Below are 144179 nucleotides of genomic sequence, written 5' to 3'. Positions count from 1 at the left end.
TTAGAGGCTTTGGTCCATTTCTTGCAGTTCTGCTTTGCCCTTGCTGACATCTGACAATCAGGGTAGAGCCTGGATTCGGCATCTGTGATCAGCCTGTGTCTGATAGGACAAAGGCTGTATGCCTCTGCGACCAGATCAGCTGATTGGGCCACAGAAGGAGCCCACTGATCAGAGATCCCTGTGTGCAGTGACGTTGTGCATTATTTATTAACTATTCTAAACACCCAGTGGCCCGTGGGCTCCACACACCCTGCAACCATTATAGATGTGCCAATAGACATGGTGAATTTATGTTATATTGTCCTCACTGCACTTATACTAGACAAAATTTATAAATAAATTCAACATAGAAAGGGGTGCAGTAGATTCCAGATAGCATTGTACATTTGTAAGCACTTTCAAGTGTTTTTTAAGATATTTTTGACATGATAGATGGGACTGCTATCAGAAATGGTGGGGCCCAGTACAGATGAAACAGATCGGGCCTCCTCCAACCCAATGGACACACAGGCTATGACACCTCCCAACAGTGTTAACATACTCTTCATGCCCCACAGACCTCTCCTCTTTCCATCAGACCTACCCATATGACAACATTTTTACTTATTGGTCATCCTTAGGTTCAGTTATGTGGCAATGAACACTTGCCTCCAATCATCCATGCTACTTATTGATCTTCAGCCACCAGCCACTAATTCAAAGTGACTGTTACTATAGGGATGGGCACAACAGAAGGGTCAGAGGTTGGGAAGGGGTCAAACACATGGGGAGAGATGGTCGCAGGTATACATCAGAGTGAGTGTCAGAAACACACTTGAGGAAGGTAGGTCAGAGGCACACTTGGGGAGGGATGAGGCAGAGGCATACTTGAGGAATAGTTGAGGTAAGGCTACAGCCTGCAGACAACACTACAAGAACTGTCAGATTCTCTCTAAACTGACTACCTCCGATTCCCCTGCTGGTCCCTGGAATCTGTGGAGGTGATCTACCTGCAGCCATCATGTAATCACGGCAACCAAACCATTCTTATCGCGGACACAGCTTTGAATGTAGGTGCATCATCCCTCAGACGGCCGCCAGCAGTGGTTCCAGATAGACACCTCCACAAATTCCAGAGACTATATGAGGTGGGGGGACTCATATGGGCAGTCAGTTGTGAGGATGCCGCTGGTCGCTAGAGAACACTGAGGTGGGGCTGTGAGGAGCAGGGGACAGAGCAGAGGCCATGGAGAATGCATGTGCTAAGATGGTGGAGCGTGCCAATGATCCCGACAGCAAACTGCTTCTACTCACAGGGAGATATCTGCTTGTGAATACAAAGCAGTTCACAGGTGGGATAATCTGTGCGCTGCGAGCCCCCCCTGAGGCTGGGCTTAGTACCGGCAGTACCCCCCTAATGGCGGCCCCGGTGATAGGAAACTAGAAAGGTTCTATCATTATGTCAGCACATAAAAGTTAACAGAAAACAAAAATTTTCATCCATGTTGCTGAAACCTTGTTGACTAGTGAAATATTAAACTCAAAACAGGTCGCTGTCTTTTTTTCTGCTTTAAGAATATGTTTAAGGTCCGTGTTGAGAGTGCTGCTTCTATTTTTGTTCTCCGGATTGGTCTAAACCTGGCAAGGGCATATTAAGAGAGGATGGGGCAGTCTCGTCCAGTCTCGCCCCTTCTTTCTAGCCATCAGCGCATTAGTGAACACTGGTTAGACCCTGGCACTGTGCTAGAGTCTGCAGTGCATGCGCAGGTTTCCGGGGAAATGGCGTAGCGCCCATTTTCCTGGCATTTTTCTTTACTGTAAAACGTTACCATTTTCCCGATGATTTGTGCGGCACTACTGCTGCCGACGTGGGACTCAGGAGATGTGAGTATTGAAGTAATGGATGCAGGGTGTATCTGTTACATAATCTCACATTTCCAGATGCTTTAGGTTTTCATGCTGTATAATTTACTTAACAGGCATCATTTATTATTTGAAATAGATTTTTGAAATAGTAGAATTGACACTATAGGCCAAATAAGGGCAGTACCTGTGCCTGTGCGAGGATTTAGATTTTCCACTGCAGGAGAAATTCTTTTAGGTTGGATCAGGGAATCTGACAGGAATAGAGTCAGGCACAAAAAGAAGAAATACAGGTGCTCAACTCCAAATGAACTGATTGTATATCAATAAATACATTTTTGCAGTGAATAGAGGTTTTTGGCATAATCTTGGCCAAGGTTATGGGCCTACTCACCACATCCGGGTAATCTCTGTCGGGTAGGTCCCTAACATACTAAGGTTCAAATCCAGAGCGCAGGACACCTCCAAACTGGCCCAGCTAAGCCGCCCCAGAGCATCGCCATAGTTAGAGAAGTGCAGTGTAAAAGATATAGTTAAGAGCAGCCGTTGCTGCATATAAAAAAATGAAAATAAAAAAGTGAGGTACATGTATAATAAACAAACAGTGAAGGGTTAAAATGTGTTATAAAGGAAAAATGTGTTATAATGCAGTGCCCTGAAACAGATCAACCAAAGCAATCCAGGGGGACCCATGCCCCAAAAATTAACAAAGGCTACACTACACAGTCTAAATATTTGCAGGACTTACCTATATTGTGTGGGTCAGGTGTTTAAATACAGGGATTGCTGTGGTTTCTATAATCTGCGCTTTTAGGTGATTTTTTTATGGGTTTTTTTTCTTTGTTTTTAGAGCCCTTCCTCTGTTGTAATAGCATTCTACTAGCCCTTGTTATGGTGTGTTCAGCAGCTGTGTCACAGGAAGTAGGTGAAACGTAGCATTCCTCTCATCACAAGATCCACGGCTTTGAGAATTGAAAAGGTGAGTGGATGAAGGTGTTATGTTACATTTAGAAGAAACTTAAGCTGGCCATACACGCTACAATTATAGGGGCGATCCGCCCGATATCCACAGATTGCCCCGATAATTGTAGCGTGTGTGCGGGTGACCGAGGGTTAAATATTGCTCGGTCGGGCATGCTGGATTGTCCAGCATGCCAGTCCGATGCCATATTTAACAGGTAAACTGTCGGCCGCATCAGGCTGTGTATGCCCAGCCGCGGCCGACAGAAAGACATTTCCTGTGTTCCTTCCCATGGAAGGAACAGGGAAATGTCTCCTTCCCCGGAGGCAGAGCGCAGATGTCGGGCTAATACACTGTGAGATATCTCAGTGTATGCTGATGACATCTGCGGCTGGCATGCTGCCAGATAAAATGCCTGTCGGTCTGACAGGCATTTTATCTGCACGTGAATGCCCAGCTTTAGATATTTAGAGTTCAAGATAAATTATTAGAGTAAGAATTGGAAATAGCACCAAAATATATCAGTAAATAGACTACCAAACTTTAAAATAACATTGCTACTATGGTCATAAGTTCATAACACCTTTATCCATTAAAAAAAAAGTAATTTTTTAGAAAATTGTTACATAACACCTTCATCCAGGGTTTAAGCTTTATGTTGAATTCTGTCTGTGCAGCCCTGGTGCTGGAAACCTGCGTATCCTAAACAAATGGTGCTAGAATGAGCCACGGTTGTGTCCAGCACACTACACACTCCCTGTGTGTACAGCAGCGCAGGGATTTGAGGTGTCTGAGGGGTTGGGGAGTGAGTGTTGGCTTCTGCATTATTTTCAGTTCATTTTCTTTTTAAATAAATTTGTAATGACATCTCCAATCTCTTTCGCTGCTTCAGGTGGGACAGTCCCGATCTAGAGAGATTATGCTGTTGTCCTGACAGTCATGATATTTTCCCCAACTGGTAGGATTGTCAGAAAGAACTTTTCCTAACTTTTTTTTTGGTTAAGGTAGTTTGGGGCAACCTTACGTGCCTCCCAGGGGGAGGGGACATGTCTCCATTGTGGTTATGCTTCATCCAGCCGCAAACCATTTGTCCTGATTGGACAAAGTCAAAAATTGGTAGGTATTTTATGACTTATTTATATTTATAACAAGATAGTATCCTTAGGGAAAGGTATTACACAAGCAAAGTTATAGTTATAAACCTCCATAGTTTTCAGTATTTAAGAAGAGAAAACTATAAAACAGTCAATTGATATGTTCATATGTACTAACTTATTGCTCATGCATATGAATAACAGTTATTTTTTAAATGGTTAATACAGACAGTTGCCAAAAGTTGCAATATATAGTAATACCATAAAAACTGTGTTGAGCAGGATATTAGAGCCATTTGCAGATTGTCACATTAAGTTGGCACCACCTCACCTCACCAGTCACAGCTGGATCATTTATACAGGCAGGTTTTGATCCTTATTCTTGACTTTTTTTAAAAATGTATGTTATACATGTAAATACATACATGCAGCAGAAAGCAGAGGCATTGCCCACTTCACATATAAAACAGATGAAAACACACAAATCTGCACTGGTGTAAAAAAAACTACATATATGCATAAATGACATTTATTCTGCACTAAAGAAATACTCATCACAATGTAAAACATATACATAATATCCAGTTGCAAACTAAATGCTGATATGAATAGCTCATATACTCTAAAAACTTACTATGTAACAATTACTTGGATAATGTGGCTTATATATTAGTTAGACCAATTCCCGCAGCACAATATTTTGAACTGTAGGGGCATTTTAAAAGAGGAGGGGGCCCATGTACAGTCTCCGTCACGGGCCCCCTCCTCTCAGACAGCTGGCAGCGCACTCAGCGCAGCACTGATAGACTCTGGGCACACTACTATAGCGCATGTGCAGGTCACCGGGAAAAAATTTCCCTGTACTGTGACTGCGGCCATTTTCCAAGCATTTTTACACTGCTGACACAGTCGCCGACGTGGGACTCCGGAGAGGTAAGTAGAATATGGGTGCAAGGAAGGCAGTGCGGGCTCGTGTGCACCGCACACCCTGCACCCTTTATAAATATGCCCCTGGTGAGCTGTGAGGGGGACAAAATTGAGTGGAAATGACTGGAAATTAATGTAATTAAGGTTAATAATATCCTACGAACAAAAAATTATATGATTTTAGCTTTCTTTTCTCCGTTTTATAAAAAAAAAAAAAAAACTCACAGCATTACCAAAACCAGCAAAAATGGCATGGCGCACACCTCTAAAATATATATTTATATATATATATATATATATATATATATATATACATACATATACACAGTCAGGTCCATAAATATTGGGACATTGACGGAATTTTCATATTTTGGCCTCTATTCACCACCACAATGGTTTTGAAATGAAACAAACAAGATGTGCTTTAACTGCAGACTTTCAGATTTAATTTGAGGGTAATTACATCCAAATCGGGTGAACGGTGTAGGAATTACAACAGTTTCAATATGTGCCTCCGACTTTTTAAGGGGCCAAAAGTAATGGGACTATCAACTCAAAAGCTATTTCATGGACAGGTGTGGGCTATTCCCTCGTTATTTCATTATCAATTAAGCAGGTAAAAGTTCTGGAGTTGATTCTAGGTGTGACATTTGCATTTGGAATCAGTTGCTGTCAACTCTCAATATGAGATCCAAAGAGCTGTCACTATCAGTGAAGCAAGCCATCATTAGGCTGAAAAATCAAAACAAACCCATCAGAGAGATAGCAAAAACATTAGGTGTGGCCAAATCAACTGTTTGGAACATTCTTAAAAAGAAAGAACGCACCGGAGAGCTCAGCAACACCAAAAGACCTGGAAGACCACGGAAAACAACTGTGGTGGATGACAAAAGAATTATTTCCCTGGTGAAGAAAAACCCCTTCACAACAGTTGGCCAAATCAAGAACACTCTCCAGGAGGTAGATGTATATGTGTCAAAGTCAACAATCAAGAGAAGACTTCACAAGAGTGAATATAGAGGGTTCACCACAAGATGCAAACCATTGGTGAGCCACAAAAACAGGAAGACCAGATTAGAGTTTGCCAAACAACATCTAAAAAAGCCATTACAGTTCTGGAACAACATCCTATGGACAGATGAGACAAAGATCAACTTGTACCAGAGTGATGGGAAGAGAAGAGTATGGAGAAGGAAAAGAAATGCTCATTATCCAAAACATACCACCTCATCAGTGAAGCATGGTGGTGGTAGTGTCATGGCGTGGGCATGTATAGCTGCCAATGGAACTGGTTCCCTTGTATTTATTGATGATGTGACTGCTGACAAAAGCAGCAGAATGAATTCTGAAGTGTTTCGGGCAATATTATATGCTCATATTCAGTCAAATGCTTCAGAACTCATTGGACGGCGCTTCACAGTGCAGATGGACAATGACCCGAAGCGTACTGCAAAAGCAACCAAAGAGTTTTTTAAGGCTAAAAAGTGGAATGTTATGCAATGGCCAAGTCAATCCCCTGACCTGAATCCAATTGAGCTTGCATTTCACTTGATGAAGACAAAACTGAAGTGAAAATGCCCCAAGAACAAGCAGGAACTGAAGACATTTGCAGTAGAGGCCTGGCAGAGCATCACCAGGGATGAAACCCAGCGTCTGGTGATGTCTATGCGTTCCAGACTTCAGGCTGTAATTGCCTGCAAAGGATTTGAAACAAAGTATTAAAAAGTGAAAGTTAGACTTAGGATTGTTTAGTTTGTCCCATTACTTTTGGTCCCTTAAAAAGTGGGAGGCACATATAGAAACCATTGTAATTCCTACACCGTTCACCTGATTTGGATGTAATTACCCTCAAATTAAATCTGAAAGTCTGCAGTTTAAAGCACATCTTGTTTGTTTCATTTCAAAGCCATTGTGGTGGTGAATAGGGGCCAAAATATTAAAATTCTGTCAATGTCCCAATATTTATGCACCTGACTGTGTGTATGTATATATATTTATATATATATATATATATACTGTATATCATAATTGCCAACCCTCCCTGATTGCACTTTAACCCCATTATGTAGCTGTTCTATATACAGTATATATATATATATATATATATATAAAACAGATATATAATTCAAATGGGATCATTAGTATCATTTCCCTGCATTGGATATAGGCACAGTGATCCCTATGGCTACATGCATTTTCTGAAAAGTATCAGTGTATTTTCATCAACAGATAGATCTTACTAACTGCTTTGGGGATCATTTACATTTGGATTTAAAACAATTTTATGGCACGCCTCTCAGATGTAGCAGTACACGCCCACTTTACCGTGCGCTCATAGGTAGTGCTTTCACAATCTCCCTGAAATGCATTTTCAAAAGTAGGCAAGTATGCTGTATATACCTTCTAATACTTTTAACACCTTTAAATTAGTCCAACCCAGTTTGTTACTATAGTATTGAGAAGTGGAAAGTGTTCTATATATCAATTTAGCATTCTTTTAAATTAATCAAAATTTGATTGTCATTTATTTAAAAAAGGCTAATTCACCAGCAATTTCTCACACAAAAGTTTCTTAACACTTGAACTGCAGCAATAGTATTTATTCCACCAACTGGTTTTTAAAAAGTTCTATTTACGAAATGTTGATTTACACAAGTTGCTGTAGTTTAGCTCACCAAATATTAATTATGTGGCCAGTAAGAAGGAAAGAGAGATTGCAACAACTCAAGTGTCTGAAGCCTGATGTTACGATGCTGCAAAAATCCCAGTGGGGCAAGACAACCACATTTCACCGAATTCACATAATTGGATAGGGGACCATAAGTAAGTCTCCTTACTTCCAAGCAGAGGTGTTATCATCATTTTTAGAAAACATATCCAATATCATATATCCCAATGAATGATACTTATTTATTCAACCTGATGGGGAGAGTTTACTATAGATACAGTTTTTTCAGCTATGGGGCCTAATGCTGCTTTTTTTTTTTTTTAATACAGACAACAACACACGTCTCCAAAACTTGAATGTAAGCAATATAATTTTAGGTGGAGAGTATAACACTATACTAGCATTGCTTTAGATAGATCGACACTGGTGAGAAAGTGGCGGGGTAGTGCACATTTGATATATCAATGGAGAAACCTACATTCCAAGAATACATGTTCTATTCTCATCTGCACCACACCTCTTCCAAAATAGATTTCTGCTTGATTTCATCCACCCTCCTTCAAAAGATTACAGGATTGATTATACACAAATATAGTGGAAAGGGGGAGGGAGCTTGGACTGCACACCCTAATTTTAAACATAATAAGAGATGCTGCCATGCTGAGACTTCTGTACAATGCAAGGGACATAGAATGCAGGCGTACACTCTAGGTACCAAGAATAATGATAGTCAAAATAATTCTGATAAACTCTGCAATACCATGTTGTATAAGTGAGGTTTTTAGTAAGTTTTCCCAAAAAAGTTTGCCCATCCACCACGTCAAGGTGAACCCCGTAAGAGGGGTCCCTAACATCCCTAATACTAACACATTAAGTCATTAAGGATTGATTATACAGCCAAATCGGATTATGCCGTAACCTCATTTTGTTTACAATTACAGTGCCCACACCTTCTTATAACTGGAGATTTCTGAGCTATCTGCATTCTTCTGAAGACTTTTAAGTCCCATCTAGAAAAGTACTTTTTAAATAATGTAAATGACAACACAGAGCACTCTCAGTATATGAACCTGTTCTGGGCAGACTCAAAGCCTGTGGTTCAAGGGGATGCAGTTATAATACCGACGGTCAGGATGCCATCTGTTTAAATTTTGGTGTCAAAATCCCTACTAGGAGCTAAACATAGGCGGCTAAATCCCAACGTCAGCCTCTATACTGACAAACTGCATCTGGATCGAAAGTAAGCCGGGGCGTCTTAGCTGTTAGCCGTGGGGGGGAGGCTTAGGTTTTGGCACCATGGGGGGGTTAAGCTTTGGGGAGAGGATAGAGTTAGGCACCACTGGGAAGGGTTAGGGTTAGGCACCAAGGGAGGATGGTTAGGTTTAGGCACCAAGGGCGGAGGGTTAGGTTTAGGCAATAACCAGGATGGTTAGGTTTAGGCTCCAAAAAGGGAGAGTTAGGGTTAGGGGGAGAAGGGGGTGGGTTAGTATACTTACCCGACCCCTGTCAGGATACCGGGCATCGGGATGCCGCTGTTGGCATTTTGACAGAAGGCATCCCGACTGCCGGCATTTCATACTCAACCCAGTTCAAGGGCATATTATAGCCTATGTTCCCCAGACATGCCGTTTTAAAGCACTTAGTGCAAACTTGTCTACGCTTATGAGGCAACTAAGGATTCTATCCATCAAGCTTACTCTGACGCTAAGCAGCTGTATGATGATTTGTGCATTTAACAGGACCAGCTCAACCTTAATTTACAAAACTCGATATTTTAGATGGGGGTTTAAACCTGGGAAATTATTAATCAATATAGTACAGATGTATTACAGATAAAGGGGTCTATTTACTATGCAGTGTTATGAGACAGAGTGAAAAGTGATAAGGTGCCAGCCAATCAACTCCTATCTGCCATCTCACAGTGTTTGAAAAATGACAGTTGAGAGCTGATTGGCTGGCACCTTATCACTTTTCACTGTCTCCTAACACTGCTTAGTAAATAGACCCCAAAGTCTTCTCCTTCCCAGCTGCTCGATCACCAAGCCATTTCCAACACTTTTACTTTTAACTATATGAAGAGATTTATAGTGCACCTACAAAAGAGTGCGGGATTCCGGCGCTCAGGATCCTGGCAGTCAGAATCCCTATGCCAGCATCCCGGCACGGTTAAAATACCGATAACGGCCGGTAAGTACCCTAACCCTACACTTAAACCTAACCCTCCCTGTACCCTAACCGTCCCTCCCTACCCCCACCCCCCGAGTGCCTAACCATCCCTTTAGCCCCACTACTTACTGGCAGGATGCCGGCCCATGGGTTTTCTGACTTTTGTTTGGATTCTGGCATTTCAACTACCTCCCCTGACAACCCATCTTTGGGAATGAGCTTTATGATAGAGACAGGGTTGCCAACATTCACTGACTGAATGATTAGTGTTAACTGATCCAGTTACAGAGCTTGAGGTACAGTGCATAATTGAGTCTTTACCTGAGGGCAAAACACCTGGCCCGGGTGACTTTAATGCTGAATACTGTAAACTATTATTTCCATGTTTGCTGCCTCATTTAATTCCATCATAGGTGGGAATAGAATGCACCCTAATAGTAATCAAGCTAGAATAATAAAATAGTGTTGCCTTAACTGGGTAATGACCTGACACTTGATCAATCATACGGCCCATCTCGTTATTTGGGCGAATATTTATCAATTATTATTTGCAGGCTATACCCCAAAAACACACATGAAGATGGAGTTACTTCTATATTAATGTACACATATTTAACTCTTATGTAGAGCTTTGTTTTTTAAAATAAGTATCCTAAACAATATACAGTGTGTGTGTGTGTATGTATAGGGCTGATGGCACTGCGCAGCAGCTGAAAACTCACACAAAGTCCACTGGTCTGGTGTAACTGGTCTCTGACAGTTTTATTAGGCAATACAAATAAAATAAACAGAAATAAACACCTTGCCGTCCGGCACTAGCTATACAGCAGTAGACCTAGCTCACTAATAAACAAAGTATAAGAAGGTTTTTCTAGGTTTAGTTTACCTGCTTTCATCAACCTGATTCTCTCACAGAGACACAAGACTGTCCTTTCCCCAGGCAGTGTCTCCCAGTAATGATCAGCCTCACAGCACTAAAAAACAGCCACACAGCTGAAAACCCTAATTAAGCCTCCTGTGAAGCTAATAACCCAAAAAACTCCTAACACAAACACCTTCCTGAGGTTTCAAAAGACATAGGTCAGGAATCTAGGGCAAATATACCTGCCTTCCACTATGATGCCAGTGACCTTGTCATATAGCCCCCTCCCGTTTCGACCCAGGGGGCAGAACACTTGCAGCCCCCAAACAAAAGATGCGGGACAACGCATCTGCGTTAGCCAGTTGGGACCCAGGCCTATGTTCCACAGTAAATGTAAATTCCTGCAAAGCTAAAAACCATCTTGTTACCCTGGCATTTTGGCCTCGCTTTGCTGACATCCATTTTAATGGGGCATGATCCGTTACGAGCTTAAACCATCTGCCCAAGAGGTAATACCTCAAAGTGTCCAATGCCCACTTAATGGCCAATGCCTCTTTTCAACAACAGCTTACCTTTTTTCATGATCATTGAGTTTTCTGCTCAGATAAACAATGGGCTGCTCCTCCCCATCCCTACTTTGGGACAACACTGCTCCTACGCCTACCTCTGAGGCATCCATCTGAACCACAAACTCTTGAGAAAAGTCTGGTGTTATCAACACCGGTTGTGAACACAAAGCCACTTTCAATGCCTAAAACGATTCTTCAGACTCAGGGCCCCATTTCACCAAGTTAGACTGTTTCCCTTTTGTAATGTCTGTTAGTGGCACTGCTGCAGTGGCAAAATTTGGGATAAACTGTCTGTAGTACCCAGTGAACCCTAAAAAAGCTCTAACTTGTTTTTTGTTTATGGGATGGGGCAATCGCGTGACCATCGCAACCATCACCTGGCCGCTCGCTAAAGCTGTGGGCTTAGTGAGCGGCCAGGAGGCCGTCTTTAAAGAAAAACAGGGATGCCCTGATCAGAGCGAGCGCTCAAAAAGAGTGTCTGGCTCTGAATCAGGCCCTCTGTCCCCAGGGGAAAATGTACGTACCCGGGCATTCCGGTTATACACTCTCTGTTGGGCTTGTTGAGCCTGCTCCATATGTTCTTTGACAATGGGCACCACGGCCGCAATCCTAACTTGCATCTGAGAGACATGTTCAATGACACTTTTATAGGGTGTGGGTTGTCCTTCCATGTCTCCTTAGCAACATCTAGCAACCCTCTGGGATGTCTTCCATACAACAGATCAAAAGGAGAGAATCCTGTGGAAGACTGTGGGACTTCTCTAACAGACATCATCAAATATGGCAACAAATAATCCCAGTTTTTCCCATCCTTGTCAACAACCTTTTTTAGCATACTTTTTAAAGGTTTGTTGAATCTCTCGACCAATCCATCCATTTGAGGATGGTAAATGGAGGTTCTCAAGTGAGTAACTTTAAACAATTTGCACAACTCCTTCATAATTCTAGACATAAAGGGGATACCGTGGTCAGTTAAAATTTATTTTGGTATTCCCACCATGCTGAAAACATGCACCAACTCTCTAGCTTTACCCTTGGTTTACCTATTACACAAAGGAATTGCCTCAGGATATCGAGTAGCATAATAAACTATTACGAGGATATACTGATGTCCCCAAGTAGACTTTAACAAGGGCGCAACCAAATCCATGGCTATCCATTCAAATGGGACCTCTATAACAGGCATGGACACTAGAGGACTCTTGAAATGGGGTCTAGGAGCACGATATTAGCACTCCGGGCAGGAAGAACAGAATTCAGACACATCTTTATACACCCCAGGCCAAAAGAACCGCTGCAAAACCCTTTCAATGGTCTTTTCAGCCCCTATGTGTCCTGCGGTGATATGACCATGAGCAAGGTCCAATACAGTTCTTCTATATGTCTGGGGAACAACAAGCTGTTCTACCACAACCTCACCCCTTTTTGTCACTTGATACAAGAGCTCAGTGTTAAGGGCCATGTGTGGAAATGTAAGCCTGCTATCTGGGTCTAATGGGTTCCCATTAACAACTTTCACATTTTCTCTGGCTCTTATCAAGGTGGTGTCCTTTAACTGTTCAGACGCAACATATCCTTTCTCAATTCAAGGGGAGGTATGCTTTCTCCCCTGTCTACCACCACCTCTGCCTCTTCTGTTCCTCATAATCTACCACTTCCCCAGCCATACTAGCAACAGGGCAAGCGTCTGGGGGTTTTGGGGTCACACCTGCGGCCAGCATATCACCAGGATGGTCTACTGGCTCTATAATGTTCGCCTCTGTCAAGTCTTTTAGGCATGTGAGACCTTTCTGGCCCCAGTGACCCATCTTTAAACCGAGCACTCAGTCTCTTCAGTTTTAAGTTCTCTTAACCGCCCAGGACCCTTTTCCCACAGAACAGTCTTACCAGGTTTCACCAAAGTGCGCTGTCGTGGATCTAGGGGCCGCTGAGGTATAGCCAGTAGTCCCTCTGCCACCAGATACCTTTCCACCATCTCCACTAACTGGTGAGCTGTCTTAGGATCCCCGTGGCTCACCCACTTGCGTAAAGCCATGGGCAGGGACCTCAAGTAACGGTCCATGACAACTCTTTCAACCATCTGAGGTCCAGTTAGTGTCTCTGGTTGTAACCATTTTTTGGTCAGGTGAATTAGGTCATGCATTTGTGAGCGGGGAGGTTTGTCCAAGTAGTACAACCAGCGATGCACACGTTGCGCTCTGACCGACAAGGTAACTCCCAGGCGAGTCAGAATTTCTGCTTTCAGCTTTTCATAGTTCAAAGCATCCGCCGTGCTTAAGTCAAAGTATGCTTTTTGAGGCTTGCCGGAGAGAAAGAGGGCCATCAATCCAGCCCACTGATCCTTAGGCCAACTTTTCCGCTTGGCCGTCCTCTCAAAGGCAGTAGATTATGCCTCCACATCATCAGTCTCTGTCAATTTTTTAAGGAAATGGCTTGCCCTTTTGGAGCCATTTTGAACAATTGGGGAAGCATTTACAGGCCGTGCTGTAAGATGCCGCACCACATCTTTTAGGACCTCATGGTCCTCGTGCTGTTGTCGCCGGGCCTCCTCAACCTCCAGTTGATGTTTGCGCCGTATCGCCTCAATCTCCAGTTGCTGTACCCTAGAGGCTTCTTGCTGTACTGCTGTCGCTTGTAGCAAGGCCTTGACAATATCCTCCATATTGTTGGGTTTTTCCAGCAACTTGGTAGCCTCTTTCACCCAGGACATGTATCAGTACTGATTTTCAACAAAAAAGGAATGTCTGGCCCTTTAACTGAACCAGATTCCACAACTCTGCAGGCAAAGCACCACCTGGACTTGCTTCTATGTGTGAGGCACCACAGCTCCCAGCATGTCCCACTGTGCAAAAGCCTCTTCAAAGTATCACACCTGCAGCTTTACTCTGTGCCACATTTAATTTCAGTCCACAGACACAGACCTGCTTTCTGCAGAACTCTCAAAGCTGCTGCTGTCTTCACTTATGCGCAGACCATTATTGCCCGCATTCTCCACCTCATGTAGCAAGGTCGGGAACTGGTACCATCTCCTGGGGCAGATGGCACTGCGCAGCAGCTGAGAAATCACACAAAGTCCACTGGTCTGGTGCAACTGGCCTCCGCCAGTTTTATTAGGCAATACAAGGGAAATAAACAGAAATAAACACCTTGCCATCTGGCACTAGCTATACAGAAGTGATCCTAGGCCCTCATTCACAGCCACTCGCAAAAAGCGAGTGCTCGCTCTGAATGAGGGCGGCCGCTTTTGTTTAGAAAGGCGGCCTCCTGGCCGCTCGCTAAGCTGTGGCAGCTTTAGTGAGTGACCAGGTGATGGGCAAGACCATAGCGACCATCGGAGCTTGCGACAAGACCCTTGCGGTAGGGTCTCCTCTACCGCAAGCCCCAGGATGCTTCCTGCTCTAACAGAGCAGGAAGCACCCTACTGACATCACTGGTAATGACAGTAGGGCCGCCTACAAACGGCAGGCGTTCCTTCATCCCCCACTCCGCCTAGAAAACGGGGCGAGCTGTCGATCAACATCGACAGCCGCCCCTTTTGTCACTCGCTTCGGGGATTGTGCACGTGCACTTCGAGCGCTGCACGTACGCAGGCCCTCGCTTGCGAGCGGGTCTGAATGAGGGCCCTAGTTCACTAATAAACAAAGTATAAGAAGGTTTTTCTAGGTTTAGTTTACCTGCTTTCGTGAACCTGATTCTCTCACAGAGACACAAAAGACTGTCCTTTCCCCAGGCAGTGTCTCCCTGTAATGATCAGCCTCACAGCACTAAAAAACAGCCACACAGCTGAAAACCCTAATTAGCCTCCTGTGAAGCTAATAACTCAAAAAACTCCTAACACAAACACCTTCCTGAGGTTTCAAAAGACACAGGTCAGGAATCTAGGGCAAATATACCTGCCTTCTACTATGATGCCAGTGACCTTGTCACAATATATATAGTGGCGGTTTTAGGGGCAGCCTAACAGGGCCGTCGCCCAGAGCACTGGCCCCTAGAGGGTGCCACTGAGTCCCCAGAAAAAAAAATCCTAGAAAAAAACACCCAGCGCCCCCCCCATCCCCGCTAGCTACCGCAGGAAGGCTCCATTTGCCAGGCACCTGCTGAGATTTCTTACCAGCGTACCTGGCTCCCTCCCTGCAGCAGCAGCCGAAAGCCGGAGCTCACTGCTGAGCTCCGGCTTGCGGCCCCCGCAGAGAGCACTATGGGAGGGACATCATGACGTCTCTCCCATAGATCCATGGAGCCACGGTCAGACTGGACGGCAGCGGACACAGGAGCGGGGCTTAAGGTAAGTATTGTGTTTTTATTTTAATAGTATTTTTTTTTTCAGGGGACACTGGAGTCTCAGTACAATGGGGACATCCCAGAGCTCACATCCCAGGTGGGAGAGCGCTGAGAACCCTGCAAAACCGCACGGCCAAACTCTGAAGCAGAGGCCACAAAAGTATCAAAGCGGTAGAACTTTAAAAAAGTATGCCTGCCTAACCAAGTGGCCGCTCGACAAAGCTGGTTTAAGGAGACCCCACGAGCAGCCGCCAATGAAGGAACTACTGAGCGCATTGAATGCGCTGTAATGGAAACAGGTGGTTGTCTTGAAGCCGCCACATAAGCCTGTCCGATAGTCAGACTAATCCATCTAGAAATGGTTTGTTTTGATGCCGGCCAACCTGGTCGCGCCAGATCAAACTGAACAAACAAAACATCGGACTTGCGGAGAGAAGCAGTTCTGTCAACATAAATCCGGAGCACTCTGACAACATCTAAGGATTTAGAGACCGGAAACTCATCCGTAAACACAGGGACCACAATTGGTTGGTTTATATGAAAAGCAGATACGACTTTTTCCTCGTGGAAAATGAGATAAGGGGGATGACATGATAAAACCACGTCAGACACACGCCTCGCTGAGGTGAGCGCCAAAAGAACAACCACCTTCCAGGTTAAATACTTTATCTCCACCCTCTGTAACGGCTCAAAGATGTCAGACTGGAGAAAAGACAATACCAAATTCAAATCACATGATGCCGTTGAAGGAACAAAAGGAGGTAGAATTCTGACTACTCCTTGGAGAAAGGTCTGGATATCCGGCAATAAGGCTAATTTCCTCTGAAAGAAAATGGACAGCGCGGATACCTGTACCTTTAAGGAACCAAGACAAAGGCCTGCTGTTAAACCAGCCTGAAGGAAAAAAAGGAGGCGTGATACCTTAAATACTGACGGAGGTGAATTTCGTATGTACCAAGTTACATACGTCTTCCATATCTGATAGTGATGTTGAGACGTAACCTCCTTCCGAGCCCGAATCATGGTAGGAATCACACTGGACAGGATACCTGTTTCCTGAGGACGGCCCTTTCACTAGCCATGCCATCAAACGAAGCCGCCTTAAGTCTTAATAAATAAACAGACTCTAAAGGAGATCATCTTGTAGAGGAAGCGGCCACGGCTCATCTATCAACAGACTCCGTATGTGGGAGTACCATGCTCGTCTGGGCCAATCTGGAGCTACTAGTAGCACCTTGACATTTTCTCGCTTGATTCTTTGAAGCAATCGGGGGATGAGCGGGAAAGGAGGGAACAGGTATATGTAGTGAAACGGCCACGGTTGTTGTCAGTGCATCCACTGCTGCTGCTTGGGGCTCCCTCGTTCGGGAGCAGTAAACTGGTAATTGGTGGTTCAACCTCGACGCCATGAGGTCGGCCCTAAATGCAGAGTCAGTTGGTGAAATACTTGTGGATTGAGCAACCATTCCCCCAGATGAATGTCCTGCCGACTGAGGAAGTCGGCCTCCCAATTTTCTACTCCTGGGATGAATATCACAGAAATCGCCACTGCAAATTCCTCCGCCCAAAGCAGAATTCTGCTTACTTCCCTCATGGTGGCCTGGCTTTTGGTGCTGCCTTATTTGTTTATATATGCCGCCGCTGTGGCATTGTCCGACTGTACTCTGATTGCCTGACCCTGCAACAGAGGATGCGCCAGCTGGAGAGCATAAAACACTGCCCTTAATTCTAGGATGTTGTCCTGCCACCCGCTGAGTCCAGTGACCCTGAAAGTGTTTTCCCAGAGTCACTGCCCCCCACCCTCTCAGACTTGCATCTGTGGTGAGATGTTCGAGTTTGGGGAGACAATAGAACTCGCTGGTGGAGAAAGAGGTGTGATCCTGACCATTGGGAGAGAAGGTCCAATTTAAATGGGTGGGCATGAAATCTTGTGTATTGAATCAACTCGAAAGTCGCCACCATCTTTCCCAGAAGTCGAATACAGAGATGTACAGACACTGCAATGTCGCAGAATCAGACGCACCATGTGCTGTATGGAGGAGACCTTGTCTTGAGGTAGGAATACCTGTTGTTCCACCATGTCCAATATCATGCCCAGGAATAGCAGGCGTTGGGTTGGTATTAGAGAGGAATTTTGGAAATTGAGAATCCACCCATGTTGTAAGAGAAGACTCTGAGTTACCTGAATATCCAGTAACAAGCGAGCTACTGACGGGGCCTTGATCAGGATATCGTCCAAGTATGGAACAATGACAACCCCCTGAAGATGAAGCAGGCCCACCATAACAGCCATGACTTTCGTGAACACTCTTGGTGCTGATGAGAGACCGAAAGGTAAGGCCTGAAATTGCAAACGAGAGTCTAGCACCGCAAACCAAAGAAATGCCTGATGAGGCCAGATGGGGATGTGGAGATAGGCATCTTTTATGTCTAAGGACACAAGAAACTCGTCCCTCTCGAGTCCTGCTATAACAGACTGGAGGGACTCCATCTTGAACCTGAAGGCTCGAAGATAGGGGTTTAGATCCCTGAGGTTGAGAATGGGTCTCATTGAACCATCCGGTTTGGGCACCACAAACAAGCTGGAATAAAAACCCTGACCTCTCTGATGGGTCGGAACATTCACTACCACCTGAGACAATAGCAGCTTTTGTATTGCTTCCTGAATTACCACTCGCTTTTCTGATGCCAGTGTTAAACCGGTTGTGAAAAAACGAGAAGGCGGTTGGATTTTGAAGTCCAACTTCAGTCTGTGAATAATGATGTCCCGGACCCAGGCGCCTGGACAAAACTTGATCCACATTTCTTTGAAGTGCAGAAGACAAGCTCCCACCCTGGGATCCCCCAAGTGAGAAGGATGAGCATCATCCAGAGCACTTTGCTGCAGCCTTGTCCTGCTGGGATGAGGATGCAGAGGATGCCGAAGCTCTACCACAGCCTCTGGAACCGCGGGAGAAGGCCGGAGCTCCTCTGGAACGACCTCTGAACCTTCCAGTGGCACGAAAGGACCGAAAGGATGGTCCTGCAGCAGGTCGTTTAGAAGGAGGAACAACAGATGGTAGGTAAGTGAATTTACCACCTGTAGCTTGTGAGATCCACCTATCTAACTCCGTTCCGAATAGAATGTCCCCCGTAAAAGGAAGAGCCTCTACTTCCGCAACTGCTTGCCATTGACGCAGCCAAAGAGCTCTTCTAGCTGAGATAGCTAAAGCCGAGGATCTAACAGAAAGACCACATATGTCCTTAGAAGCTTCCCCAAGGAAAGAAGCTGATTCCGCAATCTGTTCGGCCAGCTGAATGAGATCTTCAGTTTGTGCTCCGGTCTTAAGACCCTATGAAAGCTGCATAGCCCAAGCTTCTACAGCCTTATTTACCCAACAACTAACTAGTGCTGGATGCAGGGATACCCCTACAACTGTATATATAGACTTCAATGTGTTTTCCAGCTTCCTGTCAGAGGATTCTTTAAGTGAAACAGCCCCAGATACCGGGAGTAGTGTCTTTTTAGAAAGACGGGACACTGAGGGATCCACTGCTGGAGGAGTCTCACATAATTTCCTGCTTTCTGGAGGAAAGGGGTAATAAGATAAAAGCTTCTTTGATATTTGAAACTTCTTATCTGGGTGTTTCCACGCTGAGGTTAGGATTTCATCCAATTCCTCTGACGCTGGAAAAGTGACAGCCTGTCTTAATCGTTTACTAAAGATAGATGGTCTAGCAGTCACCTCTAAGTATTCCACATGTAAAACCTGGTGTTCTGCAGTAATTAATGCTTCTTTTCCCTGAGTTGCAGGTTCTGACTTCTCAAGAATCTGAACCTCATCTGGTTCTTGAACCTCGCCCTCTTCTGGCTCCTGCAACTCTTCCTCCTCTGATTCATCCCACTGCAAGGGATTCTGAATCAGTCTCTTACTAGGGACATTATAAGACGAGGCTGCAGAAGGGGCCTGGGACATTACCCTCAACAGACTTGGCTAATGCACGAGCCCAATCTGGTTTGGAGGATGTCTTTCTGAGCACCTCCCTGTCTCTGCGAGCTGCTTCCAGTGCTGCAGACAGAGTAGACATAACTGAAGTCAATTGATCAGACCATATAGGCTGAACTGGTGAGTCAGCAGTGTGAGACTGAGAAACACACTTGTCACAGCAGGGAAGTATTAGAGTGTCCCTGTGTGAATTTCTCTGCACAATTCTTGCAGGAGATTGGATTTCTGTGCAGCCTTAGAACCCTTGGTAGACTTGACTGCAATCCACTGTCACACACACACACACACACACACACACACACACACACACACAGGTGAAGGGACAGTGAGATACAGAGATCAATACAGATCAACACAGAGACTGTAAGAACTGGAAAGGGGCATAGAGGGAGATATGCTATGACCCTTGCAGCGCTAAAATGAATAGTGCTGTTGAATAAAAGCTGTGAAACAGCAGTACTGGCCTGAGTGTCACAGCTCCGTTTTGCAGACAGTCTCCGTGTGCAATAGCTAAAATGGCCTCCAGCCTCCCACTGGAAACACTGAGGCTGCTGGGAGGCATGAGCAGAAGATTTACTTAGGCTCCGTCCCCTCACTATGGCGCTCTTTTTCAGCGCTAGAGGACCGCTTGCCATGTATGCCCGCCTAACGTCCTGGCTCCCTGCTGTTCAGAGAGCCAGGACACACTAACATTGTTCTGCCTTGTGCTGCCGGCGGCGGGCTTTTGCTGTTGGAGCCTGCGATGTGCGCCGCATGCAGCGCATCTTGGGACTCCCCAGAGACTGAGGTCTCTGTAGCAGGAGACCCCAGTGCACACCGCCAGCAGTTGCGGTGAGGTCTACCCGGCAGCTCCAATGGCACAGACAGGCAGGGGCAGTGAGCTGCCTGTCTGTGTCCTCAATATGCTGATTGAAGAAATTGTGAGTGAGAGAGCCCTAAGGAACATAGGTCCAGCTCCCAGGGCACAAATTTTAGACTGCCTGTAGGGGGTTATAGAGGGGGAGGAGCTAGCTACAATTCAGATTTTTTAAAGGTGCCAGCTCCTGGTTAACCCACTTCTATACCCCATTGTACTGAGACTCCAGTGTCCCCTAGTGGATGAAGGAGAAAAGGGAATGCTGTGTGGCGTAATTTGAATTGGGGATAATGTATTATAAAGGGAATTACTGTGTGTGGCATAATGTATTATACAGGGCATTACTGCATGTGGTATAATGTGTTATACAGGGCATTACTGCGTGTGGCATAATGTGTTATAAAGACCATTACTGTGTGCGGCATAATGTATTATAAAGGCCATTACTGTGTGTCGCATAATGTGTTATAAAGGGCATTACTGCGTGTGGCATAATGTGTTATAAAGGCCATTACTGTGTGCGGCATAATGTATTATAAAGGCTATTACTGTGTGTGGCATAATGTGTTAAACAGGGCATTACTGCGTGTAGGAATAATGTGTTATACAGGGCATTACTGCATGTGGCATAATGTGTTATAAAGGGCATTACTGTGTAAGACATACTGTGTAAGGTGCATAACTGCACATGGCAATTATTCGCCACGATGGGAGAGCTTGGGGGAAGCCCAGCACCTTCATAAGTGCTGAGCACGCCCCACAGTGTGATGAATTGGTGGTGTTCCGCAAGGACACGCCCCCTTTCCGGAAGCACGAGGAACGCCATCTAGAAAAAAGTTTTTTCTTTAGGTTTTCTCGGGGGGGAGCTGGGAACTTTTGCCCTGAGCTCCACATGGTCTAGAACCGGCCATGAATGTATATATATATATATATATATATATATATATACATATATATATATTATAAAATACCATCGGCAGCTGTCACTCCATAAGTAAGCTGCAACTTTTGAATGGGAAACACGTTAAGATGGCACCCCATTGGCCTGTAACCCCGACTGTCACCCCTCCTCAAGGAAACACCACTGGAGACACTAGGGTCTTTTGCTGTGAGTGCTTATAACTAGATCATGCAATGATGCATACACACAGTCAGATTTTTAAATTTCGTTCATATCTGAAAGAAAAATTTGACATGTGTGCAACGATGAATGATGCGCATTCCCGTTTGTCAGATAACAATAGCTGACATGTTTGCAGTCCATCTTGGATGATTTCTATTCATTTCAATGCAGTCAAAATCAATCATTTGCAAATCGTTTGCTCGTTCATCTGACATACCTGACCGTGTGTATGCACCTTAAGACAGGACTGTCCCAGAAAAACAGAGCCTATGGGGTGTGGGGTTGCTAGTATGGGCACTATGTACCCCGCTTTTTGCACTATGGTGCCTCTGGATTCCAGACCCCCATTAATGTGGAAAACTGTGTTACTGAATGGCCGAGAACTCCAAACTATTATAGACTCAGGGAGTAATTTAACCCTGATCTCAGAGGCTGTCCTGCCCAGGCCAGTGGAAAAGGTGCCAGGGTTAGTTGAAGTACTCTGCGTTCATGGATCCACAGAAAACTTCTTCCAATTGCGAGTGAGTCTCACCATAAAGGGGCGCACTTATGAGGTGGTCGCCGCGGTTGTTCCTAAGCTTCCCTATCCTATCATATTGGGATGCAATTTCCCAGGATTTGTTGGGTTCGTAAAGGAACCACAGAGACAACGCCAATGTAAGGTCTCCAAGGCCCTACCTCGGAAAAGGGAGAAGAGTGGAAAAGCATGGCCAGTCCTCCTTGGAGAAGGAACATCTGACTCACCAATATTAAGTGAGGATAACCCCAGTCCAGATTGGGATATGCTGCCGGCTGACAAGAGCCATGAAGCTTTGCCCGGGACCAATAGAATTATGTTGCTCTTAGAAATGTCATGTCTTGTGTCATAGAGGTCAATAGCGCAGCATAAAGCGCTTACCCTTTGGAAGGCACTCCATATTTTGACCTTAAGTCAGACCTACTATACAGAGTCAAGATGGAACAATGGAAAAATGTTTAGCAGTTATTGGTATCTAGGGTACATATACCACTAGTGTTGCAGGCTGCTCATACCCATCTCTGGGGAGGTCATCTCGGAGAAGAGAAAATGCTAGAACGTATACAGCTCTGGTTCATTTGGCAAGGAATCATGGCCGAAGTCAAAAAGTTCTGCCAACGATATCCCGTGTGCCAGAAGACCAGCCCAAGACCTCATTTGAGGGCACCACTAGTCCCAATGCCTATTGTTGGAGTACCATCGATCGCATCGCAATGGATCTCATTGGTCCACTGAAAAAAATCAAAGCAGGGTAACCAATATGTCTTGGTGATCTTGGATTAAACCACCCGCTATCCAGAAGCAATACCCTAGCAGAATACCAAAATGACTACTATTGCCAGGGAGTTGATGCTCTTTTCTCGCCTCGGGTTCCCTAAAGAAATCCTTATTGATCAGGGGGCTCCATTTATGTCCCAAGTTGGGAATAGTACATCTGCATACCTCGGTTTACCACCCACAGATGGATGGGTTAGTGGAGAGATTCAACAAGACCTTAAAGTCTATGATTTGACAAGCTGTCCTAGATAATAAACGGGAGTTGAATGAACTACTCTCTTACCTCATGTTTGCCATACATGAAGTACCCCAATCCTCAACTGGGTTTAGCCCTTTTGAAATCTTTGGAAGGCAACCTAGAGGTATCCTAGACATCTTGAAGGAAGGCTGAGAACAGCAGAAAATAGAGGAACCAAATGTTATGGAGTTTGTGAGAAAATTGTACGAACGTCTGTATTAAATAGGACCCATTGTTAGAGAAAATCTCACAGAGGTCCAAGTGCGACAGAAACGAGCCTATGATGCCACTGCTCAGGTCCAGAAGTTTCATCTTTGGGACAAAGTGTTAGTGCTGGTACCAACACAAGAAAGTAAGCTGTTTGACCATTGTCACGGGCCCTACGAAGTCGTGGAACCTATAGAATCGGTAAATTATCGAGTCAAACAGCCAGGAAGGAGACCTGCAGAGCAGATATACCATGTTAACTTGCTCAAACCCTGGCAAGAAAAAAGTCCAGACCCTGTACTTCTTGCTAGACCACTCGGATGTCGCACTGGCTCTTTCAGAGATACATTGTCTACATAATGGCATGAAAAGTACAACCCAGTATCCGCAAGAAGAAGACTGAAGGGTGTAGGCCATCACCAAGGAATATGTGTGCTTCCCGAGGCTTGGAAAAGCAAAAGGGGGCATAGGTGGTGAGAGGGGTTGTCTCTCACCTGAATTGTCCACATTTCTGTGGGATCAGCTCCCTCCAAGGGAGTCGAAAGTGAAGCCTGTCCAGTCTGCAGCAAGACAGATTTGGAACTCTAGGTTTTCACAGTTACACAGACCCAGCTGCAGTTCATCATTCAGGAAAAGGAAGAGTTTAAATACACCCATTGCTCTGGGCACTGATGCCGGCTAGCGCCCAGTTTAGTAGGCCAGGGATTGATGTTTGGCTATGCTAGAAGAGTATGGCAGACTGTAGCTGCAGGGCATTGCAGTGTCCAGCAGTGGGAGTGCTGTGACATTTACTTTATTTGTTTATATATGTTACACCTATGCATGCTAAAGTGCAGTGTCTGCTGCCATTAAAGACACTGCTTTACTGAGTACCTGCCTGTCCTGAGCCCTCATTTCCACACCCCATGTTACAATAAATAAATAAATAAAAATAATAATAAAAAATTATATATATATATATATATATATATATATATATATACACAGTATATACAGACATTCCTCACTTAACGACCAACCTGTTTACTGACCATTCACACTTATGACCGCCCCCGTGCCTTACCGTCTGCTTCGATCTTATGACCCGCGCTGACTTTTTAGCGACTGTTCAGAGTTATGACCCGACCTGACTCTTTAGCGACAGGCAATGTGCATGGCATCTGTGTCAGATGTCGGAGAGATGGGAGACATCAGAGAAGGAGGTCAGAGAAAAGGAGCACAATGAAAAGGAAGGCTACTGTATTGATATTAACTTGAAAATGAAGATCATAAACAATTATGAAGCTGGAAACAAAGTTAAAGAGATAGCAGGTGACTTGGAGCTGGCACATTCAACCATTTCTACAATATTGAAAATAAAGATAGAAGAAAGAAGGAGAAGAGGAAAGAATGGAAGTACAAAAGAAGTTCACAGTAAAGGGGTTAGCAGGTATGTTCGCGAAAGTGAATGCGGCTATGTTACAACTAGAGGGTATGGATCCAAATGTTGAAAGGTTCACGAAAGTGGAACTGCAAAGGAATTAACTTTTACGATGCTATCGTGAAATTTATGAAGAAAAAAAGAAAAGTGCAAAGCAGACCAGACTAACAGGATTATGCCCCTACAAGTCCTTCCATTTCCTTGCCATCATCTCCTGTACCCAAGCCCTCTACAGATCCTGATAACACCAATGATGACATTGGTGACTCCGAACCACTATCACATGATGAAGGATTTGTTGGCTAGAATGTGTTTTTTATAACTTTTTTTCTTTTAATGCCAATTGTCATGTACATGTACAGTATGCAAAAGTTATGCTAAGTCTAATAAGTTTTGCAAAGTAAAAAAAAAATATTCTAAGTAAAGTTATGCAGGTGCTGTACTGTAAACAGTTATGCAAAATTACTTTATGCAAAGTAAAGTTATTCAAACTAAAAAGTTTTGCCAAGTAAAAAAGAATGCAAAATAAAACTAACAAGTTATGCAAAGTAAAGCAAAGTTTCCTTTACTTTATTCATAATACAGTAAATACATAAATGATTGCTTTGCATACTGTATACAGGTGCAGTATACTGTATACTACTGTACATGTATACAATACTGCACTGTACTATAAGTATGCATATACAGTACAGTAATGTATATCTTGTAGATGCTTTCACTCTTTCACTCTATTTTTACCATTCACATTTGTTGAATGTGTCAGCTTCATTTTATAATTGCTCGTTTAACGACCAATTCGTTTAACAACCGAGTCGTAGGAACGGAACTCAGTCATTAAGTGACGAATGTCTGTGTATATATATATATATATATATATATATATATAATGTAGAAATGAGCGGGTCCGGTTCTCCAAGAACTTGACCTTCGTGTTCCGAGGCGAAACGTGTCACCCTCCCGCTGTCGGATTCTCGCGGGTTTTGGATTAAATAAAGGTCCCCGCGATCAGTGTCATTTTCACTCCGGCTGTGGAGAAGCTAGCAGACATAGTTAGTCACTCAGTGTGTGTGTGTCCAGTCAGGGTCTTGTGCTGCTTTGTTGTCCATAAAGGGGCTTAGGCTGCAGTATATAAAGGGGGGCTTCCTTCAGTGGGTGCTGCAGCTGCTTTGTCACTTGTCCCATCAATTAACTGTGGCTGATGCTGTGTTGTTGTCCTGTCCATCAGGCTAGGGCTGCAGTCCATAAAGGGGTGGTGTGTTGTCCAGGGGGGGTGCTTTGTCAATTAGGGGTGCTCTTTCCCAGTGTAAAAAAAAATATAAGTACTTTTTTTATTTTATTTGTGTGTGTATGCATTAGCAACTTAGCTGCACTATTATTGTTCGGTGGCATTGCCATAGTTTATCATCCACATATTTGTGACTCTGCATGTGGTCTGTCCGCACTCGGCAGGGCTGCTTTGTTGTCTATAAAAAAGGGTTGCTCATCAAAGGGCTGCTGCATCATTCAGGGGTGCTCTTCCCCAGTGTAAAAAAAAAAAAGTGAAGTTACATTAATATCAATCCACAAAAAAAAGGATCTTTTATTTTTTTGTGTGTGTGCATTAGCAACTTAGCTGTGCTATTATTGTTCGGTGACACTGCCGCAGTTTATCGTCCATGTATTTGTGACTCTACAGGTGGTCTGTCCGCACTTGGCAGGGGTGCTTTGTTGCCATAAAAAAGGGGGCTGTCTGTGTTGTTCAGCAAGGGACTGCTGCCTCATTCAGAGATGCTCTTCCCCAATGTCCAAAAAAATAAAGGTGCTTTTTTTATGTGTGCGTGTGTGTGCGTTAGCAACTTAGCTGCGCTATTATTGTTTGGTGACACTGTCGGCCAGACCGCAGTTTATTATCCACATATTGTGACACTATAAGTCGTAGTGCAGTGTGTTATTCTTAATCATAAAAATATTGTGACACTGGAAGTGGTAGCACAGTGTTTTACTCATAAAAAATCTTGTGACACTAAGTGGTAGTGCAGTCTAATATTTAACTTTTCACTTCTTTCCTCAACCGTGAATAAATGATTAGTCTACACGCCGACTACAATACCACAACAAAGGGCTAAATAACATGCGTTATATATCAAACATAATGACATCACTGTAAGTGGCAGTGCAGTGTGTTATTTTTTTCTTAGTCTTAAAAAATCTTGCAACACTAAGTGGTAGCACAGTGTGTTATTCTTTTCAAATATCCATCCATCCAAAAAGTTTTTGTGGTTTGTGTTGACTCACCTGCATCACCAGTGGGTCTTTTGGGAAAATTTAGTTTTTTCTCGGCAGATGCACTTGCTGGAGAAACTGAAGGAAAAGCCATTGCTGCATCACGTGCCATTTGAGCTGACAATTTGCTTACCAACAGCTATTTGCATCTCTTCATATCTGTGTCCATTGGGAAGAACACAATGTATGACTTAAACCTTATATCTTAAATCTTGCATTTGCTCTGTTCAGCTTGTCCACATATCTGTGGTTAAGGGGACAGTGGGTATAACGGCATTTTGGACGCCACTAATTAAGTTTTTTTAATGTACCTGTACAGGTTGGGAATTGCTTTTCTAGTGAAGTGGAATCTTGATGGGACTTGGTAGTGGGCACACAGGACCTCAATTAACTGTCTAAAACTCACTGAATTATTGGCGGATATTGGACACACATCTAATACCAGCATAGATATTATGGTTTCAGTGATCTGCTATGCAACTGGGTGACTGCTGTCATACTTGCTCCCCTTGCAAAGGATTGTTTAACAGTCATTTGTTTTTGAAAGTACTACTAGTGGTCTTCCTGGTCCCGTTCTGGGATGAAAATACACTCCCAGTAGCAGTAGCAAGCATAGCGCTCACGGATTCTTCTGGGGCAAGGACTGATGTGAATGAGTAAAAAAGTTTTTGTAAATGGGGGTATGGAAAATCTAAGGTTGCACTTATGTGCGCACCGAAGGCACGCATGCACCGTGTCCTTACGACGCGCTCTTTTTCAGTAGTATAGTGTACCACAGCATAGTGCCCCTTATACACATTATGCCACACAATAGTAGTGCCCCCTATACAATGCCCACAGTAGTTGTGCCCTTATACAATGCCCACAGTTGTAGTGCCCTTATACAATGTTCACGGTAGTAGTGCCCCATATGCAGTGCCCACAGTAGTAGTGCTCTTTATACAGTGCCCACAGTAGTAGTGCTCCTTATAGTGGTGACCCCTATACATTGCCCACAGTAGTAGTGCCCTTATACAATGTACAAAGTAGTAGTGCCCCTATGCAGCGCCTTTGGTAGTAGTGCCCCCTATACAATGCCCACAGTCATAGTGCTCTCTATACAATGCCCACAGTAGTAGTGCCCCTATATATTACCCACAGTAGTAGTAGTGCCCACTATACATTGCCAACAGTAGTAGTGCCCCTTGTAATAGTGCCCCTATACATTGCCCACAGTAGTGCTCCTTGCAGTAGTGCCGCCTATTCATTGCCCACAAGAGTAATAGTGCCCCCAATACATTGGCCACAATAATAGTTCCCCTTCTATTAGTGACCACAGTATATTGTAGTAGTGCCCAGAGTAATAGTGCCTCTTGTAGTGCCCATAGTAGTGAGCCTTGTAGTAGTGCCCACAGTAGTAGTGCCCATAGTAGTAGTGCCCCTTGTAGTAACGCCCACAGTAGCAGTAGTGCCCCTTGAAGTAGTGCCCATAGTAGTAGCAGTAGTGCCCCTTGAAGTAGAGCCCCCTTACACATAAACACACATAAAAACATACATATGTGAAGCCTCGCTCCGATGCCCACCACCGTCCGGCAGCTCCACGCTCTGCACTGTGGGAGAGACGTCATCACGTCTCTCCCAACACCCACTGCAGGAGCCGGGAGGCGGAGCTCAGGAGTGAGCTCCGTCCTCCGGCTGCAGGGAAGGAGCCGCCGGGCGCCTGCTGGTAACACAATCTCAGCGGGTGTCCGGCTTATAGAGAAGACAGCAGCAGCACCATCTCCATATGCCTCTCAGCGGCGGGCGGGTCAGTGCTGGAAGTGCTGGTAACGGCTCCCTTTGAGCACTGTGTGTGTATGTATGTGTATATATATATATATATTTATATTAGGGGTGTCCACTCCTCCAAAGTCCATAGGGGCTGGCTGTGTTGTGCTGTGCTGCTGTTGTTGTCCATAGGGGCTGTGTCGACTCCTCCAAAGTCGATAGGGGCTGGCTGTGTTGTGCTGCAGTTGTCCATAGGAGCTGTGTCCACTCCTCCAAAGTCCATAGGGGCTGGCTGGACTGTGTTGTGCAGTCAGTTGTCCATAGGGGCTGTGTCCACTCCAAAGTCCTGTGCAGAGTCCCAGTCCTAAAGGGGTGCTGTAGTGTTGTCCAGGAGGTGCTCTGTCCATCAGGGGTGCTCCCCCCAAGGGCAAAAAAAAATAAACTATTTTCTGTGTTTGTGAATTGTGTGTGCAGTAGCCGCACGTGCATCAACAAAGTAGTGCCAAGCGTGCGCCTGTGTCATAAGTAAAGGGCCGGCTGGATTGACCGTTAAAGGGTGCTGTAACCCCCAAAGTACACTCCAAACAAAATAAAAAAATATTTTCTGTGTTTGTGAATTATGTGCGCAGTAGCCGCACGTGCATCAACAAAGTAGTGCCAAGCGTGCGCCTGTGTCATAAGTAAAGGGCCGGCTGGATTGACCGTTAAAGGGTGCTGTAACCCCCAAAGTACACTCCAAACAAAATGAAAATTTTTTTTCTGTGTTTGTGAATTGTGTGCGCAGTAGCCGCACGTGCATCAACAAAGTAGTGCCAAGCGTGCGCCTGTGTCCCATAAATAAAGGGCCGGCAGGATTGACCGCTAAAGGGTGCTGTAACCCCCAAAGGGCACTCCAAACAAAATAAAAAAAAAAAATTGGGGGGGTTTGTGTATTGTGTGCGCAGTAGCCGCAGGTGCATCAACAAAGTAGTGCCAAGCGTGCGCCTGTGTCCCATAAATAAAGGGCCGGCTGGATTGACCGCTAAAGGGTGCTGTAACCCCCAAAGGGCACTCCAAACAAAATAAAAAAAGATATTTTTTTGTGTTTGTGAATTGTGTGCGCAGTAGCCGCACGTGCATCAACAAAGTAGTGCCAAGCGTGCGCCTGTGTCCCATAAATAAAGGGCCGGCTGGATTGACCGCTAAAGGGTGCTGTAACCCCCAAAGGGCACTCCAAACAAAATAAAAAAATATTTTCTGCGTTTGTGAATTGTGTGGGCTGTAGCTGCACGTGCATCAACAAAGGAGCAGCGCCAAGCGTGCGCCTGTGTCCCATAAGTAAAGGGCCGGCTGGCTCATTTCTTAAAGGGTGGTGTAACCCACAAAGTGCACTACTCTCCAGCAAAAATAAAAAAATATTTTCTGTGTTTGTGTGCGCCTTAGCCGCACGTATATATCAATATAACATAAATGGAGGACCAAACTTTCTCTGATAAAAATAAAATAGGGAAAGATCAAGAACCACTTCCTCCTAGTGCTGTTGCTGCTGCTGGGAGTTGTTCATCATCTCAGAGAGGAAGTAGGAACACCACTACTTTTACTAAACAATTGACCCTCCAACAGTCTCTAGCGAGGAGGATGAAGTACGACAGCAGTCATCCTGAAGCAAAACGTATAACTGAGGCCTTGACTGCTATGTTGGTGTTAGACGTGCGTCCGGTATCTGCCATTAGTGCAGTGGGATTTAGACAATTGATGGAGGTAGTGTGTCCCTGGTTCCAAATCCCGTCTAGATTCCACCTGCATCCTCAAAGCAGCAGCGACAAGCGTGCGTCTGTCTGTTAAAGGGTGGTGTAACCCTCAAATTGCGCTCCACAAACAATAAAAAAATTATTTTTTTTCTGTCTTTGTGAATTGTGTGGGCTGTAGCCGCACCTGCATCCTCAAAGCAGCAGCGACAAGCATGCGTCTGTCTGTTAAAGGATTACATCGGTGACAGCATCCAAGTAGGCATGTCAGACAGTCCGTACCTGTACTGGCAGGAAAAAGAGGCAATTTGGAGGTCCCTGTACAAACTGGCTCTATTTTACCTGAGATGCCCCCCCTCCAGTGTGTACTCCGAAAGAGTGTTTAGTGCAGCCGGGAACCTTGTCAGCAAAAGGCGTAGGAGGTTGCTTCCACAAAATGTGGAGAAGATGATGTTCATAAAATGAATTATCAACTCTTCCAGGGAGACCAGCCTCCAGAACGTACAGAGGGACCTTTGATTGTGGATTCCAGCGGGGACGAGTTAATAGTCTGTGAGGATGAGGATGTACACAACACTGAAGAGGGTGAGGAATCGGTGGATGAGGAGGATGAGGACGACATCTTGCCTCTGTAGAGCCAGTTTGTGCAGGGACAGATTAATTGCCAGCTTGTTTTGAGGGGGCCCAAACGAACCAATCATTTCAGCCACAGTCGTGTGGCAGACCCTGGCGCTGAAATTTTTGGTTTGTTAAAGTGTGCATGTCGTATTTATACAACATAAGGGTGGGTGGGAGGGCCCAAGGACAATTCCATCTTGCACCTCTTTTTTTTCTTTGAATTATGTACTGTTTGGGGCCTAGTTTTTCAAACTGCCATCCTGTCTGCCACTGCAGTGTCACTCCTAGAAGGACCACGTATTTGTGCCGCCCTCTCGTATCTCTTAGCATAGTCATCCAGCTACCTCGGTGCAACCTTTTGGACATAAAAACACTATTGTGAGGTGTGAGGTGTTCAGAATAGACTGGAAATGAGTGGAAATTAAGGTTATTGAGGTTAATAATAGCATAGGAGCAGAAAAACACACAAATTCTGTGATTTTAGCTGTTTTTATGCTTTTTTTAAAAAAAATACAGATCCAAAACACAAAACCCAGAACCCAAAACACGGAAGGGTGGTTTTGGCAAAACCAATCCAGATCCAAAACACGAAGAAAGATCCAGATCCAAAACCAAAACACGAAGTGGCCGGTGCACTTTTCGTGTTTTGGTTTTGGATCTGGATCTTTCTTCGTGTTTTGGATCTGGATTGGTTTTGCCAAAACCACCCTTCTGTGTTTTGGATCTGTATTTTTTTGAAAAAAAGCATAAAAACAGCTAAAATCACAGAATTTGTAGGTTTTTCTGCTCCTATGCTATTATTAACCTCAATAACCTTAATTTCCACTCATTTCCAGTCTATTCTGAACACCTCACAATAGTGTTTTTATGTCCAAAAGGTTGCACCGAGGTAGCTGGATGACTATGCTAAGCGACAAGAGTGGGCGGCACAAACACGTGACCCATCTAGGCGTGATACTGCAGTGGCAGACAGGATGGCAGTTTGAAAAACTAGGCCCCAAACTGTACATAATGCAAAGAAAAAAAAAAGAGGTGCAAGATGGAATTGTTCTTGGGCCCTCCCACCCACCCTTATGTTGTATAAACAGGACATGCACACTTTAACAAACCAATCATTTCAGCGCCAGGGTCTGCCACACAACTGTGGCTGAAATGATTGGTTCGTTTGGACCCCCACAAAACAAGCTGGCAATTAATCTGTCCCTGCACAAACTGGCTCTACGGAGGCAAGATGTAATCCTCATCCTCCTCATCCACCGATTCCTCACCCTCTTCAGTGTGTACATCCTCATCCTCACAAAGCATTAACTCGTCCCCACTTGAATCCACCACCACAGGCCCCTCTGTACGTTCTGGAGGCTGGTCTCCCTGGAAGAGTTGATAATTCATTTTGATGAACATCATCTTCTCCACATTCTGTGGAAGCAACCTCCTACGCCTTTCGCTGACAAGGTTCCCGGCTGCACTAAACACTCTTTCGGAGTACACACTGGAGGGGGGGCAACTCAGGTAAAATAGAGCCAGTTTGTACAGGGGCCTCCAAATTGCCTATTTTTCCTGCCAGTACAGGTATGGACTGTCTGACATGCCTACTTGGATGCTGTCACCGATGTAATCCTCCACCATTCTGTCAATGGTGACAGTATCATATGCAGTGACAGTAGACATGTCAGAAATTGTTGCCAGGTCCTTCAGTCCGGACCAGATGTCCAAACTTGGTCCTGCCTGCCCTGCATCACCGCCAGCGGGTTGCTTAGGATACCTAAATTTTTTCCTGGCAGCCCCAGTTGCGGGAGAAAATGAAGAAGGAGCTGTTGACGTGTCACGTTCCGCTTCAGCTGACAGTGTGTTCACCAGCAGGTCTTTGCACCTCTGCAGGCTTGTGTCGGCCGGAAAGAGAGACACCACATAGGCTTTAAACCTAGGATCGAGCACGGTGGCCAAAATGTAGTGGTCTGATTTCAACAGATTGACCACCCTGGAATCCTGGCAAAGCAAATGAAGGGCTTCATCCACAAGTCCCACATGCCGAGCGGAATCGCTCCGTCTTAGCTCCTCCTTCACTTTCTCCAGCTGCTTCTGCAAAAGCCTGATGAGGGGAATGACCTGACTCAAGCTGGCAGTGTCTGAACTGACTTCACGTGTGGCAAGTTCGAAGGGCTGGAGAACCTTGCACAACACGGAAATCATTCTCCACTGCGCTTGAGTCAGGTGCATACCCCCTCCTTTGCCTATGTCATAGGTGGATGTATAGGCTTGAATGGCCTTTTGCTGCTCCTCCATCCTCTGAAGCATATAGAGGGTTGAGTTCCACCGCGTCACAACCTCTTGCTTCAGGTGATGGCGGGGCAGGTTCAAGAGTGTTTGCTGGTGCTCCAGTCTTCGGCACGCAGTCGCTGAATGGCGAAAGTGGCCAGAAATTTTTCGGGCCACCCAAAGTGTCTCCTGCACGCCCCTGTCGCTTTTCAGAAAATTCTGCATCACCAAGTTTATTGTGTGAGCAAAACATGGGACGTGCTGGAATTTGCCCAGATGTAATGCCCGCACAATATTGGTGGCATTGTCAGATATCACAAATCCCCAGGAGAGTCTAAGTGGGGTAAGCCACTGGGCGATGATTTCCCTCAGTTTCTCTAAGAGGTTGTCGGCGGTGTGCCTCTTACTGAAACCGGTGATACACAGCGTAGCCTGCCTTGGAACGAGCTGGCGTTTCTGAGATGCTGCGACTGGTGACGCTGCTGGTGTTGCTGCGTAAGGTGATACATCTACCCAGTGGGCTGTCACAGTCATATAGTCCTTAGTCTGCCCTGTTCCACTTGTCCACATGTCCGTGGTTAAGTGGACATTGGGTACAACGGCATTTTTCAGGACACTGAGGACACTTTTTCTGACGTTTCTGTACAGTCTCGGTATCGCCTGCCTAGTGAAGTGGAATCTAGACGGGATTTGGAACTGGGGACACACTACCTCCAGCAATTGTCTAAATCCCACTGCACTAATGGCGGATACCGGACGCACGTCTAACACCAACATAGCAGTCAAGGCCTCAGTTATAGGTTTTGCTTCAGGATGACTGCTGTCGTACTTCATCCTCCTCGCTAAGGACTGTTGGAGGGTCAATTGTTTAGTAAAAGTAGTGGTGTTCCTACTTCCTCTCTGGGATGATGAACGACTCCCAGCAGCAGCAACAGCAGCAGCGGCAGCAGGAGGCGTAGCAATGCAGGATCCTCCGGAGGAATCCGGGATAGGAGAGTCAGTCATGCCAGTGACATGGCCTGCAGGACTACTTCCGATCCTGACTAAGGAGGAAATTGACGAGGAGGGAGTTGACGGTGTGGTTTGCAGGCGCTTGGATACAACAGGACAACGGGATTTAGGTGTCCCTGGACTGCTTACGGTCTTAGCCAAAGTTTCTGAACTTGACAGTAACTTATTATGAACGCGCTGCAGGTGCCGTATAAGGGAGGATGTTCCTAGGTGGTTAACGTCCCTACCCCTACTTATTCCACCTTTACATAAGGTACATATGGCAAGACAGTTGTTGTCCGGATTTGGATAGAAATATTGCCAGACCAAAGAGGTGGAATGTTTGGTCTTCTGCCCAGGCATGACTGTGATGGGCTTTTTCATCCCACGGACAACAACTGTCTCCCCCGGAGCCTGATTTAAACAAACCACATCACCATCAGAATCCTCCTCGCCAACTTCCTCCTCAGCGCCAGCTACACCAGTATCCTCATCCTGTTGTACTTCAACAGTGACATCTTCAATTTGCATATCAGCAAGTGGACTGTGGGTGCTCCTTTCAGCACTTGCAGGGGGCGTGCAAATGGTGGAAAGAGCCACCTCTTCCAGTCCAGTGCTGGGAAGGTCAGGCATCGCAACCACCACCACACTTGGACTCTCCTTGGGGATTTGTGATATCTTCTTAGAAAGCACAGTTCTTCGCTGTGCTTTTGCCAGCTTAACTCTTTTGATTTTTTTAGTGGGAGGAGGGCTTCCATCGTCATGTGAAGCTGAACCACTAGTCATGAACATACTAGGGATCGACCTTAGCCGTTCCTTGCCACTCCATGTCGTAAATGGCATATTGGCAAGTTTACGTTTCTCTTCAGCTGATTTAAATGGTTTTTTCAAGGTCATATTCCTGAACTTTGTCATTTGGGATTGTATGTGCCCTCTATTATGACATTGGGCATCGGCCTTGGCAGACGACGTTGATGGCATGTTATCGTCTATGTCATGACTAGTGGCAGCAGCTTCAGCACTAGGAGGAAGTGGTTCTTGATCTTTTTTTATGTTATATCGATTTGATATATACGTGCGGCTAAACACAGAAAATATTTTTTTATTTTTGCTGGAGAGTAGTGCACTTTGTGGGTTACACCAGCCTTTAAAAAATGAGCCAGCCGGCTCTTTACTTATGGGACACAGGCGCACGCTTGGCGCTGCTCCTTTGTTGATGCACGTGCGGCTACTGCGCACACAATTCACAAACACGGAAAATATATATTTTTTTGGTTTGGAGTGTACTTTGGGGGTTACAGCACCCTTTAACGGTCAAGCCAGCCGGCCCTTTACTTATGACACAGGCGCACGCTTGGCACTACTTTGTTGATGCACGTGCGGCTACTGCGCACACAATTCACAAACACAGAAAATATTTTTTTTTTGGTTTGGAGTGTACTTTGGGGGTTACAGCACCCTTTAACGGTCAAGCCAGCCGGCCCTGTACTTATGACACAGGCGCACGCTTGGCACTACTTTGTTGATGCACGTGCGGCTACTGCGCACACAATTCACAAACACAGAAAATATATATTTTTTTGGTTTGGAGTGTACTTTGGGGGTCACAGCACCCTTTAACGGTCAAGCCAGCCGGCCCTTTACTTATGACACAGGCGCACGCTTGGCACTACTTTGTTGATGCACGTGCGGCTACTGCGCACACAATTCACAAACACAGAAAAAATATTTTGTTATTTGGTTTGGAGTGTACTTTGGGGGTTACAGCACCCTTTAACGGTCAAGCCAGCCGGCCCTGTACTTATGACACAGGCGCACGCTTGGCACTACTTTGTTGATGCACGTGCGGCTACTGCGCACACAATTCACAAACACAGAAAATATTTTTTTTTTTGGTTTGGACTGGAGTGTACTTTGGGGGTTACAGCACCCTTTAACGGTCAAGCCAGCCGGCCCTTTACTTATGACACAGGCGCACGCTTGGCACTACTTTGTTGATGCACGTGCGGCTACTGCGCACACAATTCACAAACACAGAAAATATTTTTTTTTTTGGTTTGGACTGGAGTGTACTTTGGGGGTTACAGCACCCTTTAACGGTCAAGCCAGCCGGCCCTTTACTTATGACACAGGCGCACGCTTGGCACTGCTTTGTTGATGCACGTACGGCTACTGCGCACACAATTCACAAACACAGAAAATATATATTTTTTTGGCACTTGGGGGGAGCACCCCTGATGGACAGAGCACCCCCTGGACAACACTACAGCACCCCTTTAGGACTGGGACACTGCACAGGACTTTGGAGTGGACACAGCCCCTATGGAGAACTGACTGCACAACACAGTCCAGCCAGCCCCTATGGACTTTGAAGTAGTGGACACAGCCCCAATTAACAACAGCAGCACAGCACAACACAGCCAGCCCCTATGGACTTTGAAATAGTGGACAACAGCAGCACAGCGCAGCACAACACTACTCTGCACTACACTACACTACACAGCCCAGCCAGCCCTAAATCCCACCCTCCCTCTTCACTGTCCACAGCCGAGTGAGAAAATGGCGCCGACGCGGGTACCTTATATAGGTTCCAAAACCCGCGAGACTCGGAAGGCGGGATGATGACGTTTTGCCTCGATTTCAGATCCGAGTCAGGCGGGAAAAGTCGAGCCTGACTCGGATCTGCCTCGGATCGGGGGGGCTCGGATTTCAGAAATCCGAACCCGCTCACCCCTAATATATATATATATATATTCTGTGTGTGTGTGTATATATATGTATGTATGTATATATATACTGTGTGTGTGTGTGTATATGTATACACTTGTGCGCATGAGCTTGTCCTGGCACCTGCCAGATCCATTGTGCTGCATCATGATCCGGCCGGCTGCGATGGTCTCCTCCTTTCCTTTGGCAGAGGCAGACCCCTAATCCAAGAAGGTTGGAGCTGCTGTTGATTTGGACTAATAAATGTCCTTGTAGCTCTCCAAATAAATTACAGCAACCACCTGAATTGGATGGAATCATCCATTCTAGCCTTAAGAAGTATGGTCTGGCTGCTAATTATAGATATAACATGGATTGGAGTGGGGAGAGTATAGTTATATACTTTTGGAAATAGAACAGGTGTTAAGCTTAAATATTCTTTTAGACAGCCTACTTCATATATATTAGCAGAGATGGTGGTGAAAGCAGATTATAGTGTAAAATGTCACAATGATGCTCATGTAGAAATTGCTGGGAGCAGTAGTTTTCCAGAAGAATTGATACATCAGAGTATAATATAATTGGCCAGTGTGTGAGTGATTTTGATTAGATGTACGAGGTTGATTGAAAAGTAATGAGATTGCCTCTGCTATTCTATCCCATAGGTAGACGTGGTAATGCTATGCTGGTTATTGTGAAGCTCATACATCACTGTGTCTAAACCTGTGGTTGGACAGTCTTAGTCTTCTTTGTTTGGTCACAGCGAGTGGAAGATCTTCGTATGTTTCATCATAGCGGATGAGGAAGATGCGTCTGTGAGATTACGTCAGAGATGTGTGATTGAATTTTGTGCTAAACGTGAAAAAAGCGGAAATGAAACTCGTGAAATGTTACGGCAAGCACATGGTGGAGAAACAATTAGCCGTGCCGCAGTATTTCGGTGGTGGAAGAACTTCAAAGAGGGTAATATGTGAGTGACTGACGAAGTGCGTTCTGAGAGACCATCCACCGTGGTTACAGATGTCAACATTGCCAAAGCTGCGGAGATGTTGCAAAATGAGAGAAAGTTAACTTTACGTGAACTTACGGCTTCCCTTGACATCTCATTCCAACAGGTTCAGCATATTATGACAAAGGAACTGAAAATGCATCGTGTGTGTGCCAGGTAGGTACCCAGAAATCTCACAGAAGAGCAGATGTGACGACGAGTTGAATCATGCAAGAACACGTTGAAAAAAATGTATTGAATGTGAAGGACGCTACTTTGAAAAAGAAAAATGTTCAGATCCTGTGGAGTCATCTGATTCTGAATAAAAATATCAGTCTCATTACTTATCAATCAGCCCTCTTATAACACAGTAGTTGGTACTGGTGGCTGTTAGTCCACACTTGGTATACTTAAGTAGTTCTTAGATGTAACGTAACACATGGAATTACAAAGGTGCAACAGTGGTAGATGTAATACACTGTTTGTGGCAGCTTGGAGCTCAGGGTATTTTGGGGCATTTTAGTGCTCTGGGTGTGATTGCTCTGACACCAGCGGATAGTAGCACTGGTGGTCTTATGGTGGCAGTACGTATAGTGTACTTGTGGGTACAGCAGGGCACTGTAGGGCTCTTTGGTGGTTAGTCTCCTGGACCAACCTGGCCTCATGGATGCTGGGAAGTAAAGACGTGCAGAGATGCCATGCATGTATGCATGGTCAGACTTCTCCTAGTTGAACACCAGTGGGTCCTAGTGACCACGGCTTTCGTCTATCTGGATACTATCTAGTGGATAGTGCTGGATGGAGGCAGTGCAGGAGCGCACTCCTTCCAACAATATCAACCCATCTACTTCCCCGACCCTCCTGAAAGTCAATCTACTGATTGCATCTACTTGTAAGGAATGGCAAGTAGCAATTAAGAGAAAGTGGGATTATCCTATACCAGACTTAAATGATGTTGTTATATTATATATAAATTATATGTCATATAAGAGAGAGTTCTTTCCCATAATAATAATATGTTCCAAAAGAGACCATCATACCCAAAACATTATAATGTGACTAAGATCTATAGATGATGTTTTATTGATATGGGAGGGAGATATGGAATCCCTCAAACTCTTCATATATGCCTGCACAAAAATAACCTCAAACTCAAGTTCACATTACGTATGAGGTAAGTAACAAGAAAATCTCCTATTTGGATTTATGAATCTATAATGGAGATAATTAAATGCTGAATACGGAACTATTCCATAAAAACACAGCAACAAACAGTCTGCTACATCACTCAAGCTCCCACTTTCCACCTACAGTGATGAACATACCAATAAGAGAATTTCTTAGATTAAGGAGAAACTTCTCGGATGACACTACCTACAAAACAAAAAAGTGAAGTACTTTCCAATTTACTTTAAAGAAAGAGGGTATATTGGTAGATACATTTAAAAATTCAAAATGTGGTGGATAGAACATCAAGAGAATGCCAAAGTAAACATCTGAGGAAATAAGATTTGTGGGCGTCTATTGCACTGAATGGAAAGAAATTAAGGGAATAATACAAAATCTTGGCCAATATCACTAACAGATCCAGATTTCTAAGAAAAACTTGGCAAGACAATGCACATGAACTGGAGAAGATCTCTCAGTCTTCAAGATGAGCTGGTACTACATTGAAATACCCCCCCAGAAAACCACTTAGAACAAGAACATACCCATGTGGGCAGGGGCATTGGAACGATTCTTCTGTTCCTCCCTCCCTCCCCCCAACTTAAGGTGCATACACACGATCAGATTTTTCCTTCAGATATGAACGATAACGATTTAAAAATCGTTCAGTCGTTCATATCTGAAGGAAAATCGTTCATATCTGACATGCCTGAACGACGGACGATCAACGATGCGCGTTCCCGTTTGTCAGATAACGATATCTGACATCTGATGGGTTTGCAGTCAGACTTGGACGATTCCATTCATTTTAATGCAGTCAAAAATCGTTCAATCGTTCAAATCGTTCAAAACTTTGGTCAAATCGTTCAAAACTTTGGTAGAATCGTTCAAATCGTTTAATCGTTCAGTCGTTCATCTGACAAATCTGACAAATCTGACAAGTCTGACAAATCTGACCGTGTGTACGCTCCATTACCTGTTGCACAGGGACTGGAGCAGTGGCCGCGAACGGTCAGGGGCTGTGCTTTATAGTAATAGGCTGCACAGCCCCTGCACTGCACAGAGGAGGTGCGGTCTTTTAACATAAACACCGCACATTACACTTTCTCCTCCGTGCAGTACAGGGGCTGTGCAGCCTATTGCTATAAAGCACAGCCCCTTACCGTCCAGGGCAGCGCCTTTCAAATGTTTGGTGGGGGTCAAGCCTCCTTCTTGCCCTCCCCCCGTTCTGACGCCCATGCATGTGGGAAATGCAAGGCTTGTGAACAGGGCCATCAGGGGGGGACTGCAGGGACCGGCGTCGTGGGCCCGGAGAGAGAGGGGGCCCGGGTGGCAACAATGTAGATTTCAGCTGGTCTGCCAGCTGCGTTTAGCCTGCTGAGTGAGTCATAAACCACCTGGTTGCAGCTGGTGTCCAGTCAGCTATCGGCGGCGTTTCGAATATGCGGTGCCTGGCTGCCGCCCGCAAGCCAATCGAAGGCTCGGAGCTAATGGACCGGCAGCAAATCAGGAGAGACTGCAGCGGCCACTCCTGATTGGCTGCCGGTCCGTGAGCTGTGATTGGCTCGCGGCCGGCACTATATGCAAAATGCCGTCTCTATTCTTCCATGCCTGGCCAGCTGCAACCAGGATTATGACTCACTCAGCGGGCTGAGAGCACTGGCAGTGGGAACACAGCAACTAGAACAAGGAAAGAAGACCAGATCACCAGAAGGTAGGAGATGCATGCCCTGGACTTTCAAACCTTTGGTGATATGAAGAGACTCCCAACATCCCAAGCAACATAGGGATTGTAGTACCTGTTGGAATACCTTTTTCTATGTACACAACCCCTAGCAAAAAATCTACTTTTTAAAAGAACTTTTTTCTCTTTTAATATGCATAATTATTATTTATCATTTTATCATCATATTTGTAAATAAACTTAATTGAGAGGTGCCAAATGCAGGTCTATAGAGTATTATAGAAACATACATTTTGCATTATGGAGACACTGTACTTCTATGCAAGTAATACCCAGGGCCGGATTAACGGGGGGGCGACAGGGGCGATCGTCCCTGGGCCCCCACACGTTAAGGGCCCCCACACCCATCGGGGTTAAAGTGGACCGGAGGAGACGGAACCAGTTCCACCTCCTCCGGCCAACCTAACCCCGGCGCCACAGGGAGGCTCCATTTACCAGGCGCCTGCTGTAACCAGCGGGCGCCCGGCTCCCTCCCCGCAGCGGCAGCCGGAGTCGAAAGCTTGAGCTCACGTGAGCTCCAGCTTCCAGTTCACGCAGTGCACTATGGGAGAGACGTCATGACGTCTCTGCCATAGTGCAGAGGAGCAGCCGAGAGGACTGCAGCAGATGCGGGCTTAGCTTAAGGTAAGTATGAGCTTTATTTTTTATTTTTTTAGTGCAAGCGGCCTACTGGGGTATTACTGGCGGGGGGCATTACTACAGGGGACATTACTCGGGGGGGAGGGCATTACACCTGGGGCATTACTTGGGGAGGGTGGAGGCATTACTACTGGGGGCATTACTGATGGGGGGCATTACTACTGGGGCATTACTCGGGGAGGGGGGAGGCATTACTACTGGGGGCATTACTGGTGGGGGGCATTACTACTGGGGGCATTACTGGGGGGGATTACTACTGGAGGCATTACTCGGGGGGAGGCATTACTCAAAGGGGGAGGCATTACTACTGGGGGCATTAATCAAGGGGCATAACTATTGGGGCTCTACTAGAGAGGGAGCATTAGTATTGGGGGCACTAATAGAGGGGCATTACTACTGGCGGCATTTTTACAGAGGGCTCTACTAAAGGGGGAATGACTACTGGGGGCAATACTATTGGGTGCACAACTACATGGGTATTACTACTGGGGGATTTATACAGGGGGCATTACTACTAGGGCATTACTATTGGGCACACGCCTAATTACTACTGGGGGGGCATTACTATTTGGGGCACAACTACAGGGGTATTACTACTGGGGGCATTACTACAGGGGGCACTACTAATGGGAGTATTGCATAGGAGGCACTGCATACGGGGCACTACCACTGTGGGCACTGACACTACTGGGGGCTCTGCATAAGGTCCCCATTGCGCATACCCCCAGTTTGTCACATTTAATAGGGGCCCCCACATGTTTGTTGCCCAGGGGCCCCCACAGACCTAAATCCGGCCCTGGTAATACCACAGTACTTTCAAACATCTTTTCAAATGTTTTTGTTTTTATAAATAAACTAAGGACAGATGTTTTGTGCCAATATATACTTTTTCTATTTTTATTTACATGGATTATGACAGGGTTCCCTCAGTCCAGCCAGCCTTCCATGTGCTCTGTTATATTTATGTATTTGTATACTTTCATATATTAGATGGTAGATTGATTTGTTATATAATAACACCAACCCCACAGCCCAAACTTTGAGAATTTTTAAACTGGTTTATGGACCAATTGATGCCCCATCCCCACTGTAGCTCAACCCACATTATACACAGCTCCGCCTACCTTTCCCCCCCAATTTCCTCCCTTCCCTGGGGGGCTCTGCCTATTTTGTCAGAACCGGGCCCCACAATTCCTGATGGCAGCCCTGCTTGTGAACACTTCATCAGAAAAGACTCAGTCATTGATATATTTGGATGAACCATCAAAATTAAGAAATTATTAATTGTAGAGCAATTGATGTAATATATTGATCACATGTTCATGCAATATTAAATATGTTGGCATGACCTCCGGAATGCTAAAGCAGATGGTCTTGGAACATATAGGATCCATTAGAAATGCAGCTTCACACACTTTCAGACAATGAAACAGAAAGCAATAGTTGCTAAGCATTTTAATCATGTACACGGCTGCCTAATGTAAGTAGACATGGCTATGCCCCCCCCCCCCCCCCCCCCCCCCCCTGTTATTGTTTAGCAATAGCCTCTCTGGTGTGGTGGGCTGGGAAGACGCAGGCTGCTGCTGCTGCTAAGTGAAGGAGGGGGGCAGGTGGCAGAATCAGGCCCTGTGTTGGCTTTACGTATTCCAGTAGTGGCAGAACGGAGATCAACTCGGCCGGCACACACTGCACTTGATCCCTTTCCCCGTTTCGGTGCCTGAGAGAATAGAGTGTACCGCTTAAGCAGACCAGCTTTGTATGTGATTCACCGGTTGTTTGCATCCAGCTACAGCACAAGCAAGGACCAATAAGCCGGCAATTATAAAAATCAAACCCCATTCTAGTGACCAGGGGACTAGCACTGTGCTAAACAACTCAAGAGAGCAGCATAGCGGAGATGAAACAGTTGGCAGTTATTGCCCTATACTGGATCTAGTTAGCACAGCACCATCACAGCACTGAGGGGTCTATGTATTAAGACTTGGAAATAGATAAAGTGGACAGAGATAAGGTACCAACCAATCAGCTCCTTACAGTCTGTACTTGAAAAATAACAGGAGCTGATTGGTTGGTACTTTATATCTGTCCACTTTCTCTCCAAGGCTTAGGGACACAAGCAGCTTTGCAATTCCGTCTTTGCTGAAATGCAAATGCAGCACAAGGTGTCTGACACCAAGGTTTCAGCCTGGGATCACATCACTGGCCAGCTTAATAAGCCTCAGCAGGCTGGTGGCTGGCCAGCATGCGAGGCCAGGAATTTATGTCCATGGACGCAGATCCTGGCCCTGCCACTCCTATAAAATGGGGTAACACGTCCCCATTTCCGGGCAAGCAGGCCGTCCCTGCCCCCACACCACCCCATAAACGCTTCTGCTGTCAATCAGGCAGAGGCATATGCAGGTTCCTGATAATTGGGACTCTGCAATCAGCAGTGCACTTGCTGAATCAGGTCCTTAGTACAAAGGGGTCTCAGTCCCCAGCAGAATTCTGATGCAACAGTCTAGTGTTCAATAGGATTCTCCAAGTGGTATTTACTTACATACTCAGGTGCTAATTGCCCCTGATCCAAAAGTAGCCAGGTGGGGGCCTTCGCAATTAGGTGCACGCCAGGAAAAGGGGTATCTCCCTTACCAATCCAGCCCGACAGGTCTCAGGCTGCTCCCCCACTGGATCTCAGTCAAAAGTGCCCATTATACAGTGCCCCCTGTAGTTTTCCCCTTTATGCATTGCCCCCTGTAGTTTAAATTTACACTTATGCATTGCCCCCTGGCTGAAGTAGTGCCCCTGTGTAGTGCCCCCAGACTGGTCCCTTATCCAGGCTTAAATAGTGCCCCCAGACTGGCCCCTTATGCAGTGCCCCCAGGATTAAATAGTGTCGCTTATGCAGTGCCCCCAGGTTTAATAGTGTCCCTTATGCAGTGCCCCCAGGTTTAATAGTGTCCCTTATGCAGTGCCCCCATAGGCAAATGCAAGGGGGGTTTCCAGTTGCCTGGAAAGCCCCCTCCCTAGCTCACACCATGATGACCACAATCGAAATAGCATATGATACTAAAGTTGCATGTTTATTTAAGATCCCCCTCAGTGTCACAAATGAAATAATTAGCACCACCTGGTGATCTTTTAAAATGTGTCAGCCAGTAATTAATACACCTGTGCACCAACTAGGAGATCTGGTAAACATGCACTGATATAGACCATCTATAGGGGCAATTATTAATACCTTAACTTTAACACTATCCAATGCATAAGGAGACCAATCTGTACATATACGTCCAGGGCAGTGCAAGGTTCTTTTTCTGCCCACCCAGATTCCCGAACCTGGAATGGAGCCCACATCTGAAATAAAAACATTCAGGTCAGACAGGACAGTCCTACTTCTGCATATAATGGCATACTGTGATAGCTGGTCCTACATATGTCAAAATTATTACATACACTTCGTATGACATATTATTATAGCCGGTTAAGTGCTGATTATGCCCTCTTCATGGACTGGCCACACTTGCTTTAAAATCAAGCATTTGGAAACCCCTCTATAGAAATCCTGCATTTGCCATTGCCCCCAGACTTAAATAGTGCCCCCAGATTGGTCCTGACCCCAGCCTCAGCCCAGCACTTGCCTTTACTTGCTGGCTGCTTCCCGCTACCACTGCCTCGCGCTGACTGGATATAACTAGATCCAGCAGGCGCACGGGTCAGGCTCCTCACATCGCGGGTAACGTCATGACTGGGAACGCTGGCCTCTGAAGCGATCGGAGGCTTCTTTAGCTTCCGGTCACTTCAAAGGCCAGCGTTTCACAGCGGGGGTCGGGCGACAGGCTGTTTCTGCCGGGCGATGCGCCCGCAGAGAACAGCCTGGGGAGAACACTGCTATAGAACAATACTTGTGGAGAATTTTTCCTTGGAGGGGGCATACAGTCCAGGAATAAACTTTGGAATGTCCTAATACACACGTTCTGTCATCCTTTGGGAATTACACTTACCTAGGGCCTGATTCAAACCGGGTCGCAAGCGCTGAGCGCTCGCAACCGGGTCGATGGTGGCCCACAGCGCATGCGCAGGACAGAGCCAGCTCTGTCGTGCGCATGCGCGAGACCCGGGTAGCGACCGGGCACTCCGTCGCTCCGGGTCTCGCAAACAAAGGGGGCGAGCTGTCGATGTTGACTGACAGCTCACCCCCTTTGGTGGGTGGGCCGGGGGGGGGGGTGGCTGCCCAAACAAAGGCGTTCCCATAAGAACGCCTGTCATTTGGGGGCGGCCCCACTGACATCACGAGTGATGTCATTGGAGAGATTCCGGCTCTGTTAGAGCAGAAATCTCTCTGGGGCTTGCGGGCACGAGACCCTACCACAAGGGTATCGTCGCAAGCCCGATGCCATCGTCGCGGCCGATCGCTGTAGCTGTGGGTGGTCACCCACAGCTATGCGAGCGGCCAGGAGGCCGTTCTAAAAAAAAAAAAATCCCGGCCCTGATTCAGAGCGAGCGCTCTGTCAGACCGACCGGGTCTGAATCAGGCCCTTAGTCCCTATTTAGATCACATATTGTTGATTTTGTATTTTACATATTTAAAATTATTTTTATTGTGTGTGTTAAGACTTAACATTTACAGTAATTTTTTTTCTAATAATGTTTATAGATACGGAAAGCAGAAAAGCTCTTTCCTATTTGGCTATCATATGTATACACCCTTCCTCCTAGGGATAAACACTGCGCATGCACACAGTCTCAGATTTGCGAGCCAGATGAAGGCTGAGTGTTCAGAAGATCCCTCTCCTGCGAGATGATGGCGTAAACCAACGGGGCCAAACTCCGAAAGCTACACTTTGGTACATAGGGGTCAGACTGTAGTCTCCATTATTTATAATAATGGGGACTGCAGTCTGCAGAGCTAATAAGCCTTCTGAAGGAGATTTCTGTGTAATCCTTTGTATTATCCACTGTATTAGACTTTTAGCACATAGCAACAATTCATGAAATTATGTAGAAACAGTAGTTTTTATAAAATTTTAGGAAATGAATAGGCCTCTAAGTGTGCATGTTTTCCAGGTCTCCTCACAGAATCACACATTAAATAATTAAAGCCACCTGTGAATCTTTTAAAATGTGTTTCAGCAAAATGTGTTCCAGGGGAACCCTCTGCCGGCTAATTACACAATGAGCTAACGCCATCTTCAGATGGCATAAGCTGCGGGGACCAATCTCTGGAATGCATCACCTTCCAGAAGTTGGTAAATTTGGCAGCACTGCATCCCCCATAGAAACCTATGGGTGATGCGGCTGCCAGCAAGGATGGAGGGAATCGCAGCAGGTATCGGCGATATAAGCTGCGCAGGCGCATATTTACAATGGGTGCAGGGTGTGCGGGGAACACGGGCCCCTGAGTCCAGGGGCGCACAACACACACCCTGCACCCATATTTTTAACAGCACCGACGTGGGACTCCAGAGAGGTGTCAGTGCTGTAAAAATCTCCTGGAAAATGGCCGCTGCAGACATTTTCCAGGCGTTTTGCACATATGCAGTAGACTCTGGGCACAGACTAGTGCCCAGAGTCTACTGCTGCGGCACTGCGCTCAGTGCGCTGCCGGCCGCCTGAGAAAGGAGGGGCCCCAGACAGAGACTGCACACGGGCCCCCACCTTCTCTTAATATGCCCCTGCTGCTGCGGTCCCTCCTTCGTACATCTGGGGAAGACTCAATATATGCCCGAAAATGGGTGTTTTCGGGGATTAAGGGGTCTAGTTACTAAGCAGTGTTAGGAGACAGAGTGAAAAGTGATAAGGTGCCAGCCAATCAGCTCCCAACTGGCATTTTTCAAACACAGCATGTGAGATGGCAGTTAGGAGCTGATTGGCTGGCACCTTATCACTTTTCACTCTGTCTCCTAACACTGCTTAGTAACTACCGTGTTTCCCCGATAATAAGACCTACCCTGAAAATAAGCCCTACCCTTACTTTTGTAGCCCGGTCTAAAATAAGCCCTACCCCGAAAATAAGACCTACCTTATTCTTTTTGAGCTGGGAACGCTGCAGAGACCAGTGTTCCCATTTATGCAGTGCGCGGGTGACGTCATGACGTCACCCGCACGCTGAGGATCCTGTGCGGCCGCGCCTGCTGGATCATATTAGATCCAGTCAGCGCGCAAGTGAAAGGGACATCCCGGACGGCGGTGACTCAGGTAAGTACCGTACTTGCACTGCAATAAGGGGGCCTGCATAAAGGACACTGCTACAGGGGGGGGCCTGCATAAGGGGCACTGCTACACAAGGGAGGCTGCATAAGGGGCACTGCTACAGGGGGGGCCTGCATAAGGGGCACTGCTACACAAGGGAGGCTGCATAAGGGGCACTGCTACGGGGGGGGCTGCATAAGGGGCATTGCTACAGGGGGGCCTGCATAAGGGGCTGTCAATGTTAGTTAAAATAAGACCTACCCCGAAAATAAGCCCTATGGTGTTTTTTGGAACCAAAAAAAAATAAGACAGTGTCTTATTATCGGGGAAACACGGTAGACCCCTAAGCCACAAATATAAAAGATAAATGGGCCCCATCAGTGCCAGATTAAGGTCCTCATGGGCTTGGAGCTGAAATTTCTGAAGGGCCTATTGTGTGCTTCTGCAGGGGGTGTGACTAGTGAGGTGGGTTGTGTGACCAATATTATGGAGGTGTGGCCTGTACAGTAGGGTGTGACTAGCGCCTACCTTAAGATGCCTACATTTTCCTCCTGACTTCGCTTATATCAATAGTGTAATGTCGGAATCTACAAATGAACAAAGGTAAACACTCGTTACCATGTCTGTAATATGACAAAAAAGAAAATTGGCACTTAATAATGGCGTAAATGTGAAACCCCTCTACTAAAGAGCCTGCGAGTCACTTAGTGATTTCATGAATGTGAAAACTCTCTATATGGCTATAGAGGCATATTTTTTAAAATGGGATGCAGTCATAATACCAACTGCGGGGATTCCGGCGCTGGCATCCCGAAGCTAAGTAGCAAGGTTAGGGGAAGATTTAGGGTTAGGCACTAGGGGGAGATTTGGGGTTAGGCACAAGGGGGAGTGTTAGATTTAGGGTGCGGGAAGGGGGAGGTTAGGTTTAGGCATCGGGGAGCGAGAGTTAGGGGTAAGGAGAGGTGGGAGGGTTAGGATACCGACCGAAAGGTATCGGTATCCTAACCCTGCCGGGATGTAAACGTGGGGATTATGACCTCTGAGATCCCGAGCGCCAGGACCCTATACCCAACCCATTAAAATATGCATTTTTTTGTTTGCCCCTGAAAATTAATAATCCATATTGCCGCAAATAGTCCACGATCACTTCATGTGTCAAAAGCTGCAGGCTAGCCCCTTAGCAGGGGCTTTAAAGATGGCATTAGCCCTAGCAAGCAAGATCTGCAAAGCTTCACGGCGGCACTCCAGGCAAATCAATGGAGACTCAGCACAGCATTTTCAGATGTTTCAACGTTTTAAAGCCCTTTATTTAGTGCATTCGTCAGGAATAGCAGTTTGCTATATTTATACATACTCACAGATATCTTGCTGTGGCATTCTGGGAATCCTGTTTTGCCAGTAACGTTCTTTTTATTCTGAATTCCAGAAGCTATCTGTGTGTGTATCTATTAATATTTATATATCTATATCTAATTATTATATTTTTGTATATGATTGTCATTAAGATTCTTTATTGGTAGGGTTTTGTTCTATAATATTTTTGAAAATTTTTTGTTTTGGGGTTTGGATGATTATATACTAGATCTATTTTTTTATTTTTCACTATCATTGTTTTTCTTATAGCTCGTATTGTTATAGGGTTGATTCTACTATTCTCTCTTAGTTATATGTTTATCATTGTTCCCAGTGCAGCGTTAGTTTAGAGTACTTATTTGTTTATGATCCTAATGTTCAGCCCTTTCCGGCTTTTAGTGTTAGGTTACCGTGGTAACGCGGGATTCCCGCTGATTGGCGGTGACCCTGTGAACTGACATGGCCTTGCACGCTGGCCGGAACATGCCCCTGGTACCCATGGTAACGCGCAACAACTTCCGTCTCTTCGGAGTTGCCGTCACGACACTTCCGGTGCCGAGTGTGGGATGTGATATGATGTTTGTCGAGCTAATTTGTTTCAGGTGAGCTTTATTGGGCTTAATGGTGTGGGGTATAAAGGTATGATCTAGCCCATTACTAGCCGTGCTCCTGCTGAAGGTGGTTGTTAACCTCCGAAACAGCTGTTGGGCTGGGATAGCGCATATTTGGATATGATGTGTACACTCTTTACTACTGATTGATTTTGTGCCTTAAATTGTCCGATTTTTACACTTAATGCCTCCCTTTTTCTGCTATAATATGCAGTTAAATATGATGCATTTTATATGCTTATGAACCTTATGGATATAATTCTCATTAACTTTTTCCATTTTTGATGTATTTGGATGTGCTGGCTCTATATTTCATATATATACATTATGCCAAATTTCAGCTCGGTACCTCCAACAGCTTTTGAGGTGTAGCCCCTTACACACACTATGGAGATTTCCGTTTTTTTAGATGCAGCCTTAATATAACTGTGCCCTTATAATATATACACACATACATATATGGATATATAAATGTATATAATATATATATAAGTATGGGTGAGGGGGGGTGGGGTGGGGTGCGGAGCCAAGATGTGAAAGAGCTGTAATGGGTGGGTGGTGTCAGGTAGAAGCCAGAATGGGGGAGCTGGGGGCAGGACAGAACCATTGGGGAGGGTGGGACAGGGCTGCAATGGTGGGGGGGTAGGGGGATCAGGATGGAGCTGCAATGAGGTGGGGGCACACAGCTTAGAGGAGGTGGGGTCAGTAAAAGAGAAGACAGAGCCAAGCGTGGAGGAGACAGTTAAGCTAGTGCATATACACACACACACATATATATATATATACTGTTTATACACATATACATCATACTTACCTACCCTCCCGATTTGGTCGGGAGCCTCCCGAAAATCAGGTGCCGCTACAGGCCCCCCGGAAAGGTAGGTAAGTCTCCCGGTCCCCGGTGATCCATCTGGCTTGCCGCCGCTCCCCCCGCGAATACAGTATTATCCCCATCAGCGGGGGCCCGATGATGCGATTCGCGTCATCATGACCCCGCCCCCTGCTTCACACTGCAATTTAATTTGGCATTGTGAAGAGGGGGCGGGGCCGCTATTGCGTTGTCACGACCATGCCCCGCCCCCATTGACTAGCCATAGTCCGGGTCACGCCCCCTTCTGATGGGACAGAAGGGGGCGTGCTGCTGAGGATATCCGACAGCTCCCTCCCGGAAGGAGGGAACTACAAGTCGGCAACTATGATATGCATGTTTAACACAGCAAGTAAAAAAAAACTATAATTAGTGAAATCGTCAGTCAGGGTCAGTGGTAGAATGAGAATACCTTTTTCCAGGGCACTGCAGGACACGGACACCAAGTTCATGACCATCATCAGCAGCAGCCAATAGGCTTTCAGCAGCAAGTTAGCTCAGCTTCAGTCACTATCTCCAGGCCGCATTCCAAGTGCTGAGCTTGGCCGCTGCATCGTTTCTGCACAGTGGTGGTGGGGTGGCTCTTGTATATGTGTCAAATGGCATAATGTCACAGCGCATGGGAGGCGAAGAGAAACTGTGCGGTGCACGGAGGGCTTGTACAGCCTTCCACTGCGCTGCCATCAACTTATTTGTTATGCCCAGTACATTCAGGGATCTATTTACTAAGCAGTGTTAGGAGACAGAGTGAAAAGTGATAAGAAAGTGATAAGGTGCCAGCCAATCAGCTCCTGTCATGTCACAGGCTGTGTTTGAAAAATGACAGTTGTGAGCTGATTGGCTGGCACCTTATCACTTTCTTATCACTTTTCACTCTGTCTCCTAACACTGCTTAGTTAATAGACCCCTCAACCTCAGCAGGCAGTGGTGGGGGGATGGGTTAGGGGTTTGGTTTCAGTAGGTGGGGCCTCCTGCGGCTGCTGTCAAACTGAACAGGAGAAACATTTTTCCCGTCTCCAGCACAGCAGTTGCGGTGGGCCTATTTTGAAATGGGGCCTGGAGTTGCAGCTCCACCCGGCCCATTGTTAATCCACCCGGCCCATTGTTAATGAAATGGTTACCAGAAAATATCACAATATAGGGCCGCCCCATATTGTGATATTTTCTGGTAACCATTTCATTATGTACATGTTTTATTTCTATCTCATACAGGCTACAATAAACATTAGATTGGAGAATACATAAATATATATATTAAAAAAAAAAAAAAAAAAACACGTATAATGTCATTTTATTGTTCGGTGCAACAAGTGTGCTTTTCCAGCTGTGTACATGACGTCCCTAACTCCCTATATACAGTATACTATCTGCTGCTCTGCCCACACGTGCAGGAGTGGGCTGAGCGCTGGGAGGGATCTCATCTCACGTACCGTTAATAAATAGCATCCAGGGCTCCCACGGGCAGCAGAGCAGCTGGACCATCTCCCCTGAGCGCGGTGCCGGATCTAACCAGCAACATGTCACAAGGACCCATCTACAACCCTGTGAGTACCAGCAGCCGCCGCCCACAATGTTTCCTAGCAGTGACCGTCCAGCACAGTTAGCAGGATGGTCTCATGGAGCCTGTTGTTTTCTTCGTCACTTCTCTCACCAAACTTATACCCTGCCCTTTCCGTATTGTTCCTGCAGATCTTATATACAAATACATTGTTATATGTGTTGCATTACACAGGGCTGTGCATGTGTGATATGTAATGCTCATTGCTCACTGCTATAACACTGTAATGTTCCTCTTTGGCTACATGTACATGAATATATGCTGGGTATGTTACTTCTCCGCCAGTTTGTATGTGATAAATCTGGTTTTAATTAAAGTCATGTGATGGGTACGCCAGGGCTGTTTGCTGGTTGCTGGCTGCATTGCACTGTGTGCGTGTAATAATTGCTCAAAGTTCATGTAGCAGTTCCCCATCCGTCCAGCTCGGCCCGTTAGGAGTTTTGCAATACAATGAATCTGGCAAAAAGCTTTGGAAATAGATTCAGTGCGTGCAGAGAAGTCTGTAAGCTATGTGACATCTACCCTCTATACCTGATGTGATATCACTGCAAATTATTATTATGTAAATACTCATTATTCAATACTCACCTTTTATAAATATAAACTTTTTTTTAACATTATGATTGTAAATAAAATATAGAACATGTCCATTTTGAAAAACTATATATTCCTCTGAAGAAATATCTATACTGGGGTCTTGCTCGGTGGAAATTGGGCTCAATTGGTAGCTGTCGGACCATTTTAAAGGTTGAATTTTCTGCCTTTTTAAATTAATCAAAATCTCTGCTAGTGTAGAAAACCTGCTGATATGAGTTGGCAGATTACAATAAATGGGAAATCTGCAGAAATAAATATCATGGCAGTGTACCCAGGGGTGTATCTAGGGGTCTGAGCGCCCCAGGCAAATAATGGACAGGCTCCCCCCCCATATTTTCTGAATAATTACACTCAGTACTTATTTAATATTAAAAAATATGATATATATAATAATAATAATAAATGATAACCTTTTCCTGTTTCTCCAAGTCGGATTCCCCAGGGACCTTCCTTCCAATTCAGCCAGCACCCCCTTCTGTCTCCAGTCAACACCCCTTCTGTCTCACCAGCCAGCACCCCCTTCTGTCTCACCAGCCAGCACCCCCTTCTGTCTCACCAGCCAGCACCCCCTTCTGTCTCACCAGCCAGCACCCCCTTCTGTCTCACCAGCCAGCACCCCCTTCTGTCTCACCAGCCAGCACCCCCTTCTGTCTCACCAGCCAGCACCCCCTTCTGTCTCACCAGCCAGCACCCCCTTCTGTCTCACCAGCCAGCACCCCCTTCTGTCTCACCAGCCAGCACCCTCTTCTGTCTCACCAGCCAGCACCCTCTTCTGTCTCACCAGCCAGCACCCTCTTCTGTCTCACCAGCCAGCACCCTCTTCTGTCTCACCAGCCAGCACCCTCTTCTGTCTCACCAGCCAGCACCCTCTTCTGTCTCACCAGCAGCACCCCCCTTCTCTCTCACCAGCAGCACCCCCCTTCTCTCTCACCAGCAGCACCCCCCTTCTGTTTCACCAGCCAGCACCCCCTTCTGACTCACCCGCAGCACCCCCTTCTGTCTCACCAGCCAGTACCAGCACCCCCTGTTGTCTCATCAGACAGCACCCCCTGTTGTCTCATCAGACAGCACCCCCTGTTGTCTCATCAGACAGCACCCCCTGTTGTCTCATCAGACAGCACCCCCTGTTGTCTCATCAGACAGCAACCACTTATGTCATGACCAGCCAGCCCCCGTATATTTCATCAGTGAGCCCCTTTTCTGTCTCCCCGGCTCCAGCCCCTGGCCCCCTGCATCTAGCCCTCGCAGCCCAAAAATGCTTACATTTCTTCAATCTTCTGACTTCAGCTGTGGTCGACTCCTCAGTGTAGCCATTAGGTGCGTGTGACGTCATGCACACCTTGGGCCTGATTCAGACCCACTCGCGAGCGGCTGTCCGCTCGCAAGTGGGTCGATGTTATGCACTGAGCATGCGCACGACGGAGGGAGCTCCGTCGTGCGCATGCGCCAGACGCGACGAGCGAAGGAAAGTCCTTCGCTCGTTGTGTCCGATCAAAGGGGGCGTGCTGTCAATGTTGATTGACAGCACGCCCCCTTTGGTGGGCGTGCCGGGGGCGTGCCTCCCTGACGGGGGCGTTCCCACGGGAACGCCTCCCGTCAGAAGCCGGCCCACTGACATCACTAGTGATGTCAGTGGGAGTGATTTTGGCTCTGATAGAGCCAAAATCACTCCGGAGCTTGCGGTTGAAAACCTCAACCGCAGGCTCCGGCTCGCAATTTCGATGGTCGCGATGGTCTCGACCATCGCGGCCATCAAAAAGCACACTCGTATAGCCTGTGGGTGGTGACCCACAGCTATACGAGCGTCCAGGAGGACGCTCCATGAAAATGGAGCCCGGCCCTCATTCAGAGCGTGCGCTCTGCTCAGAGCGTACGGCTCTGAATGAGGGCCCTTGTCTCCAAAAAAATCCTTCATTTATTGAATCGGGCAGCCGTTGGCATGCGCCAGCAGCTGCCCGGCCCTGGATATCTGCACTGGAAAGGAATAAGGGGCTGGCCGGGACTCCAGTCCTGGAGTCCCATCCTGACTCTACCCCCTGGCCGCGGGTAGCGCCGCAGGAGATCACCCCACAGTCGGCACCCCTGGCGAGTGCTATCCTTGACAAGGGGTAGATACTCCTCTGAGTATTTCCACCAAATCCCCATCCCTCCTGAGCAGATGCAGTGCCTGATTTTCTCTATAAAACAGGGAACATGAACATGGGTCCTACTGCTATAATGGAAACATGCCCCAGTCCATTTAGACTGCTGGTACCAGCCTGCTCATAAGCACAACTGTATAGCATTGTCTATAGCAGGAATACCCCACCGTCATGCTCTCCCTGTTTTAATGCAAATCATCCCACTGGGTCAGGTTGTGGGTTTGTAGGGAAGCACCCGGCCCAATTTATTTATTACTGGAGATTTTCCATTTATATCAAGGGCATATTCATTTCAATGTGGTTTCTACTGCTGGGAATTCCATTGAAAAGAATGTGAAAAGCTCTGTAAATGGATAACATATTTTTCCCCCAGCAATTTCCAAAAGCTACAGTATTCTTCATAAATGTCTCTGTTCTATACTTTTACATTGAGCAAAATTTTGTAATGTCTACTGATTTGGAAAAACTGGTGATTTATTTTTTTGATTTGACTTCTAATAGATTTAATCAGCAAACTGACCTGTAAATCATTAAAAAAAATTAAATTATATTATTATTTCACCCTTTAGTAGATCCTACCCAGTGACAATGTTTTACTTTCTTTCAGCCTGTTCCATTCAGCACCCATTTTCACAATGGCATCAGTGAAGGGACCCTGGTTATTATCTGCGGCACTGTGCTACCTTCAGGCAATAAGTATGTACTGTTAATGATAAAAGTGTATTTTGAGGATGTTCAACGAACTAGCAAAATGGTTATATGCAGGCATTCTATGTGCAGGGTGTACAACTGGAAGTATGGATGGAAGACAACCATTGTCAAACACCATATAGAACAGGTGCTACTGTAGTTAAAAACCAATCTCTTTCCCAAGTGCAAATCATATGCACCTAATAAGTGGTTCAAAGGCTGCAAATAGAACTAGTTAGTAAATCATCTCTAACATAGTAATGCCATGAATATATTATACATTATAAAATCATTACGTCAAATGAAATATATTAATACAGAAACAATTTTATCACAGAGTAATAGTTGTATTGCTTTTCAATGGAACAATGGGCCTGATTCAGAGACGGACGCTAATGCTTCAGATCGAGCAAGTGTTTACCATTGTGTATGCACAGCACTGCACGTGCGCTGCGTTCTCATTGCGATCACGCACACACAGAGGAATCTTATCGCTAAGTGAGTGACAGACTGCCAGCGTTTGGGGGTGGTAATAGGGAGTGGTCACAAAAACGCAGGTGTGCCTGTCCGTTTAAACGCCGTTACGTGGGCGTGCAGACACTGTGAGCTCTGCGTGTCAGAAAAGCACCCAAGGCTGAGGCAGGTCAGACCTGCAGCAAGGGTAAGATGGCTGCCGATGTGCTTCGATGTTACCGATGTTTACATAGGTATGCGTCGTCGCACACAGGTAAGAATGCAGCAGTGGGCGTCTTTATACTCAGGTGATCTTTGCTGACATTTGCATATTTTCGCAGCTGCATTGTGTGCGAAAACGCAGTTGCGATCATATTAGCGTCCGTCTCTGAATCAGGCCCAATGTTACATGTGAGAATTAAGCAATCATATATTCAGACTTTGATGGACAAGTACATGATCAATCACAATTACTTAGACTTAAGTGTAACAACTTTTTTTATTGCTAATTAAGAGAATCTAGAGTGGAGATAAACAACCCCACAGTGTGAATAAAACCTTGTTAATTTATTACAATTAATTAACATGGTTTTATCTGTACTGTAAAGGTTAATATATAATATAGTAAAACATGTTTGCAACACATAATACAATAAAGACAGGATTTATTTTTGTTTTATATGAAATACTCTGAATGTATAATATCATTGATGCAATAAGTAGCATTATGTACATAATTTCATTATATCAGGTGGTGAGGCAGTAATTAACTGCAGTGACATATAGAAATAAGTGATAAAGGAAATAGTGTTACTTTTGTGATTAATGGTAAATATATTGTAACATATGACATTTCAGTCACATTATTCCAGGGATGGGGAACCTCAGGCCCAGGGGCCGTAAAAGACCCGCGGAATCATTTGGCCTGGCCCTCTGAGCTTTTTTCTGCTAGCTTCATCTGCCTAGCAGGGTGCTTAGAATGGCACCCTGCAGCTAGAATCTATGCAGCAGTGCCACCTGGAGCGTCCTTAGGAAGCTTCAGACGATCACACTGCTGCCCTTATAGCTCCTGAGGATGCTCTGGGCGTTGCTGTAATCACCGGCAATTGTGGCCCCGGCCCCGTGTGATGTCACCCAGAGGGGACGAGGCCTTCACCAGGCCCGCAAATAATGTTATAATATATATCAAAATAGCCCTCGGCAGAAAAAAAGTCCCCCACCCCTGCATTATTCACTGATGTTTTTATTACATTTATCTCCCTACTTGCTTGAATGACATTTATTTGGATTTGTTTTCTCAAATATTCACATAACACATTAATTTTGTAGTGCTACTCATACACTCATGTAAGACTGTCATTTTCTTTTTGATAGGATTTAGTAATTGTCTTATTCCTATTAAACATACTAATATAAGCGTCAATCAAAGCTCTGCACACTGTACAGTCAGTAATATAAATGCAGATGGTGATGTTCCTGTTCTGCGTATGCATGGAGGGATGTTGTGGGTTCCTAGGATAAATACTGCTTACCTAATCCAGTTGTTGGTTTTAATGTAGAGGTTAGTAGATGTATAATGTTTATCAGTTGTGTTTCTAGGGATTTCCTCATTCTGTTTAAGGTAGCTACAGAAGGGATGCGGTCATAATACCGACCGCGTGGATTCCGGCGCTCCAAATGCCGCCGCCGGAATCCCGACCCCTGGCCAGAATCCCAGCGCCGGCATCCGAAAGTAAGTAGCAGGGTTAGAGTTAGACACTAGGAGCAGGGATAGAATTAGGTACCCTGGGAAGAGGGTTAGGTTTAGGGTGCGGAGAGGGGGAGGTTACATTTTAATCACTAGGGGAAGGTTAGGTTTAGGTATCGGTGAGGGAGAAATATGGAGAGGTTTAATGACCAACAGGTGTTGTTATACTAACCCAGTCAGGATGCCGGCGTCGGGATTATGACCGCCAATACTCTTATTTATTTATTGCTCTAGTGATGCATTAGTTGTTTATGGCTGTTACATTTAAAGGGAAAGGGCTAATCAGCGGTAAAAAGAAGTTAAAGGCTAAGGAAAGGGCTTGAGATGCAAAAATACATAAATCAACCGTATAATCAGGAACGAACTTTTATGCAGCACGAAACACCAACTCTCCACAAGCACAGGTAGTCTCCAAGGAGACCAAACAAGTAATATAAATGTTATATAATAAGGCTTTCAACAGAGCGCTCTAGAATCGCTGCTGCTCCTGACACCTGCACCCATCAGCCAGGTGCTTAAATTGGAAAAACAAAAAGTGTATATACACTGTGTCAGTCATGCAGCGCTGAGATCCTAATGTCCAAAATAGTCTTTAAGTAGTATTAAATGTATACAGAATAATACTCCTCCTGAGCAAATAAGACTGTACTCCTCCACAGAAAAAGAATAATGACCACGGGCACCGAGAGGGGGTGGGGGTGGAGCGGGCACTAATTACCCGGGCCCGGGTTTGCTGAATGGGCCCGGCGGGGGCCCGGGCCCGGCACCGCTCCCCCTCCCTCTTAAGTCACAGCAGCCCAGCACACGCTGCTGTGTGCTGGGCTGCACTGGGAGACTGCTCGTGGCTGCTAAAGCAGCAGCCGGAGCAGTCTCCTATGCATATGGGGGAGGTGATCACATTGATCACGCCCCCCATTGGCTGTGCGCCGGGCTGAGGGGCACACAGCGCCCCCCTCCCTAGCGCGCTAGGCGGCGCTGCACCTGGGCCCAGCGCAGCCGTCTGTAGCCCTGATAATGTTACCAATATATCTAAATATCTGAAGTTTTCTGTTTTTTTGCTTATACAGTTATCAAAGTGATACTTTTCAATAAAAAAATAGTCTTTAATAATACAAACTAAAACTAAAAAATGCAATCTTCTTAAAAACAATACTTCTATTGTATCCAAAAGAATGAGACTCTTTGTGTGAAAGGAAAAGGCTTACCGGACCTGTGGGGACCTGACACTTATGGCACAATCAATCTCGTCTGGTAATACAAGTGCTTATTCCAGGAGAAATCCTATGATACCCGGTGGTGACCAGGATGGTATTTCACCTGCATGCAGCTGACTTGAAACGGTGACCGTATACAATTTTTTTTTATACCGCATTACACCGCATGATTACCATCTGAGACAAGTGGAAGGAAGGGCAGAATAGACAGGTGGCAGCTGTCGGGGGAGAATCGGAACGTTAAGGACCTTCATACTAATTGTTGCACATGGAGCAGGAGCTCCAGAAAACATCAGCTGTGGGTGCGTCTGGGTGAGTGCTAGCAGTGACGGGCAGGTCTCGGGTGAGAGCCGAGACCAATAGGAGATTTATCGTCCAGGTGAAATATCATCCTGGTCACCACCACCGGGTATCTTAGGATTTCTCCTGGAATAAGCACTTATATTACCAGACGAGATTGATTGTGCCATATATGTCGGGTCCCCACAAGTTCGGTAAGCCTTTTCCTTTCACGCAAAGTGTCTAATTCTTTTGGATACAATAGAAGTATTGTTTTTAAGAAGATTGCATTTTTTAGTTTGGTTTTATTAAAGACTATTTTTTATTGAAAAGTATCACTTTGAAGTTTTCCGTTTTTTTGCTTATACGGTTATCGGATATTTAGACACATTGGTGTCATTATTCCTTTTCCGTGGAGGAGTACAGTCTTATTTGCTCCTGAGGAGTATTATTCTGTATACATTTAATACTAGTTAAAGACTATTTTGGACATTACGATCTCAGCGCTGCATGACTGACACAGTGTATATACACTTTTTGTTTTTCCAAGTCATATAAATGTGAATGCTTCTTTGTATGCGCTTTTGTTTTATAAGATACACATACTGTAATTAAGTTGCAATAATGCTATGTAATGTTACAGTTAGCTATAATATGCTATTATCAATTAATTTATTAACATAATAAAAATCCTCAATCATAAAATTAAAAATAATGTAAATATTAGTTTATAGCTATACTGTTAATTAATATTATTACCATTCTTTATAGCAACCATATTTCATTATTTGCAGATTATGGGCGGGATGTACTAAGGGCAGAAATGCAGTAAAACCCCTGAAAATGCCATTATCAGGGGGTTTTACTGCACTGGAATGTGATGCCTTCCGGTGCTTCGTCCCGGTGGGTAATGCCATCTTTAGCCTATGGGCTCCTTTTCGGGATCCCTCCCAGCTCCCCCGTGATGCGCAGAAGGACACCAGAGGGACTTCTGGGTGTTAAAATAAATTTTGCTATGATTTGTAAATATGTGTTTTGGTGTGATATAAGTAAACCAATTTACTGCAGCCATATGGCCTCATTTCGTTATACTATAAATTAGTGATCTCAATTCCTTTAGCATATCAAGGTCATCATTTTTTAAGGAGATTACATGTTATAATTTGTAAGATAAGTATTATCTTAACCTGCACTGGATAAGATACAAGTACAAACAGAATATACGGGAAATGTACTATGCAGTGGCGGACCTAGAGAGTGATGGGCCCAGGTGCAAGAATATGCAGTGCCCCCAGTAGTAGTCCCCCTATGCAGTGCCCTAAGTAGTGCCACTTATACAATGCCCCCAGTAGTGGTCCCCCCTGTGCAGTGCTCCCAGTAGTCCCCCCTATGCATTGCCCCCAGCAGTAGTCCCCCCTATGCAGTGTCCCTTATACAGTGCCCCCAGTAGTAGTAATGCCCCAGTAGTAGTCCCCCCTATGCAGTGCCCCCAGTAGTGCCCCATATACAGATACAGTGCCCCCAGTAGTGCCCCCCCTACATATATAAGACAAACACACACGAAAAAAAAACAGACGTCTTTCCCATCACCCACTGCGGGAGCCGGTGGCGGAGCTCATGAGTAAGCTCCTGCCTGGCTCCCTCCGTGGATGCAGCAGCCAATGAGAGTCTGTCCGACTCTCATTGACTGCTATAACAAACACACTGCTGCTGCTGGCGGCGGCGTGTTTGTTACTGTGTAGTGCGGACCACTCACTGCGGCGGGTGCAGCGGCGCTGTTCAGTGCGGGCGGCTATGGGCCCCTGCACCACAGCGGGCCCCGGTGGATGGAGAGAAAAGTACCAACCAATCAGCTCCTAACTGTCATTTTTCAAAAGTGACAGTTAGGAGCTGATTGTTTGGTACTTTATCTCCATCCACTTCATCTCTCTCCAAGGCTTAGTACATAGAACCCTATGTCCCTAGCTGTTTTTTTTTCTTTTACAGTATTAGAATGAGTTTGAGGTATTCATCCCATGAAATGTAATTTTCCATTACTGCATTATGATTTGCAAACATATTTTTTTATGATGAAAGTCAACCCTTACAGAATATATAATTAGTAGGAGGAATGCTATGCCTAATTAGCCTTTTATATGTATTCCCTGTAGTTTACTGACTGGTATATTGTTACATTTATTAAATTTAGTCTTGATTATGAGGCACTTTTAGAGTATTGTTATAATTTTGACACAGCGCAGGTTGTTACTTCTTTTCTGTTTAGTTTTAAAACAAAATTCTTGTCTAATTCAACCAGCTGCTTTAGATCAACTTATATTTATAGTGTGGACACTGCGCCAGGGATATTTTTTTGTTTGTTTGTATTATATTACTGAATATTTAACTGAGCCTTGACACGGTATACAGCTTGGAGTGTTCATTGTGTATGTGGTGTGAATTTGTTTATTGGTGATATTATGCATTACTTATACAGATTGTTGCATTTCACAATTAAAATGTAGTTTTTGAAATACTCTTTCTTAGCAATAGCCTATCTAGAATTTCAAGTAATTGTGTATAATCAGTTATTTGACAGAACTATGGATAGACAATTGCTTCCGTCTGACATCTAACATTATTTATTTGTAATGCATTTCAACTGCTTTACTATGTGATAGAATTGTTTCTGTATTAATGTATATTCAATTTGTCTTATGATTTTATTAGGTATATTATAATTCTGACATCACTGTGTTTTTATATACGGTATAGAATGATTACGGACGATTAACTGCTGAAGATGGTGCACTACCCCTCAATATATTGTGTTTCTTCTTTGCTCTATAATAGCATATCTCATATAAAAGGAGTAGACATACAATGTAGAGTAGCATACGGACAGATGTTACAGGTGACCGAGATGACTGCCTTTCATCTGCTTGCTACTGAATGAACTTAACTGGGCCCTATTAGGGATTTTACATGTTGGTAAAGTTATGTGGCGGCATATCAAAGGCCTGTGGTCAGGATTGCAGGATATGTTAGCTTGTGCATAAGTAGAGAGATCTGTTTGCTTTATGACAGATCTCTTGCACCAGGTATTAAGCTGATACAAGTGCACGCTACCAATGATGATCATTATTTCCACAAGAAGGGGGGGATTGGTTGACAATCTTGTACAACTCTGCACACGTGTGAATATTTGCATTTAGTTCCATGAATGTAGTGCAATTGCAGCCAACTTGCTTGCAACTTTGCATCAGCTCAGCAATGTGGGATCTCTCTTAAGAGCAGTATTGGGCAACTTAATACACCATGGGCCTAATTCCGAGCCTCTCACAAGCAGCTCGATGTTTGGGCCCTGCGCATGCGCCGCATCCAGCGTGCGCATGCGTGAGCCCCGGCGAGCGACTGAGCTTCAGTCGCTGCGGTACTCTCTACAAGACTCGCTGTCTATTGTGAGTGACAGCTCGCCCCGTTTTGTAGGCGGGTCGGGGGGGTGGCTACACAAATGCAGGCGTTCCCTTAGGAACGCCTGGCGTTTGTGGGACGACCTACTGACATCACTCGTGATGTCAGTAGTGGACTTCCTGCTCTAATAGTGCAGGGAGTCCACTCGGGCTTGCGGCAGCCGAGACCCTACCACAGGGTCTCGTTGCAAGCCCGATGGTCGCGATGGTCTCCAGCGAGCGGGCTGAAAAAAAAAAACCACGCCTTGATTCAGAGTGAGCGCTCGCCAGCAACGATTGGCTCTGAATCAGGCCCTATATACACATGTGTGCAGTCTTCTAACCTTCAGAAGGGCTTCACAATACTCTTAAGGCACACATCCATTTAAAGACATGAAAACGACTGCACGATTACGACATTGTAATCGTGCAGTCGTTTGTCAGTCTGTGATGTGCCTACACTGAACGAGCAGTCGTTCAGTGTAGGCTCATCAGTCATCTGCAAACATGCTGAACCTGACGTTATCGTCATGTTGTCCAGCATGTTTGCCCGATGAAAGATGTCTAAACGACCAGCGGGAACGCACATCGCTGGTCATTTTAGACATTTTTCTTAACTATTTGCAAACTATTTATGAACGATATCGTTATCGTTCAATCGCTCAATTTAATCGTCTAGTGGATACCTTCCTTTAATCTCAGTAATGAAAAAACAGACCCAATATTACCTCCATACCCCCACATCATGTATCCCAAAATATTTCCACATGCCTCTTAAACCTTACACATCCATTCATACCCCCACTTGCTCCAAACTTTTCCCAAGTGCCCTCAAACCATCCATTTTCCACAAAATGTTGCCATATGTTTTCAGATGCCCACTTGCCACAATATGCCCCATATGTACTGTAAATTACCTCACATGTCACTCAGGTTGTCCATACTTCTCACTGGGAGTACCAGGTCCTACTCGCAACTATTAAAGCTAAATGAAACTAATTAACTAATATCCACTAATTAACGACTGATGGCTTCTAATATCCTGCCCAAAAAGTACATAACCTAGTCAAACAGGATTCAGTAACCAGGTCCTTCCCACAGTGGAAAGAAAGGAGATCATGTAGTGCTGACTGTACTACGGTCCCTCCTCCTCCTCCTATCCACAATCCAGCTTCCTCCTTGTGCCTTCATGTGATGCGGGAGCAGCTCCCACTTCAAACAGCTTTAGCCTTGGCCCAACCCTGACTTATTCAAGAGTAGGTAGAGTCGGGACATAAACCTATAAGGAGCTGGTGGTCGGTCACTGGTGAAAGTTTGCCGGACCACTAAAATGCCACGAGTCCTATGTTGCCCATCAATACTTTAGAACTATGGAGTCTATGTACTAAGCCTTGGTGAGAGATAGATAAAATACCAACCAATCAGCTCCTAACTGTTATTTTTCAAACACCGCCTGTAAAATGACAGGAGCTGATTGGTTGGTACTTCATCTGTCTCCTCTGGGTTCTCTTCCGGAGGGGAAGATTTCAAAGTTAGCAAGTAATGGTAGCTTAGCACTCAGTTCAGACATGATTGACCTTTATATACAGTCAGGTGCATAAATATTGGGACATTGACAGAATTTTCATATTTTGTCCTCTATTCACCACCACAATGGCTTTGAAATGAAACAAACAAGATGTGCTTTAACTGCAGACTTTTGGATTTAATTTGAGGGTAATAACATCCAAATCAGGTGAACGGTGTAGGAATTACAATGGTTTCTATATGTACCTCCCACTTTTTAAGGAGCCAAAAGTAATGGGACAAACTAAACAATCCTAATCTAACTATCACTTTTTAATACTTTGTTGCAAATCCTTTGCAGGCAATTACAGCCTGAAGTCTGGAACGCATAGACCTCACCAGATGCTGGGTTTCATCCCTGGTGATGCTCTGCCAGGCCTCTACTGCAAATGTCTTCAGTTCCTGCTTGTTCTTGGGGCATTTTCCCTTCAGTTTTGTCTTCATCAAGTGAAATGCATGCTCAATTGGATTCAGGTCAGGGGACTGACTTGGCCATTGCATAACATTCCACTTTTCTACTTCAGGGTCCATAGGGTATCCACAGGATACCTTGGGGTATAGGTGTGACGTCAGTCGCAGGGCACCAAAGAGTTAAGCTTTCAGCCTCCCAGGATGCACTAGGTCCCCCTCCTATACCCCGCCCCCGAGCCAAGGCACCTCAGTTTAGTTTGGTGCCCGGCCGGAGTCGGGTGCACCTGTTGGAGTGGGGGCTAGAAGAGCCCCTGAAGCTTATTCTTCATGCAGCTGTGGCTGCACAACTGGATGAACAGCATGGACAGTCAGTCCTGACGTCCATGCTGTCTTCCCTACACCCCGCCGGTACCAGAACGCCGGTACTGATCCGGGGATGCTGGTGGGCGTCTGGGGTCACAGCTAGCGGTGACCCCAGATGCTCCGGACCATGGCCGGATTCAAGGGGGACAGAGGTAAGCAGCGGGGTCCCGCGGTGGGTCCCCGCTGATCACATGGTCCTAAGTCCCCAGGCAGGGGGCTCCCTGGGGACTGGCTGCAGCGTGGAGCCAGGCGACCAACCTGCGCTTCCACTACCCCCTGGGACAGCGGACCGCAGCAGAGCGGTAGCGCTGCGGCGTCCCAGGGGTTAAATGCATGCCAGGGGAGCGCGCCTTCCCTGTCTCACAGCCGGCGCCTCCCCCGCTGCACACAGCCCTCTCTGCATGCTGCCGACTGGTCCTGTGGCAGCGCTCCTCCCCCAGGCCAGCCTCCTCTCTGCTCCTCGGCGGCCATCTTCTCCAGAACGCATGGTGAACGCTGCTGGAAGCGCTGGACGGAAGCATCGTGGTCTGGGTCCCCCCGCATACCTCTCCTCCGCTGTGGTCAGGTCTGTGTATGCAGCGCTGTGTCCTACCAGGCCCTGTGTCTGTGTAGTTGAGTGATCAGCGCTGTTAGTGCAGGAATTGTTATTTTTCTGCATTGTATGTGACTGTGCTAGCGCTGCTGCCTGTAATCTTTTCTTCTCTAAACTGTCAGCTTTATTACTGTCCCTGTTCTTTCTGCTAAAGCCCTTGCGGTGCGGTGCTGCAGGGTGGTCTCTCGCCTATTTAATACTTAATTGGTGAGAGAGGTCACATACGTGGTGCCATCATGTCTGAAAGTGATTTTCCCCTCCGGCTACAGTGTACCACGTGCAAAGTACCGTTAGCGGAGGGGGAGGGTAGCGCGGAGGGCCTTTGCCGGCAGTGTTTGTCCATGGCGCGGCCTATTACGGTTACAGCACCGGTACAGGAGCCACCCTGGGCTTGTTTCGCTCAGGCGTTAACAGCTTTAGTGGGCCAGTTAGCTCCGCAGCCCGCGTTTACTCCGATGGGTTTGTCCCAGCAGTCTGTGGTGTTGTCACCCATGCAGGGGTTCCCACGACAATTGGTGGTACCCCACAGTCTCCCTATTTCCCCGCTCCCGGGTTCTCAGGAGCCAGCGTGGGTTAACTCCCTGACGAGTTCTGTACAGCACTTGTCGGATGTGTTGCAAGGGGAGTCTGTGATGCGGTCTCATAAAAGGCCGGTGGCGTCTCTGTCCGCTCCTTATGAGGATGACGAAGGGACGTCTGATGATGGGGAGATTCTAGATCCTTACGATCAGGAACCTCTCCATACTAAGGACGCTGATGCTAAGTCCAAAGTATATATTCCTGGACTTATTCGGGCGGTCCGCACAGCCTTGGTGATTGAGGACGAAGTTCCCCCAGCGGCTAAATCTAAGTATGCCTTTTTCAAAGATGTGAAGGGCGATGCCACAGTCTTTCCTCTTTCGGGTCAGTTGGTGGACCATTTAGAGGAGGCGTGGAAACAACCTGGCAAAAGATACCAGCGCCTGGCGGTGGCTTATCCGTTCGCGGATAATTATTTTGCGAAGTGGGAATCCCCTCCACAGGTGGATTCTCACGTGACCCGTCTTGTCCGTAGTGCCACATTGCCGATGCCATCCATGTCCTCCCTTAAGGATGCTACGGACCGCAAGGTAGAAATCTGCCTGAAGTCCGCTTATTCCCTTGCAGGGGGGGCAGCACGGCCGGCTATGGCCATTTGCTGGGTTGCCAGAGCGATGGAGCGCTGGGCGGATTCATTAGAGGCTTCTTTTGAATCCGACTGTCCGGCCGATCAGGCGGAGTTGATTGGCAATCTCCGTGATTCGGCCACCTACATCAACGAGGCGGCTCTAGACATTAGTACTCTGGTGTCTAGAATTTCTTCAGCAGCGGTAGCTGCTCGTCGCACCTTGTGGCTGCGATCCTGGAAGGCGGACGCAGATTCCAAGAAAGGTCTGGAAGCGTTGCCGTTTACCGGAGAAGTTCTCTTCGGTCCGGATCTGGATAAGATTGTGGCCACGCTGGCGGCAGCCAAATCTGCCTGTCTCCCGTCGGCCGCTGCTCCTTCTGGTTCGGGACCATCGTCCTTTCGGTCATCTAGGGCCCAGGGCAGGCCCAAACCAGTCGTTTCCTCGACAGGCTGGCCCTAAGAAATCGGTCAAGCCCCGGAAGCAGGCATGGAGTACCAGACGTCCGGCCCCCAAGCCAGATGACAAGCCTGCGGCCTGACGGTCCGGGCCTCCCTTTGGGGGATCCCAGGGTGGGAGGCCGCCTGCTACAGTTCGCCCAGTGTTGGTCGACCACTACGACAGACACTTGGGTTCTGGAGGTGGTTTCCCACGGATACGCCCTCTCCTTCCGGCACAGACCCCCGGCTCGCTTCTTCACCACGGGTCTCCCATCAGACCGGAACAAGGCTACGGAGCTGCGGAAGGTATTGCACACTATGCTCCAGGCTGGAGTTATAGTGGCGGTTCCATTCTCCCAGAGGGGCCAGGGTTTCTATTCAAATCTATTTTTGGTACAGAAACCCAATGGGTCATATCGTCCGATTCTCAACCTCAAAGCACTCAACAAGTCTTTGCGGGTCCCGAAGTTTCGGATGGAGACCCTACGGTCCATCATTCTGGCGCTGGAACCTGGGGACTACTTGGTGTCATTGGACATACAGGACGCTTACCTGCATGTCCCTATTCTTTGGCGCCATCAACAGTTCCTCAGGTTTGCAATCAGCAGCGACCACTTCCAGTTTCGGGCGTTACCTTTTGGCCTGGCAACAGCACCACGTGTTTTCACCAAGGTGATGGCGGTCATGGCGGCTTCTCTCCGGCTGCAGGGAGTCCGCATGTTGCCGTATTTGGACGACCTGTTATTGGTGGCAGGATCTCCAGAGCTCCTGTTACGCCACTTGGACCTGACCATTGCACTGCTGCAACGGCACGGCTGGCTAATCAACTGGCAGAAGTCCACTCTAATCCCGTCTCGGAGGATTCTGCATCTTGGAGCCTTATTGGACTCGGGACAGCAAAGGATCTTCGTGACGGAGGACAAGATCTCTGCTTTACAGTCAAGGGTGCACAGTTGTCTGCACAGCCGCCGGGTGTCCTTACACTCGGCGATGAGGTTACTGGGCTCTATGGTGTCGGTGTTCGACATGGTGGAATACGCCCAGTTTCACTCCAGACCTCTGCAGCACCTGATTCTGTCCAAGTGGAACGGGCTGACTCAGTCTCTGAAGTCCCAGACGATTGTGCTCACCCAGGAGGTTCGCCTGTCCCTTACGTGGTGGTTACAGACGACCCACCTCAACAAGGGACGTCCGTTCTGGGTTCCAAATTGGGTCCTGTTGACAACGCAGTCTTCGGGGCTGGGGAGCAGTTTCGGGTCCACACTTGTTCCAGGGCAGGTGGACGCCGACAGAAGCGGAGCTTCCAATAAATATCTTGGAACTCCGTGCGGTCTTCAATGCTCTCCAGCAGGCACAGCGGTTTCTCCAGGGTCGCCCGGTGCAGGTCCAGTCGGACAATGCTACCACCGTGGCCTACATAAACAGGCAAGGAGGAACTCGCAGTCGGGCGGCTCTCGTAGAGGTCTCTCGGATCCTGGTTTGGGCGGAGCGCAATCTTCCGGCCATATCAGCGGTCTTCATCCCGGGAGTGCTCAATTGGGAGGCGGACTTTCTAAGTCGCCAGGACGTTCATCCGGGGGAATGGTCCCTGCACCCGGACGTTTTTCAACTACTGGTGGACAGGTGGGGTCTTCCAGAAATCGACCTCATGGCGTCCCGGCACAACAACAAGTTGCCGGTGTACGGGTCTCGCACAAGAGACGAAGGGGCGTCTCTGGTGGATGCTCTGTCCGTCCGGTGGACGTTCCGGTTCGCATACCTGTTCCCTCCGGTCTCCCTTCTTCCACGGGTAATCCGGAAATTCAAACAGGAAGGAGGGACGCTCCTGTTGATAGCTCCCGCGTGGCCCAGACGGCACTGGTTCTCAGACCTTCAGGGTCTGTCCGTGGACATTCCTCTGCGGTTGCCGCTACGACCGGACCTTCTGTCTCAGGGTCCTTGCCTTCACCCGGACCTGACTCGGCTGTCTTTGACGGCGTGGCTGTTGAGACTGCCATGCTGAGGTCCCGGGGGTTTTCCAGCTCTGTGGTGCGTACCATGTTACGAGCTCGGAAACCGTCTTCCGCGAGGATATACCATCGCGTGTGGCATACGTTCTTCCAGTGGTGTCGACCGAGAGGTTATGCACCGCGGGAGTTTCGTCTGTCTCGGATTCTCGCCTTCCTGCAAGCGGGACTAGATCATGGGCTTCGCCTTGCTTCTTTGAAGGTACAGGTTTCGGCCCTATCTGTCTGGTTTCACCGTAGGATTGCTACAATCCCGGATGTGCGCACCTTTATGCAGGGTGTTCTCCGCATTCAGCCGCCCTTTGTTCCACCTGTGGCGCCTTGGGATTTGGCTGTGGTCCTGAGGGCTCTCCAAGGACCGCCGTTTGAACCACTGGGCTCAGTGGATCTTAAATGGCTAACAGCTAAGACTGTTTTCCTTCTGGCCATTGCTTCGGCCAGACATGTTTCTGAGTTAGGGGCTCTTTCTTGTAGACCCCCTTTCTTGGTTTTTTTATGGGAACAGGTTGTTTCCCAGTTTCATATTAACGAGGAAATAGTTGTTCCGGCCTTTAAATCACCGGGTCTTTCCGTGGGTGAGGCCTCTTTGGATGTTGTGCGGGCCTTAAAGACTTATGTTGACCGCACTTCTTCGTTTAGGAAGTCGGACGCTTTGTTTGTCCTCTTTGGCTTCCGTAAAAAGGGTTGGCCTGCTTCAAAGCAAACTTTGGCAGCCTGGATCCGTATGGCTATTTCTGAAGCTTATCTTCATGAAGGCCTACCGGTCCCTCCTTCTCTGAAGGCTCATTCCACTAGGTCTGTGGGTCCTTCGTGGGCAGCTCGATGTGGTGCCTCGGCAGTTCAGATCTGCAAGGCTGCTACGTGGTCTTCTGTCCATACCTTCGTGAGGTATTACAGGTTTGACACCTTCGCCTCTCAGGATGCTTCCTTCGGGCGGCGGATTCTCCTTTCTGCACAGGAGCATCCCCACCCTTAAAGGATACTGCTTTGGGACATCCCCAAGGTATCCTGTGGATACCCTATGGACCCTGAAGTAGAAAATATGAGATATGGTAAGAACTTACCCTTGTTATCTCTATTTCTACGAAGTCCATAGGGTTCCACAGGACTCCCGCCCTGTCGCACCTGTGCTGCAGATGGGCTTTGCTCTGGTCACCGGTTTTCCGTCTCCCTCTGGTGAGAATGTGATTCTTGTATGTGTCCAGATCTTTGTTCTCTCTCTTCCTTCTCCTCCTCCGGCCTATGGCTTGGTAACTAACTGAGGTGCCTTGGCTCGGGGGCGGGGTATAGGAGGGGGACCTAGTGCATCCTGGGAGGCTGAAAGCTTAACTCTTTGGTGCCCTGCGACTGACGTCACACCTATACCCCAAGGTATCCTGTGGAACCCTATGGACTTCGTAGAAATAGAGATAACAAGGGTAAGTTCTTACCATATCTCATATTTTTAGCCTTAAAAAACTCTTTGGTTGCTTTTGCAATATGCTTCGGGTCATTGTCCATCTGCATTGTGAAGCGCCGTCCAATGAGTTCTGAAGCATTTGACTGAATATGAGCATATAATATTGCCCGAAACACTTCAGAATTCATTCTGCTGCTTTTGTCAGCAGTAACATCATCAATAAATACAAGGGAACCAGTTCCATTGGCAGCCATACATGCTCACGCCATGACACTACCACCACCATGCTTCACTGATGAGGTGGTATGTTTTGGATCATGAGCAGTTCCTTTCCTTCTCCATACTCTTCTCTTCCCATCACTCTGGTACAAGTTGATGTTTGTCTCATCTGTCCATAGGATGTTGTTCCAGAACTGTAATGGCTTTTTTAGATGTTGTTTGGCAAACTCTGATCTGGTTTTCCTGTTTTTGTGGCTCACCAATGGTTTACATCTTGTGGTGAACCCTCTATATTCACTCTTGTGAAGTCTTCTCTTGATTGTTGACTTTGACACATATACACCTACCTCCTGGAGAGTGTTCTTGATTTGGCCAACTGTTGTGAAGGGGTTTTTCTTCACCAGGGAAATAATTCTTCTGTCATCCACCACAGTTGTTTTCCGTGGTCTTCCGGGTCTTTTGGTGTTGCTGAGCTCTCCGATGCATTTTTTCTTTTTAAGAATGTTCCAAACAGTTGATTTGGCCACACCTAATGTTTTTGCTATCTCTCTGATGGGTTTGTTTTGATTTTTCAGCCTAATGATGGCTTGCTTCACTGATAGTGACAGCTCTTTGGATCTCATATTGAAAGTCGACAGCAACTGCTTCCAAATGCAAATGTCACACCTAGAATCAACTCCAGACCTTTTATCTGCTTAATTGATAATGAAATAACGAGGGAATAGCCCACACCTGTCCATGAAATAGCTTTTGAGTTGATAGTCCCATTACTTTTGGCCCCTTAAAAAGTGGGAGGCACATATAGAAACCGTTGTAATTCCTACACCATTCACCTGATTTGGATGTAATTACCTGCAAATTAAATCTGAAAGTCTGCAGTTAAATCACATCTTGTTTGTTTCATTTCAAAGCCATTGTGGTGGTGAATAGAGGCCAAAATATGAAAATTCTGTCAATGTCCCAATATTTATGCACCTGACTGTAAATACATTGAATGAAACTGAAAGCTAGTATACCCATATACAGATACAGAAGTGTGTTGTTAGACTATAAATCACAAGACAAGATCTGAAAATAGCATGATAGGAAATGAGTGAGGTTTCTTGCATTTTAACTGCGTATTGTGCACGTGTGCTCTTGTTCATATTGCAAAAGGTTATAACCAAATAGTAGCTTCCTTTTTTCTTATCACACATTATGATGAATCATGAGTATAAGCATATGAGGAAAGTAATATCATTATATGACTTGTGCACTCTAGTTACTAAGTTTTGTGTGAAGAGAAGAAACTATTTTTACCTCCCAATGGCTGTTGAAATGAAGACTCCAGATTACTTACAGATCATTATAAGTCTTATATTATAAGTCATATGACCCCTCCCATCATTCTGATTGATCAATTTATGTAAAATGAGTTCTAATGTGAGCTATTCCAAGAGAACAGCTAGCAGACACCATTTCCTATGGTATATGGTGATCAACAGCAGGCAGTAAATGACACCAAATGACCATGAATTTGTGCACAAATGCACAGATAGTATTACTAGGCAAGACAGTAATAGTACAACAACAAAGTAATTCCTGGTCTGTACAGCACATACTAACAATAAGTCCCTCTCTATATGTGGGGAACCTATTGTTTAAATCATATACACTATGGTTGCAGGCAAGTTGGTCCCATTTATTATATATCTAGCTCGGTGTCACTCTCTGCACAGGATTCCTCTTTCCCCAGGAAGTGAGACACACACAGTCATCAGCTTCGCCAATTTACTTACACCTTGCAGCTGAAATTACTAATCAACAAAAAAGGGGAAGAATCCCCGACTGGCGCTGAAGGTTGAAAAAGAAAAAGCAGAATTAACAGAGATCATCAGACCCCAGCAGCTCCTTAGAATAAACCTCTGTGAGATTTACAATTAATACTCTATCCATAATAAATATAAACAGGGCTTAGAGGTCTGATTTAAAAAGTCAAATGGCTGCAGAAGAAGCAATAAAAGTATTTAATTAGTCTGACTGTTAAAAAGCAACACTTTTGCAACAGTAACACAAAATCGAATTATAGTGGTAGCAATTTATCATGCAGCAGTTCATAATCAAATCAACATCATAGAGCTCTATTCAGCAAGAGTGACTATGTTGCCCTGAATATTATGGGGTAACATCCTCACGAATTTTGATCAATTATTACATTTTATGGCTGCTATTCAGCATTCTTTTATGCAGGGACAGCGGTTGCGTTAACACACTGTCCTTGCGATGTTGCAGAAGGGATTCAAAATACGAAACTTTCTGTGTCTTCTTCTGCGCATGCTCAGTCATGCACTTACGAATAGTCTCTGTCCCTACTTTGAGGTGACTCCAGTCAAAACTGTCTAAATTGATTGAAATGTGTGTGTATATATAAGTTTTAAATATAAAAGCATTATAAACTATAAATATATACAGCCTAATATAAAGCATGTGTACAAATTTCCATCATTTTAGACAGTTCTCACAGGCTGGAGATGGACTTGCACTCAGCGGTCACCACAGGGACGGAGACTGGGGCAGAGTTTCAAGATCCTGCAGGGCCTTATGGGAAAATGTCCCTCTGTCCCTGCAGTTATCGGTATATTTAAGGATTTGCTTCATATAACACTATGGCTTTATATAAAATAGCAATTTTTCAAGTAATTTAACTCTTTTTGCTATGTTGAATATCAAAAAGCATTAAAGCACTGTAGAGAGCAATGGTTGATCCCTACTATGCGATACTCTGATATGGGAATTAATGGAGAAGATAATTGCATTATCTCCTCCAATAACCCATTGCCGAATAGTGGAAATTCTTAAAAAATGCAGAAATTATAGTTTCCGCATTTTTTAAGTAAAGAAATCATGGCTGAATAGACCCCTAAGTGTGAAAAATGGTGTGATCTATCACTGGGCACAAGGATATAGCAGTTTTGGGGTCAGTATACTGGGTGTCCCTAGTCACCCACAGCAAATGTAAATAAAAAAATAAATAAATACTGGTCTCACCTGCGGCTCCAATCCAGGATCTTTTTCACTTTTTCATGTGCTCTATGAATGAGCTTAAGAATTTTAGCATTCTTGAATTGTTACATTTTATTATACCACCATATTTGCTATTTGTTTCTGTGGTGTATTCCATGCTACAGTGGAGCCAAATACTTTTAGCATATGTTTTATCAGTGCCATTTTATTGTGCCCATATACATTGTTGTTATCTAGCCATTTGCTATGGTATGCTATATTTTTAGCTAATTAAACTGCTTCTTTGTGTTTCATGTGTTTTCCATATTTGTTCATTTTAATAATAAATGCACTTTATTCTTACCGCTGAAGTTTAATAAGTAAATAGCACCAGCAGGCCAGTATTTATCTATTTTTTTATTTTTATTTAAATCAATATCTAAATCCAGGGACTGCAGGATTATTAAATCACATAAAGGTCAATCAAACCAGTAATAAGCCACACTTGCAGACAACAATGGGCCTTTGCTGTTTCAGGATCAAACTGACATATAACGGTTTGTATTCGGCCAGTATATGAATACTTACTGTATGTTTCAAGAAATACCTGTTTGTGACATGATCTATTGTGGAACCACCAACTCTACTGTATATATTCATCCTGGGGCACATATTGAGATTGGAGGACTCCGGACAAGGTGAACTTTCTTCTTTAGCCCCGTGCAATTTCATAGGGGGGCATTTATCAACAATCTAATTACCAATGCGATCTGAACGCAATGTTCTCACCCAAGATCACATTGCAAAATGCAATTTTACTGCTGTTTTGTATCATCTGGCACCCACAGGGACAGGGCGTCTAAATGCTGCCCATCCCTGCGATGTGCTCTGACTGCTGCTGGGACTTCTGTGCATGCGCAGTCCCGCTGACCGGACATGCACGTCCACCATTGCCGGGGAGGGTTCTGTGGGAACCAACTGCTGGCTAAATTTGCAATGTGTAGCCAATAGGCTACAGCAGGCTACCACCATCGTCAGATGATATAGCTTCATGGGCCAATATCCGGAATGCATCTCATTCCGAAGGTTGGTAAATACGGCTGCATCGCTCGCCCCATAGAAACCTATGGGGTTACGGCTGCTGACGGGAATGGAGGGATCGCAGCTGGTATCAGAGATATCTACTGCATTCCCTCTGTCATACATGGAGGTATACAAAATATTTGCGGTTACCCCCCAAAAATGAGAGTTTTTGCCAAATAAGCCGCAAATATTTATTGATAAATGGGCTCGATAGTCACCTTTTTAATATTCTGCCTTGGAGTTAGGTGACTTTTGATACCGCATATAGGAGCACCTATTAATTGATTTTGAAGTTCTATACAGACTGTTATTTCTTGTAACAAAAGGATTCATATACTGGATGAATACAAATCGTTATATTAAACAGGCAGAGGAAAAAAAGTTTCAGTGCGCTCCCAATGGGATTTCAAAAAACTTCAAAAGCAATTGCAATCAATATATTCACAATAGTTCTATATGAAGATCATGATGATACCACTACTCCATAAGTCCACTCTAGTTATTTTGAAACACTTTGTTTTTTTGAGATAATCCTTATAATTTCTGTCATGATCTTCATATAGAACTATTGTGAATATATTGATTGCAATTGCTTTTGAAGTTTTTTGAAATCCCATTGGGAGCGCACTGAAACTTTTTTTCCTCTGCCTGTTTAGTGTGATTAGGGTGATTAAGTGATAATCACCATTGTTCTAAGTGCTGCCCTATTTAATGTGGATCGCGTTTGTTTAAATTGCCTTTTTGTACACAAATCGTTATATGTCAGTTCGAAACTGAAACATTGTTACAGTATCTACAAATGTGTTTTATTACCGGTTTGATTGACCTTTATGTGATTTTATAATCCTGCAGTACCTGGATTTAGATGCTGATTTGATTACACACTGCTACGTGATATATTGATACAACTATAGTTCGATTTTGTGTCTGACTATTTGATATTAAGACAAACAGACAATCAATCTCCCAGCTGATATTTATTATATCTACTTTAACCAACATCTTACTCCAGTGTACATCAACATTATTCTCTTGTTTCCAGAAATTATTGATGAACAGCACCTATAACTTAATTATACTCTGACAGATAATAAGCAGAACTGCAGCTTTTGGGCTCCGGTTGCCATGTTATTTGAGACACCTGGTTTCTGGTTTCAACACAGGAAAGCTCTGGTGTGTCAGAGTGCCCAAATTCCTCTGCATATTAGGTGAATTTCTTCTTTTATATAGCTGAAATAAAAGGTGGACTTCTTTATTTAATACAGGGGTAGGCATCATCAGATAAGAGTTGACTCAAGTACAGTATATCAGATTTGTGTCTTTACAAAGTTTAGATGCCAGTGTTATAGTATACCACTTAGCTTCATAGTTTATCAGGCATACTAACCGTATGTACCATATAGCATGCACTACCTCCCTGCACTGCTTCTGTGGACCCCCCTATTCAACTTGGTAACACGTATGATCTAATCTAATGCCTTTTCTTACTTATATTTTTAGAGCAAGCAGGGCCGCCGTCAGGGAGGGACTGCCGGGACTCCAGTCCAGGGCCCGAAGAGAGAGGGGGCCTGGTTGACAGCAGCGAGGAATGCACGGACGGCAGGCTCTGGCAGGGAGAAAGAGCATCAGCTACATTTGAAATATGGAGCAGGCTGCCGGGTAAATCACAGCTCATGGAACACTGGCTCCTGATTGGCTGCCGTTCCACGAGCTGTGATTGGTTTGTGGCCAGCTCCATATTTCAAATGCCGCTGCGCTGATGCTCTTTCTCCCTGCCAGTGCCTGCTACATGTGCATTCTGCAGTGCTGCCACCCGGGCCCCCTCTCTCTCAGGAAATGCCACCTGTGTTCGTTTTATGAAGAAACCGGTATGCTGACCCTGCCCTGCACCACCCCAGTCCAGCCAGCCTTCCCTTCTTCTCCCCTAGTCCAGATAGCCTTCCCCTCCCCTCCCCTAGTCCAGCCAGCCTTCCCTGCACCCCGCTAGTCCAGCCAGCCTTCCCTGCACCCCACTAGTCCAGATAGCCTTCCCTTCCCCTCCCCCTAGTCCAGCCAGCCTTCCCTGCACCCATCCTAGTCCTGCCAGCTTCCTGCCCTGCCCCTCGCCCAGTCCAGCCGACCTTCCCTTCCCTTTGCCCACCTAGTCCAACCAGCCTTCCTTAATAACTGCCCCCACAGCCAAAGCAGAGAATTTTTAAACTGGTTTACATACCAATTGATGCTCCACCCACATTATCCACAGCTCCGTCCACCTCTTCCGCATACCTCCGAGGCAGGGCTACCTATTTTGTCAGTACCGGGACCCACAATTTTTGATGGCAGCCAAAATTACTTTTTATATATGTATTTTATTATTAACAACATTAGTTTAATAATAAGTGCCAACATCTTCTACAGAGCTGTTTACAGTAAGCAGTACATACATGGGGATTATATGGCAATAAAATCATTTCTACTTCAGGGTCCATAGGGTATCCACAGGATACCTTGGGGTATAGGTGATGACGTCAGTCTTCAGGCACCACAGAGTTAAAGTTTTCAGCCTCCCAGGATGCATCTGGGTCCCTCTCCTATACCCCGCCCCCGGGCCAAGGCATCTCAGTTTCGTCGGTGCCTGGTCGGAGTCGGAGGCACTGCGCAGAGGGGGGCTATGAAGAGCCCCTGAAGTTTCTTTTAAAGGCAGCGCTGGCTGCACATCTGGGAGTACAGCATGGACAGTCAGTACTGACGTCCATGCCGTCTCCCCTACACCCCGCCGGTACCAGAACGCCGGTACTGATCCGGGGATGCTGGTAGACATCTGGGGTCACGGCTAGCGGTGTCCCCAGATGTTTTGGACCATGGCCGGATCCAAGGGGATAGCAGGTAAGCAGCGGGGTCCCGTGGTGGGTCCCCGCTGGTCACATGGTCCTGAGTCCCCAGGCAGGGGGCTCCCTGGGGACTGGCTGCAGCGTGGAGCCAGGCGACCAACCTGCGCTTCCACTACCCCCTGGGACAGCGGGCCGCTGCTGAGCGACATGCACTGCGGCGTCCCAGGGGTTAAATGCATGCCAGGGGAGCGCGCTTTCCCTGTCTCACAGCCGGCACCTCCCCTGCTGCACACAGCCTCTCTGCTCTGCCTGATTGGCCACAGTGTGTCAGCTGTCCTCCCCAGGCCGGCCTCCTTCATCCTCTGCTCCTCGGTGGCCATCTTTAAAGCATGGTGAACGCTGCTGGAAGCCTGTGAGCGGTGGCATTGCGGTCTGGGTCCCCCAGCATACCTCTCCTCTGTTTGTTACAGGTCAGTGTATGCAGCGCTGAGTCCTACCAGCCTGAGGGTCTGAGTAGTTGAGAACCAGCGCTAATAGTGCAGGGATTTGTTTCTTCTGCATTGTATGTGACTGAACTGCTAGCCTGCTGTCTGTACTTTCACTTTCTACTGTCAGCTTTATTACTGTCCCTGATCTTGCTCTGCTCAAAGCCCTTGCGGTGTGCAGGGTGTTATTCACACTATACCAATACGTATAGGTGTGAGTGTCACATACTTACCATCATGTCTGAGACTGACTTTCCTCTCCAGCTCATGTGTACTAAATGTAAGGTACCAATAGCGGAGGGGGAGGGTAACGCGGAGGGGTTATGTCCCCAGTGCCTGGCACTGTCACGGCCGATTATGGTCCCGGTACAGGAACCTCCCTGGGCTTGTTTCGCTAAGGCGCTTACAACACTTGTGGGCCAGCTAGCTCCGCCACCTGCGTTTACCCAGACGGGTTTGTCCCAGCAGTCAGTGGTGTCGTCACCCATGCGGGAGTTCCCGAGACAATTGATGGTACCCCACAGTCTCCCTGTCCCTTCCCAGGTTTCTCCGGAGCCTGCGGAGGTTAATACTCTAACTACAGCGGTTCAGCATTTGTCCAATGTTTTACAGGGGGAGTCTGTGTTGCGGCCTCATAACGGCCGGTGGCGTCTTTATCTGCTCCTTATGGGGATGACTATGAGACGTCAGATGATGGGGAGATTCTGGATCTATCTGACCAAGAACCTTTCCGTACCAAAGAGCCGGACGCTAAGTCCAAGCTGTATATCCCTGGTCTTATTCGAGCGGTCCGCTCGACTTTAGTTATTGAGGATATTGATCCTTTGGTGGCCACATTCATATATGCCTTTTTAAGGATATTAAGGGTGAGGCTACGGTGTTCCCTCTTTCTGATCAATTAGTGGATCATTTAGAGGAGACGTGGAAAAATCCAGGTAAACAGTTTCAGCCCCAGAGGCGCTTAGCCGTGGCTTATCAGTTTGCGGTCAATTATTTTTCTAAGCGGGAATCCCCTACGCAAGTGGATTCACATGTCACACGCCTAGTCAAAAGTGCCACGTTGCCTATGCCTTCGATGTCATCCTTGAAGGATGTCACTGACCGCAAGGTGGAGATCTGCCTCAAATCCGTTTATTCCCTTGCAGGGAAGCATCCAGACCGGCTCTGGCCGTGTGTTGGGTAGCCAGAGCTATGGAGCGCTGGGCGGATAATTTGGAGGCGTCTTTGGACTCTGACTGTTCGGCTGAACAGACCGAGTTGGTGGGCAATCTCCGAGACTCGGCCACTTACATTAATGAAGCGGCCTTAGATATTTGTATGCTCACCTCTAGGATCTCCTCTGCAGCCGTGGCTGCTCGTCGCACCTTATGGTTGCGTTCTTGGAAAGCGGATGCGGATTCCAAAAAGGGATTAGAAGGTCTGGACAAAATTGTAGTTACGTTGGCAGCAGCAAAATCTGCATGTCTTCCGTCTGCTACGATTCCTTCTAGTGCTGGTGGGTCGTCCTTTTGGCCTCACAGGGCCCAAGGTAGGCCTAAAGTACAGTCCTTTCCACGGCAGGCTGGGACCAAGAAATTGTCCAAGCCCAAGAAACAGGTCTGGAGTACCAGACGTCCGGCTCCTAGGTCAGATAACAAACCTGCGGCCTGACGGTCCAGGCCTCCTTTTGGGGGACCCCAAAGTGGGGGGCGCCTGCTTCAGTTCGCCCAATGCTGGTCGAGGACTACGACAGACACTTGGGTTCAGGAGGTGGTCTCTCTCGGGTATGCCCTAAGTCCTTGAGGGTGCCTCTGTTTCGGATGGAGACCCTGCGGTCCATTATTCTGGCACTGGAACCTGGGGACTACATGGTGTCATTGGACATCCAGGACGCTTACCTGCATGTCCCTATTCTTTTGCGCCATCAGCAGTTCCTCAGATTGGCAATCTGCAACAAACATTTTCAGTTCCGGGCACTGCCTTTTGGCCTGGTGACTGCTCCACGGGTATTCACCAAGGTCATGGCGGTCATGGCGGCTCTCCTGCGGACGCAGGGAGTCCGACTGTTGCCTTATCTGGACGACCTCCTGTTGATAGCGGGGTCTCCAGAGCTTCTTTTACACCATCTGGATCTGACAATTGCGGTACTGCAACGTCACGGCTGGTTGACAAACTGGCAGAGGTCCACTCTCACCCCGTGTCAGAGGATCCTGCACCTCGGGGCCTTATTGGACTCCAGGCAGCAGTGGATCTTTGTGACGGAGGAAAAGATCCTTGCTTTGTAGTTGAGGGTGCGCAGTTGTCTGCAGTGTCGTCGAGTGTCGATACACTTGGCAAAGAGGTTATTGGGCTCAATGGTGTCGGTATTCGACATGGTGGAGTACGCCCAATTTCACTCCAAACCTCTGCTGCTATTGATCCGGTCCAGATGGAATGGATTGCCTCAGTGTCTCAAGTCCCAGACGATGGGGCTCACTCCGGATGTTCGCCTGTCTCTAACCTGGTGTTTGCAGACGACCCACCTCAACAAGGGTCGCCCGTTCTGGGTGGCGAACTGGGTCCTGTTAACAACGGACGCCAGTCTCCGGTGCTGGGGAGCTGTCACAGGTCCACACTTGTTTCAGGGCAGGTGGACTCGGGCGGTAGCGGAGCTTCCAATAAACATTTTGGAGCTCCATGCGGTGTCAAGAGCTCTCCAGTGGGCACAGCCGGTTCTCCAGGGTCACCCTGTGCAGGTCCCGTCGGACAACGCCACCACGGTGGCCTATTTAAACCAGCAAGGAGGAACCGGGAGAGTGGTCTTTACACCAGGACGTCTTTCGGAGTCTGGTGGACAAGTGGGGTCTTCCAGAGATAGACCTCATGGCGTCCCGGCACAACAACAAGTTGCCGGTGTACGGGTCTCGAACATGAGACGAAAAGGCATCTCTGGTGTATGCCCTGTCCGTCTAGTAGACGTTCCAGTTTGCCTACCTTTTCCCTCCGTTTTCCCTTCTTCCACAGGTATTATGGAAATTCAAATCAAGAAGGAGGTACGCTACTGTTGATAGCTCCCGAGTGGCCCAGACGGCACTGGTTCTCCGACCCCCAGAGTCTGTCAGTAGACGTTCCTCTGAGGTTACCATTCCGACCGAATCTGCTGTCACAGGGTCCTTGTCTTCACCCGGACCTGACTCTGTGTGGCTGTTGAAACGGTCATGCTAGTTTGCACCACGGAGCCAGAGGGATTTTCTGGCTCCGTGGTGCAAACCATACTAAGAGCTCGTAAACCTTCCTCGGCAAGAATCTACCATCGTGTGTGGCATACTTTCTTCCGGTGGTGTAGACCTAGAGGGTATTCCCTTAGGGAGTTCCGCCTGTCTGGGGTGTTGGCTTTCCTACAGGCTGGACCGGATCATGGGCTTCGCCTGGCTTCTCTGAAAGTGCAGGTGTCTGCCCTGTCAGTCTGGTTTCATCGTAGGATTGCTGCGCTCTCTGATGTACACACCTTTATGCAAGGTGTTTTTCGCATTCAGCCACCTTTTGTTCCACCGGTGGCGCCTTGGAATTGGGCTGTGGTCCTGAGAGTTCTCCAGGGACCGCCGTTTGAACCACTGGACTCAGTGGACTTTAAATGGCTTACAACTAAAACCATATTCCTTCTGGCCATTGCCTCGGCCAGAAGGGTTTCGGATTTAGGGGTTCTCTCTTGTAGACCCCCTTTTCTGATTTTTCATAGGAATAGGGCGGTGCTTCGCACTCGTCCGGGATTCCTTCCCGAAGTGGTATCCAGTTTTCACATCAATGAAGAAATTGTTGTGCCGGCTTTCAATTCACCTGGACTTTCAGTGGGTGACGCCACTTGGGATGTTGTGCGGGCATTGAGAATTTATGTTGACCGCACTTCTTCTTTTAGGAAGTCGGACGCCTTGTTTGTCCTCTATGGCTTCCGTAAAAAGGGTTGGCCTGCTTCAAAGTAGACTTTGGCAGGCTGGATTCGTATGGCAATTTCAGAAGCTTATCTTCATGAAGGTCTTCCAGTTCCCTCCTTGGTGCGGGCTCATTCCACTAGGTCTGTGGGTCCTTCGTTTGCAGCTAGACGTGGTGCCTCTGCAGTTTAGATCTGCAAGGCTGCTACGTAGTCTTCTGTCTATACCTTTGTGAGGTATTACGCTTTTGACACCTTTGCCTCTCAGGATGCTTCCTTCGGGCGGCGGATTCTCCTCTCAGCACAGGAGCGTCCCCACCCTTAAAGGATACTGCTTTGGGACATCCCCAAGGTATCCTGTGGATACCCTATGGACCCTGAAGTAGAAAATATGAGATATGGTAAGAACTTACCCTTGTTATCTCTATTTCTACGAAGTCCATAGGGTTCCACAGGACTCCCGCCCTGTCGCACCTGTACTGCAGATGGGCTTTATTCTGGTCACCGGTTTTTCCTCTCCCTATGGTGAGAATGTGATTCTTGTGAGTGTCCAGATTTTTTCTTCTCTCTCTCTTTCTTCTCCTCCTCCGGCCTATGGCTTGTGACGTAACTGATGCCTTGGGGCGGGGTATAGGAGAGGGACCCAGATGCATCCTGGGAGGCTGAAAACTTTAACTCTGTGGTGCCTGAAGACTGACGTCATCACCTATACCCCAAGGTATCCTGTGGAACCCTATGGACTTCGTAGAAATAGAGATAACAAGGGTAAGTTCTTACCATATCTCATATTTTTTAACATTTACACTAACATGAGACACAATAAGAATAAGTATATCTTGTATTAAAACAGTGTGAATGTGTCATATAATAAGAGCCATGTGTTATATTTATTATGATGAGATCAAATTCCACTCCACTGTGTGACACAACTTGTACTCCATGGGAATCACATCAGCATAGTGTGGTATGCACTGCTCTGCCTGCATGCACTACACTGCCTGATATATTATATTTTTATTTTTGTCTTATTAATTGTAGGTTTGCTGTGAATTTCCAGTGTGGTAATGGAGAAAATGATGATATTGCTTTCCATTTTAATCCACGTTTTGATGGAGGAAGTGTTGTCTGCAACACAATGGAGCGTAAGAACTGGGGGAAGGAAGAAAACAAGCGTGAGCTCCCCTTTCATAGAGGGCAACCTTTTGAAATGCGGGTCCTTGTTTCAAGCCATAACTACAAAGTAGGTGATCCTTGCAAGCAAGTACATTGGCTAGATTATTATTTTTGTTTACTTCAGAATTAAAATTATTGCTCTTTTACGAATACATAATTTACTGATGAAATGTTTTCTTTGAAACTGAAATAAATAGCATTTGGGAATTTATCATAGAGATGTGTTACTTTGTGATTTGCAAATCATCTTATATTTGTTTTTGGTTAAATGGCCACTAAACATAAAATACAAGGGTTCCAAACCCTGAAAGAAGTTGAGATGTTTGACATACTATTCTCATTTACAATACTTTGAAGTTGAGAGTAAACGTGTTGTTATCAGTACTTTTGTGAAAAAGTGGCTCCCTGCTGAGTTCTTCAAAGATTTTATCAACCGGAAGTCTGGTGTGTGTACAGAAATATCTCTTACCATAACTTTAGGGCAGACGTACTATGGCAACAGTTATCGTGCCGCTATAGCTCTTCCTGCTTTGCCTCTTATTGAAGCGAATCAGGAAGAAATAATACAGGGAGGTATTAGCATCTTGGCTGCCACAGTGGGGGATAGAAAACTCCCCACTCCAGCGATTCTTGTAAGACCCACAGTGCATCAGCCTAGTACATACTTGCCTACTTTTACTTTCTCCTATCAGGGCTGCTTCCAGAGAAGAGATGAAGCTGACCACTTTGGGGATGAGGCTGGGCTCATTATGTCATTAAGCCGCGTCACAGCGAAATTCCGCGAATTGCGGGTCTGTTGGCAGGAGGCGGGGCTAAAGAACGCAGTCTATGATATTTTAGCTTTGTCCCCTCCCTACGGCCCCGTGATTCCCACTATTTCCCTTTCCTGCTCGCTTCACTAGAAAGTGAGCAGGGATGCAGGAGATCCACCCACTCGTCCGGGGGAGTACCCAAAATAGAGTCTCCTGCATCTCTCCAGAGAGTAGGTAAGTATGGCCTACTGCTGATATGCTGTGTCTTACCTTCTGGCCAGTCCCACTGCGGAAGATCTCATAAGCTTAACCAAATCTCATGCACAGCCAGAGACACCCACTGAAGCCACCCGGCCGCTGCAGGTCAGCACACATAATCCTGCTTATATGTGAAAAAAACGATAAGCCACAAAAGTGTGCTTATCATTTTTTAATAATATCTGAATGAAAATTGTTACATGTTTGCAGATAACATGGAGAAAGGTGATTTTTCTCTACAGTCTGTTTTCATACATACCGAGGTGCAATATAAATGTCAAATAGCGCATTTCTTCTTACATCTCCCCCTTTATCTCTATTATCTTTAGCTCTAATATTTAAATATGTGATAACTGATTTTTCATATATCAAGTAGTATTTTAGGGTTACTAGTTCTTTAAATTAATAATACAGTGTTCACTCTAGTCCGGCGGCAGGCAGGGCGCCGGACCTAGAACAAGGGCACTTCTGCGCGCGCGTGCCCGAAAAAGGTGGCGTGGCCAATGAAAAGGGGGCCTGTCTCTATGACTCGTCCCCCTTTTCGTCACTCTTGGGAGTGTGCCCAGCACTTACAGACATGCCTGGCAGCCCCCCAGTGCCGTGGTCATTGTAAATGGATGCCGGGCGCATCCACTCAGCATCTATTCACCAGCGGTGACCGCTGCTCTGCCGTTTTCCCCACCCGCGGGACACTGCGACCCGCAGGATGGTTCAGCAGGGTGCCGCGCTGGAGGGCAGGGTGCTGTTTGCACTTCAGATATAGGGCAGGGCGCGGCGCCCTGCTGAAACAGCCTAGCGGGAACGCTATAATAGTCGACAAACATCAACTATAAAAATGTACAATTGAAATTGATTACATACTGAAATGTCAGAATAGTTGGGGGTGGTTGGGTTCACACTAGCCATTACTCTCTATTTCACTAATATGGCTATCAGTAAGGAGTCCTGTCCATCTGTGTAGTGTATGTTTCCTTTAAATTAATTTAGAGTAATTTAAAATTATAGATACATTTTCTCTGCCAAGCTATTGTCATTTATGATTGCTTTAATGTGATGAACACTCTGTTTTATTGATTTTTGAAATGTAAACCTTGCAAGTATGTTATACTCTGCTACCAAAAATAAACTCTGCTGGTGTGCCCCTATTTTCTTACTGCCCTGATCTATGCTGAACACAATCGTGTATGTATTGTGAATTAGAGTGTGTGCACCCAGCCTCTCCCAATTACAGTGTTTTATATAGGGCACTTTGTTGTACTTTACAGTAAACTAGATGGAACCACTTTAATATTTAACAGTAAAGTTGGCCATTCAATGCAAGATAGTCATGCAAACCAAACTGGTTTGAGCGATTATCATTTAGTGTATGGTATTGAACATTCACAGCCTGAAATGGCAAAAAATTATTTAGATCGTTTGGTTTAGTTATCAAACCTTTCTGACCTTCCCTACTGCCATTCAGGTGACTTCATGCAGTGTATGGAAGGCTCTGCATACTAGCCCCTCATGCATGTTGACTGGTCGGCTGCAATCATGCAGTCTATGGCTAGCTCAAGATACTATTAGTATGTTGTCTCAAATTTATTTTCCTTCCAGGTGTCTGTGAACAGAAATCACTTTTTGGAGTATCATCACAGACTTCCTATTCATCGAGTCAACACATTAGCAATAAACGGCTGTGTTAGTCTTACAAGCATTGATATACAAGCTCCAGGGGTAAGCATTACTGTATATCTATATTGCTACATATTAAATATTATATTTTGATTATTACAATGATAAATAGTAGCTACTGCTCTGTACTTTAATTAACAAGTTTAATATGTTTATTTAGAACAAACAAACTTTATCATTTTAGGGCGGTTTTCCTCCTTTTGCAGCTGGACAAATGTACAACGTAAGTTCATGTTACTACACATAAGAGTCTGTAATTCATCTTACAATTTAAAGCACTTTTGAGCAAAATGTCTAAACTTTCTAGAACTAAGGCAAAGATTTATCAAAGCTTAAAGAGAGAGATAAAGCGGAGAGGGATAACGTACCAACCAATCAGCTTCTAACTGTCATTTTTCAAAAACCGCTTTTAACATGACAGAAGCTGATTGGTTGTTACATTGGGGTTTATGTATGAAGCAGTGGAGAAGTGGAACAGTGGAGAAGTTGCCACTAGCAACCAATCGGCTTCTAGTTATTATTTTATAGACTGTACTTGATAAATGCTAATTCAAAGCTGATTGGTTGCTCTGGGCAATTCTCCACTCTTTTCACTGCTTGATACATAAACCCGTTTATCCCTCTCCACAGGGGCGTATCTATAATGGGTGCAGGGAACACGGGCCCCTGGGTACAGGGGGGCCTCGCACCGCACACCCTGCACCCATAATATTACTTACCTCTTCGGAGTCCCACGTCGGCGCGGGGTTCCGGCGCTGTAAAATTACTGGAAAATGGCCGCGGCAGCCATTTTCCCATCGTTTGCACATGCACAGTACAGAAAAAATGGCCGCCGCGTCCATTTTCCCGGTGACCTGTGCATTCACTATAGACTCTGGGCACACTCTAGTGCCCAGAGTCTATAACTTCGGCTCTGGCCACGCACAGCTCAGTGCGCTGCCAGGCGGAGAGGAGGGGGCCCGTGTCGCAGACTGCACACGAGCCCCCTCCTCTAGAAACGCCCCTGCCTCTCCACTTTATCTCTCACCAAACTTTGATAAAACTCCCCCTAAGGGGCCTATGTATTAATAATCGCGGTACTGCTACGATTATTAATAATCCAACTCGCCTAGACTATTTTTATTTGTAATGAAAATATCCCGGCTATGTACTACCGGCTTTTTGAAGTTTAGTACATAGGGGTCAGATCGTAATCCCCATTGATAATAATGGGGACAGCGATCTGAAGTGCTAATTAGCACTTTGCCGGAGATTTCTGTGAAACTCTATTGCAATGCGCCATTAGTACATAGGATCGATACATAAATGTATGCATAATTTTATGTAAAAAATGGCTTGATACATTGGCCCCTTAATGTCTAAACTCTCTAGAATTGTACAGAATGAGCTTATGCTTTCCTGTGTGCAGTGGTGAGCTCTGGTATAAAAGTGTTTTGTTTTCTATAAGTAGGTAAAGTAGTTTATTGAGTATCCAGTATCATTTTGAGTGTTACATTGTTTGAGAGCATTAAAGGAATGAAGGTAATGTCCTTTTTATGCTTGTGTATATTTTAAACCTCTGCCTTCAAAGTATAGTATGATGACTACATTAAAGCTGCATTACTGTCTAAATGCTACATATTACTTACATGCTGCTTTCCCTCACTTGTGCTGTGCAGCTGGTTTTCCCCACAGCTCCAGCATCTCTGTATTACAGTCAGCAAAACTTTTAAGCTCAACATGGCCAAAGTGTGAGGAGGGAAAGGATCAGATAGAAACCAAGGTTGCAGCTTCTGATTGGTCCACCTGAACACACGCGCCCAGTGCTGCATCACACAGTGTTTTGGTTAGGCCTATTGTACAAGCTACTGAGTGAATGGAAAGGCGGCTGCATTGATAATCATTAATTAAGAATGATCTAGCTGGGGCACTAATGGGCTCATGTAAAGATGGACGGACGTCCCACTTTTAAATACAGAATGTTCTTTTCATTACTGCACATGCACAATAAAAGTACATACAGACTCAGGCACTTATGTCATTGTGCCTCTGTATGTTTGGAAGAAAGGGGCTGGCTTGTGTAGCCTCACTACTGCAGTGAATGGTCCAATTACTCCTCTTAAAATGAACAGTAAATACCAAAACTATGTAATACCAGTGTGGGCTGATACCACTATCTCAGAGAAACCAGCAACGTGTAGGATCCCCTGCATATTCTTATCTTTTGTGGGGTGTGGTATATGTCAACATTTATTATGTTGACATGAGAATGTTAACATAATGTCAACATTGGACATGTCAACATTCATTATGTAGACAGTGATGAAATGTCGACATGTTAGAAGGTTGACATATAGTCCCTGGTGGCCCAGCAGTGACTTACCTGCTCCCGACGGCTGCAGAAAATCCAGTGCTGCTTCTGCGTCCCGGCGGTCATGTGACTTTCAGGTCAGAGCTGTGATCCTCTGGTGTTCCAGATATATTTCTCCCCTAACTCTAATCCCTGCTCCTAACTCTCCCTCTAGTGCCTAACCATATCCCACCCTGCAGCCTGACCCTAACCTCCCTCCGCAGCCTGTCCCAAACCCTCCAGCTTAACCCTAATGTCGGCATTCAGACAATGTCGACATTTCACCTATCAAAAGAATGTCAACATGCCTGTCGAAATTTTTGCAATGCCGACATCATTACTGTCGACAATGTGGATGTCGAAATTGTTACTGTCAACCATTTGACTACATCCCCTATATAGCCCGGTCAGCATGTAGCAGTATTACCTAAAGGCTCGGGTCAGTAAAAAAAAGTGCCTCCACTTTTTCTAGAAGAAACCAGCCCCATGCTGACAGTACGGGGCTTTTCCCATAACTGTGGTACAGAGGGTGTGGGTTAACTGTAAGAAATGAAAGTGATGGCAACATTTTTACATGTTGCACTACCGCCCCTAGCATTCCCTGGCCACCTTAAAGTGTTTGGTACAACTACTTAAGCCAGCATACCCATGCCTGCCATGGTATACTAGTATTTATAAAACTACAAGCTCCAGTATACACTGACTACCATGGACTGCAGGGACCTGTAGTGCAACTTACAAAATTAAAACACCACAGACACCGATTTTCGAAATATTTTATTTGAAATAAAAACACCTAATACCCATGGCCCTGAGGCATCCCCGTCTTTAGTCCATGGGTTTCAAATAAAAACTGCCTTACAGACTTTGAGCAGTTGCTCCTTACAGAGAAGTGATATGCCACTTCTATTAGTATAACTTATCAAAAAATACTCATTTTAAGTCCTATGCACAGTGGCAGGCTGTAGCCCAATGCTATGTATATTTTTTATTGGCAGATTCTTTAATTGAATTAAAATTTTACTCTGTATGAGCCCTTTGTCTGCATCTTAACCTCTTACACATATTCTGGTGTCTTTTTAAAATTGTGATCTTCTAACTTGGCTAAGTTACAATTTAATACAGATTTGTGAATTTCTGTAACACAAATTTGTTTTTTTTATTTTCTTGTTTCCTGTTTCTATTTTCTTTCTTTCTTTCAGCCAGCATTCCCCCCACAGCAGTGTCCTCCTGGTGGTGGTTATACTGTAAGCTTTTACAATAAAAATACTATGTTAATTAGATAATTTGTCACACATGACAAGGATTTGGCCTTCTCTAATTCACCCATATGGTTTAGCCAATCCGAAGATGAAAAGGCAAGCTGTCGATACACTTCCTTTTTTGATGTTTAAGTGTCATTTAGTATGTTATAGATGTTATGTGTACAATATGAACCTAGCTGAGCAAGGAACAGATGTTTTCAAAGAGGAAAAAAGATTATATATTTTTAGACAATTTTTTTAATTTTTGATTAAGCAACAGTCATGCATGTTCAACAATAATTCAACAATAATTCAGAAATCTTTATAGCTGTGGATCTGTTTCTTGGTGACAAAGATGCGTGCATGCATGTATGTGTGTATATATAGGTAGTTATGGATCTTTTTTTTTTTTTTCACTAAAACTTTTATATATATTTTAATTGCAGCCAAACCCGTTTCCTGCTGGTCAATTTCAAGCAGCAAATTATGTAAGTACATGTTGCATGTTTGCTTCTGTTATTTTTTTCTTTATTTGGCTTAAACTTTAATTTGTCTTAAACTTGAGTGGAGGCTGCCAGTATTCTGAGCGCCGGTATTCCGACTGCTGTGATGGACAATACATCCCATTCTTTAATACTGTTCCACAAGTTTCACGTTTTCTGTTGTCATGAAAACAAGTAACAGTAAACCATGTACCTGAATAAAGTAGATATGGGGTTTAGTGTAATAGTTTGTTACATGTATTTTCTCTTTCACACAATACTTGGGTATTAGGGGACTTACTGGAGGTGCTTCTTTAAGATTTGGGTCCTGGGGCACATTTTCATTAAATGATTGGTGCTAATATCAACCAACATAACAACAAGATCAGTAGTTACATTTTGGAGGCTTCTTTGTTCTCAGGATATACCTCCATCTCCATTTTTATGTACTCTGGCTAGTGATTATTACTTTTTGAATATGCTTTATATGTCCAATTTATTTTCTTTTTATCTAATAGTAATCCTACCTAAACTAATTCATGTTTTTCATACTTTTTAGACATGTATGTAAGGTAATTATGTAGGTACTTATAACACTTTTTTTTATTATTTTTCTCTACAATGGGAAGGGAAAACCTCTACTGTATGTTCAGTATGCAACTTCTTTATAACTGAAGATTTCTGTATTGAGATGGGATTAGCCTTTACGGTAATCATGGCTGTGGCACGTACACATCACATCTAACGTGCACAGCGTGTGCCCCAACTCCCACTGCGCATGGCGTGCACATTAGGTGTGCCATGCTGGCTCTGCAGACACGGGAATGGAGAGAAAAGGGAATGAGGGGGTAAGTACAATGGGATGTAAGGGGCACAGCAGCTGAGGGGTCCATTTATTTTCATATGTATGTAGCAAAATACCTGAGTGCCGTTTCTTCCATGGAGATATATATATATCCTATATCCCTGCACTCACCTGAGACATTATTAATACTATTCATATGAAAACTATGGACCTGATACAGAGTTAGGAATAGAGTAAGAAAGAGCAAGTAACTGTGCATCTTGGCAAAACTATGCTGCACTGCAGGTGAGGCAGATGTAACATGTGCAAAGAGACTTAGATTTGGCAGGGGCATGTCCAAACTGACATCTAAATTGCAGTGTATAACATAATGCTTGCAAAAAAAATATCAGGTATCCCACCGTAGCGCCTGCTCAAAAAATAGTCAACTGATACTTAGCTTATATGTATCACGGATATCTTTGGACTTCTTATCTCCAGATAATGGTGAGGTATAACCAATGTATATCGTAACATGTAAAAAGAAGGAAAAGAAATCTAGCGCAGATGGTCTAACAATGAATTCCTTAAAATTCTAATGGATCTTTTTCCAAAATTACTGATACCATATGCATAAAATTGCTTATATGGAAGGCACTTAATGTATAAAGCACATTTATTCAAAGTACAAGTTAATATCCACATAAACACATACAGTACAATACACTAAAGGAGCTTCTAGATGGATAATGAGCATCCTTTATAACATCAATACACCATAGTCACAGGTGAAGTTGGCCTCCTACCAGAATCCAGGTAATCAGATGCATATAATAACTGGGAAGATGTATAAAACCCGGGTTCAGCCTCAGCTATTCGTCCTCATCTATCCCACACTGGTTCTGGGTGGATCCTGTGGCCCCTCTTTGCTGCCAACGTGTTTTTACCATTAAGGTCTTTGTCAAGGCAAATAGGAGATCTTACCTAAGCAGCTATATTTTTGTATAAAATAATGCTGTCCAGCCAAAACATTTATGAATTTGCACTTCTAATGGAAAGGCTCAGGGGTCTATTTATCAAGCAGTGGAAAGTATGGAGAAGTTGCCCATAGCAACCAATCAGCTCTACCTATTATTTTATAGACTGTACTAGATAAATGCTACTTCAAAGTAGGGGTGAGCGGGTTCGGATTTCTGAAATCCGTACCCCCCCCGAGCCCCCCCGATCCGAGGCCGATCTGAGTCAGGCTCGACTTTTCCCGTCTGACTCTGATCTGAAATCAAGGCAAAATGTCATCTTCCCGCCTTCCGGGTCGCGCAGGTTTTGGATCCTATATAAGGTACCCGCGTCGGTGCCATTTTCTCACTCGGCTGTGGACAGTGAAGAGGGAGGGTGGGAGTTAGGGCTGGCTGGGCTGTGTAGTGTAGTGTAGTGCAGTGTAGTGTTGTGCTGCGCTGTGCTGCTGTTGTCCATAGGGGCTGTGTCCACTACTTCAAAGTCCATAGGGGCTGGCTGGACTGTGTTGTGCAGTCAGTTGTCCATAGGGGCCGTGTCCACTCCAAAGTCCTGTGCAGTGTCCCAGTCCTAAAGAGGTGCTGTAGTGTTGTCCAGGGGGTGCTCTGTCCGTCAGGGGTGCTCCCCCCAAGTGCAAAAAAAATATTTTTTCTGTGTTTGTGAATTGTGTGCACTGTGGCTGCACGTGCATCAACAAAGGAGCAGCGCCAAGCGTGCGCCTGTGTCTCATAAGTAAAAGGCCGGCTGGCTTGTCCGTTAAAGGGTGCTGTAACCCCCAAAGGGCACTCCAAACAAACTAAAAAAATATATTTTTTTGTGTTTGTGAATTATGTGCGCAGTAGCCGCACGTGCATCAACAAAGTAGTGCCAAGCGTGCGCCTTTGTCCCATAAATAAAGGGCCGGCTGGATTGACCGCTAAAGGGTGCTGTAACCCCCAAAGGGCACTCCAAACAAAGGAGCAGCGCCAAGCGTGCGCCTGTGTCCCATAAGTAAAGGGCCGGCTGGCTCATTTCTTAAAGGGTGGTGTAACCCACAAAGTGCACTACTCTCCAGCAAAAATAAAAAAATATTTTCTGTGTTTGTGTGCGCCTTAGCCGTACGTATATATCAATATAACATAAATGGAGGACCAAACTTTCTCCGATGAAAATAAAATAGGGAAAGATCAAGAACCACTTCCTCCTAGTGCTGTTGCTGCTGCTGGGAGTTGTTCATCATCCCAGAGAGGAAGTAGGAACACCACTACTTTTACTAAACAATTGACCCTCCAACAGTCTCTAGCGAGAAGGATGAAGTACGACAGCAGTCATCCTGAAGCAAAACGTATAACTGAGGCCTTGACTGCTATGTTGGTGTTAGACGTGCATCCGGTATCCGCCATTAGTGCAGTGGGATTTAGACAATTGATGGAGGTAGTGTGTCCCCGGTTCCAAATCCCGTCTAGATTCCACCTGCATCCTCAAAGCAGCAGCGACAAGCGTGCGTCTGTCTGTTAAAGGGTGGTGTAACCCTCAAAGTGTGTTTGTGACTGCACGTGCATCAACACAGTAGCAGCGCCAAGCGCACGCCTGTGTCATAAGTCAAGGGCCGGTTTGGACATCTGGTCCGGACTGAAGGACGTGCCAACAATTTCTGACAAGTCTGCTGTCACTGCATATGATACTGTCCTCAAAGCAGCAGCGACAAGCGTGCGTCTGTCTGTTAAAGGGTGGTGTAACCCCCAAAGTGCGCTCCAACCAAAATAAAATAATCTTCTTTTTTTCTGTGTTTGTGTGTGAAATGTATGCACAGAAGCCGCACCTGCATCCTCAAAGCAGCAGCGACAAGCGTGCGTCTGTCTGTTAAAGGATTACATCGGTGACGGCATCCAAGTATGCATGTCAGACAGTCCGTACATGTACTGGCAGGAAAAAGAGGCAATTTGGAGGCCCCTGTACAAACTGGCTCTATTTTACCTGAGTTGCCCCCCCTCCAGTGTGTACTCCGAAAGAGTGTTTAGTGCAGCCGGGAACCTTGTCAGCAAAAGGCGTAGGAGAAGATGATGTTCATAAAATGAATTATCAACTCTTCCAGGGAGACCAGCCTCCAGAACGTACAGAGGGACCTGTGGTGGTGGATTCCAGTGGGGACGAATTAATGCTCTGTGAGGAAGTACACAACACTGAAGAGGGTGAGGAATCGGTGAATGAGGAGGATGAGGATGACATCTTGCCTCCGTAGAGCCAGTTTGTGCAGGGACAGATTAATTGCCAGCTTGTTTTGTGGGGGCCCAAACGAACCAATAATTTCAGCCACAGTCGTGTGGCAGACCCTGGCGCTGAAATGATTGGTTTGTTAAAGTGTGCATGTCCTGTTTATACAACATAAGGGTGGGTGGGAGGGCCCAAGGACAATTCCATCTTGCACCTCTTTTTTTTCTTTGCATTATGTACTGTTTGGGGCCTAGTTTTTCAAACTGCCATCCTGTCTGCCACTGCAGTGTCACTCCTAGATGGGCCACGTGTTTGTGCCGCCCACTCGTGTCGCTTAGCATAGTCATCCATCTACCTCGGTGCAACCTTTTGGACATAAAAACACTATTGTGAGGTGTTCAGAATAGACTGGAAATGAGTGGAAATTAAGGTTTTTGAGGTTAATAATAGCATAGGAGCAGAAAAATCAACACATTCTGTGATTTTAGCTGTTTTTATGCTTTTTAAAAAAAAAAAATACAGATCCAAAACCCAGAACCCAAAACACCAAAGGGTGGTTTTGGCAAAACCAATCCAGATCCAAAACACGAAGAAAGATCCAGATCCAAAACCAAAACACAAAACACGAAAAGTGGCCGGTGCACACCCCTACTTCAAAGCTGATTGGTTGCTATGAGCAACTTCTCCACTGGTTCACTTCTCCACACTTTTCACTGCTTGATAAATAGACCCCTTAATCGCTAAATTCCCCACTCCGATAGGCTCTCAAACTTTCTAGTCCACTGTATATCATACTTGACAATATTTCTGACCTCATCTCTGGGAGATGCTGTATTGACAAGAGGACTGTATCACAGCCTAAGGGGGTCTATTTACTCAGCAGTGTTAGGAGACAGAGTGAAAAGTGATTAGAAAGTGATAAGGTGCCAGCCAATCAGCTCCCAACTGTTATCTCACAGGCTGTGTTTGAAAAATGACAGTTGGGAGCTGATTGGCTGGTACATTATCACTTTTCACTCTGTCTCCTAACACTGCTTAGTAAATAGACCCCTTAAGCTCTAATAACCCTTTACATGCTATTCCTTCAAGCACTTTCCACATTTACATGTAGGTGATAAGAAAGAATTGCGGCACTCATTCATGGAAACTGTGATAAGCTATAGCGTAATCTAATGCAGGCCAGATTTTTTTTTATACAGGTCTCATCATACGCCATCACAGTTACACTGCATGGGAAGATTATAGACTTATTAACTGCACATGCTGGGACGTTGGTACAAGAACATTTTTCCACATGGTTTGGACTCTGCTCTCTCTACACACTTGGATATTCCATTGCTTAACTCACTTAAGCGGGTGCGCACCTGGGCGACATAAGCTATACACATCTATCAATCTGCTGCTTGATGTGTCTGTGCTGATCACACAACTGGGCGGGCATTTAGATTTGCCCACTAAGGGCCGAATTCAATTAGTTTCACACCCGCGATACTTTTTTGCCTGCTGGACTTTTTGCCTATATTGCGTGTTTTGCATGCGGAAAAGTATCAGGCGCGCTCCCGCTATTCGCCGTATTCAATTAGAAAGGACGCAAAAACGGCACCCTGCAAAACTGAAACAGGCGAAAAGTCCTGTAAAAAATGGGGAGCTCAGCCTGACACCCCCCCCAAAAGATGCACTAACATTGGGGATCACTATAGATTCCCCCGATTAGCCCTAATGAAGGTATTTGGGGTACTTAAGTTGTGTCAATTGGTGCCAATTAGCGCATTCACACAAGTGGTGTAGAATAGCATTAAGCAGTTTTTTTATGTGAAAATAACTACTCCCAGCAAATTTGGGGTACCTGAAACTGGGTGCTAGCATATTTTTAAGTTGCTAAAGTGAAGTTTTAAATTACGTTAAAAATCCACTTGCCGCAAGCACCTGCAATCAAAAAACACCTGCACCATACTTGGGAAACCCCCTGAAGTCTATTTCGCTATTTTTTAAGTTTGTCCCTCAACTATGCACCTTGTCGCCCCAAAAATGAATGTACTTTTTTGTGGTGTTCTAAAGTATTTTTTACATTTTTTTTTTTTTTTTACACAGTTTATCTTTGGGAGACTGTCCTAAGGGTGCAGGGGGGTTTCCCAAAGTTTTCCCCCCAAACCCTCAATTCTGTACTCTTTTCCACCGATTACATTTGCATTGACTCTTCGCATACGCGAAAAGTCTTTGGAATTGAATACGGTGGAAACTACGAAATTACGTCATCCACTATACTTTTCCGCGGATTCGGACTTTGCGCCTCTAATTCAATACAGCCCTAAGTTGAGATGTCAGTCAATGACTATCCCTGCAGCAAGTGTACCGGCTGTCAGCGGGTCACCCGTACACACAGCCAGATGTGGCGATGTATGGCATCATCTGTGCTGCAGGGCATATGCGATATGTCTGAACGACTTCCCTGCTGATGCACTATGCGATATGTCATTCGTCGGCTGATTGAACGACCTGGAGCCACCATCCCCCCTTCCCGTGAAGAGAATATATATTTCTATACCTTTTACATGTAACATGCTGTAAAGGAATTTCTCTCACATAGAGATTTGCTGACCACTTTATCCCTTACAGTTTAGGCTAGTAAATTTGCCTTAACAGTACTGTTCATTTACCTTATCAGAAGATATTGCCTCACAAAAGTCTATAACTTAGAGCCTCTTTATTTCTCTCAGTTGACATGCTATAGTAAAGGGACTGTACAGTAGAAAGCTACCTTGGTTTTACTTGCCTTATGGATGTCTGAATTGCATGGTGGAGATTCTACTGATTTTCCTATGTTTTCACTTTGTTTATGTTTCAGTTCATGGAAACATGTAAAAAAATATCATAGCTTTAAGAGTAATTTCGTCTAGACACTTTTTTTGTGCCTATAGGTAATCCCATACCAAACTAACATCCATGGAGGCCTATTTCCTTCCAAGATGATTGTCATCAGAGGAGCTGTCACTGGACACCCAAAGAGGTAAATGACAGTAAAAATTATTTTCAGAATTTACAATTTAGGTGTTCAGTGTAATTGGGTATAACAATAAGCTTTGTCCTTACATCAGCTTCAAGCTAAAAGTAGCATTAGTGCATTTTTTAGATGCACCATTAGATGAACGACAGGGATCATAAAACAGGTAATAAATTGATCTCCTGCGCTGCCTGTCAGGACACAGGAGGAGGTGCTGTTGTGCTTTCTGGGAAGAGTGATCATATAAAGATGAATGACAATTGTTATGCACAGAGAGCATTTGCGTACTTTGTGCTCAGTAGGTAAGTAAAGTTGGAAGATGACTTGATAGACACACTACAATGACTCCTTGTGGTATATATTAACAGCCACTAGTGTTGTCACAGTTTGAACTATTCCCAATAACGTAGTGTCACTATACCACTTTGTACATATTGCAGGGATCTCTGTACAAATAATATTTTGTTTGAAATTTTGATCAAACTATTCTTAATTTATCTTGTTTTTCGGAGCCATTTGTCCATATTTAGGGTGGCAGTGACATAAATTAGCAGTGACATAGATTAGCAGATGTTTACTTTTTTTTCTTATTCAAAGGTTTAATTCCAAAAATATAATTTCCTCTCTTATAGATGGATTTTTAGAAAGACCATATTGAAAATCCTCTTTCAGCATTTAGAAATCTGGCCACTATTAGGGGGCAGGGATGGCTGCAGTGTCTACTTTTTACACATTGAAAAGTCACTTTCCAGCTGCCATGCTGGACTCTGAGCTCCATACACTGGTGCATCACATAATGTGCACAGCATGAAATAGTGTGAAAATATCTGAACTTCCTTTATTAAAGTTTTGTAATAAAGTAATATACTCAATAAGTTACATAATATATAGATAGATAGATAGATATATATATATATATATATATATATATATATATATATATATATATATATATATATATGGATTATTCACACCCATTTCCTGTTAATGCACCTGAACTAATTAACTGCCAGCTAAGTAACTCCTGAAAACACAAATAATATTACAAATGGATTCTAGTAGGTTTTTGTCACACTTCTGCATTCTAAACGTTTAATGCTATATTTGAACATTTAAATAGTGGCATCAATAAATTAGACTGTATTGATAATAGGGCAACACATGGAAAATTCATACAAAATGCACATTACTTGTTTTTACCTGTTATCACAGGCTATATGTATGACTATGAATGGGTGTTAATAGTCTCTTGATGAAAGGATAATATAAAAGTTATCAGCCAGTAAATCAGTATTTGAATATTGTATATTGTTATAGAACTTCAGTACTATGTAAGGTTCAGTTAGTTTTACAAGAGTATTGGAATATTTTCATTTTATTTAAAAATCCACAAAACTCTCTCATTTGATATTTAAAGGTGTTTGCTTGTCTTTTACAATTGTACACGAGAAATTAAGCATGATTGTATTTGACATATAATGACTTACCATTCCAAAACCTATCTACAGATTTCATGTGAACCTGAAATTCAGCGGTGGAACTGCCCTTCATTTTAATCCAAGATTTGATGAGAATACCATTGTACGGAACAGTCGTTTGAACAACAATTGGGGTAAAGAAGAGCGCCAGATGCCCAGCTGTGGAATGTGTTTTGCAACAGGGCAAAGCTTTGTGGTAAGTCTAGTCACACTGTTTTAGTCTAATTTGTAATCTCCAGGGATTGTAATTGACTCCAGATATAATGTTGAATTAAACTTTCATGCCTCTAAAATTCAGGAAATTTTCATTGCTTGCATACATTTGTTCATTTCTCAATTTATTTGTATAATGCATAATGAAAGACTAAACTTTATAGGGGAATTCTGTTAGCTGCGGGATTTACAGTGGGCTTTTAGCACTCAGATCAAGTGACCAGCGCTATTCAATCATATCCCACAGTAAGTCCCGCGGCTAATGCACGTTAAGTGTCCGGAGCTATCCAATTATCACGCGCAGTAAACCCATAGGGTGCACTTAACGCAGATTTCTGTTCTCATCCTACTGAGGTGCGAATAGAAATCAGTGTTAAGTGCATCCTAGGGGCTTATCGCAGGCAGGAATTGCATAGCATGAAAAAATCTGGGCTCTTAACCTGGGAGCGAAATCCCGCAGCTAATTGAATTAACCGCTAAAGGTGCATACACACGTAAAGATTTTCTGTCCAACCATCCGTCTAGTTGATTGGTTGGAATGAAAATCTGGTAAGGTATGAAAGCAAATGACAATCAGCAATTTGCTCCCAAATGCCGGAAAATGGACAAAAACTGTTGTTTGAACAAATTGTTTAGATCAAACATTTATCAAACTTGTCTGATGACCATTTTCATCTGTTTTCTGGCATTTAGGAGCAAATTGCTGATCATCAGTTACTCCCATACGTTACCAGATTTTCATTCCAACCAATCAACTAGTTGAATGGTTGGACAGAAAATCTTTACGTGTGTATGCACCTTAAGACATCCCTGGGTTATAAATATATTTTGCAAGGACTACATAAAATGCATTTAGACACCTGTGTGTACTTTTTATGTTTTTGATCTGTATTTTAATCAACTGACTGAATCTATGCTGCTGCTGCTCCAGAGGTCTGAATGCTTTCTATTAAATCCTCATGCTTTTAATTTGGTTTTAATCAATTAAAGGTTCATTAAAGTACTGCAAATTAATTTAATCATTAAATTATTAACAAATGACGTCAACTTGTAAGTGAATCACTTTTTTCTAGTGAAAGTTTAAAAGCCACATTGTGTACACTAGTCAGATAACTGCAGGATCCAGGAACTGTGAGAGTGCATACTCCTGATTGTACCATAGGTCTAGTTTACATTTCTTTGTGTCATGTCACAAAAGGTGCTGCAACTTATTAAAACTAGGCATTAGTGTGTTGTAACTACAACTGCTTTCAAAATTTAGGCAGTGGGGTGCTCTCCCAGAACAGTATGTACTATCCTAAAAAACAAGCATTGCCTTCAATTCAGAATCTTTTGTTTGTTAGGATGATATGAAACATAATTGCCATCTGATACAATGATCCCCTTACCGCGATTGATATTTAACACACTCCCAATGGATGTCCATAGAGCTGGACTGGTCTCCCTTATGCATGTAGACTATCAAGTCACCCTAACTCCTGAACATAAATCACACGTTATGCATATGATGAAAGCTTAGATAATTTTGAATAATTTTAGACACACAGCCATTTTTATGGTTTAAAACCAGAGGTTCCTAAAGTCAGTCCTCAAGACACGGTAACATTCCAGGTTTTAAGGATATCCATGCTTGATCTAGTTAGTACCTCAGTGAAATTGATTTATCAATCTGTGTTCAACAATGAATATCCTTAAATCTGGACTGTTAGGGTGCCTTGAGATTGGTTTAAACCAGTAGTTGCCAAACTCCAATCACTGCTAACAGGTTCTCACCTCTATGCTAAAGCCATTTTTCAACATTTGCCCATGTCACATTCACTGAATTTGTTATGCAGTTCCCACAGAAATGACACTGTTTTCCAGAAGACATTGCATTGTCTTTTTTGTGCCATGGAACACGTCAAATAAAATGTAACCAAAAGCAATACTTTGTGGTTCTTGCTTTAACATTATTCCACCTTTGGTATACTGTGGGCCTGCTTCAGCAAGGATCTCAGTTGCTAATATGCACGCAGTTGGCCGATTGTTACTTTTTGTGCTTGCGTATGCATCGCAGTGTGCGCACGAGAACTGGCCACTGCGATCAGGACTGCGATCGCAGCGGCTACCCAGAGCCATTGCAGAGTGACTGACAGGAAGTGTGCCGTTTGTGGCTGGTGACAGGGGGGTGGTCGGCAATACGCAGGCGTACCAATGCGTTTCAATGCCGTTGCAGGGGCATGCATAAATTATCCACTGCGATGCCCTATGCAGCCTGAGACCTCATAGCGTGCGCTGAAGTTAGCGATTTCTGAGTAAGGTCAGGGCTTGTGCAAGTGTGCGTGAGGCTGTGATGGTACTCAATTGTACCGATGGTTTCGCAGTCCTGCTAAACATTACGGATGTGTGTAAGGTAAAGTGGGCATCCTTATGTAGTGCTGCGGCGGCATAGCGATCACAGTGAATTAGCATACTATCGCAGTTGAACTGCGTGCACAATCGCTATTGCATTCGCAGTTGCAATCCATAGTGAATCAGGCCCTATATATACACACTGACTGACATATTTATTTATTTTTTTTACATATTGTGCCTGCAGTTTAATATTTTTCATTTTATGTAATTGGAATGTCTTTCTCTTTCACAGATTGAAATTATTTGTGAACACCACGGTTTCAAAGTGAATGTGAATGGGAACCACGTGTGCACATTCAATCACCGTGTGCCGAACCTACAGCAAATAGACACTCTGCAGATAGAAGGCGACGTTGTATTGCAGCATGTCCAAGTCTAGCTATTGGTGTGCTCTGTCAGAGTCTTTGTTATTGCTTATATATGCTTCACTTGTTTAATAGCACTCTGTCTGATGCTGTTATGGTATATTTAATATTCATTGCACAGTGAAGAAGCATATCTAAAATACAAGTTGCTTTTATTTGAATGAATACATGTATAATTATAAATCTAAAATTGTTAACATCAAGAAATTGAGAATAAAAATGTACCATATTTTTTATGGTAGTTTTCTGGTTTCTTTAATGCAGTGGTTCTCAAACTCAGTCCTCAGGACCCCACACAGTGCACGTTTTGCAGGTCACCCAGCAGGTGCACAGGTGTAATCATTACTCAATGACACAGTTTAAAAGGTCCAAAGGTGGAGCTAATTATTTCAATTGATTCAGTGTGGAGACATGGAAAACATGCACTGTTTGGGGTCCTGAGGACCGAGTTTGAGAACCTGTGCTTTAATGTGAACTATTTGGAATTCATAAAAAAACGACTTTTTTTCACAAGACATGGACTGATTATTTAAAGGTAGAATTGGAATAGCTGGTCATAATTGTAAATACAAAGCACTGACATTAGGGAGATGATGGTGAGGCCTGGCTGTTTGGATTGCATATTCCACATATACATATTCGCCCTCTTTACATTGATTTTCAGAATATTGTATCCATCTTAGGCACATGTGTAGTGCTACATAGTTATGTCTGTAAGAAGCATAAATACAGAAGCTACACCCACAATGGGGTTTATGAATCTAAAAAGAAGGGATGGCAATAAACCATCAATCGTTTACAACCATCGATGGTTAATTAGCAATGGCCGATTTTGTCATCAATATCGATGGCAGAGATCCAATGATTCTCTGCCATCCTTTGCAGACTAGGACCCAATGTTTTTTTTTCTTTTTCTGTCAGCATAGAGTTTAGCCCCACCCAGGTGGCCCACTAAACCCCACCCCCCTTCTGACTGGCCCTGATAGATGGTTTAGTGCTATCAACGGTAATCACCGATGCAATCATCAATGGTGACAATCGATGGACAGGCAACCATTTGCCTTCCCTACTAAATGGTGCAGAAAATTATGCAACCTGGAAGTTTGCTATGGAAATGCAATTATACAGTGTAGTGAAATCACTACACTTGCCGGCACTAATGTATTATAAAAATCTAAATAACACCTGCTGCAAGTAATACGGGTCTAGTTAGAACCCTGAGTTTACAAATCTGGAACAATCTAAAAACAGTAATTACTGCACATGGTGATGTGTATATACAGTCAGGTCCATAAATATTGGGACATTGACAGAATTTTCATATTTTGTCCTCTATTCACCACCACAATGGCTTTGAAATGAAACAAACAAGATGTGATTTAACTGCAGACTTTCAGATTTAATTTGAGGGTAATTACATCCAAATCAGGTGAACGGTGTAGGAATTACAACGGTTTCTATATGTGCCTCCCACTTTTTAAGGTGCCAAAAGTAATGGGACAAACTAAACAATCCTAAATCTAACTTTCACTTTTTAATACTTTGTTGCAAATCCTTTGCAGGCAATTACAGCCTGAAGTCTGGAACGCATAGACATCACCAGACGCTGGGTTTCATCCCTGGTGATGCTCTGCCAGGCCTCTACTGCAAATGTCTTCAGTTCCTGCTTGTTCTTGGGGCATTTTCCCTTCAGTTTTGTCTTCATCAAGTGAAATGCATGCTCAATTGGATTCAGGTCAGGGGATTGACTTGGCCATTGCATAACATTCCACTTTTTAGCCTTAAAAAACTCTTTGGTTGCTTTTGCAGTACGCTTCGGGTCATTGTCCATCTGCACTGTGAAGCACCGTCCAATGAGTTCTGAAGCATTTGACTGAATACGAGCATATAATATTGCCCGAAACACTTCAGAATTCATTCTGCTGCTTTTGTCAGCAGTCACATCATCAATAAATACAAGGGAACCAGTTCCATTGGCAGCCATACATGCCCACGCCATGACACTACCACCACCATGCTTCACTGATGAGGTGGTATGTTTTGGATCATGAGCAGTTCCTTTCCTTCTCTTCTCTTCCCATCACTCTGGTACAAGTTGATCTTTGTCTCATCTGTCAATAGGATGTTGTTCCAGAACTGTAATGGCTTTTTTAGATGTTGTTTGGCAAACTCTAATCTGGTCTTCCTGTTTTTGTGGCTCACCAATGGTTTGCATCTTGTGGTGAACCCTCTATATTCACTCTTGTGAAGTCTTCTCTTGATTGTTGACTTTGACACATATACACCTACCTCCTGGAGAGTGTTCTTGATTTGGCCAACTGTTGTGAAGGGGTTTTTCTTCACCAGGGAAATAATTCTTGTCATCCACCACAGTTGTTTTCCGTGGTCTTCCGTGTCTTTTGGTGTTGCTGAGCTCTCCGGTGCGTTCTTTCTTTTTAAAAATGCTCCAAACAGTTGATTTGGCCACACCTAATGTTTTTGCTATCTCTCTGATGGGTTTGTTTTGATTTTTCAGCCTAATGATGGCTTGCTTCACTGATAGTGACAGCTCTTTGGATCTCATATTGAGAGTTGACAGCAACTGATTCCAAATGCAAATGTCACACCTAGAATCAACTCCAGACCTTTTACCTGCTTAATTGATAATGAAATAACGAGGGAATAGCCCACACCTGTCCATGAAATAGCTTTTGAGTTGATAGTCCCATTACTTTTGGCCCCTTAAAAAGTGGGAGGCACATATTGAAACTGTTGTAATTCCTACACCGTTCACCCGATTTGGATGTAATTACCCTCAAATTAAATCTGAAAGTCTGCAGTTAAAGCACATCCTTGTTTCATTTCAAAACCATTGTGGTGGTGAATAGAGGCCAAAATCTGAAAATTCTGTCAATGTCCCAATATTTATGGACCTGACTGTGTATGTGTGTGTGTGTGTGTGTGTGTGTGTGTGTGTATATATATATATATATATATATATATATATATATACATATACCGTAATATTCTCAATAGACATATCAACGTTTGCTCTCTATTGAAACACAGGAGGCTTGTTAAGATTACCTCAATGGGTTTTATTAAACATGGACATATATTAAAAATAATTAAAAGGAAACCACAAATTCCTTAATATAGCAGCACTGTTCACAGATATTATCCAAATATGAAACAAGGATAATATATATATAGTGAGGTACACGGGTGGCACTCTCAGTATACTTAATAAGAGGGTCCCTGTCCTCTGTATCAGTTCAACGTTTCAAATTTAATGCAAATTTTTCATCAGGGAAAATTTGCATTAAATTTGAAACGTTGAACTGATACAGAGGACAGGGACCCTCTTATTAAGTATACATCTATACTGAGAGTGCCGCCCATGTACATCACTATATTGTTGAATATCCTATTTGGGAAGGCACCCAGGACTTGCTATAATACTTCATACAGCTAGCATTGTGAGGAGGATATATATATATGTATGTGTGTGTGTGTGTGTGTGTGTGTGTGTGTACATATATATATATATATATATATATATATACACACACACACACAATCACTTTGAAATTGTTGTTTTGTATTAACAATCAAAGTCCAGATCTTACTGGAATGCTGTGTGAGTGTATGCAATTCCGTAGCTTAGTTGTTAAATGTCTGGTTAGTAAACATGTAACAAATATGTTGCCATTCCAGTATTCTCATAAATATAAAGTAGATAGACTAGCCGGTTATTATAGTCAGCAGCTGTTAGTGGTTAAACTGGCGTCCCAGTTGCAATAACACTGTCCACACAGTCTCCTATTAATTGTTATATTAACTCAGTCCAAGTGAGCCGATATATTGATGCACCTTATAGCAATAAGCTGTCCACTGTGATCGCGTGGCCACGTTATGGAGGTTCGCGGACCGAGTGCTTTTGTCCGTGCAGGAAATTATGGCTGGCAGTGAGGAAAGGAGACGGTGTTGACGGCAATAAGCGGCCACTGCTGCTGTCGTTTCCGCGGACCGGGTACTTTCGTCCATGCAGGGAATGATGGCTGGCAGTGAAAAGAGGAGACGTGTGAGCAGCAATAAGCGGCCGCTGCTCCTGCTGTTCCCAGCTATTTGGCAATGAGACTGTTGAATAGACACAGGCAACTAAAGCAACATCTGGAACAAGAAGTATCTGGAGGGTATATGGTCAACGCGTTTCGTCCTATGGAAAGCCGAGACTTTCACAAGACTATATTTTTTATGTGTATCATTGTTTCAGATTTCGATAATATTGTCATCAGTGAACAGTGCTGCTATATTAAGCAATTTGTGGTTTTGTTTTAATTTTTTGTAATATATGTCCATGTTTAATAAAACCCATTAGTTGGGGTAATCTTAACAAGCCTGTGTTTCAATAGAGATGATACACCTATTGAGAATACTACGGTGTATATATATTATACATCACCATGCGCAGTAATTATTGTTTTTAGATGGAAATGCAATTAAAACGTGAAAGGTTGTGGGCAGTATGAGTGTTTACAAAAAAAATTATGTAGATCTCTCGGCAACTTGTTGGGAGTCAAGTAAATAATGAAGAGACTGCTACAGCAACACTGCAGAACTTGACGCCTGAGTGCCTAAGCACTGATGTCACCATAGATGGTTAACCCTCTGATGGCCATCCCTAAAACATCATCTTATCTGCTTGTGCAAACAAATATGTCCCAAATCCCATCCATGCAGTGACTGAACTTGTGAGTGGTGGACCCAGGTGAAAAAATATGCTTTGGGCCCACTCCTCTGCCCACCCAGGTGTATAAATATTGGGACATTGATAGATTTTCATATTTTGGCCTCTTCACCACCACAATGGCTTTGAAATGAAACAAACAAGATGTGCTTTAACTGCAGACTTTCAGATTTAATTTGAGGGTAATTACATCCAAATCAGGTGAACGGTGTAGGAATTACAACGGTTTCTATATGTGCCTCCCACATGTCCCATGTATGACAAAAGTTTACCCGCCTTACCACCCCATCTGAAGTATCTATTTTTAGTATAGGATACTTTCATTTGGGCCTCATTAGAGACAAAGGTCTCCAAAAGTTGTTTATGTTGGATATATAGGGTTTTATTTATTTCGTCCGGGTCATGTAAAATAAGTGTGATAAGCGGCACTTAGATTATGGTTAAGTATTTGCATTTTTCTCTCCGATCTTTATTTTTTCGAGATATGTATGCAATTATATGGCCCGCATGACTCCTTTTGAGGTGGACCAAAGCAATACAGGATAATTTTGATGTATATTGTTGGTGACTGCATAATCTTCCCATTTATGTTTTAGATCATTTTTAAAATCCTCTTTAGAGTATAAGACGGGAAACACCAAGTTGCATTCTTATTGTGAGGAGTGCAAAGCGCAATATCTAAGTATATGGACGCATGGCCAGAGATGAGGATATTGCTGATATATGCTTTTTGCATTCTAGGGAGTAGTGAATCTGCAGCGAGAATGTGCTCTATCCTAGTAAAGGTATTGTGTACATGTGAGAAAAAGGTGAACTCTTTGCTGTTGTGGTTTAATAATCTCAAAGGGTCTATTAGATTATGGTGTGAGAGTAGCAAACGTAAGCCGTCACGTTGTCCAGACATGCGTGTCGTGAGTGCAGGTGCTCTGTCAAGTTAGAATCTCCACCGATAATAAGGTTTGGCGTATCCATTTTCATTAATAAAGTCGAGATTTTGGTATAGAAGTCAAAGTTAGGGACATTTGGTGCATAAATGTTTAGTATGGTGCCGGATATTTTGGTCTTTAGTATAATAAAACGACCCTCTGGGTCAATAGTTGATTGTAAAATGTTGTACTGAAGACATTAATTAAAAAGGATGGCTACTCCTCTTTGTTTTTGGGTATAGGGAGCTGCAATGCATTCCCCAATCCAGGGAGATTATATTTTGGCATAAGGTCCCTCTACCCAGTGAGTCTCCTACAGCAATACTATATCAGGATTAAAGGTTTTGAGGTGTGTAGTTACCTTCTTTCTTTTTATGGTCGAGTTTACACCCGCCACGTTCCAAGAAAGGTGTGAGTTTCTGGTTTTGTTGTGGGCCCGGGTGATAATAGGAGCAGACACTGAAGCAGATTTAAAAATAAACGTGGAGTTTTTAATGAGTGGCTTAACAGACATGAATGTGGCAAAACAGAAAGTCCGGGTATAGCACTAAAGTGCACATGGGAACTGTAGTGAGGCAATGGGAAAATGTCCAGGTAGTGATAACAGAAGGCAGTCCAGTATTCCAGGTTTTGTGAGGCTGAAATAAATTTCAGGCTGAAGAAATAAAGTCCAGAGGAAATGCAAGTGGAGGCAGGTTGCAGGGTAACAGCTGACACAGGTACTAAGGCAAGGGAGAGGTAATGGAGGAGGCAGGAGAATCCAGCGGGCTGGAACAGGCAGAGTGAAGCAGGCTTAGGTAATGATCCCTTCAGACAAGTGAATGAGCACAGGAACTCTCTCTCAGCTCTCGCTGAGAAACACGTTGCACTGGCAATGAAAGGAAGCTCTGCACTCCCTTAAATACCCAGTGCCGCATCGTGACTGGCCAGAGAGACCATGTGACACAAGATAGGGCGACTAGGTCACATGAGCAGAGGCAAGATGGCGGCGCCCATACCAGAGCGGAACGGAAGCACCACCAGGCCTAACCAGACCAGAGTGACAGTATGCCCGCACAGGACTACGCACAACCAATGCACCCCGCCAAACGCCCCTCTCTATAGCGTCCTCACAGGTATTACCTAAAAGCCGGCATGCCGAGAAACCCTGATCGTGACAGTACCCCCCTCCCCCCCTTATGGGTGGCCTCAGGACACTCACCAGGCTTTTCAGGATGGACAGCATGGAATTTCCTGATGAGTGCGGGAGCATGGATGTCCCAGGCATCAGTCCAACAGCATTCTTCCAGGCCGTAGCCCTTCCAATCCAGAAGGTACTGCAGTTGACCCCTGTGGACACGAGAATCCAGAAAACCTGGGAGACCTCGAACTCTACACCTCTTTCAGTCTGGATACGAGGGGGAACAGGGAGAACTTTGAGGAATTTGTTTAGGATTAATAGTTTAAGGAAATGTGGAAGGAGTTGGGAACTTTTAGGTATGAGGGTAGCTGAAGGCGATAAGCCACAGGGTTGATTACTTCAGTGATGGAGAAGGGTCGAATGAAACGTTGGGCAAACTTCATTGAAGGTACTCTGAGCCGTAGGTTCCAGGTGGATAACCAAACTTGGTCTCCAACTTGCATGCAAGGTACCTTTCTTCATTTCTTATCTGCCTGAAGTTTGTAGCGAGAGGACGCTTTCTCCAAGTCACTACGCACTTGAGCCCATATTGATGCAAATCTCTGTACAGTATCATCCAATGCTGGCACATCAAAAACAGGCAGACTTTGGAACTCAGGTACTCGAGGATGGAGACTGTAAACAACCTGGAACGGAGTTTGGTTTGTGGAAGAGTGATAGGAGGCATTATGCACAAATTCAGCACAGGGCAGCAATTAGGACCAATTGTTCTGAGATGATGACATAAAAATTCTTAATAAAGTCTCAAGGTCTTGATTGACTCTCTCTGTGGATCCATTGCTTTGTGAATGATAGGCTGTGGAGAAGTTTAGCTTTACTTGCAGAACAGAACATAGAGGTCTCCAAAATCTTGCCACAAATTTAGTACCAACGATCTGAGACTATTTTGGCAGGAAGTCCGTGTAGACGGAATATGTTCTGGCGAACAGATGAGCTAAATCTGAAGCAATAGGCAGTTTCTATAGAGGTACATAATGGACCATTTTCGAAAATTGGTCAACCACGACTAGTGTAGCCCTGAGAACTCGGCAAATCAGTTACAAAGTCCATGGAGAGATGCGTCCACGGACGTGATGGAATAGGCAGGGGCAACAATTCACCAGCTGGGGCTTGACGCGATTTATGCTGAGTGCATGGAGTACATGAAGAAATAAATTCCAACACCATCAGTTTTCATTGATTGCCACCAGTAGGCTCTTTTTAAAAGTTCTAGAGTCTTCCGAGTACCAGAATGACCTGCAAAACGTGAGGAGTGAGCCCAGGTGAGAAGCTGCTTCCTTAACTCCGGGGCCACAAAGGTTTTCCTGATAGGAGGTTGTAACTGTATGGTGGCAAACACTCTTGACTCTAGTACGGGGGTACTGTGTAGAATTTCAGAATTGTTATCACAGGAGAAGGATCTAGACAGAGCATCTGCTTTCTGGTTAAGTGCTCCAGAACGGAAAGTCAGAGTGAACTGGAAACATGCAAAGAATATTGCCCATCGGGCCAGACGAGGACTCACACACTGGATATTCTTGAGAAAGAGGAGGTTCCTATGATCGGTGAAGACAGTGAAAGGAAACTTAGCCCCTTCCAACAGGTACCTCCACTCCTTTCGCGCCAATTTCACCGCCAAGAGTTCTTGTTCTCCTGTAGCATAGATCCTTTCAGCAGGAGAACATTTCTTGGAAAAGAAACCACAAGGGTGAACTAGGTTGTCTTCAACGCTGGGACAGGATGGCTCCCACTGCCTCCGACGATGCATAAACCTCCAATAAGAAAGGTCTGTCTAGGTCTGGTTGTCTGAGAACTGGGGCTGTAATAAAAGCTTGTTTCAAAAGCTGGAAGGCTGTCTCTGCCTTAGTTGACCATAGGGCTGGATTAGCGCCTTTACGGGTCAGGGCCGTGATGGGAGCCATCAAAGATGAAAATCCCTTGATAAAACGTCTATAGTAGTTGGCAAATCCGAGCAGTCTCTGAATGGCTTTCAATGTTTGAGGTCGAGACCAATCCATGATCGCCTGAACCGTTTTGGGGTCCATTTCTAGCCTGGAGCCAGAGATGATGTAACCAAGGAATGGCACGCTGGGTACACTAAAAACACATTTCTCCAGTTTGCAGTAGAGGTGATTCTTTCATGGGGCCGTATTCAATTTGAGGTGTTAAGTCCGGATCCGCGGTAATTTACCGCCGATGACGTCATTATCGCCTGTTTTGGTTTTACCCCGTATTCAATTTGAAAGACTTTCCGCCTAGGCAATGTAATAGGCGGTAAAGTATCGCCTATGAATGGGAGGTGGTAAAAAATGCAGAATTGGGGTTGCCAGCTGACGGGACTGAACGGGGCTTTGCAGTCCCATCAGCCAGTCAGAGGCCGCGCTAACTGTAGAGCGGCCGCTGATTGGCTCAGGGTACTGACAGTTCCCACGTGGGTGAGTCACACCACGTGGGAACTGTCAGTAGCCGGAGCCAATCAACGGCCACTCTACAGTCAGCACGGCCGCTGATTGGCTCACGGGACGTGCCAGCTCCGTGCATGTCCCGTCAGATGGCATTCGGGAGCTATCAGTATGTGTGGCAACACACATACTGATAGCTGTTGCGTGGTTCGTGTAAAATCGTTTCTTTGTTTTGCCAAGTTCCTGGATTACTGTGGAGACCAGCGCCAGGATATAGGTGAGTATGAATTTTTTTTTGCAGAGCCATTCATTAAGGATATTCTACTGGACAAGGGGACAGACACATCTGGTATAGGTAAGTATGTGTGAATGGTGTGTGTAATAAAGTTATACTGTCACGGTGTGTGTGTTTTTGTCTTTTTTGAACTATTTATTTTACAGTGAAGTTACAGGTGCCGCATGTCTGCTGGCACTTGTTGTTCCACAAGTGCAAAATGGCAGGCATGCTGGCACTTGTAGTTCCACTGTAAAACACAATAGTTTTACATTATTTGCCCCCCCATTACCCCCATACCCACCGAACAAGGAGTATGGGGAAGAGCCCTGGGCTTCAGCGTAAGCCCGTGGTGCTCGGGGGGGGGAAGGGGACCCTTCTTTGGAGGGTCCCCGACTCCCCCAAGATCACCGGCTTGCGCTGACCGATTTGGGGTGCTAATGCTTTGGACCTGGAGCCCCGGTGATTGGGTCTCCGGGCTGTGGCATTAGACCCCAGGCAGTTGGGTCTGGTGCTGGTCTTAAATATAGGGAGATCACCACGTTTTTTTCCCCCCTTTATTTAAAACCAGAACTGATCCCTGCAGCCTTGGGTTGGTTTCTAAAATACGGTGGAACCCTACACATTTTGTTCCCCGTATCTTTAGAAACCAGGACTAGCTGGCAAGCCTGGGGCTGGTTTGGCTTTTGGGGGGGGGGGGGGGGCCCTATGTAATTTAAAAAAAAAATGTTTACCCCCGTTTTTTTACAGGTTAAACAAAACGGGAATTTTTGGAAAATATTCTAGGGACACCCCTAAATATGTGTAGACATAGGGGATCACTATGGGTACCCCCATTTTTTGCTCCTGAAGGAAGTCAGGGTTTCAAATAGCCGTGGCAGGTGCGTTTTTGCAGAATTTAAATAAAAATGCGTTTTGGGACTTAAAAATATGCTAGTACCCATTTTCATCTACCCCAAATTTGATGGGACCACTTTTAAAAACACAAAAAAAAGCTAAGTGCTCTTCTGAATCACTTCTTCAAAGTCGGGAAAAAAAACAGCAGCCACGGCTATTTAAAAACCAGACTTTATTTTGCAGCCAAAAACATAGTGATCCCCCATGTCTGGACATCTTTAGGGGGTCCTAGGATTATTTTCCCAAAAATCCTGTTTTTTTTACGCCGATCCAAGTATCGCCGGGTCCTGTTTTCGCCTACTGAATACGGGGAAACGCGGGCACGCGCGCGATACTTTAACGCCTACAAAACAGGCGAAGTCGGCATTAAGTCCGGGCCACGTTAAATTATCGCGGCTCGGCTCAAATTGTATATGGGCCTTAGACGGGATAGCACTTCCTTCACATGTTTATGATGCTCTTCTAGAGAAGACGAAAAAATCAATATATCGTCCAAATAGACAACTACTGAAACCTATAACAAGTCCCGGAAAATTTCGTTAACAAAGCCTTGAAAGACAGCAGGGGCATTGCACAATCCAAAGGGCATCATGAGGTACTCAAAGTGCCCATCCATGGTATTAAAAGCGGGTCTGCCACTCGTCCCCTGAGCGGATACGAATAAGATTATAAGCCCCTCGTAGATCTAACTTAGAGAATATGACGGATCCTTTGACTCTGTCGAATAACTCGGTGATTAATGGAAGCGGGTATCGATTTTTTACCGTCATATCGTTAAGGCCCTTTAGTCTATACATCGTCTTAATCCACCATCCTTCTTGGCAACGAAAAAGAACCCAGCTCCGGCAGGAGAGATGAAAGGATAAATTAATCCTTTTTCCAAATTCTCCTGGATGTATTCAGACATCGCTTTGGTCTCTGGCAAGGATAGAGGATAGGTGCGGCCATTAGGAGGCATCTTGTCAAGTAATAAGTCGATTGGGCAATCCCATTCTCTGTGAGGAGGTAAGATATTTGCCTGTTGCTCAGAAAAGACGTCAGTAAACATTTGATACTCCTTGGGAATTGCTGGAGGTACTACTGAGACAGTTTTCCTCACAGGTCGTATCTTGGGAAGACAGGATTTCTGACAGTCAGCTCCCCATGAAAGGATTTGCATCGAGCACCAGTCTATCCTGGGATTGTGCTGGCTTAACCAGGGTAGCCCTAAAATGATTTCTTGGGAGGCCTCAGGTATCACTAAAAATTTTAGAGACTCAGAATGGACTGCCCCAATACGAACCATTACTGGTTGAGTTTCCTTGGTGACAACTCCGTTAGCCAGAGGAAGTCCATCTACAGCAATCAGGGAAATCGCATCATCAAGGGATGAACAAGGAATCCGTAGCTTGTCAACTAAGCTGGAGGTCATGAAGTTTCCGGCTGCTCCAGAATCTAGTAGAGCAGTGACAAAGACACGTTTTGACTTAAGATCTATGGCTATGATCAATACAAAGTCTTTAGAATTTGGGGACGGGCTCATTACTCCTAACCTGATGTCCCCAGGGTCAGTTAGGAACGGGCGTTTCCCGATTTACGGGAACAGGAGGCCACCAGGTGACCCGAGTCTCCACAGTATAGGCAGAGGTTTTTTAATATTCTTCTCTGACGTTCCTCTTTGGAGAGATGTGTATGATTCACCTGGATTGGCTCTTCAACTGTAGAAGAAGGGGTTGGACGGGTAGTAGAGGGAGGAGTAAATGACCTTTGCCGGTCAGTGCTGTGCTTCTCAGCCTGACGTTCTCTGAAGCGTAGGTCAATCTTGTTACAGAGAGAAATCATATTGTTAAGGTTAGCAGGAAGGTCACGGGTGACCAGATCAACCTTTAGTCAATCAGAAAGCCCATGCCAGAAAGCTGAGGTGAGGGCTTCCTCATTCCAATTGAGTTCTGATACCAAAATCTGAAACTGTACGGCATACTGGCTGACCGGACAAGCTCCTTGTTTCAGTGTCATAATACTGGATGAGGCTGATACAGTACGTCCAGGCTCATCAAAAAACCCCTGAATGATGCTACAAAGTCGGTATAGTTATCCAGCAGAGAATCTGAACGCTCCCAGAATGGGGAAGCCCAATGCAAGGCTGAGCCGGACAACAGAGATACGATGTAGGCCACTTTAGTTCTTGCAGTGGGAAAATTATCAGGCTGTAAAGTGAAGTGTATTTCACACTGATTCAGGAACCCATGACAAAGTTTGGAGTTGCCGTTGAATTTACTTGGCATAGGAAGGTGTAGGCGGGAGGATGCCTTGTAACCTGTATTTACAGACAAAGGAGCTGGTGTAACTACTGTTGCACTAGGAGTGGATAGAGAAGTTTGCAGATTATCCTGTCATTTAGTTATTTCTTGCATGAACTGAGCCATTTGATGTTGCATAGCTTCCAGGTTTTCCAAACGGCCTGCAATACATCGGAATAAATGCGCTCCAGACTCCTGTTCTGTGGCCGGGTCCATGGGCAGTGGCGTATCTAGGGGGGGGTGTCGAGCGGGGCTTGTGCCCTGGGTGACGTGGCAGGCCCAGCAGACCCCCTCCGGGCAGTGCGGGTAACAATGCCATCCAGGGCATTGTTACCCGCACTGCCCGCTCTCCGCTCCCCCCGCTTTCCCAGATGAAATTTACTACTGTACACAGTACAGTGTATAGTGAGTGACTACAGCAGCAAGCTGCTGGTGCTGACTGTAGGGGGAGCTAAAGCATAGACGCGCAGCCTCTCCAAGGCAGTCCTGGCATTCTGCAGCATGCTGCTGATCCTGAGAGGCTGAGAGCTGCTGCTGGTGCCGGGGGACACGGATAGTGAAAGTTCACCTTCCCCAGCGCTCTGCAGCTTCACCACTGGTAAGTATGGGGGGGGGGATGGGGGAGCAGCATGTGTGTGTGTATATGCATCAGCGTGTGTATCTGTTTCAGCATGTGCATGTGTGTATCTGTGTCAGCATGTGTGTATCTGTGTCAGCATGTATGTATCTGTGTCAGCATGTGTGTATCTGTGTCAGCATGTATGTATCTGTGTCAGCATATGTGTATCTGTGTTACTCTCAGCATGTATGTATCTGTGTCAGCATGTGTGTGCATGTGTCAGCATGTGTGTATCTGTGTTACTGTCAGCATGTATGTATCTGTGTCAGCATGTGTGTGCATGTGTCAGCATGTGTGTATCTGTGTTACTGTCAGCATGTATGTATCTGTCAGCATGTGTGTGCATGTGTCAGCATGTATGTATCTGTGTCAGCATGTGTGTATCTGTGTTACTGTCAGAATGTATGTATCTGTGTCAGCATGTGTGTGCATTTGTCAGCATGTGTCAGAATGTATTTATATGTGTCAGCATGTGTGTATATATGTGTCAGCATGTATGTATCTGTGTCAGCATGTGTGTATCTGTGTCAGCATTTGTGTATCTGTTACTGTCAGCATGTACAGTCAGGTCCATAAATATTGGGACATTGACAGAATTTTCATATTTTGTCCTCTATTCACCACCACAATGGCTTTGAAATGAAACAAACAAGATGTGATTTAACTGCAGACTTTCAGATTTAATTTGAGGGTAATTACATCCAAATCAGGTGAACGGTGTAGGAATTACAACAGTTTCTATATGTGCCTCCCACTTTTTAAGGGGCCAAAAGTAATGGGATAAACTAAACAATCCTAAATCTAACTTTCACTTTTTAATACTTTGTTGCAAATCCTTTGCAGGCAATTACAGCCTGAAGTGTGGAACGCATAGACATCACCAGACGCTGGGTTTCATCCCTGGTGATGCTCTGCCAGGCCTCTACTGCAAATGTCTTCAGTTCCTGCTTGTTCTTGGGGCATTTTCCCTTCAGTTTTGTCTTCATCAAGTGAAATGCATGCTCAATCGGATTCAGGTCAGGGGATTGACTTGGCCATTGCATAACATTCCACTTTTTAGCCTTAAAAAACTCTTTGGTTGCTTTTGCAGTATGCTTCGGGTCATTGTCCATCTGCACTGTGAAGCACCGTCCAATGAGTTCTGAAGCATTTGACTGAATATGAGCATATAATATTGCCCGAAACACTTCAGAATTCATTCTGCTGCTTTTGTCCGCAGTCACATCATCAATAAATACAAGGGAACCAGTTCCATTGGCAGCCATACCCTACCACCACCATGCTTCACTGATGAGGTGGTATGTTTTGGATCATGAGTTCCTTTCCTTCTCCGTACTCTTCTCTTCCCATCACTCTGGTACAAGTTGATCTTTGTCTCATCTGTCCATAGGATGTTGTTCCAGAACTGTAATGGCTTTTTTAGATGTTGTTTGGCAAACTCTAATCTGGTCTTCCTGTTTTTGTGGCTCACCAATGGTTTGCATCTTGTGGTGAACCCTCTATATTCACTCTTGTGAAGTCTTCTCTTGATTGTTGACTTTGACACATATACACCTACCTCCTGGAGAGTATTCTTGATTTGGCCAACTATTGTGAAGGGGATTTTCTTCACCAGGGAAATAATTCTTCTGTCATCCACCACAGTTGTTTTCTGTGGTCTTCCGGGTCTTTTGGTGTTGCTGAGCTCTCCGATGCATTCTTTCTTTTTAAGAATGTTCCAAACAGTTGATTTGGCCACACCTAATGTTTTTGCTATCTCTCTGATGGGTTTGTTTTGATTTTTCAGCCTAATGATGGCTTGTTTCACTGATAGTGACAGCTCTTTGGATCTCATATTGAGAGTCGACATCAACTGATTCCAAATGCAAATGTCACACCTAGAATCAACTCCAGACCTTTTACCTGCTTAATTGATAATGAAATAAAGAGGGAATAGCCCACACCTGTCCATGAACTAGCTTCTGAGTTGATAGTGCCATTACTTTTGGCCCCTTAAAAAGTGGGAGGCACATATTGAAACCGTTGTAATTCCTACACCGTTCACCTGATTTGGATGTAATTACCCTCATATTAAATCTGAAAGTCTGCAGTTAAAGCACATCTTTTTTGTTTCATTTCAAAGCCATTGTGGTGGTGAATAGAGGCCAAAATATGAAAATTCTGTCAATGTCCCAATATTTATGGACCTGACTGTATGTATCTGTGTCAGCATGTGTGTATATACGTGTCAGCGTGTGTATCGGTGTCAGCATGTATGTATCTGTGTCAGCATGTGTGTATCTGTGTCAGCATGTATGTATATGTGTCAGTATGTGTGTATCTGTGTCAGCATGTATGTATATGTGTCAGAATGTGTGTATATATGTGTTAGCATGTGTGTATCTGTGTCAGCATGTGTGTATCTGTGTCAGCATGTATGTATATGTGTCAGAATGTGTGTATATATGTGTTAGCATGTGTGTATCTGTGTCAGCATGTGTGTATCTGTGTCAGCATGTGTGTATCTGTGTTACTGTCAGCATGTATGTATCTGTGTCAGCATGTGTGTGCATGTGTCAGCATGTGTGTATCTGTTCCTGTCAGCATGTATGTATATGTGTCAGCATGTGTGTATATACGTGTCAGCGTGTGTATCAGTGTCAACATGTATGTATCTGTGTCAGCATGTATGTATCTATGTCAGCATGTATGTATATGTGTCAGCATGTGTGTATATATGTGTCAGCATGTGTGTATATACGTGTCAGCGTGTGTATCGGTGTCAGCATGTGTGTATCTGTGTCATTGTGTGTATCTGTGTCAGCGTGGGTGCAATTGTGTCACCATGTGTGTGTATCTGTGTCAGCATGTGTGTATCTGTGTCAGTGTGTGTGTATCTGTGTCAGCGTGGGTGTAATTGTGACACCGTGTGTGTATCTGTGTCAGTGTGTGTGTATCTGTGTCAGCGTGTGTGTATCTGTGTTATGGTGCATACACACGATCAGATTTTTCCTTCAGATATGAACGATAACGATTTAAAAATCATTCAGTCGTTCATATCTGAAGGAAAATCGTTCATATCTGACATGCCTGAACGACGGACGATCAACGATGCGCGTTCCCGTTTGTCAGATAATGATATCTGACATCTGATGGGTTTGCAGTCAGACTTGGACGATTCCATTCATTTTAATGCAGTCAAAAATCGTTCAATCGTTCAAATCGTTAAAATCTTTCAAATCGTTAAATCATTCAGTCGTTCATCTGACAAATCTGACAAATCTGACCGTGTGTACGCTCCATTAGTGTGTATCTGTGTCAGTGTGTGTACGTGTCTGTGTGTGTCTGTATGCGTCTGTGTCAGTGTGTGTGTGCGTATCTGTGTCTGTGTGTGTATGTGTATATGTCAGTGTGTGTATATGTGTCAGTATGTACTGTATGTATATATGTCAGTGTGTGTGTATATATGTGAGTGTGTGTGTGTGTGTGTGTACATGTGTCAGTGTGAATCATACATGCCTACCCTCCCGGTTTTCTCGGGAGGCTCCCGATTTTTCGGGTAACCCCCTCACCCCCGGAAGGGTAGGCATTTCTCCCGCATTCTGCCCACTTCCTAGTGAAGTGGGCAGAATTAGGAGAATACCCGCGGCAATCGCGGGTCACCGTGAAGGGGGCGGGGCTTAAGCTGTGATTCTGCATGAATCACAGCATTTGGCCCCGCCCCCTATGTAAATTGCGCCCAATCGCGACAATTTTCCCGCGAGGGGCGGGGCTTAATGACGCGAATCGTCAAGCCCCGCCCCCGTCAGCCCCCTGCTGCTTCTCTTACCCGGGCTTCTCCCGGGAAGAGAATATTAAAGGTAGGCAACCCTGGTGTGAATCTATGTCAGTATGTGTATATGTTAGTGTGTGCAGCGCCGTAGCAGGACGGCAGTGCACCCTGTGCTGCACTTCTGCCCCTCTCGCTCACCCCCTCCTCCCCCTGAGCGCTTACCTTTTCCTCTCGGAGGTGGGTGGAGGGCGGGGATCTTCGCCGGCATCACTGGTGTGCGCCGCGCAGCACTGCAGGTCACTTTCTGCAGACGTCTCCGGAGTCGGGCAGTTCGTGGCCGGTGCCAATAGAGGATTCCGCCCTGTGCGGAGGCACCGGCCACACCACCCTCCCTATGGCCCTGAGTGTGTGTTTATGTGTCAGTATGTACTGTATGTGTATGTGTCAGTGTGTGTGTATATGTGTCATTGTGAATATATGTCAGTGTGTGTGTATATGTATATATGTATATATATATATATGTGTGTGTGTGTGTGTGTGTGTATACATGTGTCTGTGTGTATATATATCTGTGTCAGTGTGTCTGTGCTGAGAGAGAACGCGGGGGGGAAGATGGTGGTGTGACGGAGAGACGACGCAGGGAGGGAGCTGATCGCCTGACTGAGAGATGACGCAGGGAGGGAGCTGATCGCCTGACTGAGAGACGACGCAGGGAGGGAGCTGATCGCCTGATTGGGAGACGACGCAGGGGGGGAGGTGACGGTATGTTGAGAGATGAGGCAGGGGGGAGATGATGGTGTGCTGACAGTTGACACAGGGTGGCGGTGATGGTGTGCTGTGAGACGACACAGGGGGGAGGCTATGGTGTGGCTGACAGATGATGCAGTGGGATGATGGTGTAGCTGAGAGACGCAGGGGAGAGGAAGTTACACAGGAGGCACGAGGCTGGTTGAACCGCTGTTGTAAGATGATGACTTTGTTATTATTTCCACATGAACAGGCATCTTCCGGACGATGTGACCTACATGAATAGTGAATACCGACTGAAGACGCCATCATCCCAGGGAGGATACATTTCTTCAGAGGTTCCACGTTGTGAGAAACCACCGCAGAGGTAAGGTGCATATGGAATGTAAAGGAATGTGCCAAAATATGGGTGTCGTGTCATGTTGGCACGCCCCATATTCAGTAGCCACGCCCCTTCTGGTAGGTGACCACACCCATATTTTTGCCGCGCGCCTTCGGCACTCAAGATATATTTATAGTATGTGAGGGGGGGGGGCGCCAATTTGAAACTTGCCCTGGGCTCCGCAGACCCTAGTTACGCCACTGTCCATGTGGCCAGTGCAAACTGTGAGGTTCTGGTTTTGTTGTGGGCCCGGCGTGTTAACAGGAGCAGACACTGAAGCAGATTTAAAAATAAATGTGGAGTTTTTAATGAGTGGCTTAACAGACATTAATGTGGCAAAACAGAAAGTCCAGATATATCACTAAAGTGCACTTGGGAACTGTAGTGAGGCAATGGGAAAAAGTCCAGGTAGTGATAACAGAGGGCAGTCCAGTATTCCAGGTCTTGTGAGGCTGAAAAGAGTTGTGGCTGAAGAAATAATGTCCAGAGGAAGGTGCAAGTGGAGGCAGGGTGCAGGGTAACAGCTGACACAGGTACTCAGGCAAGAGAGAGGCAATGGAGGAGGCAGGAGAATCCAGCGGGGCTGGAACAGGCAGTGTGAAGCAGGTTTAGGTAATGATCCCAACAGACAGGTGAATGAGCACAGGAACTGTCAATGAAAGGAAGCTCTGCACTCCCTTAAATACCCAGTGCCGCACCGTGACTGGCCAGAGAGGGCATGTGACACACCAGGATAGGGCGACTAGGTCACATGACCGGAGGCAAGATGGCGGTGCCCATGCCAGAGCGGAACGGAAGCACCACCAGGCCTAACCAGACCAGAGTGACAGTATGCCCGCACCGGACTACGCACAGCCAATGCACCCCGTCGGACACTAGCGCCACCGCCAGACGCCCCTCGCCATAGCGTCCTCACAGGTATTAACTGCCAGCCGGCATGCCGGGAAAGCCTGGTCATGACAAATAGAAGCACATATGTAAAGTAGTACTAATATTGAATAAAATAGTAATGATGGGGAGTGGTAAGCAGCCGATTCCACATTTGGTAAGACCTTCAATAAATGATGAAATGGGTATTGGAGCAATCATCCTGTCCCGGAAAGCTGGATGATTAAGCTCTTGAAGATATGTGAGACAACGAGTGTCACGGGCAGGGTATTTCAGCATGGCGCTAGGCGGGTGTTACCTGTGAGGTCATTGTGGCGCGGGCTGTCTGGTGGCGGAGCTGGTGTCTGGCGGGGGGCTTTGGCTGCGCGCGTTGTTGTGCGGACCTGTTGTCACTCTGCGCTGGTAAGGCCTGGCGGCGTCTCCATTCCGTTTGGCATGGGCGCCGCCATTTTGCCTTCTGGCCATGTGATGCGGCTGGCCAATCCTGGTGAGTCACTTGTTCCCTCCGGCCAGTAACAGCACGGCATGGGGTATTTAGGAAGATTCAGTGCCTTCCTTCTTTGCCAGTGCAACGTGTATCTCAGCCTAGCTGAGAGGGAGTTCTCTGTGCTTATCCTGTTCCTGTGAAATTCACTGTCTGCCAGTCTGCCTGTCAGCTCCTAACTTCCACTGGACTACCCCGCTTCCTCCACTACCCTTGCCCATACCTGAGTGCCTGAGCCTGCTGACATCCTGCTCATTTGCCTTAGTTCACTACCTGCATACCTGGCTTATTATTTTCCTGCATCACTACCTGCATACCTGGTTGATTATTCCGGTCTCACTACCTGCACACCTGGTTGATTATTCCGGTCTCACTACCTGCACACCTGGACAGTTCTAATTGTTTCTACTTGGACATTAACTCATTACTCCCACCACAGAACTCTAGTGCACGTTTATTATATATACCTGGACTTTTATTTACTGCCATATTTTATGTCTACTCAAGTACATATTAAAAAACCTAGTTTTATATTCAAACCCGCTTCTGTGATCGCTCCTGCTACCACCCCGGGTACACAAACAACCCAGAACATGACAGTGATATCATGAATAGAATTAGGAACCCCCACGTCCCAGGGCTGCTGCATGTGAAGATGAAAGGGAAAGAGAGAAAGAAGGGACAAGCGTGAAAAAGGAGGAAGACAATGACGTAAGCATTTTTGTTTACCAGTGGTATACGAACATAAAAGATCAAAATGTATTTTAATACGCTAAGCGTATCACAGCGGGAGTCTTAGACTCAATGTTGTATAGAAACATATTGCTTATCACCTCAAAGGCTGATAATGTATTCAACTGTTAGGAGGGGACTGATTTCAGTGGCAAACGCAGGATTTCTAGAGGGGGGTTTCCAAATGCTTGATTTTAGAGTGAGTGTGGCCAGTCCATGAAGAGGGCAGAATTAGTACTTAAACAGCTTTAATATGCGTCATACATAGTATATTGTGTGTGATAATTCCAGCATATACAGGACCAGCGATCACAGTAACCCATTATATGCAGTAGTAGGGCCATCCTGTCTGAGCTGACTGTATTTATTTTAGGTGTGGGCACTGGGCACCATTCCAGGGCATGGGAGCAAGTTCAGGAGCCTGGAGGAGCAGCAGAAGGACCTAGCACTGCCCTGGACATACTGTATATGTACATATTGTGCTCTATAGCAGTGCATCCCTAACAGTACATGTTTTCCAGATCTCCTAGTTGGTACACAGGTTATTTATCACTGGCTGACACATGTAAAAAGATCCACAGGTGGTGCTAATTATTTCATTTGTGATACTGAGAATAAAATGCAGCGCTAGTAACAATCTATTATATTACTATTTCTATTGTGGTCACAGTGTGGGCTGGGGAGGGGGGGTTTCCAGGCAGATGGATTTATCCCAGTAGGAGAATGTGGGGTTATATCAAAATGAGATTTGGCTGCCTGTGGGGAATCGAAGATGATTGGTTTGCCGTCTAGTACAACCCTTAATTTTGCTTTTCAAAAATTAATTTACAAATAGGGCTGAATTCCATTCTTTTGTGAGTGACCGCTGCTGAAAAATCTTGGAAGATTAATACAGTAAAGACGTGGAGTTGAAGGGAGTTAGTCTTACGGTATGCCCTCAAAATATTTTCCTTTTCACGAAAATCCAAAAATCTGGCTATCACCTGTGTAGGGACATTGGACCTCATTCAGAGTCGGTCGTAAGCGGCTGCTCGGTCGTATGCATCAAATGTTTCCAAACCACGCATGCGTACGGTTAGTTGTGCGCATGTGCGTACGAGACCTTGCGATCCAAAATGCTGTCGATCGTACGGCTTACGAGCAGGAAGTGGCTTCCGAGAGTTGATTGACATGAAAGGCCATTTGTGGGTGTTGACGGGGGTGGTGGTCTAAAAACGCAGGCGTTCCTCACCGTTTTCAGGCCGTTTTAGGAGCGTACATAAATTTCCTGCTACGACCAACATAGAAGGCCGGAAGTAGTAAAACGTCCCTCTGAGCGCAAGTTAGAGGCCTGGCTGATCATACAGCTTGAGGTTGGGTATGTGCTCTATCAAGCCCCAGAGTACAATCGATACTATCGAATGTGACTGATGCTATGTTTGATGTTTCTATGTTGTGCCACACAATGCAAGCAGCTAATAATCGTTTGTTGTTGCTAATAACACTGCTAATTGGCTTGTAATTGATTCAGTTGTGTTTGCATTAGAGAATAATAAGAATAAATTAATGTCACGGTGATGGCTTATTCTATGCGTTTTTTTGTTAAGTTTTGGTGTAATTTGCACACAACACAAGCGGCCGCAACCATCAGAAGAAAATTAACATACAGCGACTGATAACGATTGACTCGATCACTAGCTGCTATCACTCGCTTGCTAGAGGAGGTGCATTGTTCACGTATGTGCGTCACTTTGGTTGCGACCGACCGGCCGTGCGAGTGCTTCCTTTTTCAGTTTTGCAGTCGTTAGGCGTACGACCAAGCGGCCGCTTACGACCAACTCTGAATGAGGTCCATTGTTTTTTGAGTTATGTTCTGGGCCAATACGGTGGAAACGTTCAATAGCTACAGTACCTGTGCTCGTGGGAACCTGAAGCGCACTAACAAGATCAACGCTAAGGAGATCATTTAGGTCAGAGCATTTAATGGACTCGGGAATTCCTCAAAGTCTTAAGTTCTTGCATCTATTACGGTTTTACTGGTCATCTAGTTTATCGGTTAATTCCTCAATTGCCTTACATTTTAAGTTGGATGGTGTCAGGTTTTTTATCCATGGACGTCTGGATATTATCCAGTTTTTTGTCCATCTGATGGAAGATTGGTGAGTCCTCTTGAGATATGCCCGAATTGGGAGAAGAGGGGTTAACCTGTGACAAGGAAGATTGGGAATCATTTGATGGTTCCATGGTGTGAACGGGGGGGCGGCGGGGTATATTGGAGAGATTTATTTCCACCCTTGTTGGGTTTGACCATTCTCTAGGGCATTGGTATAACCTGTTTTATAAATTTTTCTATGCCATGCAGGAGGAAATGAACAGAAAAATAATTGTACCTAGGCAAGTGAGAAATCAAAAGCCCCTCCTATGTAGAATGGTTACATTAAGTCAAGACATTTGAGTTAAATAATTACATAGTTGTCACATTGCGTAAATGTAAAGATAAATACCACAGAGTATCTTGGTGTGAAATAAAATACAATAGTTTTATCTGTGTCTAAAACAAAAGTCCAAGATGTAAAATGGATTATATTCACATTCAAATCTGATATGGTGTGGGATACCAGTGTAGTCTATCTTCCCCTCTCCCCCCTCCCCTCCCCCCATCAATCCACAAGTAGTGGTGATATAATGGGCCACCATCAAGTGGCAATAGCAAGGGAATAAAACAGCAGTGTTGTGTAATTGTTAATGCACAATGCAATATGGAGCAGAAGATAACTTTCACAATAATCTGACAGGCAAGTCCTATAATATTTGTCAGTATTCAGTATGTCTTAAGGTGCCCATCCACTAGCCGATAACATTGTACGATTGCACGATTATGACATTGTAATCGTGCAATCGCTCAGTAAGCGGCCGCAAATCGTGCATGCAAATGTCAGAAATGACCAACGATGCGCGATCCCACTGGTCATTTCTGATATCAATCATCAGCCGAACATGCAGGCCAATCTGCCAATAACGACAGATTGGCCATGTTCTGGGATGATTGATGTACCTACACTGGGCGATCAATTGTTCAGTGTAGGCACTGCACCACCTAGGGGAACGACGGTACGATTACGATGTCATAATCGTACCGTCTTTCCCTGATCTGCTAGTGGATGGGCACCTAAAGATATAGATATTGCAAGTAGAACAAAAAAGTATACAGAGTTTCGTTAGTATACACAGAAGACACCAGGTGGTGCTATTGTGCAGATTTACCAGGTTTAGATAGTATAGTATGAATATTGGTACACAATGGTATGAAGATATTCTACGGATCAGTATAAATCCTCATTAAGGCAAACAATTTAGATAAAATATTTGCATGAGTATTATAATAATATATGTGGGGATGAAAGATGGATAGGTAGGAAAATGGGATAGGTTGGGATCGGTTGCAAAGACCACCAATACACAGGATTAGGAGGGGAAGATTTTTAATATAGGTGTGAAATATACCAGGTTGTAAGGATTTGAGGCCCACTGTTACCGAAGAGCACAATGTTGATATTAGGGGATCCTTGCCCGAAGAGGGGTGCCGCTATCAAGCCAGGAATCTTCACCACAAGGACTGGTAAGTCAACTGTGTGCGTCCCGTATCCAACACCCAAGAGTAGGATGACTTCGTTGGTGATAGCGCGGTGATAATAGGCACACTAGGGACAGCCCTGATACAGCAGAGGGCAGGCTTCATGCTCACTGGAGCATTCGCGGAAGGGTCAACCAGTGGGAGCTGCTCAGGCAGAGTTCAGCAGATCTGTCCAGGGACAGCAGGTCTTGAGCTCACCTTGGTTTCACTCCACAGTCGAGTCTTCACCACTTTGGGGGACAGCTCACACACTGGTTATCGGAGCTTTTGCCCCGCAAGTTGGTACCTCCGACCAGGATACAGACCCAGGTAAGCGGATGATGGGGGATTTATAATTAGTGTACTGCAGGGAACCAGAAATCAAATGGATATGAGGCCAACTGTCACCGGAGAGCACAATGTTGATAGTAGGGGATCCTTGCCCGAAGTGGGGTGCCGCTATCAAACCAGGAATCTTCACTTCGAGGGCTGGCAAGTCAACAATGAGCGTCTCGTATCCACCACCCAGGAGTAGGATGACTTCACTGGTGATAGCGTGGTGATAATGCAGGCACATGGGGGACAGTCCCGATACAGCAGAGGGCTGGGCAGGCTTTACGCTCACCGGAGCAGTCACACAAGGGTCAGCCACCGGGAATGGCTCAGGCAGAGTTCAGCAGATCGGTCCTAAGACACTGAAGAACTGAAGTTACAGAAGAGCACAATGTTGATATTAGGGGATCCTTGCCCGAAGAGGGGTGCCACTATCAAGCCAGGAATCTTCACCACAAGGACTTTGAAGTTTAGGAGCTCTCATGAGTATAATCACAGGATAATGAAGGGACAGGCGGCATTAGCGTCTCACGCCACACCACGCCACCAGTGTGTTGGCAGGCCTTAAACTTTGTAGGTCAGATTCTGGTGTTATGAAGCGCTGATCTTCCTCTTCACAATTCTGTGTCTGCTGCCACTGTTGAAACTGTTTTAGCCGAGGATGTATAGAGATGTAGTAAATGGGAGACGGAGGTAAGGCTAAAACGCGGCCACTATGATGCTCCGCCTCCCGGACGTCGGGGGTATGTTTACTGAAGGCTGAGTTTAATTGATTTTAATATATTTCGAATCGATCTAAATAGATCAGCAATGATGTTGTGATTCTGGGGCTAAATCACGCGTTTACTAACAGACAAAGGAGTAAATGTAATAGCCTGCAGACTGCATGCATCTGCAAATTCTGTGCCAAACTGTCCGATGTTTTAAAATAACAGTCATTTAAAAGGCAAAATCAACTTGGTTTTGCCTTTTAAATGACTGCTACTTTAAAACATCGGGCAGACTTGCATGGAAATTGCCCATGCCTGCAGTCCGCAGTCTATTACATTTACCCCAAAGTCTGGTAGTAAATGTGTGATATGGCCCCAGAAACACAACATCTTTGTTGATCAATTTAGATCGATTTGAAATCTTTTAAAATCAATTAAAATCAACCTTTAGTAAATATACCCCCGAAGCCTGTGACACTCTATTAGGTGGATTTCATTACTTGGCCTCCGGCTTCAACATCTGTATCTGGAGAACCAGGGAAAAAAAACAAATAAGCCAATTACATTATTTTACCTATGTATACAATTGTATAATATATTTAAATAATTGTAGGTTTGCTTACCCCTTGTCACATCCTGCAATTTGTACTTTGACAATCTGTTAATATATGAGATATAAATAAATAAATCATTCTTATGTTTTAAACATGTGTAAAATAGATAATAAAAGTAATCCAATACATACAGTTGGTGCCTGTAAAATGTGAGGAGTATCAGGGCCAGTCCTGTGCATACAATGCCAGTAGTTATTATCACAGCACATAAAATAACTAGATTCCTGATGTTCTCTGCCCTCACTTGCCAAAAGTAGAATTCCAGGTCGCCTAAAAAATAATTTTGTGTGTGTGTGTAAATATTACACTATATAAAAGCAAACAAATGACTCTTAAAATAAACACTATTAGGGGTAAATTTACTAAGGTTCAATGACATCAAATGCATTAAAATCAGCCATTAAAAGCATATTCGGAAATTACTAAGGGTTAAACTCTGCCGACTTTGCTATATTCGAAAAGGAACAATTATTCGAGAACACCTGAAACTCGGATGTTAACACATTTTTGGACACAGAGCATTGGTCCAACTCGGTAGCACTTTGCCATAGATATCAGTAAGACATGGAAATTTTCTAAGGATTCGTGTTATAATGGACGAAATATAGTGCAAATTTGCCGCAAAAAACACAAAGAAGAACCGAAATAGAAATCTCAAATAGAACACCTTTTTCAATTCGAGTTTCATTTCTCAACATACTTAACCATCACTGCCAACTCTGCACGCACAGATCAGGGAGATCCGTGATACATGCATCTGTGTGTAAATAAATAAACAGGTGCACAGATGGATCAGTGAGATCCGTCTGTGCTTCTGTGTTTTAAAAGATGTAAAACAGTGTACCCCCTGTCAAAAGAACAACTAGCACCAGGTTTTGGAGACTCAGTACTGGTTGTGCTAAATACAGGAGACCCCTACATCGTTTGTCCCCTGTATTTTGGCAACCAGGGCTGGCTCTGAATAGCCTGGTGCTGGTTGTGGTTAACAGATGGTCCCCCTACGTCATTTGTCCCCTGTATTTAGCACAAGCAGTACTGGGTCTCCAAAGCCCGGTGCTGGTTGTTCTTTTGGGGAGTGGGCCACGCCGTTTATTGTGTTTACACAGGTATTCCTTTTTTAAAACAAAAGCACAGACAGATCTCACTGATCCGTCCGTGAATCTGTGTTTATTTTGCTACACACAGGTGCATGTATCACGGATCTCTCTGATCCGTCCATGCATCTGTTCGTTCGAGTTAGTCAAAACTGAACGTTAGATACAAATGAAAAATATTAATGATTACACAATTGAGCAACACAAATGACAGCAAATCAGCAGCTTAGTAAATTCAGTAACCTGTTCGAAAAATTAAACACATGAATACGGAGAGAAAATGGGGAGCTTAATAAATTTACCCCTTATTGTGAAGTAACAAGATGCAAGCCAGGCAATTTAAATTTAAAAGAACACTATTGATATTTGTGCTATTTTTTATGTCTTAAACATGATCTGCTCTTTATAAGTTTATTGTATGAGAATTTCACTCAATACTTTTCTGTTTTTAGATCAGGCTTGTCTACCCTCCCGAATATCGGGTGCCGCTACCAACCCCCTGGAAAAGCAGGCAAGAAACACCTTGCAGCAGGGGGGGGCAGTGAAATGATTCGCGCTAAATCGCGTCATCGTGGCCCCACACCCTGCTCCACAATGCCAATATTTTCAGCATTGTGAAGAGGGGGCGGAGCCATGATGGCCTGTTTGTGCTGCTCCACCCCCAATGCCGCATCATAGCCTGACCACGTCCCCGCTGTGTGCAGACATTCAGCTCCATCCTGGAAGGAGGGAGCTGAATGTCGGCAAGTATGTTTTAAATGCTTATTATGTAAATAACTCCCACACCCGACACATGCCATGCTTGTCTAACCCAGGGGCGGATCTAGACTGTTCTTTTAGGAGGGGCGATAAATAATTAATCTGACTCCTCCTTATTTCTGTCCTGACAACTCCTCTTTCTGGTGTCAACTCCTTCCTTTACTTTTTTTTTTTTTTGGTGGTCACTTGGATTATTCCAAATTATATATATTTTATATATGTTTATGTATTCACTCTGCGTACATATACAATGCAAAAATGCCTCCATACAAATTTACAAAGCAACAGTGTACAGTAGGGAACAATAGGACTGATTCAGCAACGACCACAAATGCGATTACGCATGCAAACGGCCAGTTGTTGCATACTGTGCATGCATCGCAGTGCGCGACAGCACCACTGCGATCGCAGACATCATACAGACCCATCACAGAGTGATTGACAGGAAGTGACCATTGGGGGTGGTGATGGGGGCTAGTCGGCAAAATGCAGGCGTGCCAGTGCGTTTGAACATACGCAGCCTGGTCTTTCACTTCGTACCAGAAGGTTAGCAATTTCTAAATCTTTATATTGGGATGCGACGGTAATGCGATCTCAGTCATTAGCATATTTGTGCAGCAGAATTGCATAAGCTATTGCGATCGCATCTGTGATCCGTGCTGAATAAGGCCCAATGATAAGAGCAGAACTGCCTGGCACTGGCACACTGCAAAGCACCCAGCTGTTGGCATCTCCCCACCAGCCCCGTGCAAGAAGTTTTACCCTGCACAATGCTCGGGGGACCTCTCACCAGACCCTGCTGACAGTAAGCACAAGAAGCCATTATTAGCCAGGTGCCAGTCCCGGCAAGTGCCCATATGTGTGGTCACTTACTTAGGTGAGGGTACATGCTGTCTGGTATGCAGTGCAAGGGTGTAGTGTGGAGAGTACAGAATCATACCTGCTGCTGCTGGAAGTTACTACATGCCCATCTTTGCTAAGTGTAGCTCGGAGCTCCTTGAATGGAGCTTTCAGCATCCCCTGCACTCCCCGGCTCGTACGTCAGCTGTGCGCTGTTAGAACTGATCTAGGCTGGGAGCTGGCTGCACGGAGGATTCAGGAATAACTTTCCTGATACTGCAGCTCTCAGGCAACCGACACCCCGACCTCCGGATCACATTGCATGGCTGACGGATCGACTTGAAATGCTCCCTTCAGAGCTGAAGATGTATAGATAAGAGGAAGGGAAGTGACGGCCCTCCTTAACCAATTCAGTGCAGGTCAGGAATGGATGCAGAGTGAATGATTGAGCAGAGGGAGGACTGTGCTAGGGGGGCGATCGCTCCAATTGCCCCCCCCCTGGATCCGCCACTGGTCTAACCATCTCCTTTACTGCTCTTTTTTGAGTTTGGCTGTGTGTGAGGAGTATAAAACAGGTCTGGCATAAGTGAATGGCATCAGATAGAGGCAGGGTCACATGACATCATGTATGGGTATAATGTACCTCTGCACAGTGGTGTAACTACTGCCCCCGCAGCCTCCGCGGTGGCTTGGAGGCGCTGGGTAGCTTGGGGGTGACAGGGGCAGTAGTTACGCCACTCAGTGGCGGAACTCCTGTAACTACGGAGGGTACAGGGGGTGCGGTCTCAGGGCCTGATTCAGAGCTGGACGCTCTGACAGAGCACTCGCTCTGAATCAGGGCCAGTCTTCTGTTTTTTTAGAGCGGCCCCCTGGCCGCTCGAATAGCTGTGACCACCCACAGCTATAGCGAGCTGCCAGGAAGATGGTCGCAATGGTCAAGACCATTGCGACCATGGGGCTTGTGACGAGACCCTTGTGGTAGGGTCTCGTTGCCGCAAGCCCTAGAGTGCTTTCGGCTCTAACAAGTGATGTCAGTGGGGCCAGCCCCAGATGGGAATGCCTCCATCTGGGCAGCCACGCCCCCGGGCCTGCCCACCAAAGGGTGCGTGCTCTCACTCAACATCGACAGCACGCCCCCTTTGGTACGAGACCCGGAGCGACGGTTTGCCCGTCGCTATCCGGGTCTCGCGCATGCGCACGACGGAGCTGGCTCCGTTGTGCGCATGGGCACTGGGCCACCATCTACCCGCTTGCGAGCGCATAGTGCTCGTGAGCGGGTCTGAATCAGGCCCTCAGTGATCAGACCCATTTCCATAATGTGCTGGGTTACTGGGTCTGACATTCTGGATCTTCTGATTTGTAATTCTCAGTATATGTTGTTATGTATCAATAAAATCAGACCTTCTCTAATGGGGGGTATCCACTAAGCGATATACAAATGACAGCACGATTGCGACATTGCAATCGTGCTGTCGCTTGTATAGCTAGTGATGTGCCTAGACTGAACATTCACTCGTTCAGTCCCAGCACATCCCTCATCCCCGCACATGCAGAACCTGATGAGATCGTCAGGTTGACCTGCATGTATGGGCGATGTAAATAAATTCTATTTAACAGAATGACTGGCACATAGAGTATAACAAAATTATACATACAGTATAGAATGTAAAACTAAAAAAGTGAGAACCATAAAACCTGGACAGGGGCGGATTGGGTCACTGGGAAAGCGGGGTACTTACCGCTGGGCTGAACCTACTCTGTTATTAGCAGCTGTGGCCCTCTATCACACAGTGACAGTGCCGCGCTTAGGGCACTGATCGTGGAGGCAGAGATGTGCCTGTGTGGCCGCATGTGTGTGTTGCAGCGGAGGCTAGGGCCAGTGATCTCTGCTAATTGGCCTGTGTAACGGCCATACAGCCTGTGGTACAGCCTGTAATGTCACAGCCGCACGGTCCTCACTGTGGCAACTTCTCATGCTCATACTGTAGGTCTATTTACTAAGCCTTGGATGGAGTTAAAATGAATGGAGATAAAGTCCAAGCTAATCAGCTCCTAATTGCCATGTAACTAAAAATGACAGTTAGGAGCTGATTGGCTGGGACTTTCTCAGTTCACTTTATCTCCATTCAAGGCTTAGTAAACAGACCCCTCAGTGCTCCAAGCCACTCAGAAGGAGACATCAGGAGGCCGCAGCAGTACACCAGAGACCCTGTGCTGAGCAGCCAGCCAGAGTGTGGAGTTACAAGAGCGGGAACTTCCCCAGTCACACAGGATAAAGGTAAGAGCTGGAGGGGTGCAGAGCAGTATGAAGAGTGGGTGTTGATGACACTGCTAAGGGGGAAGCACAGACATGGAGATGGGAGCTCTGGGGCCTTATGATACTGCTTTGGGGGGACAGAGATATGTGGAGTCCGTGTTACATGTGAGGAGCAGTGGCATAACTAGGGTTTTTGGAGCCCAGGGCAAGTTAAAAAACGGAGGTCCCCACCCACCAAGTATGTGCGCGTGACATAGGCATGCACCAAAAAAGTGGCCGTTGTCACATGCCACAAGGAGCGTGACCACTGGGAAATGGGAGGGTGTCAACATGACACACCAGCATTTCTCAGCACTCTGTGAACATTCCTTTCCATTCCATATGCACCTTAGTGCCCCCTGTAGTAGTGCCCCATATACAGTGCCCCCTGTAGTAGTGCCCCTTATACAGTGCTCCCAGTAATGCCCCTTATACAGTACCGCTAGTAGTGGTCTCCCTATGCAGTGTCTCCAGTAGTGCCCCATATACAGTGCCCCCAGCAGTAGTCTCCCCTAAGCAGTGCCCCAGTAGTGGTCCCCCCTTTGCAGTGCCCCCAGTAGTGACCCTTATATAGTGCCCCCAGCAGTAGTCTCCCCTAAGCAGTGCCCCAGTAGTGGTCCCCCCTTTGCAGTGCCCATAGTAGTAACCCTTATATAGTGCCCCCAGCAGTAGTCCCCCCTATGCAGTGCCAGTGCCCCTTACATATATAGGAAAAAGACACCAAAAAAAATACTTACCTGTCTGTCCTACTGGCCCATTGTGCAATATGGGAGAGACGTCATGACATCTCTCCAATCACCAGGAGTACCAGGAGCCAGAAGGCAGAGACCATGAGTAAGTCTGCCTGACTCACGTTGGCTGCCAAAACAAACACACTGCAGCCGGGTAGTATGAGTGTGTACTACCCGGTGCCGGCGGCGGTGTTTGTTACTGTGTAGTGAGGATTGCACTCTATGCGGTCCGCACTACGCTGACTTGAAACCACTGCGATGGTGCCCAGGGCACGTGCCCTGCTCACCCCCCCACACACACACACACACACACACACACACACACATTATGCCACTGGTGAGGAGATCATGTGTTACATGCCTGTGGGGAGGTCTGTGTTACATGCTTGTGGGAAGGCATGTGGGGAGGTCTGTGTGGTCTGTGGGTTTGATCTGAGTGGTAAATGGAGAAATGTGAGACTTGCCTACCCTCCCGATTCGGCCGGGAGCCTCTCAAAAATCGAGTGCTGTTCCCAGGGGAGGGGTTAGGGTTCGCTTGCAGGAGGGAGGGTTAGGGGGAGGGTAAGGGTTAGGGGTACTTACCTCATTTTGTCAGGATTCAGACTGTCGGGATGCTGCTGTTGGTATTCTGACCACCGGCATCCCATACCCTACCCCACTGCCTCACTTCTTGAACCCTCTGTAACATGTGTACAGCTGATTTGTTTAGCAGCCTCTGTCTGGACTGAGGACCTGATTCACTAAGGAACGCAGTTGCAAATAAGCACGCAATCGGTCAATTATTGTGTTCTGCGCATGCGTATATATCGCAGTACATGTGCGCGTTCTAGCAAGTGGTATCGGAATTGTGATTGAAGAGGCTACGCAGACCCAAAGCAGAGTGATTGACAAGAAGTGCCATTTGGGGGTGGTGTTGGGGGGGTCAGGTGCACGCAGGTGTGCCAGTGCCATTGTAGGGGCGTGAATCAATTAATCACTGTATGGCCATAAGCAGCCATAGCACTGATAGCGTGCATAGATGTTAGCAAGTTCTGAGTAAGGTCAGGGTTTGTTGCAAGTTTGCTTATGGGTTTGATGTTACCGATTGTTTCGCTATGTTACCCTAGTATACAGATGTGAGTAAGTGGAAGTGAGCATCTTAATGTCAGGATGCGATCGCAATGTGGATGCAAACATTTACATAGCACCGCTGATATTAGCTACTGCGGTGAGTGCATTTAAGCAGAATTGCGTTCTGTAGTGAATCTGGCCCTCAGTCCACTTGGACAGTTGTTACTGGGGAACTTGGTATCTATAACTGTCAGTAATTCCTGTTACATTTCATACTACCATTAGGCCATTCATTCCAGTAGCTTCACCCTTATTTCCCCTCTGTATTACTGCTGCTATTACAGCTCTGCAGTCTGCAAGAATGAATGGTCCCATATCAGCAATGGGCAGAAGAAAGTATAAGAAAACTGATAAGTAATTCCTCCAGCTGTAATGTACAGTATGATGTGTGCTATAGTCAGCAGTATGAGGGAGTGTAATCACTTACTTTCTTCTGATGGTTCTTCTCCCCCTTCTGGCGTAGATGGTAACTCTGAAAACAACAAGAATTGTTATACAGTGTACATTCACTAACACTAATTTAAAGAACAATTAATGTTTAAGCTGTGCTTATGTTATTCACTAACACTGGCCTACACCATACTTGCCTACCCTCCCGATTTGGCTGGGAGCCTCCCAAATATCTGGTGCTGCTCCCAGCCCCCTGGACATGCAGGCAAGCCTCCAAGGAGCCGCCGCCCCCTTCGGCACTCCCTCCACTGCGGTTATAAGAGAATCCCCAGCAGCAGGGAGAGCGGTAACGCGATTCTCGCTGAATTGCATTATTTTAGCCCTGCCCCCTGCTTTACAATGCTGGTGATATCAATGGGGCCGTACACACTGTACACGCCCCCTTGATTTGCCGATCTGGCTTCCCCCCTCCTGGGAGGGGCAAACAGAAAGTCGGCAACCCTGGGCTACACATACTACATAATAGATATGATCTGATATTTTACCTTCATAAGAAATCTCTGGCTCCTCTGTGGCTTTGTTCATATGGACCAAGCGATCTACACAACATGTAAGATTTTTTTAAATCAATTAACAGAAAATCTTTTATGACAGCAAAAGTTTATAATGACAATATTAGCATTGAAAATGGGGAAGGAAAACCCTGTACAATGGCTGGCAAGTACCAGGTGACTGCAAACATGACATGGTAACAATGTTCCTTCCTGTAATCAGTAAATTCCTTTTTAGTTGCACAAGACTGAAATAGCATATTCAAGATATATGGAAATATAAAGGGGTAACATTTACACCCTGCTCCCTTGTTTTTTTATTTATTTATTTTAAGTTCAGGAACCATAAATATCTATTGGACACCCAAGCAGCTAATGCCCAGGTTCTTTTGCAAGAATGTCACGTCATTTGATGACTCTTGCTTTATATGGTTTTATGTAATTTGTTGTAGAGAAAAAATGTTTTCCATTCCATTTACCATGGCTGTGTTCCTGACAGATCAACACAACATATTTTTTCAGACTTTTTTAGGGGATGTGACCACGCCTCTACAATTAGGCCGCACAGTGCCAGATTCAGGTCTACATGGGCTTGAAGCTGAAATTTATATAGGGCCTATTATGTGTGCTGCATGTTTTACATTAGGCTATCCCAGTGGTGGATCTGAAGCTTGAACTGTTATGGGGCCCCTTTGCAACCAGCAACAATAGGGCAATATCCAACTAGGTCCAAAGGGCCTTGCTACCCTTGCAAGTTCCTTGAGGTTCAAATGGCGGAGATGTAGAAACTCCTCAGAGTGAGAGACTATAGATAGATAGATGTAGATATCCCCTAGAGAGTGAGAGACTGTAGATAAGGCATGTCAAACATGCGGCCCGTGGGCCGCATGCAGCCCAAATAAACAATTTATGTGGCCCCAGAGTGTGGGCTCACATATATATAATATGCGGCCTACACCCCTGCCACGATCGGATCACAGCTCCGATCGGGCAGTACAGGCTAGCAACAGTGGTCTCTGAAGCGATCAGAAGCCTCTGATCGCTTCAGAGGCCAGCTTTCCCAGTGATGCAGCATGCAGGTGACGTCATCCGCATTGAGCGGAGCCTGCGCCTGCTGCTCTGGATCCAATTAGATCCAGTCAGTGGCAGCATCTATGCGGGACGGCGTGGGCTGGAACGGTGCCCAGCGGCCATCATGAAGAAAGGTAAGTACTGCACAGTCAGGTGAGTGGGGCCTGTTCTATATTGGGAGGGGGCACAGCATATGGGGCATTACTGGGGACACAACATAATTGGGGGCACTACTAACAGCATTACTGGGGGTTCTGCAGAAAGGGGCATTACTAGGGGCACAACTTAAGAGGCATTACTGGGGACACTACTAAGGGCATTACTGGGGGCTCTGCATAAAGGGGCATTACTAAGGGCATTACTGGGGGCTCTGCATAAAGGGGCATTACTAGGGGCTCTGCATAAGGGGCATTACTGGGGCACTACTAAGGGCATTACGGGGGGCACAACATAAGGGGCATTATTAAGGCCATTACTGGGGGCTCTGCATAAAGGGGCATTACTGGGGGCTCTGCATAAGGGGCATTACTGGGGGCTCTGCATAAAGGGGCATTACTAGGGGCTCTGCATAAGGAACATTACTGGGGGCTCTGCATAAGGAACATTACTGGGGGCTCTGCATAAAGGGTATTACTGGGGGCTCTGCATAAGGAACATTACTGGGGGCTCTGCATAAGGAACATTACTGGGGGCACAACATAAGGGGCATTACTGGGGGCTCTGCATAAGGGGCAATGCTAAGGACATTACTGGGGCACTGCATATTGGGCACTACTAGGGTATAAGGGGCATTGCATAATGGGCACAAATTCAGGAGGCATTGCAAAAGGGGCTCTAATACAGGGTAGAACTGCATAAGAGGCACTACTACAGGGGGTACTGCATTGTTTTTTTTTATTAATAATAATCCTTTCAAAATTGCATACAAGTCTTTTTTTGTTGTTGCGGCCCACACACTCGTAGACCTTGAATATTCGACCCAGTTGGTATTTTGAGTTTGTCATGCCTGCTGTAGATAGATAGATGTAGAAACCCCCCAGAGAGTGAGAAATGTAGATAGATAGTAGACATAGAAATCCTCCCGAGAGTGAGACACTGTAGATAGATAGACATAGAAATCCTCCAGAGAGTGAGACACTGTAGATAGATAGATGATAGATACTGTAGATGTAGAAACCCCCCAGAGTGAGACACTGTAGAGGTAGAACTCCCCAGAAAGTGAGACACTGTAGATAGATGTAGAAACCCCCCAGAGAGTGAGAGACTGTAGATAGATAGATCGATGTAAGAACCCCCCAGAGAGTAAGAAACTCTAGATAAATAGATAAACATGGAAACCCCCCAGAAAGTGAGACACTGTAGATAGATAGATGTATAAACCCCCCCAGAGAGTGGGAGTCTGTAGATAAAAACCCCAGAGAGTGAAAGACTATCCCCCACGCTGCATGCTTCCACCTCTGAGCTGCATGCCATTCCTCGATCAGCTCAGCTTTCAGTTTGTGGTCAGCACTGCAGGGACATTTTCTGGCAGAAGGGACAGCACAAATGGAGATGGGAGCATCTAGTGGCACCTGGCAGTACTGCAAACAGCAGTGACACTGACAGCAGCTCTCTATTCTGTGTCTGGCCGGCTCATTAGAGGCACACTTTGGTCTGAGCTGTAGATATCAGCCAGTACTGATCAGGGGGGCTTTCTGGGTACTCAGAACTCCCCCCTACATGCACTACTGTAGAGCATATTCAAGTACGAGTTGATCAGGGGGTTGAAGTATTCTGTTTGAATTCTGCTTCTAATTTTACAATATCTTTTATTTGTCTTCCGCTTCCATACTATATGTCTGTATATGCCCTTCTATGTCTTTATGCGCTTCCGTACATCTGTACGTGCTTCTATACATCCGTATGTGCTTCTAATCATCCGTATGTGCCCCTCTATGTCTGTAGGTGCCTCTCTATGTACATATGTACATCTATATATCTGAATATGCCTCTATATATCAGAATGTGCCCCTCTATGTCTGTATGTGCCCCTCTATGTCCACATGTATCTTTCTATGTCCACATGCGCCTCTCTATATCCAAACGCGCCCCTCTATGTCCATGGGATACATTCGGCATCTCGTCGGTCGAGATGCTGACGCTTACATTGCCGGCGCCGGAATCCTGATGCCGGTCAGAATCCTGTTGTCAGCATCCTGACCAACATGATACCGAAGGTAAATAGTAAGGTTGGGGGGAGGGTTAGATTTAGGGGTTAGGTACTAGGGGGAGGGTTAGGGGTGAGGCACTATGTGGGGAGGGTTAGGTTTAGGATGCGGGGATGTTAGATATAGGCACTAGAGGGGGAGGTTTGAGTCAGGTACAAGGGATGGAGGGTTAGGGTAGGGAGAGGGGGAGGGTTAGCATACCGACCAACAAGTGTTGGTATGATAACCCTGTCTGCATCCTGTACCCAACCCATGTCCACATGTGCCCCTCTATGTCCATATGTGACCCTGTATGTCTGTAAATGCATCTCTATGTCCATATGTGATCCTCTACAGTATGTCCTGTATTGTGCGCCCCCACCTATATGGTCTTTATTGTGCTATATTCTGTTCCATGTTCTGTATTGTGCTCCCCTTTTCTATGTGTTCTTTATTGCTCCCCATCTGTATTTTCTTAAATGTACTCCTTATCGCCCTCTGTATGTTCCTTTTTGAGCTCTTCATTCCCTTGATATATATATTCTTTAATGTGCACTTCAACCCCAAGTATGTTTCTTATTGTGCCCCAGCCCAATTTATATATTTATTACTGACTCTGAGCCACCCATATGTAATGAATTGTGCCCCAGTGTCTGTATTTTCCCTACTGTACTGTTTAAACTTCCCCACCCCTCCTCCTACTCTATCTGTACTGTGGTCCCACAGCAACTTACCTTAGGCTGTATTGTTGTCTCTTCTCATTGAAAGGGCTTGTTCCATAGTCAGCAGCATCGAGACCTCATCATAGCAGAGATGAGGTCAAGTGTTATCGAGGAACCCGGGACCCATGCGCCTCCTGAGCCAATCGCCTGGATTACAGTGCTAATTGTGGAGCTTATTCAATTGCTGTATCTTGGGCACTGAAGGAGGTACTCTTCCATTAGTTCCGCCCCTTAAATGACGTCACTCAATGTGCCAGCGCGGAGGACGTGCTGAGTCTGCGACACTATGCAGCACAAGGAGGGCCTGTGAAGCCTTCTACTGTGCTGGCATCTGAAATTAATGAAGGACGGAAAGGTTCTCATGGCACGGTGCCAAAGGGGGTGGAAAGGGCTCAATCTCACATGGCCGCTGGTGGTGATGGGAAATTTTTTTTCTCCTGCCAGCATTGTCTCCCAGCGGATGTTTGTGGTGTGGGCCTATTTTCATTGGGGGGGGGCCTTCCATTAGTTCCGCCCCTTAAGTAGCATCACTCATTGTGCCAGCTCGTAGGATGCATTGAGGCCTGTGAAGCCTTCTACTGTGCTGGCATTTGAAGGACAGAGAGGTTCACATAGCAGGGGGCCCAAGGGGGTGGAAGGGGCAGAGTCTCACATGACCGCTGGTGGTGACAGGAGTTTTTTATTTCCTGTCAGCATTCTCTCCCAGCGGATACTTGTGGTGTGGGCCTATTTTCATTGGGGGGCCTGGAGCTGAAGCTCCATCTGCCCCATTGTTAATCCGGCCCTGAGGCCGCGCTTCCTACAGTATCCAGGCCCAGCTCTCTATGGCCTTGCAGATCAGGTACCAGGACTAGCTGTGACCAATGAATGTGAAACCTCAGAACACTCATTGGGCCATTTGTTTTAATAATTTTTCATCCCATGATTGTTATCAATATTGATATGCTTTCATGATCAACCATGTTTATGATTATATTTTGGCAGAACAGCTGACCTTATTAAAGTAAAAGAGCAAATAGAATATATCTATAGTACTATGGATAGCTTACGTTTCCACATGGCATATGGCGTATTTCTACGGCGAAGATGGCGTATTTCTACTAAATCACTCTTTGGACTTTCTGCACAATAAAACATACATTGATAAAAGTTTGTGTTGAAGCACTATGCATTGCCTAACTTACATTTGAGAATGTCACACATATTTACATAGGGATGGAGTCAGCATCCAGTTGTGCAGGATGCCAACAGCCAAAAGCCCAGTGCCGAAATCCCAACAGTGTCAGAATACCGACTGCCAGCATCCCGAAGGTGGTAAGTATCAGCTATTGGGAGGAGGGTGCGGGGTTAGGGTTAGGCATTAGGGGGGCTTAGGGTTAGGCACTAGGGGGGAGTGTTAGGTTTAGGGTGCGAGGAGGGGGAGGTTAGGTTTAGGCAGTAGGGGGAGAGGTTAGGTTTAGGCACTGGGAAAGGAGTGTTAGGTTTAGGGTGCTGGGAGGGGGAGGTTAGGGATAGGCACTGGGAATGGAGGGTTAGGGATTAGGGTTAGTTTTACCTTGTTTTCTTATGGGTATCGGGATCCCGCTGTCGGTATTCTGAGCAGCGTCATCCCGACCACCGGGATCTCATACCCAACTCATTTACAAATACTGGCTTGTGGGGAAACTCAGTACTAAACATGACATAAGATGAAATAATTAATAATGTAATTTTATAAGAATAAGACTACAGGTGCTCACACACTGGATGATTTTAGGTACGATTTGCACGAAAACAACGCGTCGGAATGATGCATCGTTTAAAAACTTGAAAATCGTGCAGCTTCCAGGAAGGATAATGATCCGATGTGAGGTCCTGCAGGTCATTTGTTGTATCTTCATATCTTACCTACAGCAGGTAAGATCTGGCAATCTCCTTAACAATACCCTGGAAATCATTAAGGACGCACAATAGGTCATTAGTCACATTGCACAGTTCAGCAAGATATCATCTGCCCAGGAGTGCCGGTGAGTTTCCCAGGAAGCTTAAGGAAAATCGTTGATGACATCACATCTTTTGCGAGTCGTCTAGTGTGTGAGCTCCTTTAGCGTAACTGCCCTAAACTCTTAATTGTAAAATATTCTCAGAGCATATCACCATACCACTTATAAACAATCAAAATTATTTCTTTCAGTTGCTTAGCATATGACAGGACTATGTAAACCAAACTGATATTTATTACCATCTTTTTACCTATGTTTATGTCGTATGCAGCCAAGTACATTAATAATAAATAGTTTCAGGCAAATGATACAATCCATACATTTCCATTTATCTGCACACACAGGGGGTCTATTCATGAAGGAAAAAGTATCCCTGTGATAGTTAAGGACTGAACTCTGTGCAAGTTCAATCCTTGTATTGGGGCATTCATCATGCCTCTTATACTTTATTATCACTTCCGAAAAGCTGCTCCTTTTGCGGAGACAGCTTTTAAGAAAAAGGGGTCTTGTCTCCTGCTTCACTGTCTCTTTGCAGCCTGTCTTGAAGCTGCACATGCAGTTCACGCTCACTCCCGGCCAACCCTGCTGATGGTTCCCCCGACCCACCCACCCCCAGCCGCTGCATAGCTGTAGCCACCATGGGAGACTAACTCCTGCTAAGACCGTGCAGCCCCGCACTGCCAGTCCCTCGCCACTGCTGCTGTGTCCTCTCCCGCCCCAGCTCACTGAAGTAGAGCTCGAGGACCCAGGAGGGGGCTTTATTAAGGTAAGAGGACAGAGCAGGGAGGGATCTCTGCTGTATTGGATACTGTATGCCATCTCAGGGTGGTGTACAGTATCACTGTCAAGTTCAGAAAAAATTTGATGAATGTCATAATTTCCACATCCCTATAGTATGGGGACTGCGGAAATTATCAGGGGACAATTGTAACCAGGAGATATCAGTGATCTCCTGTGTTACAAGAATGATGAATTAGCCTGGTTTTTAATTTCTACAAAAATAGGTGAAAATCTTAATTTTCATCTACAGTACTTTTGTAGAAATTAAGTGATTATGAACAGACCCCACAGAGAGATAAAGATGGGTCAGATTATATAATTCTAATGCTGTGCATACACTATGCAGTAACCTGGGCATTATGCCTAATATTGGTGGATCACATAAATAATTGTACTGTGTATGCAAATGAGCAATCCAAAAATATTGATCGGTTATGCATGCCGTATTATCAGCATGTCCGTCCCATGCAATATTTTAGCCGACAGACATTTCACCGGTTCCACAGAGGAGGAATGAGAAAATGTCTCCTCCCCAGGGGAGGAATGCGGATATTGGGTGCCATACACTGTAATATATCTCTCAGCAAGTAACTAGGTATTTGAAGGCCCCTCTCAGTGTATGCAGACGATATCTGCAGGGTGTCAGGCTGTTGGTCTAACAGGCATTTTATCTGCCACTTTATGCCCAGCATAATTAATACTCAAAGTTTAATATACTATTATTAAAGAAGCAGTATAACAAATATTACTAATCTACGTGTTAAGGTAACCAGGGGTATTTTCTCAGTAACAGAAAATGTATAAAGAGATTTAAGTATTTTATAGGTAAAATATCAAGTCTCTATTGATACCAAATGTATATGGGTTCCAAGTCTAGTACCTTTATTGGAAATAATAAAAATATTATTGTATAAAAAAATTAAATCACTTGGAATCCCACAAACATTATATATAGGTAAGTGTGGATGTGGTTTACTTCATATTGTCTTTGTTTATCCAATTTAAATGGTAATTGCTACACTATGAGCAGACTCCTATTCTAACTTCTAAAATATATTGTCTTTAAATATTTAATAAAATGAGTTGGCAATAGTTGCATAACTACATACATGGAGAGCATTTTGTTTATGTACAGACACATTACTAATATTAGTAATACAATAAAGAATCAGTTTATCTTGCCTATCCTCCCTGATACTCTTGTATGCAATACATAAATATTACTGCATGTACAGAAGATGTTGTAATACCTGAGAGAGAGAGACAGAGAGACAGAGAATCTCTTTATGAAAATACCAGGCAAATATAATAAGTGCAAGAGAAATAGACTTTGCTTTCTATATGCTATAGTCACTGTACTTTATTACTTTGCTAGCTTTCCTGTATGTGTCATTTATCAGATGTATTTATATTTCTATATGTCCAAGACCTAATCCTATTCTTATTGAGCCACCACTAAAGTCAATCAGGGAAATGAGGTATTAATCACATCCCTATTATCATAGAATAACATTATATTTGGATTTCTTGCAGACTTAGGGGCCTATTCATCAACACTAAAATAACGTTTTTAAGGACATTTTCCTTAAATAACGTTATTTTGGTATTCATGTAGCCACTTAGCACAGGAGATATCACAGATATCTCCTTGCTAAGTTCCCCTGCGTTAATTTCCACACTCCCTATACATTAGTATGGGGATGTGGAAATTATGGTATTCATCAAATTCCGAAAAATATAAATTTTCGGAATTTGATGCAGTTACTATTCGCCACTGTAAGGTGGCGAACAGCAGAATCGACTTACCTGTATCCGCGTGTGCAGGTCCCCCGACGAGTCCCTCCGGCGCTCTGCTCCGTCCTCAGGCTGGACATGTGTGCTCCCCAGCAGAGAACAAGAAAGTTTAGACAGAAAAAAAAAGTTGGATTTTTTTTTCGATTCTGTCATGTGGTATGCTGAGAAACCACATGACAGACCAGCAGGACGGAGCCGGAGGCTGCTGCGCGGACAGGTAAGTTAGGGGGGGGGAGGTGAGCGGAGGGGGGAGGGGGGGTACACAAACTTAACGCATCTGTAGGCAGTGCTGCGCATGCGCTGGTTTTACAGATGTAACAGCGCATGCGCAGCACTGTTTCCAGATGCGATAAGGTAGTGTAGGCAGGGAAAAGTATCTATTTTCCGAAAAGCTGTCATCGCAAAAATGACAGCTTTTCGGAATAGATACTTATGGAGAGGTGGAATGATGAATTCCACCTATAATTTGCTAGAACTCCATAAGAGTTCTAAAACTAATTATCTCCCCTATGACAAAAAGTGGGGTTACATTCAGAAAACAAATTGTGGGCAGGAAAGTGAATAAACGTATTTGGGCCATATGTGAGTTTAATTTGATGTTGAAAAGAAGAGGGATGGTAAAATAAATATGTGTAGAAAGATGAGAACAATTGAATCTGACTATACCTGATGGTTCCAATCCATATGATACTGCTGTTTGTATAGTAGGCAAAAAGAGCAGGAGAAAAATAAAAGCTGCCTCCATCTTAATCCACAGTGCAGATGAATAAAGAATTCCCTGATTTGTGCCTATTATGACATCACTGCTTTATGATGTCACTTTGTCACATGACATGGGAGAAAAAGACAATGATTGACCATAAGTAAAATAATTATACCCTCAGGGTTGTGCTTTACTTTATAGTCTATAGGGGTAATTTACTGCCAGAGCATTTTTTCTCCTTATTATTGGGATTTGCCCCTCTTTTTCTTACTTACTTCCAAGTTTTGCCCAGTAACAAAACACATTAACTGGGTAACAGGTGATATTCCCCAAGACGCCACACACCTAGAGGTTCTAAATGTAGAGGTTAGTACATGTGTAATAATAGACTTACATTTTTTTTTTTAATCAGTGTTTCCTTGCTTTCTTTAGGTATTTCCAGGTGGTCCCCCATCCAAGTA

General features: G+C 45.2%; 1 protein-coding gene and 1 long non-coding RNA gene across 3 annotated transcripts; one reads left to right on the top strand and one right to left on the bottom strand.

The window, feature by feature from the left end:
• Positions 1-51766: 51766 nt before the first annotated feature.
• On the top strand, positions 51767-101427 carry LGALS9 (galectin 9). Of its 2 annotated transcripts, XM_088456109.1 has the most exons (10): positions 51767-51887; positions 55247-55335; positions 82876-83077; positions 85617-85736; positions 85879-85917; positions 89226-89270; positions 89714-89755; positions 96659-96747; positions 98250-98415; positions 101059-101427. In XM_088456109.1, exons 1-10 carry the CDS (start codon positions 51861-51863, stop codon positions 101203-101205), a joined length of 966 nt encoding a protein of 321 aa, XP_088312235.1. In that variant the 5' UTR covers positions 51767-51860; the 3' UTR covers positions 101206-101427. The 2 variants fall into 2 exon arrangements, with proteins under 2 accessions (XP_088312235.1, XP_088312237.1); XM_088456111.1 differs by lacking the exon at positions 89226-89270 and having other exon boundaries at positions 51768-51887.
• Positions 101428-126518: 25091 nt separating this feature from the next.
• On the bottom strand, positions 126519-129835 carry LOC148477830 (uncharacterized). The gene is made up of 4 exons (XR_015872469.1): positions 129503-129835; positions 126841-126979; positions 126719-126753; positions 126519-126621 (listed from the first exon to the last, which is right to left on the bottom strand). It is a non-coding gene; the product is annotated as an uncharacterized LOC148477830 (long non-coding RNA).
• Positions 129836-144179: the final 14344 nt, after the last annotated feature.

The sequence above is a fragment of the Taudactylus pleione genome, unplaced genomic scaffold (genome assembly GCF_031769625.1).
Source record: "Taudactylus pleione unplaced genomic scaffold, aTauple2 ptg000687l, whole genome shotgun sequence".
In the NCBI taxonomy this organism is placed as follows: domain Eukaryota; kingdom Metazoa; phylum Chordata; class Amphibia; order Anura; family Myobatrachidae; genus Taudactylus; species Taudactylus pleione.
Note: the sequence above shows the minus strand (reverse complement) of the source record. Positions and strands in the feature narration are given on the sequence as shown.

Excerpts from the sequence above, each read along its gene's own strand:
- LGALS9 (XM_088456109.1), top strand. The coding sequence starts at position 51,861 with ATGTCACAAGGACCCATCTACAACCCT. Across the intron at positions 89,756-96,658 it reads AATTTCAAGCAGCAAATTAT|GTAATCCCATACCAAACTAA; the intron begins GTAAGTACATGT and ends TTGTGCCTATAG. Across the intron at positions 96,748-98,249 it reads GTCACTGGACACCCAAAGAG|ATTTCATGTGAACCTGAAAT; the intron begins GTAAATGACAGT and ends ACCTATCTACAG.